The 144,179-nt window shown below is 40.0% G+C and overlaps 7 protein-coding genes across 14 annotated transcripts in view; 5 read left to right on the top strand and 2 right to left on the bottom strand.

Moving 5' to 3' along the window:
- The window catches only part of lrch2 (leucine rich repeats and calponin homology domain containing 2), a 17,496-nt gene extending 13,019 nt beyond the window's left edge, over window positions 1–4,477 (top strand). The window contains exons 18-20 of the mRNA XM_022762449.1: window positions 3,063–3,200; window positions 3,434–3,511; window positions 4,327–4,477. Coding sequence (XP_022618170.1) covers window positions 3,063–3,200; window positions 3,434–3,511; window positions 4,327–4,446 — 336 coding nt within the window. The 3' untranslated portion in view covers window positions 4,447–4,477. The remainder of the gene's footprint in view (window positions 1–3,062; window positions 3,201–3,433; window positions 3,512–4,326) is intronic.
- A 9,127-nt stretch (window positions 4,478–13,604) lies between these two features.
- LOC111234437 (interleukin-13 receptor subunit alpha-2-like) lies at window positions 13,605–23,871 on the top strand. 5 transcript variants are annotated; one of them, XM_022762528.1, is made up of 10 exons: window positions 13,605–13,762; window positions 14,071–14,187; window positions 14,637–14,788; window positions 15,933–16,089; window positions 16,205–16,325; window positions 17,101–17,285; window positions 17,468–17,622; window positions 19,111–19,255; window positions 22,225–22,342; window positions 22,444–23,871. In XM_022762528.1, exons 2-10 carry the CDS (start codon window positions 14,097–14,099, stop codon window positions 22,529–22,531), a joined length of 1,212 nt encoding a protein of 403 aa, XP_022618249.1. In that variant the 5' UTR covers window positions 13,605–13,762; window positions 14,071–14,096; the 3' UTR covers window positions 22,532–23,871. The 5 variants fall into 5 exon arrangements, with proteins under 5 accessions (XP_022618249.1, XP_022618248.1, XP_022618252.1 ...); XM_022762527.1 differs by having other exon boundaries at window positions 19,108–19,255; XM_022762531.1 differs by lacking the exons at window positions 22,225–22,342; window positions 22,444–23,871 and adding exons at window positions 20,302–20,328; window positions 20,711–21,587 and having other exon boundaries at window positions 19,108–19,255.
- A 5,313-nt stretch (window positions 23,872–29,184) lies between these two features.
- On the bottom strand, window positions 29,185–36,671 carry LOC111234541 (transmembrane protein 47-like). Its single transcript, XM_022762688.1, has 3 exons — window positions 36,379–36,671; window positions 33,482–33,622; window positions 29,185–29,603 (listed from the first exon to the last, which is right to left on the bottom strand). The coding sequence occupies exons 1-3, from the start codon at window positions 36,593–36,595 to the stop codon at window positions 29,422–29,424; spliced, it is 540 nt and encodes a 179-aa protein (XP_022618409.1). The 5' UTR covers window positions 36,596–36,671; the 3' UTR covers window positions 29,185–29,421.
- A 10,061-nt stretch (window positions 36,672–46,732) lies between these two features.
- dcx (doublecortin) lies at window positions 46,733–72,658 on the top strand. 2 transcript variants are annotated; one of them, XM_022762801.1, is made up of 7 exons: window positions 46,733–46,863; window positions 50,705–51,130; window positions 53,930–54,270; window positions 64,150–64,252; window positions 67,691–67,780; window positions 71,229–71,326; window positions 71,440–72,658. In XM_022762801.1, exons 2-7 carry the CDS (start codon window positions 50,767–50,769, stop codon window positions 71,494–71,496), a joined length of 1,053 nt encoding a protein of 350 aa, XP_022618522.1. In that variant the 5' UTR covers window positions 46,733–46,863; window positions 50,705–50,766; the 3' UTR covers window positions 71,497–72,658. The 2 variants fall into 2 exon arrangements, with proteins under 2 accessions (XP_022618522.1, XP_022618523.1); XM_022762802.1 differs by lacking the exons at window positions 67,691–67,780; window positions 71,229–71,326; window positions 71,440–72,658 and adding an exon at window positions 65,497–65,579.
- Window positions 72,659–79,297: 6,639 nt separating this feature from the next.
- Window positions 79,298–93,184, top strand: LOC111234277 (calpain-5-like). 2 transcript variants are annotated; one of them, XM_022762260.1, is made up of 13 exons: window positions 79,298–79,566; window positions 82,033–82,207; window positions 82,428–82,559; window positions 83,748–83,956; window positions 84,383–84,575; window positions 84,666–84,856; window positions 85,477–85,554; window positions 85,650–85,845; window positions 85,925–86,047; window positions 87,936–88,138; window positions 88,646–88,767; window positions 88,882–89,018; window positions 89,471–93,184. In XM_022762260.1, exons 2-13 carry the CDS (start codon window positions 82,043–82,045, stop codon window positions 89,651–89,653), a joined length of 1,932 nt encoding a protein of 643 aa, XP_022617981.1. In that variant the 5' UTR covers window positions 79,298–79,566; window positions 82,033–82,042; the 3' UTR covers window positions 89,654–93,184. The 2 variants fall into 2 exon arrangements, with proteins under 2 accessions (XP_022617981.1, XP_022617980.1); XM_022762259.1 differs by having other exon boundaries at window positions 79,299–79,566; window positions 82,019–82,207; window positions 89,471–93,183.
- A 491-nt stretch (window positions 93,185–93,675) lies between these two features.
- On the bottom strand, window positions 93,676–119,542 carry LOC111234276 (serine/threonine-protein kinase PAK 3). Of its 2 annotated transcripts, XM_022762258.1 has the most exons (16): window positions 119,428–119,542; window positions 106,001–106,194; window positions 105,785–105,885; window positions 104,206–104,359; window positions 104,023–104,060; window positions 100,986–101,048; window positions 99,344–99,499; window positions 99,078–99,252; window positions 98,257–98,320; window positions 96,916–96,964; window positions 96,704–96,816; window positions 95,643–95,760; window positions 95,316–95,415; window positions 94,973–95,169; window positions 94,706–94,843; window positions 93,676–94,075 (listed from the first exon to the last, which is right to left on the bottom strand). In XM_022762258.1, exons 2-16 carry the CDS (start codon window positions 106,170–106,172, stop codon window positions 93,986–93,988), a joined length of 1,728 nt encoding a protein of 575 aa, XP_022617979.1. In that variant the 5' UTR covers window positions 106,173–106,194; window positions 119,428–119,542; the 3' UTR covers window positions 93,676–93,985. The 2 variants fall into 2 exon arrangements, with proteins under 2 accessions (XP_022617979.1, XP_022617978.1); XM_022762257.1 differs by lacking the exon at window positions 100,986–101,048.
- A 12,331-nt stretch (window positions 119,543–131,873) lies between these two features.
- Window positions 131,874–141,691, top strand: LOC111234431 (7SK snRNA methylphosphate capping enzyme-like). Its single transcript, XM_022762521.1, has 5 exons — window positions 131,874–132,211; window positions 132,917–134,808; window positions 136,790–137,008; window positions 137,156–137,279; window positions 137,375–141,691. The coding sequence occupies exons 2-5, from the start codon at window positions 132,964–132,966 to the stop codon at window positions 137,407–137,409; spliced, it is 2,223 nt and encodes a 740-aa protein (XP_022618242.1). The 5' UTR covers window positions 131,874–132,211; window positions 132,917–132,963; the 3' UTR covers window positions 137,410–141,691.
- Window positions 141,692–144,179: the final 2,488 nt, after the last annotated feature.

Below are 144,179 nucleotides of genomic sequence, written 5' to 3'. Positions count from 1 at the left end.
GGTGTCCTTGGCTTTAAGTCAAATGTAGACAAAGGCGATAAGAAAAGGAGCTTGAAGATAAGATTGAAAAGTGGCCCACACGTTCTAGAAGAAAAAGGATGTAAACATTCGCTATTGTGCTGGTAGAGACCAAACATTGCTCTTGCACACTTTGTCAATGAGACAGGGGATCCACCCCACAAAGATCTCGGGGCCACGCTAATGAAGTTTCAACCTGTCATCTCTTGTCACAAAAATGATCTGTTGATCATGGTCTGTGAAATACAAAGATTTACAGATGTGTACAGATGGACAATGTGCCTGTCCCATCTGATTCAGAACCATTTTTACGCCAACTACAGATGTTCTCAATTTAACTTAATCATGCGTATAGTCAAAGGACTTTCCAAAACAACACTTTCAAAGTGTTTTACAAAAGGAAGATGGTGCTCAAAGGTTGAGAAGCAACAGCAACAAAAGGACTGCAAGGCGTGCACCAGCAATGCTTTCCATGCTGAGAACAATGGAGTGGACGTGCCCTTTACTGGCAAACCCACCACTGACTTCTTTCACAAGGAACTGGGGCACTATTTATGATGAGTCATTTCATTTCCATTTTTCTGAACATTAAGTTTGAAGTTCATTCTTGACCTCGGAAACAGTGGTTTACTGTTCCCATGGTCAAGAATGAAATTTCAACCTCAAAGATATCATTGTAATGGCCGGGAAGAAATTGCACTATTTTCTTGCCCCAGCAAAATATTCAGAATGGAAACTACAACTGACGTCAGACCGAAGCAGACGGGTTTCAGAAAAGAAACAGAATGCGTGGACCAGAGTCTCACATTTAGAAAACATCCTGAGACAATGGCGACATCAGAAAGAAAAACCTTTTTCATCACCTTTATGGAGAAAGCAAGAAAGCATTTGATAGTGTACACATGTAACATCAAATTGCAGACAATAAACTTCAATAAAATGCATTACCAAGATGAAGATCTGTGACTGCTGTGAATTAATAAAAAATAAAATAATAATTAATAAACAATAGTCATATCCTTTCTAATCCGATCTGAGGAATGCATCATGTCTGACGTCCTTTACTGTATATTTCAATGACTGGGTCATGATTACAAACACCATCAGATAAACCAAGATCAACACTGGACACTGGCAAGAACCTTTTGGTGCCAAAAGATGTCATGACACATTCATTAAAATTCAGTTATGCCTTCGGCTTCTTTGACGCATATGGGAATCCATCCATTAGCTGTACTGCGTGTCCTTGGGGGTTGCATTGTGTGACAGGGCAGGGTACATCCTGGACAGGTGGCCGGTCCGGGCTGACAAACAACCATTCACGCTCACATTCACACCTGTAGACAGTATCTGAGGTACCTTGGATATATCTTTTTCTCCAAAATTTGACTAGGGGTTTGCAGCCCTCTTTTGGAGCTGAACAGTCAAATGACGATTGTCCATATTTACAAATGTGCTTCATCAAGGTTATGGAAAAATGTGTCATAGCTTTGTTTGGGCTTATGCAAAATGTATTTAATTTTATTTCCATTTAGAGGTGCAAAACAGCAAGAATTTATCATCATTGCAGCAGAGGAAATTGAGACAAAAATACATGATCAGGCACAGACACAAGGACAGAGACTATAGCCAGCTTGAAGAGAGAGGTTGAAACGGTGAGGGAAGACAACTTTTGTCTTCAGCATTAGTTGAGGTCATATGAGGTCACTTTTCAGGAGCTCTTTGTTCAGCCCTCAACAACAGCAGCAGTGCAACAGCCTGTTCATATTCACACAATTTTACGCTTCTCTTTCCCTCAATGGTTTCCAGCTTGAGTGTGTGTTTCCCGTCACTGTTACAGCAGTTCCAGTCTAGTGCAATATGTTGAGTGTGAATCAGCCACATCATCAACCAATGGAATTTTTGTAGTGGTCATCAGAAACAGAATTAGTCACAGCACTGAGTGGGAAGGTGTGGACAGCTAGAGAAACATTAAGGCGGCCATATTTGAACAGAGGGGAACAGGGGTTAGCATCTTCCCCTATATACTGCAACTAATGTTCTGTACTTAGTTCACCTGATTACAACGGAGCTGCAATATATTCAGGTCAACTGAGCAAACTCTGGTGAGGAAGGACTATGGATTGTGGTTGAAAGCTCTGTAAAAAGTTTGCAAGTGGACCTTGACTTACGATTGTTGAGCGTAATATGATTGAACTGTCATTAAGTAGGCCTGTTTGAAATTTGTCATCTGTTTCAAAGTCTGTTCAAGAGTTTTAAAGTTTAAAGAATTACCAGAAATCTACCACATGAATTGTTTTTATCCTGACAGCATTGGGCCATTGAACTAATATTTCTTCTGGCAGGAAGAGAGCACGATCGCAGTTCCAAAAGTGTCTTCCATTCAACTAATATTTCACTTTTAGAAGCAGAAAGCACCTGCTTTGAACTTCATTTACTTTCCAGACACACACACACGACCAGTCTTTTAAAAGCCCCACATCAGATCTTATTTAGTAACACTTAGTACAATAACAATACAGATGACCTGCTACTGGGGTAATTTATATCTCCAGTCTTAGGGAACACCAGGTAGTAAATACCTGAACTGTGTGTCAAAAATACACATCCTCGGGTGTATGTGAAGCACGTCAACCTTTCTTTTTCCAAAAGCAAAACTCCCTGGAAAATCAAAAACAATATTAAACAGGACTATTATCAGTCACAGTTAATATGATAACGTAAACAGCTTTCCTCACTGTATTTACAGTAGTGACATTATTTTGTAAACATACCCAAATATGACTAACTCATACAGTGCAGTGCAGGCCTGGATAATCTCCTCAGCTCGGCAGCTTCTCACAACTGCATGCACTTTCTGCCTGAACAGGCACTTGCTTGTAGCCACTCTTACAAACACAGAGTCTCAGTGGCACATTCCTGGTAAGTTTAGGACAGAAAGGAGACATAACTCACTGTGAATAATTCAGTAAAAATAAATGAATCAAACACCACACTTTTTTAAGGACGGTAATGTCATGAGGTCATTGTTAATGTGTTTGCAGAACATCGAGTCCAGACTGAAGGTGTTGCTCCCAGACGATGTTGGAGCTGCTCTAATGGATGGAGTCGTCCTTTGCCATTTAGCCAATCACATTTGTCCTCGGTCTGTTGCCAGCATCCATGTGCCATCGCCCGCAGTGGTAAGCACATAAAAAAGGTTCATTTTATTTGAAATCAAAGTGCCATAGAGTTATGGATTCTTCAAAAGTACTATTTTGTAATAGTAAAAGGGCTTTTCTTCCTAATAGCTTTCTTACTGTATGTAGTTATTAGCTGTTACATGTATTGCCGTCTACATGACCTTACAGCGATATAATCTGTTTTTGTTTGTTCTGCTTTTAATGGCTAACATGATTGATATTCTGGCTTCCAGCCAAAGCTTAGCATGGCTAAATGCCGTAGGAATGTGGAGAACTTCTTGGATGCCTGTAAGAAGCTGGGTGTTCCACAGGTAATATCAAATACCTTTCATTCTCAGTCATGCAATACTTACATACAATACTTACAATATGTCAAAACAAGCTAACATTTTATTTGTATTGCTTTACTAGGATTAGTGACTTCAGCTATGGAAAATAAAATACAAACCTCATTTAGCCGAGCTTCCCACAGATGGAAAATTTCGTCTACTAAGCAGTGATTTTGTTTCACAATTAGGGATATAGTTGCATATAAGGTTGATAAGGAAGATCATTAAATTTTTTTTTTATTCCGTAGTTTGGATGTAATTTTCCCAGGTATTGAGGAAGCTGTTCCTGATATTTCTGCACGCACCTAATAATACACTACTATGATCCTGGTGCACAAAGAGACAAATCAAAACCGCTCCGCCTAAACTATCTATCAAACATTATTGTGGTGAGAAGAATATGTCTTTTTTTCTTTTGTTTTGAGTAAACTGATCCTTTAATAAGGGATATGTAAAATTTGTTTTATAGAGAATGAAGCAGTGTGTTATTACTAGAGTTCAGAAAGTCACCACAAAGATTCTTGAATAAGTCCCAAGTTTCCGGAAGAACTATTAATCATATAAAGTGCACACAATGTTTTAATTAAATACAACATGGTGAGAGAATCTTTGATGATAAAGATCACAGACAGAAATCTGAGAGATTAATATCTAAAAACCTGCACGGTTGGTTGATATCTGTTAGAAATGAGTGAGAAAGTATGTTTTTCTTTCTAATGTGGGTGAACCAACTCCTTAAGTAGTGACAGAGAGGAAAAGCTGTGTAAACTGCACCTGTCTTTTCTGCTGTTACTCAGGACAAGCTGTGTCTGCCCCATCACATCCTGGAAGAGCGCGGTCTGGTGAAGGTGGGTGTGACTGTCCAGGCTCTGCTGGACCTGCCCGCGTTGAAACCAACACAACTGTCAGCAGTTTGACGCAAGCCTGAATGTTGCGTCCAACCTGCAGTCATCCAGTCAACCCCTGTCCCCAGCCCAAACCCACACCATATTGCCAGGGACCAGAGACCCCCTCGGGGTGAGGACCCAGTGGGCGGTGGGTTTTTGGGAGTCTGCTTCTGCCTGACTGAAACAGGAGACAGGAGGCTGAAATACCTCTGTCCTCCCATATGATGTCAGCTGCCACTCACCTCCTGTCCATCACATTTTCATTTGTATCCTGTTCGTGTGTGGACTAATGTGTGTGGACTTGAAATGTGACTGTGTGTTTTCCTGAGCTGCACAGTTTGGACTTGCCGGGCAGAGACAGACAAGACAAAGGGTCATTAGAAAGACCTGCACATCCCTCTCAACATGCTCAGTGATTATTGAGCCTGCAAGTGCCAGTGTTGACAACATTTCCATGCAGGTGTTGAACACATAGGCGGTGAGGAGATGACAGACATGTAACTCACTCTTTCACTAAAGAGACATAAGCTGCACGCTGGCCTCCTAACCCCAAACCTCAAGTGGTTCTTACACTCTTGAGTTTCTCTTCTTTTTTGTGCAACTGATTTTTATCATAAAAATTCATTTTTGAATTTATTAGCGTTCTGTTTTTTACACGTTTACATCAGGTCCCTACTGTACCTTTTTTTCAGCAGCCAAGCCTGATTCATAAGTAGTGTTGATTTGCTGGGCAATATTGCATTTGAGGAATCATCTCTCCTCTGCTCTTGGAGGCTTTCCTCTGAGAAGGAGCTAATTATAGATGTGGCAACTCAGTGGGAGTCACGCTACAGTAGGTGTGTTTTTGACATCTTTAAACTACTGTACAAATTATGCGCAACCCTGTTTTTCTCAATACACACCTGCATGCACCAGGAGAAGGTGACATTTGACCACTGTGAGAACATGTTTGGCTGTTGCCAAAAGCATGATGGTCCAGTTTTGTAGCGTTTTTCCAGTTTACATGCAAGGTTTCTGTTTTTGAAAAATAGTATTCTAACTTTTCTAAAAGTTTTATACTTTCTTCCCAGTCATCACTCGTCATTCAGTTCAGAACATGGGTTTGCCACGTTATACCCCAAGCAGCTAGGATTTTATTACTTTGCATACCCTCAGATGAAACATGTTATACTGTATTTGTTTGTGAGTGGAGGGGTCTGAGTGATGAGCCTCTAGTAAGAGGTCATCACTCCTGCAAACTACCGGCCCACCCTGCTGTTTGTGGTTTCTGATACAGTTCATTATTTCAGGGAAATGAAATTATTTATGTATTTATTCACTTGTTTTATATTTATATGTTGTTGCTTTGTGTGTCTTAACCCTGACTAACTGTTCAGGTGTGGCTGAGCAGTTAGTCATATTTTTTCTATATCTAGGCTGTCAAATTGATGAACTCCAGTGTCTGTGAGAAGCACTCAGTGTGGAAGCTTAAAACAAATATTTTGACACCATTTGTCAATATAGCTGACATCAGTGTTGACAGCATAAGAGAGGCTTAATTCTGTTACAAACATTGAGCAAGAGTTGAACATATTCACATGATCTTTATGAACTTCATGGATTTGTAAACAGAAAATTCAAGTTTTATGACAGTATAAGAGAATCTGCTAATTTAATCACCCTATTTATTTAGCCTTTTGTATTTTGAAATCAATTTGTCATCTGTTGCTTATTTATTAATTCATTTTTCTACAGGGCAAAATTTCTTGACAGGTGGTTGGCATGTGAGTCATGATCAGATCAAACACACCATTTGATGTTTTGTGTGTGTGTGTATGTGTGTGTGTGTGTGTGTGTGTGTGTGTGTGTGTGTGTGTCTGTGTCTGTGTGTGTAAAGTTACTGAGAAATCATTATTCATGCTCCATTACTCCATTTCTCACATAGCCACAGAGCATACTGAATTAGAAAATGCACCTTTAAAGAGAAATTAATGACCTGTCTTGGCCTCTATCAGAGATATGTTGTTGGCACATTGACATAACATCAATTAAATATCAATCAAACGACCTCTGACTATGGCACAGGCTTTGCGAGTTCAACTAGGCTCACAAAGCAGAGTTTTGTGTCATACATATTCAACAGCCTTGTAACATCTAAAAACATGACATATACTGTGCCTTAAAGGAGGGGTATCTTTAATTATTTCAGGTTTATAAGTTTATTAAATGCATTTTTTTTTTCTTTTTAACCCATGCATTATGGTTTTAACAATTCTCTGTACTTCTGTTTTCACCTACAAGTGAACAGGATGCTTTAGACTTTATTTAACATAAGCGGCGTCTCTGCTGTAACTTGTACGTCCCATGGATGTCCTGATATGAATACTGTTCATGAGAACCTCGCCATTGTATTCCAAAGAACAGGTACGACTGAGATATAAAAAGAAAAAAAAAATCATACAGGCCTTGCAGTTTATCAGGCCTCCAGTGAAAAAATTATGCACAAATCATCACAATCACAAGTCACACCTGTCTCTTCTTCAGAAAATCACAATGAATGACATCAGTGTTGGGCTACGTGCACTCACTCAAAAACAGTCTGCATCTGGAAATAGCCTTGTCCATTACACAGTTTTCTGCTGCTGCACACACGCCATCTTTTATGGCCCTGGCTACCATATATTTATCAATTGAGCAGCTTTTAATGGCTAGACACATTTCTAACAATACTAAAAGTGCATCTTGTGTAACAGTGGATTGGATCTTGTACTGAACAGATTTATTTGTCATTTATCGTCGTTCATCTATTACGAAACACAAGCAGATCATTTGAAAAATAAACTCAAAATTGTAGCAGACACAGCTATGTTAGAATCACTGAAGCTGGCTGGCTCAGCTTAACAACAAGAGTCACACAGGGAAGGCATTATCACTGATGGCACCATTGTGACTTCTCACTATCTTCATCAGTCTAAAATTACAAGTTCAGAGACAACGAAAAACTTGAAATGATGCATGACCTACCTCAGGTTTGCTGTGTCAAATTTTGGGTGTTTTAGATTTAGATGCTTTTTGTGATGAAAATTTAAAAAATGCTCCGGATGCCTAAAAATGATGTTCACTTACTGCCGTAACTTGCTGTAGGTATGCAATATTGTCTCATATGTCGCTGCATGTATTCAGTTGTCTTGGGTTTTCCAGATAACACAGGGTTGATTTATGTGAGATGAGTGAAAAGCTTGAAAGAAACAAATTCAACTTTGCAGAGGTTGAAATTGAATACATTTTCATGATAGCTTCATAGTGAGTGAGAGGAGGCACGAAAGAAAGAAAGACCTACCAGAAGGAGAACAGTGTGGCAAAATGATCGTACTGTTGTGGTGAACCATGTCAGATTAAGGTGAATAATATAATGTGTCATAGGAGAGGAGCACAAACAAATTAAAATGATCTCTCCTGAGGAAAGAGGTTGAATCATGTGAACCAAGTATGACCTTCTCTTAACATCAGAACCATTGTGAACCTTGGTTTAGCTTTTCTCAGCTTCATAAAACATAAAACGGTAGTAACATGAAACCCTTTCCCCACAGGAAAACCCTGAAAACTCTTTGTCTTTGTAACAGTTGCAATTACCAACATTCCATACACCTATAGACATGGTAGACATGACTCACATCTTGTGTAATGTTTTTTTTTTTTTTTTTTTTAAATAATTTCTTATTTATTTTTTTATATCCAAGGTGATGCGCAATCTATGCTGGGGCATGTTTTTTGTCTCCCTTTGTGTATTTATTCTGGTGAAAGTTGGCTTTCTTTCCTTTTTGATTCAGCTTTTCATCTGTCTGATTTCCATCAAAGTTAATTTCCTCATTAACTCACACACATGCTGGTACATGCAGGCTGGAATTCCAATCAATAAGGAGATGTTGTTAGGCACCCTTAGAAATAAGTTCAATGCATTGACGGTAAGTGTGGGGCTCTCGCCTCCTTCCTCTGATGTCTATGCGAGGCGGCACCTCCCAAGTTTGTGTGTGACTCCTGTTTTCTGTTTGTATACCAATGCTTGTGTCACCACACTGATGCCTTATTCTTGTTTTACCAGCTAACAATGCTGTACGTTACACTACCCCTTTCATTCATCACTTTTTGTGTAAATAATCCCAGTACCAAAACAGCTTCAGCGGAAGCATTACCATGGCAACTATCAACATTTATGGTCAGATGTCTGCTGATACATCTCCTAATCGATGACACACACACACAAGCACGCAAGCACGCATAGACAGACTGCCATTAACTCTGTTCCCAAGGGGACAAACACACACACACACACACACACACAGACACACACAGACACACACACACACACACTGCTCCGGCAAAACTTGTCTTAAGAGTATTCAGATAGTTTGTGTACTGATTTCCAACCAGAATATTAAATATCACATACTGTGTGATTGCATGTTTAGCTGTGGTTGCTATGCCTTTGTTTGAAGGATCGATACACACTGTTAAATCATCTTAAAACAGCAGTCACATTAATACCTGTGCATAGTACATATGCTGACACACTTTAGAGTGGCTGTAATCATTTGTCCTGTTTAAACTGGCCATAAAGAAATCCTCACACCAATGGTTTCTGAAGTTCAGCCAAAGCTAAAATAAGGCTGCATCATTTGGGTATCTTCAAAATGTAATCGTTTTATTGTGACATTCCTCTTTTAGTACAACACAGTTATTGCTGAGTTGTGGCTGTGAAAAAAAGACTGTAACTACTCTGACTCCTTAACTTTAGCTGAACTTTAAGAAGTTTTTCTTTTTTTTTTTTCTCTCTGAGTTTCTGTCCCCCATCACTTACCTATAGAAAGGGTTTTCTTCATGGCCAGTATGGACTGAATGAAAGTTTGTAGCAACAGAAAATTCAGGCATGTGAGTGTTGTTTCAAGACTGACTTGAAAAACTGTGAACCTATCCTTAAAAAAGGTTGGCTCTGCTTCAAGGAGGTGGAAATCAAACAGTATGTAGAACTTCTGTTAATCAAAAGTTGTAGCTGATTGTCATTTTTATACATTAATGTGTGTGTCGTCATCTGTGAACATAGTGTTTTACCTCAAGAACAGTTCTATCCAGTTCTTGGTTCAGTTCTTTTGTACAGATTCGACAGATAGGTTTGACGGAGGGTGTTTTATGAGGCCTGGGAGCAAGTTTTTGTGTTTTTGAGGAAAAGCAATGTGTAGAATGTTTTTCGTTATGCTGTTACGTGACACTCCCTTTACAGCACACCTGCAACTTAATGAACATTCAGCAATACCTGCAACATGGAGTCAAACTGGCACATCATTTTCTACAGATAGTGGTGCTGATCTATGTTTTGCAATGTGTATGTGATAAATCCATTGCACTACAACTACACCTGTACCTGTAATTGGTTCATGTGCCACAACAGATATCAGGAATTTTGCTTGTTATGATTTAACACTTCAACACGTCATCTCATCCAAAGAAAACAGTGAAACAGTGAGACATGTCTAAATACTACACTGCCGAGAACATTTAAAACTCATGTATACAAGCTTTTTGTATTTTAAAACAAGTCAAATGCATGCAAGGATACTGAATGAACCTGTATATATCATCTGTATAAATTCCAGGGTTTTCTTAAAAAGCAAATGTGGTCACTATAAAATAAAGTCAAATTCTTTGCAGCTTAGGCTGTCTTGTCTTTCTTAAATGCACCTCAGGCTTTAACCAGTTGACTCCCTTGCTTGCAGCATAAAGCAATATCTTTTAATAATAGAGTGGTTTATTGTTGGAATGCAACAGCTCATAAAATGGACAACTGATAACTGACAACTAATCAGGAACTGGCTTCTTTGGAAGATTCAGATCAATGTATGAGACAAAGACTGTAGGAAAAAACAAAGTGTAGTTACTCATATGGTGAGACACAATGAATGGGACTCATCATTAAGTCAGTCTTAGGTCAGTCAAAACTTGTTTTTGCAAAATCACTTTGTCACACGACACCTGCAATGTTTGTGTTCTGTTCCAGTTTCCCAGTCAGATATGTTTCATGTGTCCCAGTTAACAGCCCTTTTCTGTTTCTGCTTCTCTGAATCTGCAGCCTGAGCCTTCCTTCGTTTCATGTCAAGCTGTACTATGGCCAGTCTCCCCCCATAAAGTCATAAAGTATGGCAGGGACAATGTGATTGGCTGGTTGAGATTGGTTGCCGAACACCTGAGAGGGCAGCTGTTTACGAGGAGTGCGGTGAGAGAGGGAGAAAATGAGAGAATTGTGAATGGAAGCGGAATAGAGATTGTCTTCCTGATTGAATTTACACCAAGCTTCATAAATGCTTTTCCCATAATTTAAGAATGACTAATTCCCAGTGATATATCACTCTATTCCAAGGATAATGTAATTTCTCACCAATACCCAATCAATCTTAAAGTGGTTTATACTGTCATTTATGTTATTCTTCAACATTTTTTTTCATAATGTTTCTCATAGTTGAACACTTCCTCACTGTCTTATGGTAAGTTGTTGTGAGGTTGATGGCTGCTCTGTAATCTTGATTGTGGATGAGAATTACATGTCTGCATGCCTCTGTAGTTTCATCCAGCTGCCAAGCTGCTATTTCTTCATGGAAAGCACCTGGAAAAAACTGCTGAGGCTGAAGAGTTAATCCAGTAAATAACCATAATGATGGCATGTCAAGGCCAGACTTGTATTTAGGTTCAATGGCTGTAAGGTGGCCTTGATGAGGTTTGGGGAAAAAACTATTCTCTTCAGTGCTTGGATGTACAAGCACACACCTGCATGTTTCTTTTCCTGGGAAAAGGAGATAGATTTTGGCAAGCTTCCCTGTTAGCTCTCTGCATGTATTCCACCCTTGTCTGTTTTAATCTCTCCTTTGTCTATTTCTCTTCTTTTCTTCTCACAGTGAGCCTCTGTTTTTCAGCCTGCCTTTTCTGAACCTATGCTCAAGTTGGTCTGCCTCAGTTCTGCCCAAGTCAATTCCTCTTCATTCTCAGCCTCAGTGTCATGGTTCCTCCTTCCTCGTCCTGCATCCAACCTCCGAGCCTCATCATCCTGATCTTTTTGGTCTGTATGTTTTTCCGACACGCTACCTGTTTCCAGCGTCTGGGTTTCCTCCTTTCCTGACTCTCCTGCCTCTGGGTTGTCCTCCCAAGCTGTTCCATGAGTCTCTCCCCCTCCCGAGCTACCATCCCCAGCGGTCCCAACTGTGTCTGCAGCTCAAGCTGTTTCTTCTGACTCCTTTGGTTCCTCCAGTCTGTTCAACCTCCTGGCATAATTTCTTGAGCAGTCTTGTCTGCTTTTACTGTGCCCAACACTTGCTTGACTAGTTCTATGTTTCTGAGTGTCGTGTGCCTTACTATAAATAATACAACAATACAATCACTTGCATGATATCACCCGGCCTTGCTTATATTGGCAACAAGGAAGAAATTGTATCATGGGACTGAGTTTATAGCATGTTTTACTGAGATGAACTGGAGATAAAATGATATAAAATATGGCAGGCAATCCCCTCATTCTATCTCTGGGAAGCAAAGCTAACCAAGATGCAATGGGATGTATGTCTGTAATAATACATAAAATTAGGTAGTAAAAGTCCCCTGGCTGATATGTACTTCTTTATTCTATGAGATTTATAATTCCATACAAAGGGAAGAATTATTGAATCTAGCTTTGAAGAAAAATGGATTTAGCGAGGAACATTGGTATATATATTTTGAAGGAGAAAAAGCAATTGTGGTAGAAAAATCTCCTTCATTGTAATTGTATTACCAGATAGGCTTTTCCAATGTGACTTTAAAAGGGAATTTGGTGTTACCCCATTTGATCCTATATCCCCAAAAGGTGCCAAATAAATCATTTACAGTTAAAATTAAGGGAATATTTATCTGAGTATATACTGTAACGCTGTCGAGACAATCCATGTCTGTTTGTACTTGGTTTTAGCTATTATAAATAACTTACTGATTCTGCTTATGCTCTGCTTATGCTCAACCAAATCACCACAGTATACTATAAATATCACCATAGACATCATTTGTATGACGTACCATTTTTTACTCTGTGTTGAGGAAATAGCATTTTCTCATTTTCAAACTGCATGCTCAATTTGCCCCATCTTCACTCCAAACCACAATCTAAACAGACAACATTTTGATCAGTAAATACACAAGTAAATCAACTTTGGAGTCAGCCTGCAGACTCATTGTTGTACTTGTTATTTGGCTTTTGTTGCTTTCTGAGAAAAAGTTTCAAACATGAATTGTTTCTCAGGATTCTGTCATGTAAACATCAGCTTGTTAGAAATACCAAATCGTACAAATGAAAGTTAATATTCAATATATATATAATATTCATTGATCATGCAGGAAAACCCATTGTAGTCTTTGGTGTAACGGATGTTTTATGTTTCAATTTAGTGTATGAAGAGCATAATGTGATTCCTCAAATAGTTTTGAAAATCAATAAAAGTTAATATTCTGATGTAGAAAGGGAGGTTTTCAACATTGTTATAACTGGAATTATTGTGGAATTACTCAAGTAAAGTACCTCAAAAATGTACTTAAGTGCAGTAAGTGGGATGCAGCATACAGGACAGCATGTACTCTTTAACAGTAACCCCAAAAGCCATTGTTTGACATCATTGTCAGGCAGGGTAAAAGCCCAAGTTCAAGTTGAAGAACTGGTTTATCATCACAGCCAATCCAAGTTCTGTATGCACCCAAACAATTAAGAGTTTATGGGTGGGACGCTGGTAAGGGATCATGTCCTTATTTCTGCTAGTGACTGTTCGTCAGGGGACGCTGGTGATGAAATTAAGTAATGATCATTTTAAATTTAAAGGCAATATTTCCTTCCGATTAAGAAAAAAATCTGTGACACGTGAGATCTGCGTGGTTGTACGTGTCAGTGTGTGACTCATACAGACGTACCACAGAGATATCACTGTGACCAGGCGTGACGAGCATTTCGGTGGAATGTTTAACCATCCACAAAACTGGTGAATGCACAAGAGCCAACATGACACAAGTCACTTATCACTAGTAGCAGCATAATGTCTTTTCACCACCCACCCCACCTACCCCCCGCCCCTACCCTTCCCATTCTCCTTCCTCTGCAACCTAATCCACATTGATACTCACCGATTCCTCACAGTTTCCTGATTACTTAGAACCAAAACATTATACGGGAGGGGGGATGGACACCACACAAGGTTAACAATTCCACTTGAACAGCATACAAATGGGTCAGTCCACCCACGATGTGTCAGTCTCCTAAACTTCGCTTGAACCTGCTACAGTAGGAAAGCAGCCCTCCTCTCTTCAGGTAAGTAGACTGCATTCGTCTGACAGCTTTATTTCGCTCAGCATTATTTGATCTAATTGCATACCACGGGGAAAAGTCACCCAGACAGTATTTTGGACAAGATATTTTTTTGTGATCTTTTTTCATTTTGTTTCCATGCCTTTTTATTTTATTTTATTTCATTTTTAATCAACCTGTAAATCCAATGGCATTACAGTTTAATAGCATAATTTAAAATGAGCTCGCTCTGGCAGTATAGCCTACATCTTGACTCTATTTTGCCATTTTTACATCTTCTTCACTCTATTTGTTTTTTCAATCTCGGTTAGAAACGTGTAACCTGTAGACTATACTGATGGGAAGTAAATCCGCGGTGATTCACCCAGCTACACTGATGCTGCTCTTTATAACCTGGAGGGAAAGCATACATTGCAGTGGACTTACAGGTTGGTCCAGATTTGTTTGCTACAATTATTCACTCATTCGTTTGTCTTTCTTATTTGTTTGTTCTTGAATTACCTAAACCCCCCCCCGAAAAACCGAAATCATGCTGTGGTGCTCTGAGGAAACCAAATAAAACCAAATGAATTTAATTTAATGGGGTCGCAATGAGTAAGTTGTTCCACAGAATCAAGGGATGGTTGCCAGTTCAGGTGCGACTGGAGAAAAGAAAAGAAATCCATTTGCGCCAAAAACAACTTGCTGTAAGAACAAAAACGCCTTTTATTAAAAGTTACTCATGCAATCCAATTATAATTGTAATTACCATGCAACATCGGCATGCTCATAAAGTAGATTTTGATTGATTGAACTCTTTGGTTGGCCCTGGATCTAATTATGGTGTTTGGGTGTGACTGGGCATTCACATTCAACCTCTATCATGAAACACTTGCAGTGGAACCCCCCGAGGACCTTATGATATTAGACCCTGGTCATCTTGGACATCTTGAGATTACATGGAGCCCCCCAGCCAGCTTGATCAACATGACAGAGTGCCCAAAACTGTACCAGCTGGAATACTTCGACACATACAAGAACAGTTGGACTGTAAGTACTTCCCATTCCTACATGGTATGAGATCCAGGCATAAAAATACAGATTTAACAGCTGTAAAAGTTTGTATTGTGAATACTTATCTAATATATTCATGATATTCATGTAGCTACAGCAGTATATGGCAGGCTCCTCAAAGGATCATTAAATGGGCTGCTCATTATTGTTGCCGCTCCCACTTCAGACAACCTGGTTCATTCTGGTTAAAAAAGTCTTTCATCACTGTGGATATTTTTTTTTAATCATTGTTGGGTTTTTTTTGTTGGGAAAATGCCAGAAGTCTGAGTCGTATATCAATGGATGACCATGATATGCTTAACCAAAAATTAACAAACCATAAAATGCTAAGCAGGGCTGGGACAACAATACAGATGTAGTAATGTTGATGCAAGGGATGTTGATATCTGATGCAAGAAGCAAGGAGTCAGGTTACAGGGATGATGATAACTATCATGCTCTGAGAAATTCAAGACCCAAAAGTACAATGATGTTGTCAGTGATGACAGGGAAACAGTTTTCACTGGAATATCCAAAACCATGCAAACAAAGCAGGCAGGAAATGCTACAAAGGAGTGGCAGCCAGCAGCTTTGTCAAGCAGGCAGGTGAACAGTTAGGAAGAGGAATTAGGCAATTACAGAAACTGAGGTGTGGAGAGCTTGGCAATGAGCCATGCTAATGATCTTGTCTGTCACAATGAGTGATGCTGTGATAATGTCTGTGACTACAGTAACATAATGTCGTCTATTTTGACTGTTTTGCGTCGCATACAGTTCAACCAATTTTAACTGTAGATGTTTCAAATAAACTATCAAAGCTTGGCTGTAACTTTCTGAAAACTCCATTCGGTATTGTCACACATTTAAAAGGTGAATTTATTGTTGGCAGGATATGAACAGTTCCTCGTCATACTTGAATGCTTCGGGATATTGTTTTCTCAGGTTTCAGGTTACTTGGTGGGGCGGCAAATTTTCTCAAAAACAGGACTTACTAACAATAATAAAACAGAAGCCCACAGGGAAGCACAGTGTCAGATTATATTTCATCGAAAGTCCAGTTTCCATTGGCATCTCTGTAAATACACCCAGTACACATAATAAACGCAATCTGAATAACAGATTTGTGTTTCTGGATTGACAGGCCATCAGGACACCTAGCAGGTCATACAGTGCCCAGTTTGATCTGATGAAAGACATTAGAGTGAGAGTGTACACTTTGCTGAGTGGACCATGCACCAACGGCACTATGATCAAGAGTACGAGCTACACTGAACTGGTCCAGAAACCCCCCACCACAGGTCAGTCATTGAGGTTGTACAAATGTGTGGTTGAAAATAAATATAGGGAGATGTTTATATGATCCTGATTGTTTTGGAAAGTGTATGCAGTTGACATTGATTGTTCTACCTCTAGGTGTTGTTGGTACCACAGTCAAGGATTTCGTCTGTGTCTTCCATAACATGGAGAACATGGAGTGCAACTGGGAAAGCAACCAAAAGATGCCAGCCAACTCACAGCAAAGTCTATATTTCTGGTATTTCATTTTTTTTTTTTTTTAAGCCACACCAGTAATGATCCGTAGCTACTTTGATCCAAAGCAAAAAATCTCCACTACTATTGGATGGATTCCCATGAAATTTTGTACAGACAGTCATCCTAGTGGCATTGGTGATCCCCTGGAATTTTCCTCTGGAGCCAACAGTAATTTGACATATTTAGGTTCGCAGTGAAATGGCTCTATCTATAACTACAGTATAACTACTGTGATGCCTTGAAATTTCATAAAGACATTCATGTTTCCTATAGGATGAATTTTAATCAATTCGGTGATCTTCATCTAGAGCCACCAGCAGATCAAAATTTCACCTACTCCATTACCTTGGTTTATTGGTCATACACCACAAATACCTGCTAAACTAACATCATTCCCCTTGTGTTTATCACGGATTAGTAAATGTTTAGCATACTAACATGCTAAACTCAGATGGTGATCATGCTATAAGCTACCTGCTAAACATCAGCATTTTAACTTTGTCATTGTGAGCATGTTAGATTGACAGCCAGTTCCAAATCAACCACTTTTAACCATTTTATATTCACCTAACCACGACTGTTAGGAACCAAATACAAACTGGAGCTCAACTTTCATCTTACAGTTTGTTTGTTTTTTTTTCGTTTACATACCCTCCAAGCTTGTAGTATCATTTACATCATACGTCATTGTTGCTTGCAACACTCAAAAAAACATGTCTGGATGAATAGATAATAGCATTGTAAGCAGTGTGTCGTCTGGTCTGTCTCTTCCCCAGGCACAAAGAACTGGAACAAGCAGAGGAGTGCCCGAAATATATGATTTCACACAGTGTCAGGACCGGTTGCAACTTCACAGGGAAACCTCTCCCTGATTTCACTGACATCAACATCTGCATAAATGGCTCCTCACCTCACGGACCCCTAAAACCAACATTCATCTCCCTGCAAATCCAAAACCATGGTACATACATGTTTGCCTTCACTGACTGCTCAGTGAGGGTATAGTAATTTTTGTCCTCATGTTTTGACCTTGTATTTGTAGTCTTTACTTGCTCCACTGCAGATCTGCTGTTGGTTTTCCTCTCGGATTCCTGTCACAGTTTGTAATCTTTAAACATCTACCTTGTTTTAATATTCATGCAGTGAAGCCTGAAACCACAGAGAAACTACATTTGCAAACACATCCAGATGGGCAGTTGGAATTACAGTGGGAGCGACCTGTTGGGAAGGTTCCTGGGCACTGTCTAGAATGGGAGGTGGAACGCAGTCAAGAGGGACCTGATGGAAAGATTGCATTGGTATGGTTTACCTAATGAGTCCTTTTTTCCCCCTGATAAAACACTCTTAAAGGGAGAGTTCAGGTTTTTTGATGTGGGGCTGTGTGACTTGGTGGATGCATAGTTGGTACAATACCTGCATTAGATCCTGAGCAGCGCACTCCCAGTTAGGAGATTCCACCTGGGGCATTGGCAGACTAGCAGAGCATGGGGCCAGCAGAAAAAACGTGTTTTAGACACTTTTAAGAACACCCACCAAAACAACCTGTTTAAATGTATGCTTCATGTAGAACATTTAAGCACTTTCCTTTGGAACTACATTTTTCAACTGCTGAAGTACCGTATTCCTACTCACAATCACACCTAGGGAGCGCACTGTATCATTCCGCTACAGTGCGCTCTGCAGGTGCACAGCAACACAAAGCTCTGCTAGTCTGCTGGCGCTCACGGTGGGATCTCATAACTGGGAACGGGCTGCTCAGGATTTGATTGAAGTAATGTACTGACTATGCATGACAACCTCACACCACCCCACGTCAAAAAACCCGAACTATCCCTTTGAGTCACTCACTGCCACCAACCAGAGCTTTCCTTTCAGAAATCCTATTAATGTGTGTAGCTTTCCACCTCTGTCTTGAATGGGCTTAAACAGATGCAGGAGTTATTGCAGAGCCAGAGCTGCTGTGAGAGTTGTATAAGCATACAGGGAGGAGTAGAATAACAAGCTACACAACTTTAAAACTTCAAACTGCAACAGCATCTTCTTTTAACTTGAGCATTGTGTCTTCTTATTTCCAAGAACACTCACTACACAGAATGTCTGTGTAGATTCTAGTTCAAGTCCTGCTTCCAGCCATTTACTTTATTCCCTCTGCGATTATCTGTCATCTGTCTCCAATTATCCATCCCTCTGCAAGTATTTGACTAATTTTGTTAACACCAAATTCAGATTCTTGTTAGTTTTGATAACAGCCAATTATAGGATTCAGCCTACAGCTTAGTTTTTGTCTTTCTGTCAGAGTATGTAATTCCAAGTCACCTGAGGCACAAAATGATCACACCCCCAAGCTATAAAAGACATTGGTGGTTATGATTTGTCACGCAAAGACTTCAACACACACATAACGGAACAGCATTAGTTTGTGACATTTGTATAAAGTTCTGAGACATATGAGTAGAAGTATATAAATATTCTTGGTAGATAAATGATCATAATAACAACCTCATTTGTGAACTCCACACACTTAATGCATTTAATAGACATGGAGGAACATTATAATTAGGTTTGTGGTTCCTGGAAATCCAATAGCAATGTAGCACTAATTTGTCCTCCTCTGACTCTTGAGAAACTTTTCTGGATCTTTAGCTGCCAGATGTTTTTGTGACAGCTACTATGAGAAAATGTTAATACGTAATTTAAGGAAGTTTTGGCACTGAGCGTTAACTCTCTGACTCTAACTTGTGTTATACTCAAATCATTTCTCTACTTTTTTTAATTATTGACAGCAGAAGATTTTAACCGAGCAGACAAGCCTGACTCTGCCCCTCCTCAACAACTATGAGAGAAACTGCCTCAGGGTTCGGTCCAAATTGCACAAGTACTGTGTAGACAAAAGCTTTTGGAGTGAATGGAGTCGTACAACCTGCCATCCAGGTAATGATGTTTAAATTTACTACATCACTGCATTAAATACATCAGTATTCATTATCTGTCACTAATCAATGTTAATTCTGTGAGTAACTTGATGAATTTAAACCTAGCTGTTGTCAGTTTGTGTGCTGTGTGTGCTTTGTCTGCTGTCTGCACTACACACTACTGTACAACCATGTGTGAACTGAGTCTTTATTCCTTCTTCCAACTGCACTGTCATCCACATCACATCCATAATTTAGGCTTATAAACTTTATATTTTTGAACCATGACCTTCAGTGCACAGAGCCCCCCAGGGATCTTGTGGTAGAAAAATGAATATTTAGGGGAGAATCCTAGAATGTCATAAATGTAACACCAGCGTTTTTTGCATTTAAACCTGATTTTACAATCACACTTTAGTATAACTGTCTGAAATGCCTAAAAACACACCGATAAAGATATATTGAGAGATAGGAAACCTGGAAAAATTCAAATCAATCATATCAAAGAAATGCTACTTCAGTGCTGATGACTCTAAATGTATAGTATAGTATACACTTTACGTCACTTATCATAATTGGGGAACCCGACTAAGAAGATTATATATTTAAACAATACTTTGCTATAGACACCATTACAGTTCAGTTGTACTTGTTTTTGCAACGGTTTTCCAGTCCGCCTGCATGGTTTACTGATCCGTGTACTATCCATGTGCAAGGTTTATTAATCCGTTTCCACAGATTCTCACAGAAATATGTATTTTCTACAACATGATCCTTGGAGGGTTCCTCGGATCAAGAAGCTCCTAAAATATATAATATAGTTATCGGATCAAACCAATCTAATTTAATACCCAATATTAAAAGACTTGGATGGGCCAAAAAAACTTGATCAGGACATCTCTAATCATGAGTTTAAATTCATTGTATTTAATAATTTCTGAAGGATTTATTAAGAGTGTGTTTCCAGTGGGTAAATGAATTACAGACTAAGATGTAAAGCAACTTTTTAGTCTTAAGCCACATCAACAATTCTTCATGAGTCATGCTAACTTTGTGGATTCCCAGCTGGAAGACCCTGATGTCCTCATCATAGTAAGATTCATTTTATTATTTATTATTATTCATTTCATGATATTGATATCTTTCTATTCTAATGTCAGCTTTAATTGAAATTATTACATTAGACTTTATGATTTTCCTCCATACCATTTTCAGTGTTAAAGAGGATTTTGTTTGATGAAGTAACAATGTAAATCAAAATGTTTTCATTCGTAAAAATTTTCAGATACAGAGAGCCATAAAAATACATAACGCACTGACAATACCTGACATTTTGTGGAATCTCACTCTAACGTGTTTAGCATTTCAATATCTCATTTATGTCACCTCCGCCATGTGTGTCAGAATAACAAAATAACAGTTCAGGCTTTTACAAAACAAAAAAACAAGCAAACTTGTGCAAATTTTTCCACAGATGTCACAAAGGTCCCGTCCATTGTTCGTCACAAGGGTGAAGGATCATCTTCTGTTTAGGCTTCGTGCTGTACTGGCAATGTCCTGAACAAAATTAAGTAGAAAGGAAACATCGCTTTCTGTCAGTTTATTTGTGGTAACTGGATTCATTTTCAATTTGTATGGAAATTTAGACACTTAGACAACATTGTTGTCATTTGAACATTAATGTAAATCTATCTTAAAAATCTTTGTTTTTTGAGATTATTTTGAGTGTTGCATTAAAATTTTGAATGTAAATTACTGTCATTTTGTACTGAAGAAGAACATTTTTCACAGATGTACCATAACAAGCACAATGAGTCCTCAAGAGACTTTTCATCAACCAGGAAATTAGAAAACAGTGTTTGAAAGTTTATAGGTTCCAAGTGTGTACAAAAACAGCCAGAAGGTACAGGTACTGAAGGAGAAAATTCAGCCTTTGTTGCACAATTAGTGACTCAAGTTGTCTGCCTAGCTATACTATATCCATGTGTCTGCACTCCCCAAGTAAAGGGAGTTGGCCACAAAAAGAACTGCATGGCACGAGAAAAACTATTTTGTGAGAAAAAGACACAAGTGAGTGATTTTTTTGTACATTGTGGTATTTTCTCTTAAATGGGCACATTAGTCACTCGAGTTACATAACTATAATTCTTAAGGCACTGTTTTTTCAATTATTATCTAGCTAGTTGATTTATGGGACTCAGCTGTCCCAGCTGTATTTGGCTGTGTGCACTGTTTTCTAGGCGGCCTAACTTTTTATTTTGATGTTTAATGTTTGTCTTGACTATTTGCCAAATCTCTTGCCAGTTTATTTAGACTTCCATGACTTCATCTTTGTTAAAATTCCAATTTCTTCTGAGAAAATTGATATTAAATATCTCCATCTGTATCTCATTGTCATTTACAAAGAATAAATGATCAAACTCTGTGCTGGTGTGAGTCTCCTTCTTTGTACTCCAGGTGGTTGATAAAGGTGTTCCTCAAGGATCAATATTAGGCCCCTTGAAATGTTTATTTTTGCTGACAAGTACAGTGTAACAGTCTGTTTTTGATGACTTGCAGACATCCGTTCTGTTGCTTTGGCTCTGATCTCCACTATACTTTACTTGAAACAACTTGTAGTCCTGAGTAAGCATAGTCCCCTGAATTTTTAGACAGTGCCAGAGGACAGTGACATGAGTGTGATCTTAAAGTCGATTCTGAAAGTCAGCACTTTTTACCCTCATGAACATTTTTTAAATTTCTCATTTAAAAATGTTGTAGTATAGTGCTAACACAAAATGTCTCCAAACTACTCATTGATCTATAAAATGATCTTGATCTTCTGCCTTGTTTCGACATTTTATTCATGCTGATTTATTGTTGTTATGTAGATTTTAGTTGACTTGTTCATTGATAGATGTTTTTTGATGAAGAGATTTGTAAAAAAAAAAACTCATAAATGTTAAGATAGACCTCATATGTGTGTGTGTGTGTGTGTGTCTGTTTTAGAAATGAAAGAAGTCACACCTGAACCAGAATGGGACATGATACCAGTTTATGTATATATTGCCATCGCCATCATAGCCATACTGATGCTGACTCTGTGTATGGTGGCAGTGCTCAAAGTGTGAGTATATACATATATACAGTACTTCATGCAAACACACACACTAAGATATACAATGATATTAGAAGATGAGCTCACTTCAGACTGTGCTTCCATTCTAGGATGAGATCAAGACAAGAGAAGAAGCCGGACTCTCTGCTCACCAGCCTATTTGCCAGAAATTCAGTTCTTACAGTGGTGGAGGCCTAAAAAGACACGTTCATCCGACGGATATTTTAATGTTGCACTCCATCTCTGTCATTCTTCAGGGTCTCTATATTGAAAATCACACTACGCAGCCCTCAAAGTGTTTGTAACCACTGCTAACACATACTGAAGATACTCCGTATTAGACTGAAAGTTATTTACAAACAAATATAATATTTACAAACAGTATTATACTATTTCAACATGCTATACTGCGCTTGCCTTTTTTGTTTACATTTTTATGAAAATGCTTACATTTGTATGAACTACTCTGTGATGTCATGTTAAGAGAAGAGTGGAGTAGAGGAGTAGAGTAGTAGAGGAGAAGAGTGTCAGTTATAATGGTTGCTTATTTTATGGCTACCACTTGCCAGCTGAGTTAGTCAGCAGAGAATATTTTGCAGATGTTGTGTTGAGGAGCGATTACTTATCTTTTGGGAATTTGTGTTTGATGTTTTACTACTTATTTGATAGTTAATCCAATCAGTAAGGGTTTTTTTTGTGTGGTGGAGAATTAATTATGTTTTATGGGTTATTTTATTAGATTTTTTTATTTTCACTTTTTGCCTCAATTCTTGCCAGATAGTTAAAACAAGAAATTATATGTTTTGTGTTTAAATCCACCACACAGAGATAAAACATATGAAATGGTTTTGTACTATGTCTTTACTTCACAATTCAGTAAGTGAAGTCTTTAATTGCCTGCAGAATTTAAATGAGAGGATTTCTTTAAATGGGTTAATACAGAAGAAATGAGTGTGTCAGGGGGTTTTAATGCCACAGCTCCTTGCCTGTTCTAGTAATTTTTTGTTTTTGTTTTGAAGGGTTTGAATCATAACATGAATGCAAAACAATGTTTACGTAATTGTTAAATAATATTTGTTCAAATGTGCCAAAATGCCTCATTTACATCAACTGTTACACTAAATGCGCCCTCCCTTCTTTTACATTTTGGTACATTTTGTTGTATTAAAACGTAGAGTTGAATGTTGTCTACACTTTATAATGAGCTCTAAGGTATCATTATTAATGTGACCTCACATCCAGGTACCTAACTATCTACTCTTAACAACTTAAAAAAAAAACAAAGAAATAAAGAAAATGCGAAAAATGTAGCTTCCATGTTCTCATATTGTGGGAATATTTTGAGCTCCTACTGTATTTAAATACACAACTAATTTTTTGTCTGACACTTAAATATAGAGCACAGTGGAAGAAAACAAGTCTATGGGAACAATTGGGCAGTTTAATAAAAACCAGTAGGCTATTTTTGTAAGATGGGTTCTGGGAAACAAAACTGTGGGAACCAGTAAGTGTTTTATTGCGAACTGACCCCTGTTTAATTTTGTGGCCTATTTTAAATAAAGTCTACTGTTGAAGTTACTATACGCTGTAGAATTGTAAATTCTTTCAAGAAAGTTTGTTAGTGAATATTAGGTACAATGAATTTGAAAATGTCTGCCTCAGATAAAAGTGTTATTCAGGGCAAAAGGAGGAGACTGTAGCAGAAATTGATCATATCAACTGAATTTGCTCAACTTCTTGTCTGTTTGAAAACTGACTCTTTTGAGAACTGTAAAAGGCAAAATTCTCTGGTTCTGACTTATCAGATTCAGCTTTGATCCCTAATATAAAAGTAGTATTGTCCATTGAATGCCCCCTTATCAAATCAATTAAATTTGGCAGAAGTAAACATGAAGGGGTAATTTACTTTTTAAAATGAAAATGCTTTGGTAATGATACAGTATTTAACATCTGCTCAACCTTGGTTTCGTGAATAAAATAGCTGGAATCTGTGTTTTATTTATTATTAATGAATCATGGTATATTTGTATAAAGTCAGGAACAATAACAGCAATAACTGCTGCACTTTGTACATAATGCTTTTGTAGCCATCTTATCAGATTGCTTTGAGCATAGTTTTACTTGCATATTCACCAAGTCATAGTATTTTGACAACCTCTCAACCTGCAAGTCAATGTTTCTATGAATGATTTTACCACACAGAAGGAGGCTCCATTTGCTAAGTTTGCTGCAACTTCTATACTAGTCATAGAAGAACAATCTAACATGCTGTATGTTCATATGTATCCATCACAGCTGCCTTTGTCTAAAAGAGAAAAAAAATATTTTATGTACAGCAAAGACAATACACCAGTATTGTGAAATTGAGGTATCTGAGTCAGTCAGTAGCATCAGTTGGGTAAATATGGATGTGAGTGGAATGAATACATGTGTGAACAATCAAATGATAGGTGTTGTAAGATGTCAAAACAAACCAAAAAGATGTGTCAGGCAGGGCCTGAGGGAGAGAGAGAGCGAGAGATAGAGAAAGAGAGAGAGAGAGAGAGAGAGAGAGAGAGAGAGAGAGAGAGAGAGAGAGAGAGAGAGAGTGACCCAGATGCTGTGGAACTGACTGGGCCTTACAATCAGGCTCCTCTGACACCTAAGAAAATGAATACACATTGAAAGGCAGGACAGTGGCTGTCAAAGGTACATGGCAGAATACTTGTATGTACGGTAAGATGACCTGTTATGTAGTTTACCCCATTTGCTTATGTAGATAGCCTGCTTTTGTTGAGAATATAGTATATAGTTATGGGTGACACCTGATTTTTGCCATACTCATGATGCCCTCTAGTGTCCAGATAAACTATGACACCCACCAGGTTTGTAGATGAAATGGGTGTTTTTGATATTTTTAGTGGATCATCTTGTGACATACAGATTAAATTATTATGATTATGATTATTAAATTAATTCAATTATGATTAAAACATATTTGTATTAAAGTGAACTCAATGCTTCCTCATACTAATATTTTTCATTTAACTTCACTTTTAATTACCATGTTCTGACACATGTAAATCTGATAAAGTGGTTATTATGCCACTTGTCATCTTGTTGTTAACAGGATCTGTCATTACCTTTATGTGTGGGTATTTGGCTGCTGAAGAGCAGAGCATTGCCAGTAAAGCCGCAGGAAGCTGTGAGTCTGTGTGCAGCTATGTTCCTTGCTCTTAATTAACACACATTACACTACTCTGTTGATACTGTATATACTGGTCTCACCAAACGAATCAATTTGCAGTGCAAGCATACGTTAATCACAGAATTTCCACTCCATGATAGTTTCTTTCATGTTGGGAAAGTAACCATCTGATTCCAGGCTGACTGCTGTTTTTGAGTGTTTGATCCAACATTCATTGACATCCACAAGGTCAGCTACGCAGCTGACTGCTTCCCACAGCAGGTCGCCTTGTCCATATTTGACTGTCCATGTGCTTGTGTGTGTCTATGGGTGATTGTGTTTTATAAAATTCATTCATCAGTAAAGAATGAATGAGAGAAACTGTAATGAATCTCTCTCTCTTTCTCTCTCTCTCTCTCTCTCTCTCACACACACACACACACACACACACACACACACACACACAGATATTTCTCATTTTTGGGTCATGGGTGAGGCACACAAATGTTATTCATGTAACTTGACTGCTGTATTTACACCAGGTTTTCCATGCACAGTGCTGGGGTTTATCAGGACCAAAGGGACTGCAGGGCAGCACGAGCTGATAGTGGAGGAGAAGTGAGTAACCTTTTTGAAGTTAATATGTAATTTTGGTGGAGCCAAGCTTGATGGAGGATTGGTTGGAAGGTAATGTATAGCCTGGGTGTTACTTTTCAGCCCATTTATCTGCCTCACTGGTCTGCTGACCCCAGTCTGCCGAGGACTTCCACTGCTGAGGATCAAATGAGGAGCTGGACAGCTTCAGGTTTGCATTCATAATTTTCTGGGATTTTCAGTCAATCTGTGAATAATTCTATCACTAAAACACTAATGTCCCTCCTCAGGCAACAAGGTGTCAGAGCCCATGTTTGTCTCTGTCCCCCGGGCTCAGTAACTGGAATCTGTCCCTGCAGAGTGAAAGTGTGCAGGGCCTGGCTGGTTACTGCACCCAGGGGCCAGGCTGCTCTCCAAAGGCCATATTATCGTCACTTCAGATAGAATCCATTGCATGAGATTCACAATCAAATGTGACTAAATGTGTTGTCTGTCCTGACAGCTGGAGTAAAAGATTTTTCTTGCTTTGGTTTTGTTTCCTTTGCTGAGATACAGCAAGCTGATATAATCCTCTACAGTAGTGGGGAAAGCTGTTGTCATACCCAAAGTATCCAGAGATGAGAAAAAGTAGCAGCAGCTGCAGAGGCACAGAATCATCCTCAGCTGGACACCCATGAAATAAATATTTTCTAATCTTATGTTATACAGTTATTATAAATCCTTACAATTATTCTGTGTGTTGTATCAGGTCAGTCTTATTGGAGTCTGTTGCTTCTCTTGTGCCTATTTCTATCAGTGCAATCTCAACCCCAGTCAAGCATGCAGGCGTCAAGTTTGTTTTCCTGTCTACTGTCTTACAAAAAGTAAACGCTTAATATTTTTTCTTTGTCTGTCTCTGTCATGTCTTTATTTTCATAGAGGAAAGAGAGAGAATCAAAATAAACACACCAGTGTAAACTGATTTTGGATCAGCACTTTTTAGCAGTTCTCATGGTTTTTGATCACTCTCTCTCTCACTCTCACAGCTCCAGATGTTATCGAGTCTGATCACCAGGTTAGAGTTGATAGTGTGGTTGTGGTCAAACATGGTGCTCTGATCACAGGGGAGAATTATTATATTTACTGTAAAACTTGACCAGTGCCAATATACCGCTTCATAATGCAGAGGCACGTAATGCAGAAAAAGCTGTAACTGTGTGGGTGGATTGCTGGGAGTGCTGACAACCCACTGGAATTTTGACCTTTGACCTTTATAATACACCAAAATTAGAGAGTGAATAATGTTAAAACCTTCTTCCCTCCAAATGAAAACATTGAAAACTTGCTCTGAGAAAAAGATTTGCATATTATGTGGATCAACTGACGCAGAGTGGGTGTTTGTGTGTGTGTGTTTGTGTGTGTGTGTGTGTGTGTGTGCGTGTGTGTCTATCCTGAAAGTTTCAAAACATTCATCTACAGTAGAATACATTCATTTTTTTTTAAATGTCCTGAGTCAATGTTCCACTTGTTTAAAGTGCCAAGTCCCCTCACTGTCAAAACATATTTCACTTTGTGCTCTAATGTTCAACTACTGACACGTGTACAGTGTGTGGGACAACAAATTAAAATGCTCATATCGGTGTCATGCTTTACAAACTGTATGATGTGTGTGCCATCTCTGCCACCCTGTCGTGTAACCACGTCACCTTTGACTAGTAAGTCACATTTCAAAGATTCCGGCGAGGTCACTGCTATTATAAGAGAACCACTGACACCGACACCTCACACACTCAACCCACCAATACACCATTCACAGGAGCCAAGCGTCACGTTCACACGGTGCAGTATTTTGTGTCTTATCCCCTTGGAGCTGCTGGGGAGTACGTTTTCACACTGCTGCAGCTGGGGAAATTGTTTATCCCTTACGAAAGATTCCTTAACCAGCTGTTGCTGTTTTTTTGGGTAAAAAAAAAAGAAAAAGAAAAAAAAGAGAGATTTCACACCAGGCTGCTCAAGTGTAGCAGTGCCTTCTGTTTCACACAAAAGATTTTTTAAAACTTTTCTTTCATAAACACACTTAAAAAAAAAAGTGTATAAATAAACAGCCTTAAGCCATCTTTTGATCTGAATAGTAAAGGGTTAAAAAAAGACCATGTTTTCATATTTTTCATCAATGGTGGCTGTAATGTTTGATAAGTAAACATCACAGTAAATTTAAGCCTTCAACCACATTCATCTATCACAGGCATGACAACGTAATAAAAATCTCCCACCTAATTAATTACATGGCATGGACGCATCAGCTCTCAGGCAGTTGTAAAGTTTAACTGCAAAACTTGTTGTGCGGTTAGCAATAAAAATCTTTCAGTTGCTAATCATGTTTCAACCAGAGGAAACCACGCGTAGCTGCCTCTGAGGAATATGTGCTCCCGGATAACGAATATGTAATTTTATCTCATTGCTCCTCCGTCTGAAAAAAAAAAAAAAAAGTGGGAGGAGGGGGGTGTCAGGACAAAACATCATACCATTGAAAATAATCATTTACACTCTTAAAACTCCCAAAACTACTGTTGTTTATTCTGGATTTTCCTTCATGTAGAAATACTTTGTACACATTTACATTTTTCCTTTGAGACAAACTGGTGTGAGTTTCCAAACAAACTACAAACACTCGATAGCTCCAGCATATATCAAAAGCTGACTAATTTACACTTCTAATATCAGAAGGCTTATCTTTACTAGATATGTCTCAGCTAAAACACATGGAGGGACAAGTTCAGTTTTTCAATATTTATAAAGTGGGAAATGATGCCATAAATACATTAACAACGAGCTTGTCCTCATGAAATGCTACAAAAAGAATAAAAAAGTAAATGCGGAGATAAGTCAGTCTCTTTCAATGTTCAGCCACTGCACAATCACGTCTGTGCTGAGAATCTACTGTCCTGTTTCTCTGACAATAGAGAGATCCAGGTCAACGTGCACTGGAAACGTCCAGCATCGGAGGCTCGTGCCTGTCCAGAAAGCTCTCTTTGCTTTAGCTTTGCCGCCTCACCGCTGATACCGGCAGGGCTGAGGGACCCGCTATAGCTGCATGTGTGGGGAGGGGGTGGGGGGTGGGGGGTGGAGGTCCTATTCAAACAGCCCTGGCCTAAATTAGGCCTTCACAACCTGTCTAAAAATAACAGGGAGCAAGACAGCAAGAGAAAGAGAGAAACAGGGTCTGTGCTCACATATGCATTGGCCATGTGCAGAGTGAAGAAAAGTAGCACGCCTCTTGTAAGGGCTGTGTTTGTGTATGTGTGTGTGTGTGTGTGTGTTTATGTGTGTATTTCCAGCAGCAGAAGACTCAGTACATTGCATCCTCGTATATGTCCGTCCGCAGGCAGAAGAGGATCCCTCCGCCCAGCATGAAGATGGTTGCTCCCCAGCCGAGCCCGTAGCCCCAGTTGAACTCATGATAGGTCTGAAGAACTGTTCCGTCGATGAACTTGATTGGGTAGAGGACCAGAGCGCAGGCCTGCAGAACCACTAGAACCAAAGGAGAGTCAAATATAAGATGAAATGGAATATATTTGGGGTTTGAACTGGTGGTTGGACAAAACCAAATGGTGACCTCCGAGGCTGAAAAATTAAGCCAACACGGAAGTACCAAAAACTGCACTTCTTGGAATGGCTGCTTGAGGCTCGCTCCAAAAGTGAGTCAATCACCATAGACTCCCATGTGAAAAATGCCCAACCTTACAGCAGAAATAAACATGTTTACAGCCTGGTACAAAAAATGGTTTTGGATCTCTATGGCTAATTTCCTTCCTAACTGTACGGGGGTTGAATTTTTATATAACTTACCTGTTTAAATTTCATTAAGGCTTAAAGTTCTGCATAATTGAGGTCGTGGCCGCTTTGAATGACAATTGAGTGGGCATATGCTTGGCGAGTTGAGTTTGGCGAAGTCAGGCACTGCCAAGATGGCGACGACGGAGCAGCCCACTCTGAGCTTCAAAACCACTCTTCAGAAACCTATGGGTGACGTCACGGAGGCTACCTCCATCTTTATATACAGTCTATGGACAAAGCCAGCAGTTTGAAGACAATCACCTTGAGCTTTGGCATTTGTCGTTACTCTGACATTTCACAGACCAAACGATTCATCAATTAAGAGAGAAAATAATCTGCACATTAATCAGTAATGAAAATAACAATTAGTGGAAACCTTACTTACCACTATCAGCACACCATTATAAAACTTCTATTTCTATTACAAGTACTACAATTGGTCCACTTCTGCTACCAACACTCAAATGTTATAGCAGTATTGATAATATTTATAAATAGTGTACAATGTTTTAATATATAGTCTGCCTATGAAAATATGAAAATATACTTTTTTATCTTTGAAATTTTATCCTTCATCTTACTGTAATTATTATTATTGCACATGAGCCTTTCAGCACATCCTGCCACTCCCACATTTCACTGTACATATTGAAAGATCCTTGAAACTGTTCTGCTACTACAGCTGCTGCCACCGTATTGTATTACTGTTGCAAGAACCCTAAGCTCTATCACTACAAGGTCTGTTTTACTTAATGTTTTATTGCCCTTGTGTCCTCTCTGCACAAATCTGTTTTATTCCTCATTAATTCTCCTGCTGGTTCTTCATCATCACATTGGCACTTCACTCTTTATTTGTTAAATTTTCAAACTTTTCTTTTCTTCTTTCCACCTTCTAAAATGCTTTTGTCCAACTCTGAATGTCATCGTTCTTTTCAGACTTTTTAAACAATTTTTTGCATTTCTCCTGCTTCACCTTGTTTCACACCTTAACAAGGAGAAGGTCTGTGCTTTCAGAGAAGTATTTAGTCCTTAAAAATGCACCATTCAAATCAAAAAAACATGTCATGGTAATGGCCTAGCTCTTTTGAGGACACGGATCTGACAGCTAACACACTGCTGTAAATGCAGAGATGTGACTGTGGCTGCTTATGAAAAGGGGCTGAAGGATGAAAAAAAGGAAGGTGTCGTTCAGTGTCTGCAGAGAGACCCGGGAGCCAGTGAAGGTAACTACAGAATCGTTATATTAGTGATTATCTTCTTCAAGTCAGTGTTTCTGCTGCTTCAGATGATCTCAGCAAAACCAGCCTATAAAGATTTATCATTAAAGGCAGAGCAATATAAAATATGAGTGCTTTTAGGAGCCAGTAAACGAGGAAAGATACATGTCAAAACAGGTTTATGTAATTTCAGTTGAGCCTTGAACTATTTACTTTTAGTGCCACAGGGTTTATTACTTTGATGAAGCTCCAAATAAATGGGTTGGCAACAAAAGGTTTGATTAATTTATTACTCTTGTGATGTCTTTTGAAAAAAATATCATCCATTAAAAATTTGTAATATATGTATTTGGCAGTAATTTTATTTGTATAGCAAATTTCAGGTGAGGACCACAAGTGCTTTAACAAAATAAAGCATATGTTTTTAGCATAAAATGTTTTTCTGTTTCTCATCTAGTCATCTGCATAAAAAGGCAAAAACACTTCAAGGATAACAATCTTTGTATGACACATCTTCCTGTGGGTCTTTTGTTCAGTGGAAATTAAGGCCTGACTTTTCTCCCTGACAGTGACTGACTAACACAACACATTTCCGCACCCAAAAGTAAAGTCCGTGCAGTTCCTTTATTTTGTGAAATATCAAACAATCGTCATTATTCTTTTACCCTTGAAACAAAATTACTTTTATTGCCTCCATCACTGTGAATCATTTTTCCTTTAAATCATTCAGCACCATGGACTACCGGTGGTAAATGTGTTGGCATCATTGTGAGTGTAAGAGCATGTGTGTGATCAAAGGTGTTCTGCGGTCTGCTCTCACTGCAGTTCCTTTGCGTGCGTGCCTGGTGACTCCGGAGGAGAGGACTGTGTGCAACTATGGCTCCACCTTTCCTTCCTACAGGACGGAGAAGTGGGCGTGCAGGAGGACGGGTGGTGGTGCAAGAATGTGGCGGTGTTGATGGAGGCCAGACTGAGCTTGCAGCCCGCTGAGGTCATATTTCTGGACAGAAAATAAATACCACACAGCCACAGTCCTGCCAAGGGGCATTTAACAACCAACCGTTCTGCTGCTGCTCTGCTGATGACTGTGTGCCTGTATGGAGTCCTTATTCTCACCAGGATCTTAAAGCAATTACACACAGGAAAGGATAACACTGCATTCCCACGCTTTTCAGTAAATGGCTAATAGTCAAAGACATGGCCATTATGTCGACTGCACACACTGGTCCTTTGTGACTGATGTTTCCAGGGACAGAACAAGACTACATTTTCCTAAACATAAACATTTTTCTGCAGTTCGACAACATCATATATATATATATAGATATATATATATATCTATATATATATATACACATTATTATCTATCTGGAGGAATTTCTGTAGATGAGAAGAATGACACCACTCTCAATGTCTGTCTCTTAAATGTGTGCTACAGAGCATAAAGACTGCAAACAGGGGGAAACAGCTCTGTCCAAAGTCAACTAAATGTTCCGACCAGCACCTGGAAAGCTCATGAATAAACATTTTACAGATGCAAAAGGTATAGGAGAGATACAAGTCTTCTCATCTACAGAAACTCATGTCAAATAACCAAATAAGCGTATGGTTTGCCAACTATTCCTTTAAGTTAATGAGGTAAAACTGCAGGAAGAACATTATTTGTGATAATTAAGAATGTCTGTTTTTTATATAATCCAATTTTATTTTGGAAACTGGTAAAACAGGAACTAGGCACGAGTTAAGTAGAGGTGAGTGGTTAATGTTTCATTGCTGTTGTTAAAGTAAAGTAAGCACAGGTTATGAGTCAGTTATTACAATGCCTGTATAGTATATGGAACAATGGATCTTGACTGCTAAACCTTTCCTCATAATTATGTTTTATAGATAGATCCTCCCTCAACAGTGTCAAAATTTGGTTTCAGCCGGAGCACCTTCAAGGATGCATGAGAAGTCCAACTACGAGGCAGTGCTGGCTGAGGAGTCTGTGGTGGCTGTTTTTTTTCACTCTGTGACTTCACTGTGTTGGTAACTCTGCAAATTCTGCGGCTACTTTTTCTTGGCGCAGGAGCGAGCAGCTCCCCAGACTCCACACCACAGAAAACATGAGCTCAACCAGCAAGCCTCCTTCAGCTGCTTCTTTTCTTCAGCACCCTTTTATTTAATTTGAGCACTGGAACAAAAAAAAAACACTGTCTATATGGAAATTGTTGTGGTTGTGGTGAATGCGTAAATGTACCATCTTTCTGTTTCAAAATGTGCAAAAGTATGATGTGTTGGAACATTGGATAAATATTCATACAAGGTGAGAAAGTGCAGAGGGGGAAGGTGCTGGTAAAGAAGAGGAAGACGTACCTGCAGTGAAGAGGAACACAGCCACGGTGCGGTAGTGGTATCTCTGTGTCCCCCGGCAGAGGGAAATAAGGGCCACCAAAAAGGCCACCAGGGTTGCCACGGCACCGGCCACCAGCAGCACCAAGGTGGCAATCTGCCAGTCTGCAGGACGGAACACATGCAGGTTAGAGTGGAGCATCCCACTCGACAACAAAAGCTCGATTCACAGAGCAGCGCTGTTGAATTGAACCGCTGTGCTGACAAACACAAAACAAGTGCTAATCCCACAGAGTGAAGTGAGTGAAGCAGAACAAACTGAGGCCTGCACGACACACGGCCTCCATCAGGAATACACGTAACAAGAACCTGATTAGTAACTCAGCAGTCACAGTTATTAGATTAAATATGCAGAATGTACCTGAACTACTTCTTATTACCCGTCATCATGCATGTTTAGTGGGTTTAAGTTTGTATTTCAAAGATATTCAAACCACATGCATCCTCTGAAACATTATCATTATTTCCACGTTTCATTTACAGTATTCTGAAGGCAACATAGGCTGAAAATAAATCTCTGTATATTCCTGAGCTTCAGAACAAGCTGATAGTTGATGAAGTCTTTAACTTGTGGTTTCCAGCCTGTTCCATGTCGGTTCAGCCCCGGAGGCTTTTTAACAGCACATTTATTCTATTTACTTCAAACAAACTGCATTTGCTCCTGCTGGAAAAGTAAAACTCATCGCTTCCAGTGCGTCAGAGGATTCTTCCCTGGAAATACCTACACAACACTCGGTTTTTTTTTGGACTCAGCTTTAGTCTTTATTCAGAAAAGCACTGAGAGAGAGTCTGAAACCAGAAATGTATTCCTCTATCTCCTGCCTGCATTGAGTATTCCCTCTTTGATGTCCCACTTATCACTGTCAGAAGAAAGCCAAACCTCAAAAGACTTGACTCAAAAGGAAAATTTGCATTTGATGAAGCTAACAAGCTCAGCGAACAATCTTTGCTGGGTTTGTGTGTGTGTATGTGTCTCTCTCTCTCTCTCTCTGAGCTACTGATTCACTTTTCTTCAGGGTGGTTAAAAGCAACATTTTGACAAAGACACATCTGAACTCGATTTGATTCATCCTTCATGGGAGACGTTTTTTTCTGACATCTTTGGGCCATTATGTGGTTACAATTTTAACTAAAATAAAAAACCATCTCTTCAAAGAGAATAAAACAGCATACTCACATCACTGGTATGTCTCTCTGTCACTCACTGACACATTCAGTCATTATACTGTTCCCATCTACATCATTTTAGTCACCTGCAATTTGTCCTGTATGGAAACGTGTCTGTCATATTACATCACTCCAAAGATGAACTGAAATTTAAGACTCCTGGGATAGGTATGAAAATATGTGCATAGTAAATCTGCTTCGCCTTTTTGGTGAACTGCACCTTTAACCCTAACACACCCCTCCACCGCTGCTTTAATGAGCTCTGCAGACACTCAAAGCGACAAACCGCCTCCTATTCACCCCAACACATTCCACAATATCAGAGGGCAGTCAGAGAGCAGCCTGTGTTTCCCTCTTTGTAGCTGTTTGTGTCTGTGATGGTGGTCAACGTGCAGCAAAAGTCACTCTCTCCTGTTAAAATCATACAACAAAAATCATACTTTTGGCAACCAATTAGGGCAAAACTATTATATATGTTCATTAAATTTATATTTAATTCTCTATGGCGTGCTTTCAGCCTTCGAGTCTTTTTTGTGAATATCTTAACAGCCAGCTACTGTATGTTTAATGGAGCTCCACAGTACCAGCCACCAGACAAATGCTGGTAAATCTGGTACATTTAATACGGATTTCCTCCCCGGGTGGGGAAAGGAAGGGGGTTGGGTGCGTAAACACTCCTGTCATGTGGCTTCTATGCTTGACAAAAGGCAACCTGGTGGGTCCAGGTCTGGTGAGGTGGACGACGGGGAAGATGCTGCATGTGTCTTTTCATATCCCCTCAAAGCCTTCTGGGTGGTTAGACTGTGTTAACTCTTTGTGTGCCAAAGGGATTTTTTTTTAAAAGTTTCTACAGAATGCCATCAGTGTTTTTCCTGTTATTTTTCATCCTAACCATTGGAAACTGACATTGCATTCACCAAGAAGTAATGTTAAATTACTCATAAAGAATCAACGTTTCAACATGATGCTGATTCACCACCCTTTATGACTGATTCGTTACTCACAGCAACAATGAAAAGAATGATAACTATTACTTAATCAACATGGTCTCAATTTACACTCTGTTGTCTTGTGCTCATGCATGAATCAGTCAAACCATGCTGGCTGAGCTGAGCATCACAGTGTGTTTGTCATAGTGACACCACGTCACTGCTCTGGTATGAAGAGAGGAAATATTTCAGCAGCACAAGAAACCATGAATGCCTGGACAGAGACCAAGAGGCCAACTAAAACAAACTCTGGCTGGGAGATGATGTCCATAGAGGCCAGTCTGATGGTTTGTACAGTTCAACAAATATTCCTCTTTGTTTGTTTCAAACACTGGATGTGCAGCCTCTTTATGGCCCTACTAACACATCCTGAAAACAAGTCACTGATAACATGTTGGTTTAAAAACATCTCCACAACTTACAGAGTTAAGGTAAATATATTTTATACCATATAAAGTACTTCTCCACAAAAAGTAGTACTGCAGTGGTTCAGCCTTGAGATCTCAGCTTTATGTAGCACATATTTTCAACATCGTCCTACACTGAGCAACAACAGGTCAAAAACCACAGCAGTTTGCCACTATTCTCAAAGAAAATAACAGCTTCCTAACCCCAAGAGCAAAAAGTTATAAACAACAAAACAATAAAATGTGAAAAAAACAAAAAACAAATGTGCAAAAAACAATCATAGAGACTGATTCCTACCAGATGTGAGGGTGGAGAAGCAGCTCCACTGAGGCTCCTCTGTCTGGTCCCGTGCCTCGGACTGGGAGCAGGACTCCCACAGAGAAAGGGAGAAATGCTCGGCGGTGACCCAGGCAGGGCTCAGCAGAGCCACCACGTCCAAACACAGCGCGAGAAAGACGCACAGCAGAGCGATCAGCTTGAAGGGTCGGAACACATACACCTCGTTCACAGACATCTTCTCAGTAAGAGATAAACACCGCTGCAGGTCAGTCACTGTGAGATCAGCTCGCTGGAGGTCCGTGTGCGTCTTCTCCCACCATAGCCTTCACTGCTTTTCTGTGTGTCCAGCTGGAAAAGTTTAACAAGAGACATCCGGTTAGATCGGGTTTTCAAAATAATTGTTCTTGTGCTGTGCTAGACCAAAAAGATATGACCCTATATATAACTCTAACCCTTATTTAAAAACTTTTTTTTTTTTTTTTAGCCATGTGGCTGCAGTCTTCCACAATATAATAAACTGCAGTATAATAATTTACACACATTTTTTCTTCTTTTGTGATAACTATAGCCTAATGATTAATTATTAATCATGATTATAATGTAAGTCTGCGTGGTTTGATTTTGTTTGCAAAAAAATTCAAAGCAGGACAGCACAGAGTTTAAACTAATACTAGGCCTATGTCAGTTTTGGTGCACTTAGTATAGATACAGTTTCAAAATATTAATTGGGTGTCCATATGTCAGGCTTACTCCATGGACTGAAACAAAATTAGGACTAACAAAACAATAGGTAAAAGGGATGGGCTACAAAACATGATCAAAGAATAAAAGACTCTTTAAACTCAATCCCAAATCGAAGTTAGACTATATTTGGAGAGGGTATGAGCTGATGTACCACTTTTAGTGGATGTCAAAAACTTCTGGGAAAACAGACATCCACAACAATATAGGATAAGTCCTGCTCAACCAGGCCCCATAAAGTCTCAACTTTGGTGCTTTTATTTTGAAAGCCAAATTAGGAAACCACAACCTCTTTAGAAGTTTCTACATGTTTTTATTTTTAGAGGGCCAGAAAGTTAATTCAGTTCCCCTTCAAAGTCCCCTCAGAGGGAAATGTAACACACAGTTTTTCACACATAAACACACACATAAACACACACACACACACACACACACACACACACACGCACGCACGCACGCACGCACGCACGCACACACTTGAGGAAAAACAGATCCTCTAAATGCAGTCAAAAAAGTCATTATACAGCACAGTATGGCCTACATAGAATAGAGTTAAACTGGAGCAACAACAATAATACAAAATCACACCTAAACAGAGTATGCAGTCAAGCAGAACAAAATATAAAGTGAGCATAAAGATAAAAACCTAATCAATCATAAAAGTGAAAATCGTGTGTACTTAACCACTTGTATTAGACTCACATTTTCCACTGTAAAACCAAGTCAGTACAAATACTGACACCATGTATAACTTCAAAAGGGGGGCGTGATTCTGACACATGCAACCAAAAATATTGTGCATATACCAAAACGTATAGGAAGACAAAATAGTGATGCAAACATTGATTTCCCCCATCTCAGGTAAGACAATAATGCAATGTGGAATTAAAGGGCCAGTACATATTTATTAATATAAGATTGTGTGACTAGCAGTGCTATTGATTGGAGAATAGCTCATAGGCTACATATTGTGAATTATTGTAATGTGGTAATGATCCAGCAGATGGCAGCCATGCAACATTTCGGTTACTAATGTCCACAAAACAACATTATTTCTACTGTTACTACCTATTCCCTTTATTACACCATGATTTGTGTAATTATCAGAAGTAGATATGATTTGTAGCAGGAACAGCAGTACTTATATGAACATGTTGACCACAAAAGACAAAAATCCAGTGCTTGCTGAAAATTGTTGTGACATTGTAACAGTAGAGCTGTCAGTGAGCTCGTTGGTCTTTTCTGTTAATCCCGTTCTGGCTTCTTCACACAGCCAGTGTGTAGGCCGAGCTCACTGATATTTTTAACTACTTTGGGAAATAACCCTTTCATCCATGCTCAAACATATGTTGGGTTTAATATCTCCTGTAAACAGCCACAGAATTTCATACACTTCATAAATCCCCTAAATGAAATGACAAGTATAAAATTAGACAAGATTTGACTACAATGTGGTCCAGTGATTTTCACTCGCTCCGTATGTCTGGTGAAATATTTCCATCTTCTGGTGAACCAAATAATTGCAGGAGTAAATATGGATAATCAGATGGATGTGGGACAATCCAAACGGCCTTTCTGAACCACATCTGTTCAATCTCCATGTGTTTGAGGAAGCTTATAAGGTGGCTTTTGTTTTTTTCAACACAATCCATGTCAACCACCTTAATGTTTCTACACATTGTCACTCTCGTAAGGCCATAAGAATGGCCATCCACGCTACACCTTCAACTGTTTGTCACACCAACGAGAGAAAGACATGAGAAGCTACCCACATATCTTAAGAATCAAGCTGGCTGCCCAACATGATGCACTGATCTGCTGTTATGGAAATTAATAATTCATTCCTTGATTTCATAAAAAGTGATGCATTTCTTGGGCATTAAATACATTTCTCCAATGTGTAGAAATGACACAACTTCCAACATATCCAGAAACATTGTTAAGAATAAAGGAGCCTTTTGTTGACACAAGTACAAACCATCACATATTCTTAGATGAGCCTGTCAGACTTTCTTCTTCACACTTTTTTGGTTGAATGATTCACTGACCAGCGGCCATGCATCTGCCTCACAACAATAATAGCATGATGACGAGAGGGATAATGTGTTTGAATTTGTTAGAATATCTGCCTCCTTTTTCCTTCGATAAAGAAGAAAAGAAAATACCATGAAACCCACAATAAGTTACATTGCAAATATAGATGGATAATCTGCAAGATCCAAGTTTTTTAAATTTTGGTGACAAATTTTAGTTTTACAAATGAGTTTCTATAAACTCACCCCGAGTGTTAACTGTCCTGTGAGATTTTAAAAAAATCAATTTTCTTGCTATGAAGTTTAAGTTTATTTACCCTCCTGTCTTCCATTCTTTCAGTTCACTTCTTTAAGAAGTATAGATACACATGATGTTGATGTTAGTAATGATAAGTAATGGTAAAAAAAACCTCACTTTTGTGAGTGAGGGTTTTTTTTTCCTGACAGACACTGAGTGTCACTGTGTGTGGCAACTACAGAAGATGGGTACATATAACTGATTTATATGAAAACATAAATAATTGTTGCTTTAAGCACTTCAGAACTAGTATATATTCTGAACACAGCATTTGGTCTCCAAACAAATCTTCAAACAGAAGTGATTTAGGTACTTTGAATTACACCTCTGCTGCTCTCTCGCCCAGTTTGGTTTAATTCTACCCCTATCATTTGGTGCCTAGATTAGAGGTTTTCAGTGTATCTGACATAATGAGAGTTTCAGACTAATGCCACCCTTCTCAGTCCTAATGGTACTACCAAGCTGCCAGCAGGGTATCTGAGTAGGGGGATCTAGTATTAGGGGTATCCATGGACAGAGCATTGCTCATTTCCTTTAAATGCCCCTCCTCCCCGACAGAGCACGCAGAGCGCTCTGTCATCCTCCTCCAAAAGCCCCTCATTAGAAAATCTGCCGAGCAGACAAAGCTACTTGAGATGGCACAATGGTGACTCCCCACATGGTGATTTGAAAGAGCATAAAGGAAATCCAGGTCATGTTTTACTTTTTGGGATCCTCTCTCCCTAATTCTAATTTATCCACTGAGCCATCCACCTATATACCTGATTTATTTCATCCACCATGTTTTAAACATTCAGGTAATGTTATTCAGACTCCCACATGCCAACACAGGCGCAAACACACCAGATGGTTAATACCCTTTCCCCATGATAAAGATAACAAAGCAAATCAAGTAAAGTGACAAAGATGTAAGGAGAACGAGACGATGGGAAAATGGGGAGGGGGTAGAGTATATAAAACAGTAAACACACATGACGATGACACATCTGTGATTCAGCAGAAGTTTAATTAATAATGATGAAGGTTACATAGTGTCTCTGAGGATGAAAAAGCTTCTTCGCAGACTACACATCACATGACGTCATCCTCTGTTGCTCATTGCAGTCTTGCTGGGGAGGCTGCAGCTGATTAGGCTCAGAATAAGCCTCTCAAGGTTTTTCCGGCTATGAATAAGCTTCCATGGTAACTGATGAGGTCTTGTTTAATGATGCTGCCATTACTACAGAGGTCTGCCCAGCTCATCTCTCCTTTTTTACTGTAACACCACCATCACACCATCATGAGTCATGCTGTGGTCAGACTGCGTGTAGAGAAGCAATTTTACATGTTAACACCCTATGAATCAGGAATATTAACTTACACGGTCTCATTCATTCATTCATTCTTCTATAGTGTTGTGGAATGTCACTTTTCAATGTATTTGTTTTCATTACACACGGTTACTTTTTATTTAAGCAATAACAGTACTTTTCAAGTCACTACTTAAAAGAAATATAAAACAAAAGGATAAAATACCAGCTCATATAGAAATCTAGCAGAAATCTACAGTTTACTTCTTTCTTTTTTGAGTAAAACAAGAATTAAGTGTATAGCCATGCTGTTTCTTTGTAGGCACAGCAGTGATTTGAGCTAAATCAGCACGCTAACATGTCACAAAGAAAATGCTAAAATGCTGATGTTTAGCTGGTGTAAGGTGCATGCTAACAATTGCTAATTAGCGCTAAACAGAAAGCACAGCTGAGGATGATGGGAGTTATAATTTGACCTCACTAGTCAGTTGTGGAAAGTAACAATACATTTACTTAAGTAATGTACTTACAGTTTTGATGTGTGTGTATTTTTCTTTAGTATTTATATTTTCTACTATACTTTTCCCACTTCAACTCAGCGGCAAATATTGTACTGTAAAGTTAGTTAGTTTGCAGATTCAGATAATACAAAACAAAATCAACAAAAGAATCATAAAATTATGTAATATAATAGGTTAAGACAAAGTAAGACGTTAACAAGCAAACAGTTAGAATTAGCCCCACTTGATAAGCTGCAACAATAAAGTGATGTACACATAAATGCATCAATAATTATAATCCAATAGTATAATATACAATATTTTGTAATGGGCCATTGTGCAGTTTGAGTACTTTTACTAGTATATTTTGATATTAATACTTTCTTTCGTCTTTGATTTGTAACATTTACCACATACCATCGCAATCAGTCCAATAGTTGTTGAGAGATTTCACTGAAAACAAAACATGCCAGCCTCATGGTGCATGGCATTATAAAAGTCACAGGATCAACAAAGTCATTAGGATTCATCAACATCAATTTTGTTTTCCATCCTGTAATTATTTAGATATTTCACTTTGGACCAAAGTGAGAACCAGACCGAAAGTAAAACAATTCATTTTAGTGACATTGCTCTTGGGATGTAAGTGCGACTGACCCATCATTTTTTTTAAGTATTGAGTGAAAGCACTTGTTACTGTGATCTGTTTATTTTTTGACATAGAAGTTGCCCATATTTTAATCAATTCATTTATAAACTAACAAGCTAATCCATTCATTCATTGACTCACACACTCATGTTTCGCCTGTCTCCCCCTCTAGTGGCCCATTAAGAGGCGCGCCAACAGACACACTGAGCTATTCATCCTCTCTGGACTGTGTCGCTTGTTTTGCTCATCACTGTCCCTCCCTCCATCATTGTGGCATCACATTGATGCTGCTGTCTCCTGAACATCACAGCCATCAGAGCAACATGGGGCGTGCTCCAAGTCACCTTGAACCCTCCACCTGTTCAAATGTTGTCATTTTTTTCCCTTCAGTGGGTATTTCATCGTGTCCTCCAAGTCAGTTCCATCTTAAAAGTGCATCAGAGCAGCCGGGTTTGAAGTGCCTTGCTCAAGGTCATGTTGACAGTTAGTGTTGAGGGAGGCGACAGCATGTCTCCTTCACTTCCTGCACTCAGATTTACCAGCTTGCCAGGGGATTTAAACTGATGGCTTTCCAGTTTCAAGTCTATTCCCAGAGACTACTGCTGCTGCAGTGACTCTAAAAAATGCTGAAGTGGGTTTGGAGAACTACAGTGGTGGATAAATCTCGACTGCTGTGATGAAGGCTTTTTCACTGCATCCCCAGTGTCTCATTATTTCATCATTTCAACTTAAAAAAATTGGAAGAGACAGCAATTAGGGTAATGAAGAAGAGTCAAATTCTTTGTTTGGCCTCTTAGGTTTTGGGAGTCATCATCAGTTGTCTGAAAAATTTTATTTGAGACTCAATAGTTTTGCTGTGGTGGACAACACCAGATGGAGTCACATTCACTTTTCATTTTACGAGCTTGATTAATGTGTTGATAAAACAATGAACAAAAGCCTTTATTTGATGCCACAGTGATCACCACAATCCCACTAACACATCCTAAAGATGTCAAAAATGGGCCTCATTTATGTTAAGTTCACTGAATTATACAATGACAGATTTATTTATGAGACTCCAGTGCTTGCGTTCTATATACAAAGCCCTGCTTGGCTTCACAGTCATTCTGCAGTCCCACTGTGTTCCTGGATGTCCACCTGTCTCTCAGTGGCTCGACCACTCTGGGCCTGTCTGCCAGCTTGTGGACATCTGTTTACTTCCTCCTCCATCAGTCGTCATGGCTGCAAACCCCCCCTCTGCTACCGCCACCAGACCCCTCCCCTCCCCTCGCCGGCCGGCCTTCTCCACCCCTCTCTCGTGTTTCCCCCAGACACCAGCTGTGAACCACTTATGCTTATCCTGCAGTCCACCTAGTCTTGTCATATCGACAGCACAGCACTCTTTCTGAAACTGTCACTGCACTTTGCTGTGTGTACTGGTTTGCTGCTGCCAGAGACACCTCATCTAAATACGCACACTGAGACCGGGTACATTGAGATTTATATGCAACAAAGTAGGAATGGGAAATTGTACATATGACTGAATGGCAGAGAGACTGGCAAATGCAGATTTGAACACATCCATTGTATCTGTTTTGTATCCTACTTACTTTGAATATTAAAAACATACAATTTGTAGTTTACATGTTGGGTTGATTTACATTTTATAATGTTTTGCATGTTTCTAAATTGATATCAGTGTAGGAAGAAACAGAAATGGTACATTATTTATCATGTGCCTGTTGCCGCGGAAACCCTGGCTGACCTTCGCCTATGCTGCAGGCTGTGCAGTGAAGTGAGTTTTACTTCAGTAGATTCAGTCGAAATAACAGGCATTAAAAGCAAGTCATCAGTAACAGGAAAAGGGAAAATGGTGACTAAGCTGCTCCACCTAATATCCTCACATTTGCGAGGCAGAATTGAAATAACTTCACATTGTTCACATTCTTCACATCGTTATTATTGGGGCTTTTTATTTGATGGTAAAGAACGTGTACGTGAAGTGGGCTGAGGTCGTGTCAGTTTGCTCATGTTGAATAATTTCAGCATAGTGGGACTTTAAGACGCTGGTATACTTATTTAAAGTACCAGCAGTAAAACCTTACTCTCTTTATATTGTACTTAATTTACAGATGTACAAAAGCTTTGAAAGGCAGAAGACGTGTCTATATGTGGATCGTCACATAGTTGAAGCGTAGGCCGGGATTGGTTGTACTTATAGGTATTTTAAATCACATTTTAGCAGATAGGGTGATAGGGTTTTTTGTATACTGTATGACGTTTTGTGTGTTATTGGGAAGTATCCATTTCCAGCGATTTTATAGGCAAAACAGTGGTGAAACATGAGTAGACCATAAGGCAAATGATATCTAATGTATTCAGTGTGACACACTTCCTCCTAAACTCTTGGTTGGTGTAACTGTCAGTGGGACCGAACAATACGTGAACAGATATGAAGAGGCCTTCTTTCTTTAAATCATATCCAAGACAACAGACAGAAAAATGCCTCCAATTCTAACAAAGCATTTTAGTGGCCATCTCATAGCCAAAGAAGTAATCACCGTATGTGACCAGATTTGGAAAGTCGCTGAGTACATGTTCACTTTTGGCATGAGACACTATGTGACACAGCACCCAACTGAGAGCCAAGTATCCAAATCTGCTCCTCGTCCCATATGCCCTCTCCCGACCCCCCCACCCCACCCTTATAAACTACCTCCTGCACTGACACTTTCTTCCCCCTCCCCTCCGTCAGACAGACAGTGGACAGCAGCCCTTGGGGAGCTCACTGAGGGAGGTGTGGAGCAGCCAGTGATCAGAGTGAATTAGAGTTATGCTTGACATGCAAAGGAGAGGCTGCAGAATGTGACAACAGCTGAGTTTTAAAGTGAAGCTTTTCTGCCTGAGGGGAGAGGAATAGACGACAAAGAGAGTGCAGCCTGCTGTGAGAAGAGTCAACTCCTTTTGTTGGCTCTTTAAAAACAGAGACCTGTTACCCATTGGTCTTCTCATTTAAAGCTGCTAAGTGATGTCTTCAGTGTCAAAGTAGAGCAATTAATTAATGAAAGTATAAATCATCTCTTTTCTTAACTCTAAATTCATTTTTATCCTACTTTTTAATTTTTTTTTGTTATATATATTATGACCAGTTCGTCATGTCAGATTTAATATGCTAACTTGCTAAACTTGGTTTTAAATCTAATTCTCAATCTGCAAGATCTGATTTGATTTGTGTTAAACAGATTCTGACACTGATTTTCAATCCACAAGATGCACTGAGCGTTACGGATGTTTGCGATGCTTGGTTCTAATTCTGAATCCAAAATATGATGGGATTTATGAAGAAAATATCCCAGGATCTGAGAGCCAATATCAGCAGAAGAGGGAATAAAGAATTCAACTTTAGTGGCATGAAAATCTGTGTCCTCTGAAACTGTCATTTTGAATTTCGAGATTCTGAGGAGCAAATAAGTATTTCATATCAGAGTAGGCTTGTAAAATTATTTTTTATATCGCAGAGTATATCAAAAAAAACATTTCTAGTTCATGTGCATGTTCAGTGAAGTGAAATGGATCTAATTCTTAAAAAAAACACATACTGTCATCTTGTATTTGCCCTTAAGCCAGTCCTGTTCAAGTATTATAGAGTTTTAAAGATGAACTTTATTCAACCTTATACATCTGTACTGTGGCCCAGTTTTGAGGCCCAGAGGTAATTTCTGTTCAAGGAATTTGTTCATTTGTTTGGTGATGCTTGGCCTGATGTTACGTTTGTGTTTTCCTTGGCACATTTTAGCCCGTTGGGAGTATCATGTGACACCTCTGAAGTCCTACATCTCACCTTTCCCCGATGTTTGACACTGACTATGGAGCCCGCAGCAGCCATGACAGAGCTTTCAGTGAAATTGATACCACACTACAATAACTAGCACACAGCCTTTTTATTCAAATCGGCTACAGAGTCACAAGGTTGAGAAAAGTTTACATCCCTGTCTTGTAATTTAATATGACATCACTGTGAAACAGTGACTGATGTTGGCTTTATACTAAGGTATTTTGGTTTCCTCAGTGTGACAGTCCCTGCCTGCAAAGACCTTTAAAATGACAGTCTTATTCATATGGTGACATCACTTTGGTGCATCTACTACTGAAACTGCCTTATAAGTTCATGCAAAACCAACCACAGACATTTGTTCCCCTGAGGGCTGCAAATGGGAAATTACTAGACCGAGTGCAACAACTTGCAACAGGCAATATTTTCAGACTGCAGTGTGATGTTCTGCCAAATGCAACAGTAAGAAAGTGGACTGAGTATACATGTATGTGGGTACCTGACAATGAAACACTCGGTTAAGTGAAGCAGAAAGGGAAGGCAAACACTAGCACAGAGGTATTCAAGCTTCAATCTACTACCAACAAAGAGCTCCAACAGACCGAAAGCATCAAACTGTGGTTTGTCTCAAAGGGACACACTCGTGATGATTTTGACTCAGTTGACTGCATGGACACACACAGGAAGCCACAATCTTGTAGGGTGATGAGAAAATAAAATCAGGACCTGAAATCAGGAATTCCTGGAGAATTCCAGGGAATGAGATGTACTTTCACTTCCTGACAGAAAGTAGAAGTGCCTCATGCAGTTACCACTGTATCATGAGATCTCAAAGAGGGATCTTTCATCTCTCATCCATACTTGTAAATAATATCCTCATTTAATTCATGCAAGCGTTTATCATTCATGTACCTATGGTGAGACTGAGGCCGGCTCCACCCCAGCCCACACTGACCGGTACCTCCACTGTTTCCACTGTGGGCGGGTCCGCCGCTCGTTTGGCTTTAGGACCCAGTGGCTCCTCCAGTGAGGCAGGCAGCGGCTCGGCTCTCAGACTGAAGCAGACAGACAAAGGCGAAGGGGAGAGACGGCGTGCTTCTATCCTGCAGCATCGACTCACACACTCACATCCACTCCCCACACACACACACTCCCTTCACTCCGCAAGCAGCGACGCAGGTGAGTCCGCTACCGGCTGGGATTACACACAGACTTTACTGATCACAGGAAATCATGAAATAGTAATGGTTTTGACTCGGAGTGGGCAAGTAGAGGTTACATTGCGGGTATTTTCTGTGTGGAGGGAAGGATTTTTAGGTTTTCAGATGCGCGTTTGAGCAGGTGGATTGTGAGAAGGTGTGCGCACACCCCAGTTCCCCCTCCACCCCCTCCTTTTTTTTTTTTCTTGAGGAAAAACTTGCATTTTATGCCGCTGCTCTGCCATGTGGCCTCACTCATCCACCATAAATGAGAAGTGTAGTATCATGAAACTTTTTTTTTTTTCCTCTTTGTGACTGTGATTGAACTAAGATTAACTAGCTCTGCGTGTCGTGGTGTGATAGATAAGAGAGATATTGTACGTGGATCAGCTCTGATGAAGAAGACTGGAGAGTCATAATGTGGTGCTGGTTTGTCAGGAGTGTGTAGTCATCGGGGTGTTGTGTGGGTGGCTCAGTCAGGAACACAGAACCAGCCATAATATCAGTGATACCACACAATGTTACTGCAGTGCTGCCTAATGCTTGGGAGAATGCATGCATGCTGCTGTGGTAGTGATTTTCTTTCAGCAGTGTATCAATCAACCATAAAGAGAGATAATCATGATGTAAGGTGTGTCATGTCATATATCTTAATACTGTAAATCTGTGATGTTGTTCTGGCTATGAGAAAAATCTTCATTAAGAAGATATTACTTTATGGACTCATGCTGGAGAATAAGCCGGCTGCTCCTCCAACAAGCAGCAGCAGCAGGAGCAGCAGCAGTGATGGTGATGTCACTCTGAAGGCAGGCACCCTGTTTGAGACAATGGACTGTCCTAGTTGATGCTCCACTGGGGAAGGGTCACAGTTAGCTCTGCCCATTAGTGCAGCAGATGGGCTTGAAACCTGGCCTTTGTCAGCTGAGGAGCACCCTTTCTGCAGGAGTCCCACCCCTGCCGGTGTGGCTGTCATGGCAGCAGCAGCAGCAGCAGCAGCAGCAGCAGCAGAACCAGGGGTTAGCTGAGGATTGAAGGGCCCCACCACATGGATGGGTGGCGGCAGCATGCTTCTTCTGTTTAAATGGCTTGTGTTTGTCAATGTGGTCATCTGTATAGTACCGTATATGCATAAGTAACATATAAGATTTTTAACCATGAAGAAGGATGAAGGAAATTCATTTAGCAAATGGGCTTGATAGACAATATTTCATTCACTGGCTTGCATGCATGAAACAAAATGGTGAAAGAAGCACTGATTGACTTTTTCATATGTTCATTGGAAGTAGGACTGAGTGGTATGTTGGAAATCAACATCACAATGTAATATCAGTGTGATGTTCAAATCAACAATTATTTTCCTTACTGATTAATCTGATGATTATTTTCCCAATCAGTTCACAAGTCAATAAAATGCCGGAGAAAAAAAATTAAATATGCTACTTATAATTTTCCAGAGAGCAAGGTGACGTCTTCAAATGTCGTGTTTCGACTGAGCAACAGATCAAAACCTGAAGAGATTCAAGTTTACACTGAACAAATCCCATGCATCCATCAGACAAAACCCTTCAGACATAACTCAGTTTCAGAATAACACAATTTTGTATGTTGACATCATCATGATACAGTTCCACTCAAAGTTGATAAATGATAATAACTGACTGACAGTTTGGTAGAAAATTGAAAGATTCGTTGTCAGTGACAGAAGATGACTAAACCGTTTCTGACCTGAAACATGAAACTCATTTTGTCTAAAACAAGTCTTTTAAGCATCGTAAGAGACACACAGTGTGTGTTGTTAATAAGCCACTTAAGGGTGAATTGAGTTCAAAGAGCTGTGACCTTCCAGTCAATGTAGTCAAGTCCTGTAGGCTAATATAAGAGAAGCAACTGACATGCATGACATCTTTGCGTTATTCTGACATCTTTATTCAGCTTGTGAATTTGTAGAGATCACTCTTGTTTTAAAGAACACTGCATGAATAAGGAGATTGTGTCAATGGAGCAGGGCTTTAAACTGGGCACAGATAACTCCCTCTTTTATGTGGGTATGTGTGGGTGTTTTTTCATGGGTGTGTAACAGTTTGGTTCAATGGTTTTTTGTGGTTTTTGAGGACTGAGTTGTAGTCATCAGGTGGGAGGGTAACAGGAAAAGACCGGTATTTAGATGGGAAAGCTGCTCCAGCCTTATGCCAGTCCATCTCATAGCATAAGTGGTTTATTGTTTAATGGCTGAGCAGGTGCATCATCTGCATAAATCTCAAGCCACTATTCTGGAAAAAAAACCCCACCAGGGTTAACCTTTTCTCTTAAGTGATGAAAGATAAAATTAAATTCAGTCATAATGTTAAACACAAATTTCAGTAGAAATGCGCTGATAACACTGTAAACTCCCTCACTGTAACACTGTCTCCACTTAAATATTAAACACTACTCTGAGAATCCATTATTTCTACTGAACAGTGTACATGTACTAAAGCCATAACTCCAACACTCTTCACTGTAATAACATTCACAATGTTTTGACAGGTAATGTTGTACACAGAGCTTAGTATTGCATCAAATGTTGATATAGATTTTGATATCCACACTCAGGATTGTGTTCTTAAAAACCCATAATTTCACTCAATGAGACAACAAAGTGTAACTTAAACCATCTGCTTCTATAATTTACTTGTAAATATACAATATAACAAATTGATATTAAAATAAAAATTTTCTGATTATATGATTATATCATCCATCCCCTACTCATGTAAGGGATGGATGTGTTGCTTTGTGAAAGATGCATATCGGTACATTATCCATATACATTTAAAAAGATCCCCTTTATCATTTTGTACATAATCACTGAGATCTTTTTAAGATGATCATGGCTTCTTTATGATTTTGGGGCTTAATTGATTTTGGATAATTAAACCAACAATCAGCAGGTTACCAGATGCTCTATCAAAGGATCATTTTAACTTTATTAGTGGCCATGTGTTAGTTTGTGATTCATCTGGGCAAGTGAGACAACTGTTCACAGGTGTATGTAGGCGGGAGATGGGAGAAGTGACTGAGGCATATCATATGTGCTACGTGCCTCACACAGCAGTTTAGCCAAAGCCAATGAGACATTGGATTTTAATCCTACTTTTATTCATGAATTGTATATTTTGCTCCACAGCAGTGTGGGTCCAAGCCATTTATGGATGTGTCCTGTCTAACGATAAATCCACCTTATTTAACAGTTTAACAAAGTATGGCCATACAATTTTTTTTTAATAATATTTTCTTTGTCATCAAATCTTTGCTAATGAAATAACCAGTTAATTAACGTTCACCTCCTGGCAGAAAGTAGAAGTTCCTCATGTAGTTCCCACATATGAGACTCTTTCATCTTTCATCCATAACTGTAAATAATCCCCACCTTTAATTCATGTCAGTTTTTTCTGTCCATGTACCTTTACCACCACAGTGGGCGGGTCCGCTATTCATTGACTTTAAGACCCAGTTGCTCCTCCAGTAACAAAAATGATTGTTTCATTCATTGTCCACCTGTATGCTGATGAAACCACTAACATCATGGCAGATTTATATACATGGATTTCAAGTCCAAATCATAGAAGTTGCTGCTTTTGAAATGGAATGAAAATAATGACTGTGTTTGTACGAAACATCATAGTGATTAATAATAATAGTGGTGAGTAATTAAAGTCATCAGGGACAGGAAAAAGCGCACAAGAGCCAACAGATTAAATCACAATGATGTATTATAGTTATATTATTTCAGTATTTTACTAGATGATACATTCTATACATTTTTTCCCCTCTTTTCCTAGACTCTTCGGAGCTGGTCACCACCACCGCACATTTGTCACAACCATCACAACTTTCAGTCATCATGGAGCTAGACTTTGGACATTTTGACGAGCGAGACAAGGCATCCCGTACCCCGCGGGGTGGGCGCATGAATGGACTCCCCAGCCCTACCCACAGCGCCCACTGCAGCTTCTACCGCACGCGCACTCTCCAGGCCCTCACCAGTGAGAAGAAAGCCAAAAAGGTGCGCTTCTACCGCAACGGAGACCGCTACTTCAAGGGCATCGTGTACGCTGTGGCCAACGACCGATTTCGCACCTTTGACTCCCTGCTGGCTGACCTCACGCGCTCGCTGTCTGACCACATCAACTTGCCACAGGGTGTCCGCTTCATCTTCACTATTGACGGCGCTCGTAAGATCGGATCCATGGATGAGCTAGAGGAAGGTAAGCATTTTTTTTTTTGTTTTTTTTTTGGCAGCACCCACCAAACTCTTATTACGTCTGTTTTTAATGCATCTCTTTCATGGGATGCTGGATCATTTGGATCATCAGTTTTGGAAGTCAGTTTGTGTGCTGAGAAGATTAAGAAACATAACATTTCCAGTTTACTGAGATTAGAGGTCTTATCTGTTTAGTCTACACTCCTGTAATCTCTCATATGATGTAGCAACTTCTAATCTGAGGGGTTACTTTGGGGCAGTTGAGTGACATGGTCCACTTTTATCAACTATTGGCATTTTGAAAATGATCCTGTTTCTTTAATGCATCGTAGACAAAAGTGATGAAATGTATTGAAAGTTCTATTGGAGAAAAAAAAAACAGATTGGTTTTAAACACCCACATGCATGAAACATTTCTTGGCGAGTTCTATCCGATGTTACTTTTATTAAATTGTATTTCACGGTTCAGTTTTTAAAGATTTCTGCTGACAAACCTAAAGGCAGCTCCTCTGCTTTGGTATTAATGAGGCTCAGAGGTCTCAGTTTTAGGATGTTTAGCTTAGACTCAGCATGCTTCATACTGAGCTGTAAAGACAGTTCTTTGCGGCTCAGCATGGGATGAATAGTTCAGTAATAGACGGCATTAGGATCTAATTCTTAAAAGAAACCTCCAGTCACAATCTAGGAGGGCGTTTTTAAAGAAGTTTCTACTGTCAAATGTCTCCGTCAGCATCTGTGGTGACAATGGATGGAAATAAGAAAATATTTATGAGGGGAAAAAAAAAAAAAAGATTTCTGATTCAGCGGTCAAGGTATTTTACATCATGACATATTTTATGCTATCACTGCTTGGGAAGCTGATCAGTATTGCAAGCTTCATGAGCAGCTGCCATCATGGCTGTTAGTGTCTGTTATAGTCTATATTTGGCATCGGAGGGTTGATCAGAACAAGTACAGATTTTTGTGTTTGCAGATTCTTGTTGTGCAAGTTGCCAAGATGATTTGAAAACCTTTCTGGCAATTGAATGAAGTCTTTTCTTGGCACCCAACAGGGTGATCCTTGCGTTGGTCTGCTTAGAGAAAACCATACGAGTGAAACCTTTGCACAGAAGTGCATAACATTGATGCTGAAGTTGTTTTTTTGAGGACAACAACGTTTGTTGAATATGGTTTGACCATGGTAAATCCTTAATCATGTTGAACAATCAGATGTTTCTCAGGAGTAATTTCAAGACCTTATTAATCAACCCAACTGTGAGTCCTGATCGACTTGCTGGGAAACATTATATTTATGAGACTGACTCTAAAGAAGTGATGGGCAGAGTCAGTTTGGGGTAAAGCTGGAAGATGAACTGCATCTTAATTTGTCCAAAACGAGGTGATCATCTCTGCTACTTGAGCTGCTTAGGAGAGATAGGAGTGTGTGTGCGTGTGCGTGTGCGTGTGCAGGAGAGAAGGGGCTGCACAGTAAGCACTGTGGTTGGTGGGGGGCATTTCATTGTGCTTCCTCTTGTGGGCTATAATTAATTGCTCAATCTCTTCTGCACAGTGTAATCCTGTTTTGTGCCTTTGTCTTTGCCGTAATTTCTCCACATTTGGCCTAATTGTTGCCTTCTGGATTCCCCTTATGCCAAAAACTCTCTTTCTCTTTCTCTCTATCTCCTTCTCCCTGCTGCCTTTTGTCTTTACTTTAGCTCCTCTCCCTGTCTGAGCTACAGCACAATCCGCTGTAAAAACTGGAAGTCGATAAATGACAATAAAAACTGAAGATTATTTAGAGTTAGGAAAAGGATGGGCCACTTTAGGAAAAGTACATTTGTGGTGAGGCTGGGGAGTATTTGTTTTTTCATAAAAGAATGTTTAGTCTTCGCATGACTGGAATCCTCCTTTTAATGTCCAGCGAGGAAGTCCGTCAGGCTTTATCTGGGAGGATGGAGGCGGTTGTTGTAATGTCAGTCTAACCGAGCCAAGGGATACATGTTTTAAACTGAAACCAGAATGAATCTTGAAAGTGTGAAGATGTGTTTCTAATGTATTGTTATTACTGTCAGTGTGTGCTGTAAAACACAGGTATTGTTGGACTGATCTGTGCTGTGGTCTCATGGGAGATCCTTGAAATTTTAGCTTCTTCTTTTTCCTTCAACACCAGACAAAGACATGCAAGTGCGAGCTACTATACATAATAATTCATGATCACACTGTATATTTCAGGTGTCATTTGTTCATCATAGATTCATTTAATGAAATGCACTCATTGTATACACACAGTATTTTAGTCTGACATTTTTTCAATACTCAACAGATTTTGTAGAATAAACATTCCCATTTCTCCCAGTGGTATCTATCCAACCAGGTACTGTAGTTTAAGTTTTGAGATTTGTGCCTCCACCCTAATACAATGGGGATGAATGGAATTTAGTTTGTGATGCTCAAAGGATCAAAAACATATGAAAAAACCTTGAGCGCAACATGTCTTTCCAGAATCTGCTTACTCAAAGCATCGCGTAACCATGAACCATTTTCATTCTGAGCAATGTCGGCAAACAATACTGACAGCATCTACAGTATGTACTGTATTCTTCAACAAAGTAAAATGGTTTTTAGCTGTGATATTGGATCGATTTGAGATGAAATCTGAGAGGGGGAGTACTAGAGGTAATTCCTCCCACTGGTCTTGACATCTCACAGTTTGACTTCCTCCAGGTTCAGATGTTTCCGAGTGGAGACCTCTGGGACTCTCAGGTGTCGAAGTTGAATAGCTGAATGTGTTACTAACCCAATTTCTTTTTTTTTACCGTCACAGGGGAAAGCTACGTTTGTGCATCAGAGAACTTCTACAAGAAGGTCGACTACACAAAGAATGTCAACCCCAACTGGTCCGTGAATGTAAAGGCCTCAGCAAGCCAGAAGAACATGCAGTCCTTAGCTGCCAAGGCCGCGAACGAGCCCAGAGAGACCAAGGACTTTGTTCGACCCAAACTTGTGACCGTGATGCGCAGTGGTGTGAAGCCACGCAAAGCTGTGCGCGTCCTGCTCAACAAGAAAACGGCGCACTCCTTCGAGCAGGTCCTCACTGACATCACAGAGGCCATTAAACTTGAAAGTGGCGTGGTCAAGAGGATCTACACACTTGACGGCAAGCAGGTATGTCTGGCTTTCAGCCAAAGGCCTGAACACATCACGCCCCCAGGTAAAAGACATTCGATCATAGCCGCAGACCTTAGTTAACTGGGTCACAATATGCATATGAAAAACTCTAACCATCTAAAATTCAAATGTACCAAGCTGTTGATGGTTTTCTGCTGAATGCATTATAGGGGCCTCTGTTCTAGAAGAACTGGAATAAAGGTGATATAGTACATTATTCAAGCAAAGCTACACGATAGGAAAATTTGTGGTGTGGATTGAGGACAATTTGTCATTCATAAGCTACACCCAGGCAGGTATCATTAGGATTAAAGGAAATCAGGAAACCAAATTATTTGCATAGAAATGCAAAAAAAAGAAACTAAAGCAGCTGCTACTGGACAGAACGTTATTGTCGTGTCCTACCCTCCGTCAACAATGACACAGCAGGTCCATGAGAACCATGAAACATCCATGAGAACAACCTGTGTGCACAATGACCTTCATTGTCTACAGTCTTTATTCTGACTTTCAGTCTGACACAACATACTCTCCTGTCTTGTGGTTCAGGTCATTTGTATCCTGCCCACCTTTTGTTATGTGGTTAGTATTTAGGCCACTGACATTTCTGAGTGCATCTGTGATTGAAAAGCTCAAAAGTCCTGGGAAGTTCTGTCTTCCACCCTCTATGGTCGTGCACAAAGGGCCAAGCCCTGTATTGTTGGGTTTGATCGTTTTGTCCCCTTTTGTTGCTGTATTTGGGATGGGGCCTGCTGGTAGTTTAGTAAAACACTGAGAGTAGGGGTTTAGAAAACCTTTGTTAACATACACATCGGAACCATTGTCAACGAAACTTAATTTACTCTGCGAACTTGCAGTTTTCTGAGCCCCTCCAAGGTTGAGGGTAAAACATTTTTGAAAGAAGGATCAGCTTCCTATCATCAGACAGTCAGCCTGGCACGTCTGGATTCTCAGCATCAGCTCCCTATGTGAGATGATGCTGTAATTGTTGATGTTCAAAATACAGACATGTCTGGTTCCATGTAACAGAAGCCACAGAATAAAGTGTCCTGAGCGACCTTGACTGCTGTCTGGTGTTCAGTTATGGGATCCTTTGGCTATTGTAGGTCAAACAGAAATCAGGGCACAGGAATCCCCATGAGGAGACCCTGCAGAGAAATGTTTCCAGTGGCTGGCTGTGGGCAGTAAATGACATCAAACCTCTGTTGTGTGAGAGTAAAGGTAATATGGTGTCTCCCGAATTAAAAAAAAATCATTGATTTCATATACAAAAATTGCATATTGACCTTGTTATCACACTGCCAATTGTCAACATTTAAGCTGCACATCCAACATTCTTTATTTTACAAGAAATATTGAAACACGCATCCTAATCTGTGTTTTCTTTAATGGCTAACTGAGTCTACCCTAGTTGGTTAGTTATTGCTACCCTAATTTGCTTACCTGCCAAGTTCAATCAGCAGAATAGCCTATATTTTTATTGCCTACATAATTTCATAACTTTCTCTTTGACTCTGACATAAGTCCAGTTTTGAGGTGCAAAGCTTCAGCGAATCTGGAGCCACTCGCCTTTCACTGAAAAGGCCGGAAAATGCGCTCACATGTTTTGCTTTTAACACAATCAAGAGCGGATTGGAAAGAATGTGTTAGATGGTTGTCTTGGCAACAGTCGCACAAAAAAGCTGTGCCTCAATTCCACACTACTGATTTATAATAAAGTGTATTCATTTCTGGTACAGGGTAGTACCTCCAATGCAGACAAGCAGAATATATAGAAGTAATATGTTGAATGGAATCGGGAAACGACCGTCAGTGGGGGAAAAAAGCACAAGAATGGTGAAAGCTAATCAAACAATCTGTATGAGGCACACAACATGCTTTAACTCTGGCTAAAAGTCACTCCCAGGGGAAGACCATTGTTTGCTCAACACATGGGCTCAGCTAAAAGGACATGATGTTTTATTCATGTTTGCGCTTTAGTGGAGCAATCTTGAGGAACAACCACAGCCACCATGCAGGGTCACCACCTGGAAGGTTGTGGAAAGGTCTGTGAGATGACCGGTCTAGTTCTCCTTTGTATCGTGATGTGTGTGTGTGTGTGTGTGTGTGTGTGTGTGTGTGTGTGTGTGTGTGCGCGCTAATTTGTAAAGTTATAAATAAAACGAATGGGTGGTGTGGTCCAACAAACAAGTTTGGATATGGGTGCAGTGTTCTGTGCAGTAGGAAGTGACCTTTTGACTAAAAAAAAAACCATTCAGCAACCACGATGAAGATGTGTCTTGCAGATAGATCTAAAAAGATCAGTCAAAAACTCACAGCTGTAATTTGCAGCGTAGGTCAAATACATGCGCTTTCAAGATTATTGTGAACCGCAGCGTGGACGAGGAGCCAGTGTGAAAGCATGTGTGGATATGCATGTGGACATCTGTTCCTCAGTCCTTTTCTTTGATACGGTTAAATGTTCACTAATCCTCATGTGGGGACCTTTTTTCCTGTATTATTCATTACAGATGGACTGAGGATCGAGCCCTGCTGAGCTCCTTTAGGTGTTGTACTTCTTTTTTCTCCTGTATTAATAAGGCCCAACTCACATGTGTTTTGGAGGAGGGGCGGTGCGCTGAAATGATAGATGGGGGAATTTGATTTTAATGCGCTCTCCCAGGGGTGCAGTCTGGCAGCCCCAGGTCTCGCGCTGCTTTTTTCCTACAGAAACACTTGCTAAGATGTTTGGAGATCGTCTTCACCTTACGGGATATTGCAGTTGTTGTTATATTTTTGTGTATTTATCTTTGTGGTTGGGCTGTGGTTGGGTTTGATCATCAAGAATCTCTTGCCACGCTATGCATTTTTAATGATGATGTCTTTCCACAAAATGAATTTAATAGCCGCCATATGGTAGCTATCCCAATCAGAGCATATTGATCCTGTTGTCATCACTATAGATATAGATTAATTATATCATAATTAGTGTCCATTGATCTCCGACTCATGCTTGGGACTCCCAGTTTTATTGCAATGCACAGAAATGCTGCACACATTATTGCAGTGTCTTTGTGTGCAGAGGCACACTGCAGCTGCTCTGTGGTCGAGGTGATATGGTAGAAGCAATATTGATGCAGTGCCCGCCCCTCCCTGACTCTGCGCTGATCCTCCTCTTCCCATTCCATTGCGATAGCTGCTGGGACTGGTTGCTAGGAGACCACATCCCAGGCACAAAGAGAGCCCAGCTGGTGTGGACTGGTCTGTCAGATACCACATCCTGTAGTGGGTGTGAGAGTTTACTATCAATGCAAGCCTTTTGGTTTTAAAAAACACGTCTTTTTTTTTTTGTTTGTTTTTTTTTTTCTTTTTACCTGTATACTTTCCATCATTGGGTGTGAATCAGAACCATGATGGACTATACTGTAGCGTGTGGGGGTGTGAATAGGTCTGAAAGATTCATTTGTGATTGACTAAAAGGTGGTTCAGGTTGTGTTTTCTAGCATTTTTAAAATGGCCACTTTTCATGCTTGATTCTCCTCTTTTGCTTAGTGCCGTGTAGACTCTAAAGACAGGCTGCCCTCCTCTCTCTCTCTCTTTGTCACTGTTGTGAACAAAATCACTCCCATTTTCCCCTCAAATGCTGGTGCTTTTCACTTCAACCACGAAGGGTGGGGCCAGTGGATTCAGGAGTCATTTTCCATTCTTAGAGCAAATTAGGATCATATTATTTTCGCTGATGGGGAGTAATTATTCCCCGTGCCTAACAAAAAAAGTACAGTTTTTGATTTGCCCTCACTGCTTTTAAAGGCTACATTAAAAATCAGAGAGCGTTTATTTAATTGCCGGCAGCCATTTTGTATTCATTCCTCTTTGATAGAGGTGTCTGCATAGAAGAATAGTTCTGATTTGCATTTAAGATCCACTACTTGTTCATCTGAATTTCTCTTTGGGAAGGTTTTTGTCTAATGGAGGCCAAATCCAAATATCATTTGTGAAATATATCTATGGCACATTGTGTTGCTGTACCATTTGTCCTTATGAATTATCTTGACATGTCCTCGGGATTGCAGGGGGCTCCCATTATTCTGACCTGGTTTAGAATTAAGGTTTTCAGTTCAGTCTTTTTTTAAAATTAAAAAATTTGTCAACAAGAAGAAAGAAACGGATGCTTCAGGCATGCTTCAGGCACAAGGTCACACTGTTATTGTCAGAGAACAAAAGATTCCAATTCACTTTAAAAGTTAATAGCTCGTGGTAAGAAATTATTCACTGAACAGGAGATGGATGCAGGCATGGGTTCAGGGCTTCTTAACGACTAAAATATATCCGCTAATGGGGAAGAAAAGCCTGGTTATCAGTGCTCTTGCAGTCTGCCTGTTCTTTGCCATGCTGCAGAAGCAGTTGTCATGGCAATAAGCTCCGCTGTGATGGATTCAGTTTGTGACAATGGCTGTAATACGCTGAGTGTGCTCTTTACGTTGGGTCTTACCTGCCTGCTCTCTGTTCCTCACCCGTCAACACGGCTCACCACAGCCACATTTCATTCGCACATGCACGCCCACATGCGTTCACGCGCAGTGTTCAACAGAGGTAGACGATCGGGCTGATAGAGGGGTGTGGTCCCAGTGATGAAGCATGGAAGCCTGTCTGCATCCTCTGTGCCTGAATCCCCTCACACAGCCGCTTCGTTCCTGCAGGAGCACCACATCAACAAGTGAGCATGACCCCAGGGGGGGAAGAGGAGGAAGCGCAATTTAATAATGCTAAGGCCACATCAGTCAGCCAAATGGAAAGCCTGCTTCCTCGGGGTTGGGGAGGGGTGGGGTTAAAACAACATCAGGCACCAGCTGGTCCCCATGACTGTGCAGATATCTCTGCCTAACTGTCTCATCTGTGCTCCAAATGTATCCGGAGCACCTACAGTAGCACACAGACACTGTGCTGGTGCACCAAGGTCACAGTGAGGTCAAAAAGGCAAATGGCTATAAAAATCATGGGGCACAGCTCTGTGAAGTGATTTCTGATGCCCAAATATGGGCTTCCTTTATATTTTGATTCACTGCATTTGATTTTTCTTCAGCAATTATTCTTTCTCCGTTTTTTTAAAAAAAAAATACATTGTACTGTCTGTGAAACACTGATCGGACAAAATGGAGACACTGTGTGTGCGTTTTGGAGGAATATTCCACTCGGTGCAGAGGCGCTGATATTGATCAGGTCTCTGTGCCTACAGTGAAGGAAATCGTGTGGGAGTTTCCCCATGGGTTGCAAAGCAAGGTCTTACTGGCTCTTTTTCAGCCTTCATCTTTTTTTATACATCACTTTCCTCTCACATAGCTCAGAGACACAATATGATGTTTAATGAAAACTAATTTGCTCACTGTGAGATATCTTTTTTGTCTTTTTTCTTTTCTTTTTTTTTTTTGCTGTGCTACCTTCACTCGAGCTTTAGTTGAATGCACCGCACTCAGCCTTACAGCTATCGTCATATCCTCTGCTAACATACAGAAAGCACAGTCACAAAAAAATGCTGCAGTGTGCACCACCACTAAAACCTACCTATTTTGTTTTAAACAGTAGTACAGTACAGTAGCATTTCCAGCTGATTTGTGTGGAGGTAAAACGAAACTCTCTCATAAACTGATCTGAGATCACTCCTCTATGGGTGTTTTTCAGGGCAGAGCAGATTATTATTTTTTAGCTATATTTAAATTTACTGGCTGGCCATTTGCTGACTCATTTACACTGGTGGTAAACCTTTTACTGTCCGTCAGATAAACACAGATGAGATGAGCCACCCAGGTCAGGACAGGGAGTCTAAACGGCGTAATGCAACACTGAATAGCTTTACTTCTGCACAGAGATCAATTAACATGTCAGTGTGGAGTCGGGGAGATAATGGACCTTAGGACTCATCAGTCACTCATGATGCTGAAAGGATGAGCTGAAGTGAAGACAACACAAAAGACACATGAGCTTTGTTTGAAGGTGTTGCTTCAAACAAAAGCAGCAAAAAAAAAAACATTTTAGTTGCACCTTGCTTACACAAAAATATATATCCTTGTATATATTAGACAGAAATTTTTGAGATGTCGCTCAGCACCAGATTATAATGATTTATAATTATAATGTCATTTTTCAAACTGTGGCTCTGGTTCGAATGACCTAAGGGTTTTCTCATTTACAGTGACATATTAACTCTCTGCTATCTTATTTGTGATATGAAAAGAAGAAAAAATATTTGATTAGGCAGCACAGAGACAAACTATAGAAACTGCACTAACTTATGATCCACTTCCGTCTCAAGTAGAGGAGCAGAATTACACCTCAATTTCTATATTTACCACGTGACCACCATCACCTAATGAAACGCCTGCGGCTTGTCCAAGAGTGGTCAGTCGGTCCAGAGGAACTCTAAATAATTTAGTTACTGTAGTTGGTGGATCCCTGCGTAGCTGCTGGTGGTGTTGGTGGTTTTTGGGGGGTCATGTGGTCCTGACAGCTGGTGAGGCAGAGATTAGGGATGGGCTTGTTGGGACAGAGGGTGGGGGGGTGGGGTGGGGTGGGGGGGCACCTGGAGTCTGGAAGGAGCCAGTTTTTTCAGAAAAGCCCTTTCGCCTTCTTCCATAAAGACATAAATAAATATATACACACTGACTCTAATGCACGTGCATTGCATGTGCAGTATGTAAATATGCAATATACCAGGGCTTCTGGTAGTCTTGAAGTCGAATGCCATCCTGTCATCTCGTATTGTCGTTCTCCTAGATACTGTTGCCAGGTGGCTGTGGTTGATGTGGCTGACTGACCTTTTCAAATTGAGAGAGGATGCTTCTTAACCTATATCCAAATGTTCCCAAGCTGGTCTGCCCTTTCTTCACTGCAGCCATGTTTCAAAGAGACTCTGACATTTTCCTTGCGGTCTGATTGGATGCAAAGCAAAGCGGTTTTCCACAGTATTTCTGTCAACTGTTGACAGATGTCAAAATTCACTGGAGGTTACAGTAACCATTTATCCATGAGAGGCATCCGACATGGAAGGAAAAATAATACCTGATGATGATTTTAATGTTAATCAGAAGGTTGTCCACATGCAGCCCAGGTTTGGGTGATTGTTGGATTGTTTGCAGGACATTTGAAACCCACTGTATATGAACTTTTTTACATTATAGTATATTCCTATATTATAGTATATTTGTGGGCTTGATAATGCAAAGAGGACTGTACAGATAATGTGGATCTCAAGCGATCCCTGTAGGGAGCTGGATAAAGAGGACTTCTAAATAGGATTCAGTGTTTTTGCTAAGGACTCATGAGAAGGATGGAGGCTTTCTTGTAAATGGGAATGAACCCAGGTTTTTTTTTTTTTACCATGTCATCATGCCTATAAAAGTTTCTGAGATATTGCATTGTAATAATATCTTGGTTCAGGAGCAATGCTAAGTAAGAAAAAAGTAATTTCTTGCTGTCAAATCTGCTGAGCCAGAGACACCTAAACTTACAGTACAGGTCAGAGTTGGAGTTTTCCTTCGGTTTCGGTCCCAGATGTGAGAGAGAAAAAAAATGATGGGGTTTGAAAGCAAATAATATACCAAGTTTTTTCAAATCTGTATTTTATGATAATTTTTAATGTGCAACCTCTTTGTTTTGGGGTAGTTATATTGAATCCCCTCTTAGGTCAATGCGTACACACATTGACTGTTAGGAGATAAAATGGTGCTGCCTGTTCAGCAATCAGAAACCAACAGAGAGAACCGAATCTTCATTTCTAATGGCGATTCTGTTAAGAGAGATTAAGGTAGCAGTCTGTTGGATAAACATTTTATCCCTTTAATCAGCTCTATTCTTAAAGCTATTAAAAGAGGGACTCGTCTCTACCCTCTCATCCCATTCTAGCCCATTTCCTCCTCTTGCTGGCCTTGGGGGGAAAAGGAGCCCTTCCTAATGCTTCCATCTTATGATTAACTGTCAGGTGCCCTTGTTGCCTCACAACAGTTTAACCTAATGAAAGTAACATGTATCTAATCTCTTGATAATGAACACAGAAGAAAACCCAAAAGTGCAGCTTGTAAATCAGCCCTGGCTGAAAAACCAATTAGATTTTGATCCCTGGAGTCAAAACACCATCTCTGTATCTCAGCTGGGATCTGCCAGGCCTGTATCCAGGGAATCTTGTGGGACACAGAGAGGGTACAGCTGTTGGATGCCACGCCACCGAGTCACCACCGCACACTTTTAGCTTGTCTAGCTGGACAGAGAACCAACATGGCAGCTGCAGGGGTGGGGTGGTCCCAAATTATCTGCAGCTCATAGTTTGGATGTGTATCACAAAGGAAACCATGATGCATCTTGACTATCCTGGCGAACGTCCCAACAGAGGATAATCTTTCGGGGCCCCTCAGAGAAACTTTCAGTCTGTGAGAGTCTGTGTTTTTAGAAAATAAAAAAAATAAATAAAAAAGCCCAACAATTAGGCCTGCTTAGAAAAGATGGAGCCAGTCATCTGTAGTTCATTTCACTCACATGTCTTGATCCATTAATTCAAGGGAGAAATTAGAGGTTTTAACAGGTGTTGAAAGGCAAACTGAAAATGAGACTGAGATGCTTTGTAACAAATCTCATCTGCACCAGGAAGGAAAAAAAAAAAAAAAAAAAAACCACAGCCAAGGGGAAACACAGCTTTTAGCTTGAATGGCTTTAATAGGCGTGCCTGAGCTGGTAACGGGGCTTGTATAATGGAGAGCAGAGGAGAAGGTGTGGCCCAAAGACATCTGTCCACTAAGTAGGCCATATTGTGTCAACAGCTGCTATAGAGTGAAATGTCCTAAGGGAAAGAAGTTGAATCATTTAAACATTACAGCAAAGGTGTAACATTATCCTCTCTGTTTGGGCTTTTTTATGTGTTTGTGTTTGGTTACATGCACCTACTGTAGCTAAACATGTTAACATGACAAGTAAAAGACAGAGGCCTAACCCTACCACCTGAAGCTGACTAAATCCTTACAGTTACTCAGTTTGTTTACAGAGTTCATCCTCTTTTCTTTAAAAAAAAAAGAAAAAGAAAAAAAATTAAACGTAATCCGCATTTAACACTTTCATTTCTGTGAGTACATCATGGTGAGTGCTTCCTCTTTGCAGCTATTGCCTGTGCTTCATGCTGTAAATGTCTGTACGGGTAATATTTTTTAATTTGTCCTGAATCAGCATTTCCAATGCACTTCATTAAACTATGAATAATAACAGGAATATAATCAGATGGATATGAACAGATAATTCCTTCTTAGCAATTGCACTCTCTTGGTTTCTGTAACTCTCTCAGTGAGAAGTGGAGAGTCACTGGTTAGCATTTAATACTGACATTGTTAGCCCTGTTAGCGACGTGGCTATAGGGACAGCAGTGTCGGCCTGACGGTCAGTCAATCGCATCGGTTCAGAGTCAATGACTATTTGCAGGATTGTAATTGGCCCTCATCAGGGGACCACCAATGGCTTTGGTGATCCTCTGATTTCTTCCCTAGTCCCACAACATCCATGGTGTTGGTGTTGCCATGAAATTCTCCATGTTCTCCTCCGGATGAACTTTGATCCCTTAATATTCATCTAGTACCATCATCAGGTCAAAACATTCATTTGTAATGACTTTCCCACCAGCCTCAGTCGTACTCTGTGTGTACTGCTTATCTTAATATGCTAACGCACAAAACTAAAGTGGTGAAGGTGTTAAACTTGCTTAGTTACTTATAGCATCAGCATGTTAGCATTGTCATTGTGAGCATATTCACATGCTGATGTTAGCTCAAAGCACTGCTATGGTGTAGACTCGCCGTCTTGTTATGATACCAGTTGATGCCAGATTATCAAGGGTCTCAGGAATTCTGTCTTCTGGCTTCACAGGTTACCTGCCTTCAAGATTTCTTTGGTGATGACGATGTCTTCATTGCGTGTGGACCAGAGAAATTCCGCTATGCCCAGGATGACTTCTCTCTGGATGAGAACGGTGAGAGATACAGCTTCAGTCTGTATTTTACATCATGTAATACAGCAAGCAAAGGCGAGTAAAAGTATATTCACTGTACATTAAACTTATTATTTTGTAGTTGTGAACTGCACGTCTTCGTGCAATGTACTTGTAAAACCATGGTAAACATAGTGGGTGAGCTTTATAATTATCAATCAAGCAGCGAAAACATTAATGAAACACATGGCAGCAAATTACATTTATGTTTTCATTTTAATTTGAAGAAGCATATTAAGATGTATATTATGTCAAAAAGTTAACCATTTTATTGAATAGTAATCTGATGCAGTTTTGTCCATATATGTCTTGTCTTTGTTTGAAGTTGACGTTATTGTTGTTTTGGCTCATGCTTTGAGTTTTTAAATCACTGGCAGTGCAAAATGCGCTGTACTGCGAATTCAATTTATATATTAGTGTAATAGTTTTATGTGTCATGAGATTTAAATTTGTGCAGTCACAGAGGGTTAGTTTTCCAAATATTTTTGACTCTGTATTATGATTACAGAGACTTTCTTACTCTGAAATCCCATCTCATCTCTTTGATAAGCATAATAATGTGAGATGGATGTGATAGTTTGATATTTAATATAGGGAAAAATAAACCTGTTTCTTGCATACTGCTCCTGGTTTCCAGCATTGCACTTTAGCACATAAAATGTATCATGTATTGTGTGTGTTTATATATATATACACAATGAAAATGCCCAGATACACCAAAGTCCCTGCGGTGTCATTTAATATACCAGTGTCCCATTAGGGTCTCTTTAAAGGTATCCAAATGGACTTTTTCTGTAAAAGATGTTATTTTCACATGCGTAATACTGTGTGCTTGTTCATAGTAAGGAGAAAAATTATGTTTGTGAAAGGGAAGCCAACAAAGAGGGAGAGTCTGTTATCAGCGGCAGGCAGCAGGGAGAGGAAAAGGTAGAGAAGAAGAGCCATTAATCTGTCCGGTGACAGGTTTAGGCCAGTGATCTGTTGGTGCTGATACTGCCGAGAAGTCAAGGAGAGAAAATGCGAAACCAATCCTCTCGCTGAGTCTCTCTGCTCTCCACAGACCTGAAAACCCTATTTTTAACAACCCACTTCCACCTAATGTCCCACCTCGATACATTCAGTATCGTATAAATGTCTTTTAATCTCAACACAGCACTGATACAGTACAGGCCTGATTTGTCATCATGTTCCCCTCATCCCTTCTCTTCCCCTCTTTTCCTTGTCAGATCGCGGTAGGATGGCGATGCCAGGTCACTTATAATGATCTGGGTCCTTTTCCTCTCAGCATACCTCCCCCATGGAACCAAAGCTAAATTGTTTCATTTAGTCTATAATAACCTCGGGGCAATGCTAAATAAAATGGCTGAGAGTCTCGAGCATCCAGACATCACTGAGTGAGTTGGCCTCAGTGGAGCAGAGGCGGAGAAAGCCCTGTCTGTAATACATCACATTACATTACTTGTGTATCCATAACACTCGTCACTGTGGAGGATGTCTGGTCAAATCCTGATGCTTTGGAAAGCAATTCAGATAATATGATGAATGATAACAGTCCAGATTCTGTATATGAAAAAAATCAGTGATCATGTAATAAAATGTTCTGTGTTACCGGAGGTAAACTTTGCATATGTTTTTCTCTTTTCTTTTTCTTTTTTCCACTGGTGCTGCTTTTAAGCTTGGTTTGGCAGAATTACCAAAATAGCTTGAAATCCCCTGTGGTTATTTTTCACACTCCTCATGTTAAATACAAGACTATACAGATGGACGTGCAGACATGTGTACCTGCAACTCTGTTTGCGCGGAGACGGAGTTAGTTGAAGCTGAGAGAGAATCTGTGTAGATAGGCTCGAGGGGCTTTTTTGAGACCACTGAGTAGACTAGACAAGCTGCCAGTCTGAAGTACTGTCAAAGGCGTGGTGGCACACCTTGCAAACAATAGCACATGAATGTACGCCTGTATCCAGTAGTGTGTGAAGGTTAAGAGAGAGGAGACAGACGTGGTGCGATCCCAGGAGACGGAGGGAGGACAGATAGTATAATTAGCATCAAAAGTGGAAAAGAGGAGGGAGGGGGAGGAAAGAGGGAGCCTGACAGTACAAACAGAGAGGAAGATGCAGAAGGGAGGAGTAGCAGTGTCTGGAGTCTGTCTACCCTGATTAATACAATGACCCAGAATATACTGGATGCATTTTTCTATGATTTTATATAGGTGCTCATTGCTATACATGTACAGTACATGAATTTAAAAGCAACAGAGATCACTAGTGGATCCAGGAATATCAAGATCAAACTATGTTTATTGGAAACCATTTTCAGTACCTGAGTTTCTGTACTAATACCAATATGTTACTGTGATGATACTTAAGGATTAAAAAAACATGTTTTTCTACAAAACCATTTTTTCCATTTAACAAAGGAAGCCAAACCCTTAAATGTTAAATGTTGTCATGCTCATCCATACAAGAAATCTAAAATTTCCAAGATTTCAATTTAAATCAGGAACTATCTGATCAAAGGAAACATAATGAGATGATAAATCTGACGAGACATTTAATGCCCCCTTCTTAGTACTTTTTGTTTCTTGGTGGTATGGACACATTTGTTAAAATGCATGTGAAAGCTGCTAATTGTCTTGCCTCAGCAAATTTAACACTTTAAAGTGAAGTGATGTAGACCAAAAAAAAAGAGGTGATATTCTGCAAAAAACTGTTCCTACATGTCATTTCATGTTGTATTTGTGCTGTTTTTTTTCTGTCAACTTGTGCTGTGGGGTCACACAAAACTGGGTGTGTATTCATGCATTGCTTGTTCCTAAAACCCAAAAGGGAACAAGGGAACTACATAATACTGTTGTAATCAGACCATTAAAGCTATTTATTTTTTGTTAAAATTGATTAAATGAATAAAATGATTTATAAAATGACAATTTTAAAAACGTAGGCAAGAATCAAAGCAGTTCATTTAATACATTAAAATGAACTTCACATCGGCTCAGGACCAGCCTCCCTGGTTTATCAGAACTGGAAAAATACTGAGGCTGTGATGAGATCAATGCATTAGTTGTTTCACCATCTTCTTGTATTACATTTTATTTCCACCAGTCATCATGACAAATCAGTGTGTCATCATTCATTTTGTTAAAACAAAATTTCTATTATTGCACCAAGTATGCACACACCTTTCCACATGTTAACGTATTTTACATTATCAGGACAGCATCGGTTGGAAATCTTATTTGACTGGCCTGTTTATCCAAAGGTAGAGCTTTGACTAGTTTTCTTTTCAGACATTGCGATTAACTTTAAACTCATGTTTTGGAGAGAGCTGCACTACTGAACAGGAGCAGATGTTGCTCACTCATTGGGTTTGGGGGATAAAAGTGATGATCTCTAACTTTCTTTGTGCTTTTTCTTTCCACAGAGTGCAGGGTGATGAAGGGACCCAAAACTCCACGTGGTTCAGTAAAGAGTCCTGGTCCGATCAAGCGCAGCAAGTCTCCTGCTGAATCGAGTGAGCCCATTATTACATCACCTACACTGTAACTCTTCCTGTTTTTAAAGTAGAGCAGAACCTGACCCCACCTTGTTCTATGAATCAAAACAAAGTGCTGCTGGAAAATGGAACTAGGCTAATGCTGATGCAGGAACTGAACTCAAATACAACATAAAATATGACAGCAAGGTGATGTAGTGATCAGCTCCTGGGGTTGTGGTGGAAGACACTAAATCCCAACCAAATCCAGTGGTGCTAGTCTGTAGCTGGCCTTGACCTCTGACCTTACTCTGATCTAGAGAATAATTGGCATAATGATAGATTTCTCCTTCATGATCGATTGTGTTTGTGTACAAATACCAATCAATGATCTTCCCAATAAGCAAATTTCAGAGATGGTAATGAGAGAAAATTAGTTTTTTTTCCCTTTTATTCAACTATAATCTCCATTTTTGTTTGGAATTTGCATAGAGGGACATAAAATTGTGGTTCCTCTCTGTGTTGTCAGGCTTTTTGCTTAGAGAGCTGGAGTCGCATTGTTTTTACTGGGTGGTCCAAAAGACATCAACTCCTTAATCTCACTACAGCACCCCATAAAAACCCTCCATGAGAATGGGGACAGTAAAAATCCAGCCTTTGTGTATTGAGGGTAATCTGATGAGATTTAGTGTAATGTTGCTAATGCAGATTCTTTTTTATTTTATTTTTTTTAAACCATGAATAAAACATGAAAAGTAAATAAAGACAGTGTAAATAGCCTTTAGCAGTTTGTTTCACAATCAGGGATTTTAACATTTAATAATATCCAGTAGGCAACAGAGCATAATGGAGACACTGGTGCCTACTCATGCTTGAATCTTTAATGTTAACAACAGCTTTTAACACTGCTATACCTCTCTGCTACAATGCTTTCTGAGTTTATATAGTAGCTGCACCGTAACTTGGCTGAACAGTTGGTGCCATGAAATCTAATCCAGTGCCGGCATGAAAAAAAAAAAGCTGGTTATTGCTATGTACCATGATGGCACAACCACGTAGAGGTTTTGCTGCATGTTTTTTTTTTTTTTTTTTCTTTTAAACCCATTTAAGTATGAGGGACAGTGACAGTGTCTCCCCAGCAGTGGCAGAACAGAACAGTTTAGCTGTTAAATCCCCTGTAAGGTAAACGCAGAGAGATGATGCTCTCACAGCTGGCAGCCTGGTAGCAGCAGGTAGTCCTTGCCTCATGTTTCACGCCACTTTATGTGATGAGAAGGGGTGGGGTGGGGACATTGTGCTGGCCAGCTCTGCAGGTTCCTTCGGTCCTTCAGTGGTCTTGAATAGTTTATTGATCAGTGATGGGGGGGATGCCTGGCCTTTAAGACAGCAGATGGTTGACCAACATGCTGGACGGGCAGTAAAGTGTTGAGCATTAACCACCTCTGTAGGACCTGAGAGGTCAGCAGAGAGATAATGAGGTCGTTGCAAAGGAAACGTATGTGACTTGTCCATTTTAACTGGGATTAGTACTAAAGAATAAAAATAAAAATGGGTCTGTGTGAGGCTGAAATCAATCTTTTTGGATCTTTAGTTTAAAAAAAAAAAAAAAAAAAAAAAAAATCAAAGCGGAAGGAGTAATCCATCTTCAGCTTGCATGATAATCAGATGAAATTACAGTCATCAGATATTATATCATACATCACATTAACAATAAGTAAAAACATTTAAACACACTAATTGGATGTAACTTTGTAAAAAGGGATTAATTACTAAAAGGAATTTTAAATAATTTAAAATAATTTTAGACAAATTTAAGAAGTGAAGTGCCCGCAGGGGGGGAGGATTCAGAACAATACTGACATGTCCATTAATTACCAGTTTAACTGATGTATGATTTTTTTAATAGATATTTTTCTTTGCACAGGAGACTCTGTGCCGTCTCCCTGAAGGTAGAAGATGAAAGTGATGATTCGGGGGATGGCATGGCTCCTCTAAGATTTGTGAAACTTCTTTGTCATGGTTATGCATTAACGTATAAATTAAACATCTGTATAAAGCCAAATATATTCATCCATTTAGTGCTTGTTCATATTCAGTTTAAACCTTTCCTGGCATGAATTTAAGGATATCTACACAGGACATGCACAATATGACAAAAAAAAATGATTCCTTTAGTTAATATTGGGGTTGCTTTAAACAGAGATATTTTGGCAGGTTCAGGGAGCTGCCAGATAATATGTATACTTTTATATTCTCCCTATCTAAGGCACTTCACTGTAAAATTCTACTGGAACATGAAAAACTATAAAGTACTGTATATTGCCATCTGTCTCTGAATGCTTCTCTTGCCTCTAATTGGTCAACAGCTGGTATTGTTGAGCTGTTGGCTTTTTATTGGCCAGCGGGTCAACAATAGGTGCGCATGTGCCTTGAACCGCAGGCTCTCGTTCTCCTGTGTGCTCAGTCAGTCTCAAATATACGTCTGGTTTAGGGAGCAGTCAGACTGTTTACCAGCTCTCTCTTCAGCGTCTGGCACCTCCAAACAAAAAACAAAACAAAAACAACTTGTCTGAGGGTGCATCGGGTTTAATGAGTTGAATGTATTGAAAGTGTGTTCGGCAGGGTCCTGGGATGAAAGCCCATGATGAAACACAGTGATCTCCAATTCAACATCACTGTGCTGGGGTGAATTTTCTACAGAGGTGATGAATGAATCTCTCAAATGTAGAAATCTAAAGACAAGACCACCTAGACAGTGTGGGCAACTTTGCTGATGCACATAGAAAAGGTTTGGCCTCTGAATGAAACAGCTGCTCTGTTCAGTAAATGTGGGAGAGCTGCTCATGTTTAGATGTACTGATTTTAAGATCCCAAGATAATAGGATGTGTAATTTTCCTGTTTTTTTTGGGGGGTGGGGGTGGGGGGGTGGGTTTGTCCTTTAAAGTGTTTAAACCACTTGTTAAATCTACATTTGTAAGTCTGTTTATCTGGTGGAGTGGTTAAATGAAGCCAGTGGCATTAAGTTGGTTAACAATAAAGCTTTATCCGCGTCGCATTTTCAACACTCATTGGCTCAAATTTACACTGGCCATCTGGCTCATAGTCCTTTTTAAATTCTTTTCATCTCTTGCAGACAAAAACTCTTTTTAAAGCACTTAAAACACACAGCTACATCACATCGCACCGCTCTCAGATATAAACACAATGTTCCACACAGAGGGAATCCTAGCAACGTGGCAGGACGCACAGTGAGTGAATAAAATGTCATCTAACAAACACAGAGCTTGTAGACAGCGTCCCTCTACACTGTCGCCAAATGAGGCCACAGTTCAGGAATGACTTTTCTCCTCAGCCAAGGAAAGAGGTCCAGGCTTCTCTCGTACACTTTCTAATCCACTACTCTGCTTACCTCTTTCCCTCCTCCTCCCCCCCATCACTCCCTCTTTTCTTCTCCCCTCTCTTCTCTGTTCTGTGGGGCTCTCTCAGCCAATGGGACGGGCTCCAGCAGCCAGCTCTCCACCCCGATTTCCAAGCATTCCCCTACCTCCACCCCCACCAGTCCAGGCCTGAACAACAAGCAGAAGGTACCCGGACATCTCTCCTTCTCCTGCCCTTTCATCTTGTTGCCCTGTTTTTCTCCAAATCAGTCTTTTTTTTTTTTGCTCTTGACTGTGATTTTGCTCTGCTGTTTCTCCAGGATCTCTACCTGCCCTTATCTCTGGATGATGATGATTCTCTCGGCGAATCCATGTAGACTCTCCTCCTGCAGCCTGCCTCCCTTTTTTGGCCTGAAACACAGAAGTTTTTATACCTCTGCTGCTTTCCACCTTCACTCACAGTGCCACCTGTTGTCTAGGAGAACCACTCTTTGTCTCTTTTTAAGGCCTTAGCCACCAGGGCTATGACACCATTTGCTGCTTGAGAATAACACAAACACCTTTTCTTTTTTTAAATCAGTTTCAACCACTTTGTAACAATCAGCTCACTGATGTTCAGACATGTTTCTATGTGGAGGTTAGCCACTGTTTTTTAAAAGGGTACACAGTTCACTGACCCACAGATTTCATGGTGTAAAAGCTTCTTCTCTCAGCTGTCTTAGACATTTTGTTGAAGGATTCACTCTGACTTCAATGTTTCAGTCACACAATTCCAAGCAGCAAATGGCCATTTTTAGGGGTGTTAGTCAGAACTGACTCAACTTTTGTATCACTTGTATTTGTGACGTTCCTCCATGTCCCTCTGTCCTCCTGCCCTACGGTAAATGGTGTGAAAGGTAATGGTTCCTCGTCAGAGGAAGTTTGCTAAGCCAGAGAACGTCTTTCTAACCCGCTGTAAATACTGTGTATAGCTATCCATCATAACATCTCTGCCCAATGTCCATTGCTGTGCTTCCATAACGTCACTACAATATCTGTCTAACATTTGCTCAACATAATACAGGGTATGGTCAAAGTAAAAGAAGCAACCAAAATGAAGTCCCACCACAGAGGGTGAGGATGTGTGGGATGCAGCTCCTGACTGAAGAGGATTGTTGGTCGGAAGCCCACACCTCCTCGATGACAATTCATGTTCCCTACATGAGAAATTATAAAACCGTAATTGTGTAAAATGATACTATTTAAACTACCATAAATCCATATGTTTATGCTGTAATTGGCGTTCATCTTGTCCAATCTGAGACAAGGCGGAGAAAAAGCATCTCACATAGCCCTCATGGGAAATCTTTATGTTGGTGTTTCCTCCATTTTGACCCTCTACATAGACAGTAGGCTATACATGGTATATATATACCCTCTGTGTTTTAGATTTTCACAAACTGCAGTGCATGATATTGGTGAATGGTTATGAAATTTTGGGCATGTAAAAAGCTGATTGAAAGGACCTAACAATGCATAAAACAACCAAAGGAAAAACAATTAGGCCCTTGTTTAAAAAAAAAAAAAAAGAAAAAAAAAAGAGAAGAAAAACCAACACACATGCAGTATACAGTTTTATTGACTAAGTCTAAATAATTCCCTTTCCCTTCTTCATCACAAATAGTGGTGACATTTTATCGTTCAATGTGTGAAATTCAAAGATAAATAAAGGTCTCAAAGCCAAAGTATGATTTTAGATAAAGAATTATAGAAATGGGGAAAATATGTAATTTTATTAGTTGTAAAATTCTTTAAATGTTCTGGAGGAAACACGTCTGGAGATTTATGCATGTTACTTTTTAAACACATCAGAAAAAGGTCAAGATTAAATCATGCTCATCTGAGGCAATTGGCGTTGTCAGGGCTCTAAACTTTAGTGGGATTTCTCCTGTTTTGCATGGCTCAGCATAGTTCTCAGATACAGGGGAGATGAAAACATAACGGTTGTCTAAATCCATGTGTGGGTTTTAAATTTTATAAAGTTTATTAATTTATATCAAGGGTACTTGTCTAGGATTTCTTTTCTAGTTTTAACTTGCTCACACGAGCTCTAAACACTAGTACTTTTTTCAAGCCTCTGTGTGCAACTTTCTATCGCAATATGTCTTTTTCTGTAGTCATGACTTGCATCATGTGTCTTACAAAAATGCTAGGAGTTTTCTCAGATTTTGCAGGGAATCAAACCTGAGAATCTCTAAATTGGAAAACACTGAAGCACAAAGCAGGGAGCTACTTATTCATCACGGCAACAAACACTTTACTGTCTACTTGCCAGCATTACAATGCGTGACCACAATTCATTTCTCAATGCTTTTATTAAGTGGTAAAAATGCTGCACGTGTAGCATCTTTTAAATTAACATCTATGCATTCGGATTAAAGAGTAGTTAAAAAAAAAAAAAAGTTTTTCTTTTGTGTAGAGGATGGCCTTTTTATACCCAATATCATGATAAGAAATGAACTAAAACTGAGATTTCCATGCAGTTATTCCTTTGTGATGACGTGACCGTCTGAAAGTTGTATGTCTTAGGAGAGATCCGGTGTCCGCCCTCTGGATAAGCTTTGAATAGCTGTTTTCATCAGCCACTTAACGCTCATGACACACTGCTACAAAAATATCTGGTGCTGTGAACTACACCTTTCTCCTGCAGGGAGCGCTGTCACACCAGCACAACGGCTAATAATATCAGCTAATCCAACAGCAGGGACACCTCACTTTACCCACCATTTTGTACAAACGCCCCATTTGTTGTCATTTTTCTCAAGCTATCAGTTCTGTATAACCTTACATGCTAATAATGGTCTTGTTTCCTTGATTTTTCTACAGCTTATTACAGCGCTACAGCATATTAAACATGAACAGAAAATGTTGGTTGTCTTGTGTAAACCGGCCGCCACCATGTAAGATGGATGGTGTGAATTCATCACCCACAGTGGTGCCTTTTTTTTTTTTTTTTTTTTTAAGATTACTGTTGTTTGATAAAATAAATGAAATGGGACATCGAAGGCTTGTTCTTTGTCAACAGCTGTTTGTAAAACATTTTTAAATGTCTTGAATGGGGAAGCCTCCCAACACATCTTGTTTTGTAGAGTTACAGGACACTTTATCATGGTGTAAATACGCTCCCTGTTCTTTCATATGTATGCCTTTCTGATCGAATGAATGACTTTTTTTTCTTGGAAATTTACAGCGTCCTTTTTTAGTGGTATTTTGCAATGTCACAGTGGCTTGTTTCAGTGCTTCATTCAATGTATTAACCGGTATCCTTTTGCAATTAAAACAGTTGTATTTCACCCCTCTGGTCTTGACTTAAATGTTGTTTTCTTTTCTGATCTACAAAGTCGAACACATTTTATTACAGCAACAGTACTTTACTTTTTTTTCTTCTTCTTCTTTTTTTTTCTTTTTTACACCTATTTCTGACACGCATGTTTTTGCTGGCAAAGTCGGCAAAGGAAGTTTGTGAACAAGTTGGTTCTGTATGTGTACAACACTAATGTGTGCTACAAATTTAGTTGTATAAATAGATAAAAGATTTGTGTGTAAAAAATAGTATTCAGGAGACCACTACAAAACCATCTTCATCACCATGGGAACAGGAGATCTGCCTCTCGCTTTATCAGCAGTGGCCAAACATGTCAAACAATAACTGAACCGTTAGCATTGCTAATTTTCTCATTATAACACAATAGTAAATAGTAGTGTAGGAATATGATGTGTCATGCTCCTTTGTCTCTATCAAGATTTGTACAGCTTCAGCTTATTCAAATTATAACATTTGTAAGCTGCTTGTAGAGCCAGATACTTGTGTGGGATATTATATGTGGCCCAGGTTTTATCAATTTTCTTTATTAATTGATAAAATGTTGTATATTGATCAATAAAAAATGTTAGTACAAACATGTTGCAGTATATAACTAAACTGCATTGTATCTTAAATTTGGCAACTAGCCTCCCTCATTGTCCTGTAGTTATAGTCAGCATCACAAATACTGTGGGCAGTTTTTACCTTCATTAGTCCTGTAGCCACCTAACAGGCCCCTACATATGCTGTTTGTTGTGCCTAGCAACAGTTCAGATAAGAAGTCTTAGTTCAGAACAAAACCCATGAATTCATTAATAACCCACAGAAAGCCATTAATCTGGTGGTGCATCATTATACGATACAATCCAATATTGATTATAACAAATATGCAGCATTAGTGCAGCACTTCCTCTCTGTACCATGACTGCACATTTTATTGCTGTGTTGTGCTGGAGAACGCCCCCTCTTCTTACTGCTATAACATGATGCTGGATCTGACTGACTGCTGGAGTTGGAATACAACCGTTCAGCTCTGGCGGCCCCTACTGCAGGACTCAAGCGTGGACATACTGATGCCGTTTGTAGCAACACATACAAAGACGCACATTTACCTTTTATGAATGTCCTGCCATCTGCTGGCTATAATGTGTGTGTCCTCCAAATTTGGCATTTCTCCATAAGGAGTAGTCAAATCTGGGGAAGGAGTTGAAGGGGAGCTCCACTAAAACAAACATCCGTGACTCCACTCAAATTAACTCTGAGATTCTGCCAAAATTGCAGAAAGATAAAAAGGAACTAAAAAATGCTATTATCAGTCACTATCTCGTAGTGTAAATTTACTATAAAAAGACTGTAAATATTTAACACAGGGTCACAGTACTGAATGTCTGTCTTTCCTGGCAACTATTCTAGGCCATATAAGATCATGAGCCTGTTTTTTAACAGTTGAATATCTTTAAAATGTCACCAGGAAGACTAAATGTTGTGACAGAGTCTGGCTGTCATCTGAGTTGATATCAGCAGAAATTTGATCCTTTCATTCTCTGATTTCAACCACCGAAACAATGATTTATTTGAGGTAGAGTGAAATATTACTCGACTCAAAACTCAAAGCAAGCATTTTTCAGACATGTGGTTATGTGCTCAGTGAGAGAAAGTTCAAGCCAATAGTAGAAAAACAGCTCTAGTAAAACATGCTTTATAGAAATATTTAATTTAAGAATTTATATTTGTAATGAGTGGGGTTCAGTAAAGTACGGTGTAATCAATATTTATGATCAAAACTCTAATCTCTGCTGACATTAGGACAGAAAGTCCTTAGCAGCTCAGTTGATATTGTGGGATTGGATTTTCTTTCTGTCCTGTTATTTATTCTGTGCCAGAGAATGCACCTTTATTCCAAATACTGCGTTCTTCACCACTCATTCTCTGGATCTGTTTCACATTTCACATCTTGACGACATTAAGGGTTCAAGTTCATCGCCTTCTGCCTCTGAAAGAGATTGTCTCATGTTCACAAATATTGACTGTCTGCAGCCTTATAGGACAGATATTTCTCTTTGACCTGTCAAGTCTTCATAAGATTCAAACACAGAATCCATTACAGATCACAAATGTGTCCCTGGGGCGATGAGAGATTTTTAGAAAGATGACCAGGGAATAGTCTGATCATGTTAGGTATCAGCGTGGGACAGATTTCTGCTGTCAGCTGTTTCTTTTGTAACAACACAATGAAAAGTGTAAATCTCTGCTAATATCCCCAGAGGCTTTACTGTTCCACAATAGCAAAGCACTGGACAACACAGTGCTACTGTAACTGTGCAATTTATGGAGCCTCAGTGCTGTGGTTCAAAATGTAGTTTAACCTCTGGGTGGCACTGGAGGAAGGGCTATGAGTTAATCAAAAGCATCATCGTGCTGGGCTAACTTTATTTCCATGTGCCTCATCAGTTTATGAAATATCTTGTGTATGAGTGCATTTTTGGCCTTGAAATTTGGCTTGAAAATAGAGCTGAATGAAAATTCATGGGGGAGTCAAAGTGTAAAGGTTTATCTTCAAGGGGACATACATTTACTCATTAAATGTCATAAAAACCTGCGCTTTTGAATTTGAATGTTTCTTGTGTGCAAGAAGATTTCTTTTGGCTGATGATGATGTGAGATAAAAGGTCAGGAGGTCAACAAAAGGATTCATCCTCTGTGGATTCTGAGTGTCCACAGCAAATGTGATAAAAATCTGGCCAGCAGTTGAGATATTTCTTTTGGACCAAACTGAAGCACAAGAGAGCAACTGATGGACACTGCTATCCTCAGATTTGTTTTTATTTCATGTCATTTTTCACAACAACACTGTTATTTCATGTCACTTTTTATTTCAGTTTTTTTTTTTGTCACTTACATGACAGTGCTGTTTTCTGCAGTTACCATTCCCTCACCTTTCAGCAAATCATCCGCTCCCAGCCTCTCTTAAAGGGCCAGCACGAAGGTTTTAGTGCCATCTGAGATTGCAGATTGCAACCAACTGAATACCCCTCCCCTCACCGTTGGAGAACTTACGGTGGCCTTCAGGTAACGTAAAAGTGTTTCATTTGTCCATTATGGGCTACTATAGAAACATGGTGGTAGCTACAACATGGCAGGCTGTGGAAGAGGACCTGCTCCCTGTGTAGATATGAAGGGCTCATTCTAAGAAACAAAAACACCACAATTCATAGTTTCAGGTGACAGGTCACTAATGAAAACATAAATATGGATATTATATTCTATTTCTACCAATGGATCCCCCAAATCCTACACTTGTCCTTTAAGAAATAAAGCTTAGTAAGTGCTACCAAATTTAGCCAGTTAGCTCCAATTAGCTGGAGCAACAACAGTGCCAGTGTTATTCTGAATGATCCAGTGAGCATGTAGTGTACAGTGGGTTTTTTGCACTTCGTAGATGAAAGCAGCTGCTGCAGCCAAAAACAACAGTAGGCTAGTGAACCAGAGCAGTAAAGTTAGAGGCCGGATGGCTAAACAGTACAGTGAAAATCACTATAAAGCTCCATAAAGCTGAGTGGAGCTTCAGATTTGGGTGATCATTCTCCGTAGGTTCATACGATTTTAACATTGTGACATTGTTTTCACTTTGTCCTTTGCGACATTATTGTTGTAAGAATATTGATTCAATGTGAAATGTGCTTTAATGTGAAATTCAGAATGATGAAATAGCATTTGATAGCATTAAGCTGAGCTTTACAATTTTCTTGAATGCTTCACAATTAATTGGTTTGTTTTTTATATTTTGCAGTTTGTTTTCAAAATATAAGCAGAAATGTCTTAAGTATTTTAATAATCAATTCAATATATTGTCCCTCAGATAATTAGATAAATAGAACATCATGAAATAAAAAATGATACTTTGTGAATAATGTGTATAATTACCAACTTCTGTGATTTGCTTCTGTGTTTTCTGTTTTTTTGTTTTTTGTGGCAAAAAAACTGATGTCCAGGCAAAGAATTTTCTGAGGACAACACAGCATACATACATTTTCACAAGGAAGAGACATGTGAACTTTTCCCTGGAGCTAGTATCAGGCTGCACTTTGGCTGCACTTCATTTAACCAATGCATCGAAGACTGCAAGTGATAGGAGAGAGCGTTATTAGGCTTCGCTGCACTCTGTTACATTAAGTTGCTGTCGCCTTTTTAAATAGGTTCCCGTCATACACTGTGTGACTAGATATTTCCCTTCCCCCCACTGAAACACCCTTTTCTCATGAACTTTTGCTCATATATGAAACCCTCCATTGTTTCTTTCTCATATTCCTTCTAATCCAAATGATTTTTTTATTTTCAAAATTTGTTTAGCTTCTTAATCCGCCTTTCCTCTTAACTCCTGCATCAATTTACCTTATTACTGTTGGCTTCCTCCAAGCATTCTTCTCAAGCTGCCTCTTTTGCCCTCAGTTTAAAGCTGCAATTATCCAGACAAGATTTTTGTCCATCTGAGGGAGTCAAAATGCTTCTTGTGCTGCTTAAAAGTTAAGCCCTCACTTCTGAGAGCCTGCCAGTTTGTCTTATAACCACAGTTCACTTACAGTCTGGGGATTGCACATGGCTTATTAGTCATGTTTATTCAAATTGATTGACCTCTGGATAACTGGAAGATTTTTTTTAGCATTATAAACAACACACAACAAATGATTTAACAAAGATAAATGTGTCATCCAGTGCATACATCGAGGAAAATATATGGACGTTTTTTTTGTTGTTATTGTAATAGAACAGGACAAGTTTTTGCTTGTTTCACCTATGAGTTGCAGGGTAATGGGAGGTAGAAGGTGTTCAGTTTCAGTCTTCCCTTCCCTCCCTCCTTGTAATCACCAGCCTTTGCATAACACCTCCTGCAGCAGAGAGGTGCTCGTCAGACCAGTTTTTAGTCAGTGTTTGTCCTCACAGGCAGAGGTTGAAACTCAAGAAACTGGATTTGGTTTGGACAAAAGTGTCACAGACGCCTCGTTTTGTGTGACGAATGTTCAAAGAGAAATGTGGTGACTGATTTTAACACATCTCGCAGGAGGCTTCACAGGACTGCACTGCAAGATAAGACAGCTCAGCACAGGTGAGACCTGCTTTTACTACAAGCTTAGTGTCTTTAATTCAGTTTTAATGATCTTATATACAGTGTTTAGCTTCACTATAGTTTCATGGGATTAACTAGGATTAACCTTTACTGTGTTTTGTTTGTTTGTTTGTACCATCACTTCACAACCTTTTGTATGAGACATCTTTAGTTTCGCAAGTAAAAGTTTTGCCTCAATCCTCTATGCCAGTTCTTCCTTATTAATGTGCTCACTCACATTAATGTTTCTACTGGCAATATTTCATACTTCTCTGTGTCCATGTAATGATTTATTAAGAGGTTTTCTCAGATACAAGTCCGTACTAACGCCACATCAAAATGTGAAACATTTAAGCATGCCTGCAGCCTGGTGATACCCATAGTTGGTTCTGATCTGATGTTTTTGTTTTCTTGCTGTGCCACCACTGAATGAGACTAAAACACTTTTAACATTCCCATCGTGTCCTGTCATGCAGGACAGAAATGTGTGGAAAACGAACTGCTGTCTCTTTTACATATATTACGCCGGTTAAACAGAGAATATCATACCAAATAGTGTGTCAAGCAAAGTTTTCATAGGCCTTTACTACACACATGGTCCACTAAAGAAGAGCAAATAACCAACTACAAAAATAACCTGCCTGAGCACATTAGCCAGGAACTCTCAAACAGATAACATTCACACACAAGCACCTACAGGCTCACAACGCTGTCCCTTACCAGAGCCACAGAATGAGCCATGCTCAGTTTAAAGTCTGGTAGCTGCATATGACATTCAAAGTTTTAACACTCCTTCTTCCTAACGTCACTTACTGGAGTAAAACAATAACAGGGAGGAAATAAAATCCATTGTAAAACAAAACAAACGCAGCCCGGGTGTGGCTCTTGCAATGCACATGCATAAATAGGCCACTGGTGTGTAGGAGGGAGAATACAGACAGGTACAACACCTGGAAACTTCCTTAATGTGGAGCGGTGTCTGAGAGGAACAGTTGGCATTTATTGTTTTTTTTTCACTTTAGTTTCCTCATTTCTCTTACTTGAAGTTTTCAAGTCAGTGCTCTTACTGCCCCAGACATTTCATTACTTAACATTTGACTTCTAAAGACTCACTCCTGGGGGATTCTTATGAAGAAGAAGCTTTATGTGCGTCGAGAACTTCCAGTAAATTAATCTTGGTTTGCTGTAATGTGTTATTCTTGGCAAAAATAAAACATCAAGCTGTATCCATATAAATCAACTCCACTTGCTCAGTCCTGAGGGGTCAGTGAGAAGGGACAAAAGATCAAGGGTCAAAACATCATCATTCCCCAGAGAATACAGCTGTGTTATTCACCACTGACTCTGTCATAAATACAGTAATCTTTCTGGCCTTAAACACATTTCTGTTGTTCTTAAAATACTTGAGAGTTTAGGTTAAAACTGATCCATTCACATATATGTGGCAGCTTTTGTTGGCTGTTGTTAACATATTTTACTTATTTCAATTAAACAAAGGGACATTGTGCAATGACATTGATCATTTACAAGAAATGAAAAGGTGGTCGCACCAGATTTAGCGAAACGCTAATTTCAATCTGCAGTCCCACATTTAACAAACAGACACATCACGAAAAATGACAGAATACAGAAAATACAAGGACCCAGTATATCGAAAGACACTAGAAAAGCACGAAATAAAGTATGAGGACCCAATAACCACATTTTTAAAAATAAAAACCACAATAAAAACAATAAAACCACAGATAGAAGATATAGGTGTATATTTCAAGGTGCAATATGCGAGAGTCAATAGCTACATTTAAAGTGACAAGGTTGGCATTAGGATCAGCATTATGGATAATCTTGTATACTAAGCGAATATCTGAGAACATAACAAGGTTATGGAGGCTCAACATTTTGTATTTTGAGAGTAGATCACAGTGATGGAACTGTCGTGGTTTCTTATCCAAGAATTTTAGGGCTTGGTTATAGAGTGATCTTATTGGATTTAGAGCAGTCTTGTTTGCCTGAGACCAGGAAGTGTGTGTGAAGGATACAGTATGTAATTAATTTATTTTCCTGTCAGTCATGTTGGACATGAAAAATCCAGAGAAAAAGTATCTCTGGTGAGATACTTTTATAAATTTAGCTTTGGATCTGCGGGCACTTTCCACAGAAACTCGATTAATAACCCACAGTTGGCGAAGATAAATGTTTTGGATTTTACAATGCTGTAAAAAACCTTTTTATCCTACACTGTAGGCTCATCAGTAAATTCAGATTGTCCAGAGGGACTCAGGGTCACAGGGCAGCCTGTTGCTGATGTGGGAATGAAGTAGTGTAGGGATTTATAGGAAAACCTCTAGGAGACTTTGCCCAGAAATGCTCACTGTCATAGGCCACAGAGAGATCCTGCTTCTAAACACTATATAAAGTCTGAAAACGTCTGCTGCCTGTCATTAACCCACAGCTGTGAATCATCAGCATCTGGACCATGTTCTCCTCTGCTGCCCCATACAAAAACCAGCACTACGCTGATCTGAGGAGGAACTGCATCCAGGACAAGAAGCTGTTTGAGGATCCAGAATTTCCAGCCACCAACGCGTCGCTGTATTTTCAGAGATCACCTCCAGGGACTGTGGAGTGGAAACGACCCGGGGTGAGTGACTCAGCTGTAGTAGTAGTTCATCAGTAGCATCCATCAGGAAATGCAATTACTGCTGCTGAAAAGAATAGAGTGAATTATACAAACTGCAATTTAACTGAAAAATCCTATAACACCGCTCCATTAGGTTTGTTTCTTCTTTCTTGTTTATGGTAAAGTGTTCTACAAATTCTTTAAGAATAAAGTGTACATCCTGTTCGTTTTTCTCTTGCAGGAGATAAGCAATGAGCCCCATCTGTTTGTGGAGGGCATCAGTTCCCATGACCTGAACCAGGGAGTTGTGGGGAACTGCTGGTTTGTTGCTGCCTGCTCTTGTCTGGCTTTGAAGCCAAACCTTTGGAAGAAGGTGAGTTCACTTGATTTATTTACTCTGTGAGTCAAAGGGCTGGTGTATTTGCTGTTGGTAACCAAATTTTAATAATGCTAATAGGTCCTGTAGCTCTGATGAGACAGCAGGAGTGGGGTAAAGGATTAGGGTCGAAACGTGTAACCGGCTGATACTCAACTCAAATCTGGACGTCTCAGGAATTCACCTGAGGGGCTTCACTCATGATTGAGAGCGAAGCCACATTCCTTCAGTACAATAACGCACAACTTTGAGTCAGATTGTCTTTGCTTGTATATGGTAGCCTATCATATAAGCTACTGTGTTGTGCCACTGCCATGAATTCAAAATAATTCAAAAAAATATTTAGAAAACAGTGTGTAGAAACTTGTAGTAGGAGGAAGAGAAGAGAAGCTAGAGAACCGAACACTCAGGAATCAAATGTCAGCCACAAACTTTCTGCTCAGAGTTGTTTCCTCTCCTGTTCAGAGAACTGAGCGTGCAGATTGTAACTGTTAGAGCCAGAGTGAGTCATTGGAAACTGTCCACATATTTGGGCTTTTTTGATCTTTCGGGTTAAAAGTTCCCAAAGTGGCTTATTAACTAAAAGAAATAAACTTAAGCATCGAATATTTGTTTACACCATTGGGAACAAGAAGGCCACCACTACAAAGTTGCTAAAGCCACAAATGCCTTCAACTGATGACTGGATTTACGCTATTTACAATATTTCGTGTATATTCTATGTATTCTATATCCTGAAAAGATAAGTGTTCCTTAAATAACTGGAAGAGTTTGTGAAAACATGGGGAAAATATACCATACATTTATCCCTTGTACAATATATATTATATATACAGTACAACCCATAGGTTAAAGATTGTACTTTCAAAATATGTATATATATATATATATGAATTCATGTTGTGTAAAAATGCCTTATATCCACCGCTCTTCTCCTTTGCTCTAAATGCTGTATGATTGATGTATGAGAGTAGAAATTAAAAATGTATTTCTAAGTTGTTATAATGTACAGTATGTCTAAGCAGACGTATGTCATTGCTGACTGCTATATGTGTAGATGTTTAACTAAAATCTGTCAGTGACATTACATTGGAAGCCACGTGCCATTTCATTTACAGTAGCTTTAACTGAAAATGACTCAGCAGTCACACTGATATTTGCTGCATTGTGTTTGTGTGTTTCCAGGTCATTCCTGACTGGAAGGAGCAGGAGTGGGATCCCAAACACCCGGAGGACTATGCAGGAATCTTCCACTTTCAGTTCTGGGTGTTTGGAGAGTGGATAGATGTGGTGGTGGACGACCGGCTGCCTACAATTAACGGAGAGCTCATCTACTGTCACTCAAAAAACACCAATGAATTTTGGAGCGCCCTGCTGGAGAAGGCCTACGCCAAGTCAGTGCACTTAAACCAGATTGTCCCTTATTCAGACATTGATTTTTACCTTCTTTTTCATATTCAAAAATATAACTATATGTTATAAATGATCATTATCTTAAAATAGAATAAATCACAACAAATACAAATATAGATCCTTTTACCAATACAAGTTCTACTACTTATAACACTAATAGCAACAATACATTAATACTGCATGATAAAATAAAACAACTATTGCTGCTTTCTATAAAGCATATAAAATTTTTAAAATGTGTTTTGTAATATTGTATTGGTAATATATTGGTATGTATTACAAATTACAAATATATAGAATGCTGTCTTGTGTTCAACAGTATTCTTAAATATAGTTCATTATATCTTTTAATATTTATGTAACACTTCCAACCCTAAACTCGTGATTGCCCTGCACCCTGTGTCCAGGCTCTCCGGCTGCTATGAGTCGCTGGAGGGGGGAAACACTGGAGATGCTGTGGTGGATTTCAGTGGAGCTGTGGCTGAAGCCATCAACCTGGAGGCTGGTGCCTACTATAAAGACCAGAAAAAACAAGACCAGCTGTTTGAAGACCTACTAAAGGTGTATGACCGTGGAGGAATTATAAGCTGCTCCATTAAGGTTTGTTCTGTTTCTGAATGTTCACCGCTTTGTCTCTGCTCTTAAGACGAACTGGCCACTGTGAACTGATTGTTTTTATAATTTCATCAGGCGCAGCCTCATGAAATTGAGAACAGGATGGCAAACGGGCTGGTGAAAGGCCATGCGTACTCAGTGACTGCAGTGAAGAAGGTGCGCTTGGGCCACGGGCTGCTGGCCTACTTCAAGAACGAAACCATCCCTCTGATCCGCATGAGGAACCCCTGGGGCAAGATTGAGTGGAAAGGAGCGTGGAGTGACAGGTGAGAGGTTGATAGAGCTAATTTATTCTCCATGGTTTATTTTTTCATTACAGATGATAAAATGGGAAACTCATTGCCTAAAGATTTAAAAGGTGACTGTAAAAAGTTGATAGTTTCCTTCATGGAGAAGACACTGTGGTCAACTTAAATTCATATTAGTTAAGGCAGATTCCAATAAGGATGAGAAAAAAAATTATAAAACTTCTCAGACCTATCCTGTGGCATTATCCAGTTCCATCCACTGTCCCTTTGTATGCCCAGTATGGTCCAAAGGTTTCAGTTCAGACCAGTGGAAGAACTCACAAGCTCTCCTGGGCCCTGCATAATAACTGAGATGGAAGTAATTCACCATATTTTAGTGAAACATACTGAGCATATGGAGAGACAGCAGAGACGTGGACATTGCTTTAGAAGTTGTCCGTCTTTTTTCCAATGTGAAATATACTGGAGCTGCTGTATATCTAACCTGGTAACAGCATCTATTCTGTGAACAAAAAAAAACACACATTTAATGACTCAAAAGGTGGATTTTGTGTGGAATCTAACTTTAAAAGTATTTATTTGTATCTAGAAGTGATTCATAAGTGCATTAACCATTTGCTCTGCCTGGTGTCTGTCAGCTCTGAGGAATGGTCAAAGGTTGGTGACATGGAGAGGGGCAACCTTGGCATCACAGTGGAGGATGATGGAGAGTTCTGGTAAGTGCTTAAGTCCCCTGAATTACAACGGTCCAGCTGCGGAGTTTATCTCCTCCATGACATTGTAATCACGCATGTTCTGTTTGCGTCCACAGGATGTCATTCACAGACTGGTGCAAGTGCTTCACAGATGCAGACATTTGCCGTCTAATCAATACTTCGCTCATCAGTATCCACAAGACATGGAATGAGGTTGTGCACTTCGGGAGCTGGACCAAAAATGCAGAGCCGCTGTTAAACCGGTGTGGAGGCTGTGCTAACCACAAGCAGACGTTCCTGCAGAACCCACAGGTACCACACGCTCCTCACATCACCTGCGTTCATGCACATGTACACCTGTATATTCATTCCTTTTCAACTTCTTTTACAGTATTTGTTTGATGTTACGAAGGAGGTCGATGAAGTTTTGATCTCCCTGCAGCAGAGAGACATGAAGATCCACAGAAAAGTTGGCCAAGGAGAAAATCTAACCATTGGGTTCGGTGTCTTTAAGGTAACATATGGTGTAAAACCTCCAACATCCACTACTATAACTGCATAATAAGCACCAAGAGACTTACAAACCAGGGGCAAATGACAGTAAAAGAGAGTTGAAGAGTTTGTGAAACATTGCACAAAGATCAGGAGGAGATTGACTGCAATGATAAGTTCATCACAGAGGAAATGGTGTTCGTCTGGGATGAGGTCGTTAGTCAAAAGTTAGTTTATTTTGGGGGAAAACGGGGTCATTTCAATCACATTTTGGCTTTCACAATACTTTTCTGTTCACTTGTTGAGCCAACAGTGAAGAGTTGTTGGGTGTTTCTTATGACAGGCAGACATTACATGATCAGTTTATCAGAACCAAAACAGACCATTTAACAAGTGGTGAAATCATACATTTAAACACAAAGAATGCACATACTTTAGTTGATTGTTTCAAGCTGAAAAACAGAGTGGAAACAAATACATTTGGTGACTGTTTTTTCTTGGGCTCTAGGCGAGATGCAGGCTGTTCAGCAGCCTGTGTGCTGGTGCTGTGCTTGTGCAGCCATTATAGAAATCTCGTGTAATTTGATGGTTGCTGGAGATTTTGAAAAAGCCTTTCATTTACATTCCTTCTGAGTGACAATATACCGAATATATATGAAACCACAACCTCACTGAAAGATTAAAAAAAGCACAACACATTTATGGGTAGAATTATACAGTGGTGAGCGACATTCGTAAAGTCTATTTAACTCTGATGTTTTTCAGTTGAAGTTTTAACTGATTATTAAATTACAAAGCCATTTCGCATTTCTCCCTTAGAGCAGCTGTAGAACATGCCGGACTAGATTTTATCTCTTAGGCAGGGATTAGATTGCCACATTCACATGAGTCCAGAGATCTGGCTAAGTTCTGATCTTACACTCTTATCATGCTCACAGAAGTGCTGCCAAAGGGGCAAATTCTGGACAGCAATAAGTGCTGGTGCCACACAGCACAGGGCCTGTGAACAGCTGCGTGCACGCGGCCCGTTGAAATGCTGTGAGCTTGAAGCCTTAACCTGAATTTAACCCTTGTCATCTATGGTCATTGTGTAAGAGATGTGTCCGCCTCCTTTATGTGATGGACTCCAGACACTGTGTCCACATTCTCTGTTTTATGTTGCTGTCCAGTATTCTTTGTGTCCTCAGTAAAAAGAAGACTTTTACTCAATAGTTGTTTTATCAAATTGCCAGTTTTTAAGACTTTTGATTAAATAGATAAATATGTGTCAGTGAACCTCTGAGTTTGTCCCCAGCTGGAGCTTGAGGACTATGATGATTATGATATTAACCCTCTGCATAAGCAAGAAGTAAATGCAGTGTAATTGTGGAGCATGTCCAACAGGATTTTCATTTTCTTAACTTATCACCACACCACTCATCTTACCAGTAAAAGAACTGTATTGCTCTAAAATTACAATAACACTGAAAAAATACACACTTTACACACCAAAATTTTATTCACTATTCTGCCACCAGGGGGAAGAATAATATGTTTAGGCAATACACAGCAAATTATTACTCCACTAGAACTGTTAACATCCATAAAATAAAATGATATGTATGATATGTGTGTATTGTGTCATACACAGCATTATACAGAATTTGGGGAGTGTTTATTTCAGATGTCAGTGGGTTTACAAGTGTCAAAAAGTAACCTTTGAGTTATATCATGACATGTATCACCACACACAGTCCATCAAGCCTAAACTGGTTGAACCACAATACTTATGTGTTTATATTAAATATGAACTAGTGTTTACATGGGCAAACACCAATGAATGCACATGTAAAAATCACATGCCAGACTTTATACTTGATGAGTAAAGTAAATAAACACTAAATAAAGTTTAAACGGTTTTCCTTTTCCAGGTGGAGCTGAACAGGAAGTATCGGATGCATGACTTCCTCACACAACATTGTGTGGAGACGTCCACCTACATCAACGCTCGCACAGTGTTTATGAGAAGCATGCTGCCGCAGGGCCGCTACGTCATCATCCCCACCACCTTCAGGCCTCAGACGCTGGGCGATTACATGATCCGGGTTTTCACTGACGTGGACTCAGGGTGCAGGTACGACTGAGGTGACAGTGGAGTCAGTGTGAATCAGCAGTGTGGCTCCGCTTAATGTTGGCAGACAGAAATGTAATGTTGTAAGTTTTATCTTACAATTATCAGGTCTAAAGAGACACTTCAGGGAAAGTGGGGACATGCTGTTCTTGGACTGTTCATTTCAGACACTGGTGAATGGATCATTTCCAAGAAAAGCACACAAATGAATGTTTTGGAGAGTGGAAACTATAAAAATTTACCCGTAATGGATGTCGGTGGTCTATAAACATCGCTCTACCACTGTTTTTCTTGGCCAAAGTTTCTGTCTTACCAAATTTTTTGTTGTTTCTGACATTCTTGTTGGCAAATCTAAACACAGCACCAAATTGTGATTGCTTACATACAGGCAATCCAAGCTGTCAAGTCCAGTCAGTGTTGTGTCTATGAAACACAGACATAATGTCACAATGTTTGGACTATCAAACTCAGCTTCTCTTCTGGAAGTTTAACTCTCCTCTAATCTCACAGGGAGCTGACAGAGGATAAGCCGAAAGTGAAATGCTGGAGTTCATTTCTGGGATACCCACAAGTTGTGACTCACATCTACGTCCACGGAGCTGAGGGGCTGCAGAACCAGGACAGCACAGGAGGTTGGAGGATGTGCCACGATCTAGAGTTCACCCGCACGTCTCCTAAACGCTATGAAAAGTCTTCATTCCACCAGTGTAGTTCACTGAAACATGTTGTTACATGTTTTCATGCAGGTGCAGACCCCTACGTGATTATATACTGCGAAGGCCGGTCAGTGAAATCCATCATCAAGACGGACACCTTGCAACCAGAATTTACAACCAGCGCCATTTTCTATAGGAAGAAACCCAGAAAGCCCATAACTGTTGAGGTAAGATGGCACCTGTCTGCTCCTTATGACTAATTAATCTGAGTGACTGGCAGTGCAGAGAGATTGTTGGTTACTGTCCTGTGGAAACCATGTATCACCAAAATGAAAATTTTACAGATTCAGAAAAAAAGCCTTGATTTATGCTCAAAGACATTTTTTTATTTTTCAATAATTCAGTGTGATTTCAAAGGGGTTTACTACTAATATAAGGAACTTGTTAACCTTCCCCTAACATGCTTATTAAAAGATTTTTTTTGTTGTTGTTATTTTTCTGTATGTATATGTAATGGCAGCTTTTATTTGGCTATATATGAGAGCACAGCATCATCATGTTTACCTAAACTCAACATAATCAAATCAGAATCGCCAACCCTTTGTCAAAGCCCTTATGATCACTTTGTGATACGGCACAGTGTCCTACTGTATGTTCAAAACTGACTGGTCCTCCTCAGGTGTGGAACAGTAACGCAGTGAAGGACGAGTTCATGGGCCAAGTGGTGCTGTCCGGGTTGGTGAAGGACACCACTGATCCTCAGAGGCTTCAGCTGAGGAAGCGAGGTCGGCAGATGGCTGACGAGATGCCGGGGAGCATCGGCGTGAGGATCATCACTGCGACTCAGCTGACGGCCATGTGACCTCGCCGGTGACCCGAGAGACAGCTGAATCATTTTCAGTGCTGAGCTGTGTGGTGTGAACTTGACACGTGCCATCATCAAAGCACTAAAACCAACAGCAGTATGACCTGTTTTCAGGGCACTATTGGATAGACTGAATGTCACTTCCTGTTTGTTACTTTTAATCAAATGTTTCATCTTCTCTCTTATTACTTTTTTTAAATTACTTTTGTATAACTTATGAAACATTTTTATATTGACGATTTTGCAATTTGCTTGTGAAGATATCTTTTTTTTTTACACTTCAAATATTTGTGAGAAATATGGCAATGCTTTGTCATTCAAGTCTTAAATACAATTATATTTATGGCCTATATAATCATCATTATGCAGAGAACTCACTGTATGCCCAACTCATAATTCATGTATCATCTGTCTCTTTAATGCATGTTCCATCAGTTCATAGCATCATGTTTTGTTCTCACGATTATTAACAAAATGCAAAACCATGAATGACATAACAAATTAAAATAAATCCAACCTAAGAATCATGATAACCAACAAGCATCGTCACAACTCTGGTTTTCTTCCTCTTTTTATTTCAGTCCAGTTCCCAAACTGCAATATTTTGTTTGTTTTTTTTTACACTCAAGACACAGCCATGCACAATTCAAAGTTCAAAAAGTCTATTGCTTCAACCACAATTAAAAATAGTTTATCCAAAACCTCATTTCCCCTTCAATCGTTTGTCCTTTTTCAAAGATGGGGAAAGGCCTGCTGAGGTATGCCAGATGGATCAGCAGTTTTACAAAGCTAGACAATAATAAGAGTAATAATAATAATAATAATGATAATAATTTAAAAAGTAACATTTTTTGTCTTTGTTCCATTCTCTTGATACACATTAATAGAGGAATTTTCACACCACGTGTACAGGTTTACACATTCAGAAGATAGGAATGTACAGGCGCAACCACAGAAAAGGGGCACGTCAGCGGTGTCTCTTGTCCCGAAATTCACCTTTGTGCTCATAGTTCAGACCTGTACATGGGGCAGAGGCCAAACGTCCCAGGGCCGGCGAAGCTTCCTTGACAGGCCACCCACACCTACCGCACACACACATACATGTACTAACACTCAGCAGTGGACAGACTGTGTGGGCCCGCACACAGAGTGCTGCATTCATCGGCTCTCTGTCCAGATGAAGGAGTGTCCGATAAAGCCCAAACAGGAGAGCTGGATCCAGGAGTGCAGAGACGGCGTGTGTGTTTGTTTTTCTCTTTTTGATTTCCAGGGTGCAAAACATTTATTGATACATACCATAGAGCAACCTGAATATTGTCATTTTAAGTTACATAATTCTGAAAAAAGGGGGGGTTTTCCCGTCATATTTACATACATACATACATATCCTAACAATCTTAACCTATTTGAAGATGAGATACAGTGTATAGTTTGTTTTACATGCATGAATTCTGTTGCATCCTCCTGTCTAACATCACTCCTTCATCTTCTGTACATTTGCTGTACAATGGAGGTACAATGTGACTAAGCAGCTACCCTGCACCTCAAAGTCAAGGTGGACAACACGAGTGAGGCATCTTCTAGTGCAGATTGAGGTAGCCCCCTAACAACACGCAGACACACACACTCACGCACAGAGGGATGCTACATGGGAAATGCCTGACGAAGCTACCAAATAACGACACAAAGTAGATAACCTCTGTACAGGAACGAGTTTAAACGCTAAACCAGGTATGGAAGGAAATGTTAGGAAACGATATGAACCTCTACCACAGTTTCTGTTTTCAGTGCTCAAGGTACAATCATGAAATGGCACTCACTACTTCGCTCAGTGGATAACATTCCCCCTCTCTAATCTGTCCAAAAAACTCACCACAAACATATAGATCACATGAGAAAAGTCACATAAGACACCATTAAAAGACAAAAGGACACTGAAGCATGAATGAGGAGCACTGAAATACCAAAGGAGAAGAGGAGGGAGGGGTGCAGGTGGGTGAGGAGGATGGTTGGTGCCCAGTGCCTTATTAGACATGAATGTTGTTGAATATTTAGCTTGTTCAGCTGGAAAGGGAAAGATAAGGCCAGGATTTTGCTGGCACAGTCACAGTCATGTCATGTATTCTGCAGTCTAAGATCACAAGATTTACTAATACCCCATGCTCCTGCAAAATAGAGGAATCATTTCCCACACTGGAGAACAACTGAAACAACCACCTTCATCTACATTTTACATTTCTGCCCATACATATCTCTCATAACCTTCGACAAGGTTATTTAAACAGTCAACGGACAAATGACATGAACATTTTTTTTTCTCCCTCAATGTCTCGTTGCAGATTGTTGTTTTGGATTGACTAAATTTATGTTCAGTGTATTATATGTTGGCAAAGATTTTCTTGTTATTTCCTGCTTAAGGTCTAAGGGCACAAGGATGCTTAGGACACTCTGGGAAACTGTGATAAATGTGGCACTGGACGTCCAACTCACTGTAGGTAAATAATTACATGACCTTCTGTTTGCCACTGTCATAAAAAAAAAAGAGCTCATTTGAAAATCTGAAATGTTGCATTTTTAGGATTACGCACTGTCCACTGTGTACCAGCCCCTTAAAAAGCGGACTATCCATCAACATATACAGAGATCTAAATGATATCATATATCATTTCTGTTGAGTCTCTGATCTAGTATTTGTCTTTTCTTCTATTTCATACATAATTGTCAGATGAAATTAAAAAAAAAGAAGGCCTGAACATTAATTAAGATAGATGTTGAACTGTCTGTTTAACTCTGATTTATTTACAACATGGTACAACATGAAAAGAAAACAGAAACCCACAAATACTAGCATGGATAATCCTATTTGAGATGCTTGTACACAATGAATGCCATAGTGTACGTGGACATGCGCTTTTAAAGGATCTGTCTAATTAGCAGATAAAATGCTTGCATTGGTAATGAAACTGAGTGTTAATGTGCACTATTATAGTTATTCTAAAAATTTCTGCCACATAGACTATGCAGAATTTACAGTGTCAAACGTTGATTTAAATATGTGACAGGTCATCTGCATGTCAGTGTCACTACATCACTAAAATGACAACTGAATATGTAACACTTTCCTCCTGAAAATGATGAAAAATTATGTACAGTATATACTTATTATTTTCTATTTGCAGGTGTGATCTGCGGCTGTGTCACATTATAGATGGATGCTGTTCTACAGTTTTGGTTGAATTCAACATTTTATGTGGGGAAACTCAGTTTTTTCAGTATTTGAAACAGTCAGAGCATTAAACCTGATAGCATGTAGCCAGTTTTGGAAAGAGCGGAAATCAGTAAATGAACTGCAGGTAACCTTCATGAACTCCAGTGATTTCTATGACAGAGACTGTCTGAACTACGTTGGCTCAAATGAAATAGAGACCCGTATCTCTTCACTGACATGAAGAAGATTACTGAAGGATGTTTAAAGCTGATGTAGGTCATGTGAAATTATTCCTGACTTTTTTTTCCCCTGTAGCTGCACCCCTACACACACACACACACACACACACACACACACACACACACACACACACACACGCACACGCACACACACAAATCCACCACCTTGAGACGTGACGATCTGCAGAGGAGCAGCAATGTTTCTGCACAGAGCCATGGTCATGCAGGCAAAGGTTGGGTCCAGGGTCACTCTCTCACAACAGCTGGTCACTGCAGGTGCAGGTGTGGCCTGATCGTGCACTGTGGAGGGACTAGAGGAAAGAAAACCAAGCCAGGAGCTGGCCAGGGAAGGGATCGGGGGCTCCTCAGTTTTGTTAGTTCCTCCTCCTCACTCCTGAAGTTTCTTCTCGAAACTGAGCGCACGTTTTTCTATTTTTTCACCCTATTTTTTGGGAGGGTGTTTGGGGAGCGACTGCCTCCCAAAGATAGACATATGACACAAAGAGATGTGCACACTTTGCACACACGCACATACACGCGCCCGGACACGCACACACACACACACACACACACACACACACACACACACACACACACACACTTGTGATGGACTGCTCTACATGTACAGAGTGCTGGAGAAGTAAACGAAGAGGCAAGGTCTTTTCAGCAGCATGGGCCGAGAGGCTGCAAGGCCAGATGTCCGTCCTACATTTGAGGCCTGGGGGTCTTTTGTCCTTGTGCTGTCACTGTACGTCACACAAAGCCCCCTCCTTGTGCTGTCACTGTCACGTCACCCACCAACCATACACCCAAGTCTCTGCCCCCACGAACGCACACAACACAGGCAGGGCTCCAGCCTTGGGTGCGGACAGAGGGCACTCCCTAGCGACTGCTGTTCTTTATGGCTTCCTTCGCGGCTACAATCAGAGGCGTCAGGCTGGATAGAGGCTTCGCCAGCTTGAGGAAGGAATGCTGTAGAGGACAGAGAGGATATGAAGAAATACAGAGTTACAAAAATATAAAAAAAGTTGACATTTAGTGATAATTTGGTAACATCTGCTCCAGATGTTTTGATGATTTGGTAACATCTGCTCCAGATGTTACCAAATCAGAGCAGAAGATGGCAAAGGTAGGAGGCAAAATCTTGATCTTGAAGCCATCTTTAGCAATATTAACTAGCAATTCCAGGAGAAGAAGTAACATTAGTCAACAGTGTTTGTGCACTTACATGTGAAATTATTAATTTTAACACAAATTGTATCAAGTAAGATTAAGAAAGGGTTTTTTTTGTTATTGTCGTCGGTTTTATGGACATGTGCTTTCTGCTAGATGGTTCCGAAAAATCCCAAAGATCCTGAAGAATCAGATCGGCTACTTTGAACTTTGATTTTGCAAGAATAAGATTGTACTAACTGTCAAATTTTCCCCTGAATCTTTTGGTATTTTCCTGCAAGCCAACACCTGACTAACTACTTGTCCATGGCCAACACAACCTGGTTGATGCCATATCACCCCCATGGTGCAGGACTAGCTCATGTACAAGATAATACGTGTGGCAAAACTGTGTGTACATGCATGTTTGGGTCTGAGTCTCAGTTTCACCTGTAGCAGCTCCTTGGCAGAGCCTCTGCGGTCCACATCCATCTCCAGACAACGGTTGAGGAAGTCTCTGAACACGGATGACAGTCTCTCTGGGTTCTGCAGCTCTGGAGTCCCGTTGGTAGCTATCAGGTACAGCGCCTGGAAAGATGGAGGCGGTCAAACAGATTATCAAACGAGGGCACTATAGAAAAAGAAATCTGAATATTTCATTTTCATGCATACTGTATGACCCGCGAGCTAAAGCTCTGAGTCCTGTTTGTGTTTTACCCTGAGTGGATTCTCGTTCAGGTAGGGCGGTTCTCCCTCCACCATCTCTATCGCCATGATTCCCAGGGACCAGATATCCACTTTTGGGCCATAAGCCTTTCGAGTGACCACCTCCGGTGCCATCCAGTAGGGCGTTCCGACCATCGTGCTGCGCTTGTTCTGCTCTGGAGTGATCTGGGCACAGAAGCCAAAGTCGGCTGCAGGGGGAGGCAGAGGGAGAGAGGTGCCGTGGTGTGTTAAACATTTGAATCTGAGCCACTTGTTTGTCATTAATGGTGTTTTTTTTACTGTAATCCTTCCACGCTAAAACCAATTCAGAAATGTCAAAAAAGTAAAGACTTACTAAGCTTGACGGATCCGTCCATACCCAAGAGGATGTTGTCACTTTTTATATCTCTGTGGATCACCTGGTTGGAGTGTAGGAAGTCTAGAGCTTGAAGACACTATGAAGAGGGAGGAAAAAAAGCTAAAAATATATATCTGATCGACACCCACACACACAAAGGGAAGCCTGCACTAAGCACATAGAGTATTTGGACGGTCTTTTTCTCTTGGCTGGTTAAGTGTTCACATGCTTTTTTTTAATGTGCCCACCTGAATTTAAGGGTCACCTCATCATAGCTACAGAAGTAGTGGGCAGTACTGCTGATGTGTAAACTTGGCTTCTTACCTCTCTGCAGACCGCAGCGATCTGGCCCTCGTCCATGCAGGTCTCAGTCACTACATCTGTCAGCGAGCCACCGGCCAAGTACTCCATCACCACCCATAGCTCATCTCCCACCAAGTAACTAAACAGAGGAAAGAGGGAGGGGAAAAGAGAAAAAAAATGAAAAATTCTTGTGGTTCTGAACTAGTGTGGCCTTTCAAAATGTGGTGTTCAGCTCAGCTGTTGCTTTGACAGCCTGACACAGAGTTAATTTCTAACACATAGGGTAGAAGGTCCTCAAACATGTTACTGCTAGAGGTAAAAAAAAAAACTGGACAGGACAACAGGACAGAAATCAGAGCTGAGTAAACGAGGTACTAAAATGTGACAGAAACTGGGGATGTTTAATTCCTATTTGAGTTTTAAAACACCAGGTGGCAGTAATGCACCTTTAGACGAATGCTGACTACCATGAAGAGGGAAAAAGAGGAAGAACAAGATGAGGAAAAGGAAAAAGACCTGAGAAGGAGGCGTAGAGGATCCCTCAATGTCATTGTGGTAACAACGTACATTGACCTCGTTTAACTTATGATGACAAGTCGGTTGCTTTTAGCAAGTCAACATCAGATACATTCATGCAGCTGTGTGAGTTGTGTTAGAACCTTTAACCGTCTTAGAAAACAAAAAATGCAAAAATGATTTTACATATGCTAGAAAAGCTACAACAGCTGTGCCACTAACCTGCTAATGTCTTCTCTGAGTTTTATGAAATCTTTGTATCAGCCTTGTATTTCCAATGTCATGTAAATGCGTGAAGGAGCAAGATAATGTGTAAAACTACAAGTGCTAAAACTATTTTTCAATTAAATGGCCAGAAAATGAATTAAGAATAACTTTGGGGTTTGATAAATGCAAAACAATTGCTGGTCTCAGCTTCTCAAATGTGCAGATTTGCTTTTCTCTCTGTTATATATACAGTATGACATGAAACTCAAGATCTTTGGACTGTGGTTTGGGCGTCACTTTGGGCTCCGGGAAAATGATTTGGAATTTTGTTTTGTGGTGATCAGAAATCTAAAACTGACCTGTCCAAGTAGTTCACTATATTGGAGTTCTTGTTTTCCCTCATCACCAAGATCTCATTGATGATCAGCTCTTTCTTGGGCTGCTGCTGCAGGTTCATCTGCTTAATGGCCACCTGAGAAAACAGACAGGAGGAATTTGCAGCTCAGAACAAATATAAGCCTGATGGCTTAGTGAGGAAAAAGGAATAATATACAGTGTGAGAGTGTTGTACCTCTTGGCCAGTTGCGATGTCGATGGCAGTGTACACAGTGCCGGATGCTCTGTAAAAAACACACAAATCAAAATCACGTCAATGGTACATCATTTATGTATTATACACAGACACCGATAATCATAAAGAAGTGTAACCAAAACTAAATGGTGTTATTATATGATTACTATTTTGCCTGTAATGCGTGAGGAAAATTGAGTAATTTGATGCAAAGTTTCAAGAGACTTACAGCATATACATCAACAAAATTAAAGTGATCATCATTTCCTGCTGCTTCTACAGGAGCAGTGCTAACTGGGCTCAGAAAGACAGTATGAGCCACTTAAATTTCTATATTCTGCAGATTAATATAGAGAAAGAGTAATTTTATTTAAATGCAAGAACAATTTTACATCGAATACATCAGATTTACTAGTTAATATTCAGGCCACAGACGTACTCTGGTTATTATAACTTGATTTAACTTAATTAGAAAACAGGAACTCTGCTGGGATAGGGCAGTCAGACTGAGTGGACGAGTTAGCGTGGTGGCTAAACGCCTTTATTCCTTTGATATTAAAATATCACTCGCTAAAATGAAGTGCTAATGATGTCATGAAATAATAAATTAGCACAGAGACGCCACAGTGTAAAACAGTCTACACTTGACGCCAGACGCTCAGCTAACTGTATGTGTGCAATATGGAAACTTAGATTGGATTACCTTAGCAGTGATGAGCACTTATACTGAATGCACAAGGAGTGTATGGTTTCCAATAGTTGGTCAAAGGAATGGTATGCAGCCATTCTGACCTTATTTGGAAGTGAAACTCATGATAGTGAAAACCTTCACCTAGGCCTCTAGTCTTTCCACTTTCTCTGTTTGTCTTGCTGTAAGCTGCACCTGTGTACCTTCAGAGGCTATGAATAATGAAGCACAGTTCCTGGTACTAATAAGTTAAAGATAACCTGGTGGAGAGTAAATAGACAGTTATCTATTGTTTAAGATAAGAGCTTCCTGATCAAATGTGGAAAGAGTGAGCACGTTAAAACAGATAAGAACCACAGAGTTTTTTTTATCTGTGCAGATGTGTAGTGAACAGGGAGAGAGGGCCTTAAAAAACAGAAAGACAAGCAGGGGGAGAGAAAGAGCTGGCTGAGCTAATCTGGCCCATGGCCATTTCAGGATACAGTTCTCATTTCCTCTCTACTTATTTTTCTCCCAGTCATTCAACCTAACCCTCCCTCTGCCTCTCTGAAGTGGTCACCATAGCTCCATCTCTCCCGGTGAGACTGACTGCTCCTGAAATTGCTCCATTTCAATCACTGTGACGACTGGTTGATGATCACGGACGGACTTACCCTTGTCCTATTTTCTCGAAGCGCGTGTACTTCTTTTTGGGATCCCCCACGCTCACAATACTCCCTGAGTCAGAGAGAAAACAGATATATAATGTTTGAGCTTGTGTGGGCGCACACCGTCATGACAGCCTTCACACAAACACGCAAATATACAGAAGACAACACCGCAGAGCCTTTTCTGCCTTTCTATTTCAGACATGCCCTGCCTCGTAGTGCAGCTACTCCAAGTACATGGATCTGCACTTTAATTTGGGCTGAAGTTGCATTGCAGGGAGAGGAGTGTCAGGATGAAGGCCACAACTAATGATAAAAACTTCTTTGCCCCTGTTTTTGTTTATAATAACAATTCCTCTAAATGCACAGAATTTGTGCAATGTAATATGTGTAAAACCTCAACTGGAAACCAGATATCCAGCCCGTCTTCTGAATTACCACACAGTGAATTATTCGATACAGCTGCGCACACAACCACAAATCGACAAGCACACACAGATACACATCAGGGACAATGAGGTCATGTCCTCGGTGTTGTTTTTGGACACGTGTGGATTTTAACCTTGGGGAGGAGTTTTCATTCTACAATATTTGGATGATTGCGATCATTTTTCGACGTAATATCTTTAAATTGGATAAACAAAAAATCAAGAGATTTAGGATTTCTGTACAACCATTGCTGCTGGCTGTGTGGAGAAAGATTTGAAATCATACTGAAATAATCATATAACTAACCCTTAATGAATAAAATCTAATTTGGACTCTAAGTTCCTATAACTCTGTCCTGATAAACATACAAACACATACTGAGCTCTAAAGACACATACTGAGTCTCTCCAGAATCTCCTCATCTGTCATTTTGGACTTCTTCCTCTGGCGGTCAGTGTGGCGATACATTGTGTTGGATGTGTTCTCTGGCTGCACCTGCGACTCCGGTGGAGTCAAAACTTCTTTCACAGGGGTGGGGGGCTTTGGTGGGTCCATGACAGAGCGCGTGTAGATCTGCAAGAGGAGGAAAGAGTCACAAAAAATGTAGACGGGGCCAATGTACTCGCAGCAGAATGATTTCACCAGTCGTACCATATATACTCACAGATTTGGTGTGCTCGGGCCGAGGCGCGATGACCGGGGGCAATTCGTCGTCATCATCCTCCTCTTCCTCCTCCTCCTCCTCCTCCTCTTCCTCCTCATCCTCCTCCTCTGACACAGGTGGAGCAATCGGGGGCTCTGACGATGACGTTTTGGCACCCTGGAGGGTAGAGATGTGAGTAAGTGTGGATGCATGTGCCACGTAGCAGCATGGAGTGAAAAAGAGAAGATGCAGATCTTCTAATTTTTCCCAAATTATTAACAAAATTATTCTTTTCTCTGTGATGAATTGTCACCACAGTAAAGAGCCTGCAAACCCCCAAACCAGCCCAGGTACAGAGTTTGAGTTCTGGCCAGTTGAAGTTAAACAGGACTTCGTCTGTCATACAGGCTCCAGTGATGCTGAGTTAATTTTTAAATCGTGTCAATCACACAGTGATAACAGATTCAGATTATTGTAGATGAAAAATGCATCGTATTCATTAACATGTAGCCAGAAAAAGGAGCACATGTGATCAACATAAACAACATACAGTTAATCTGTCGTGATACTCTGCGCTGCAACAGTGCATCTGACATTTTGTGCAAAAAACCAAGAATGAGTCAGGTTAAGTTCTGTTAATAGTGGAGGAAAGCAATATGAGTCAAGTGAGAGCTAAAGAGACAAGCGCAAAAAGAGTGAGGTGCCATTTAGTGCAGTTTATCTGAGGGCTTTTGAGTTGAAGGGTCGGGTCAGGTGGCCATGAACCAGTGATGAGAATGATTTTTTACATAGGAACAAACTTTTCTATATTTAACTGTGCTACAGGAGAAAACATGCTGCAACACTGCAGTAATGTGCAATATGGTGATGAAGTGTAGACATCCTCTTGATGTGGGAGATACCTTTTAACAAGCATGATTAATATGCCTGAGGCATATTTATTATGCCTAATGCTCAGCCTTTATTCCCCCCATCCAAAACTCTGCTAGCCTTGGATCATCTTCCTCTTATGGAATGGAAACATTTCATCCATTTCTAGTGTCGTCATGCATAAATGAATCAGTGCAGCTTAGCTCTAGTGATTAAAGGGGAAGGGTCTGGCTGAAGGAAAGTCCCAGTCCTTCATTCAGACATACTGGGCCTCTGACCTGCTGCAAGGAGGGCTGAGCCAGGACTGCAGTGCAGAAATGAGTGTCTGGCTGACTGTAAGCAGTGCCATGTGTTTCTTTTTTTTTTTTCTTTTTTTTTTTAACAGAGCCATGCGCTAATGTCTACAATGGTGATGAAGTTACAGGCACATTATTGGCAATGTGGATCAAATAGTAAGGAATATGAGCTCATACATGCAGTTTCGACAGTCATCACAACCCTCTGTGGCATGCGCCCCTGCCCTGCCATTTCAGACACGGTCCATTCAAAAAAAAAAAAAGAAGATAAGAGGTGCTCTTGTGGAAGATAATAAATACAGTTTAAACTAATAGATCCAATCATACCCCCCAAGAAATTTCAATACAGAGAGTGATGATGCCTCTAAAATCAAGTATTTGTATGCATTTTGCATTAGCCAGTTGGCATAATCAAAATTAGGAGATCAAATAGTGGAATTTAGCTTCAAAGCCAATGCAGAGATACATCATGTGGAGAAGTAATATGGAGGAGTTACCTTGTCAAATAATGCGCTGCAGGTTCTAAGGCTGACAGGAGGCCCAGATGACAGCAGTCGGTTCTGAATGTGAAGGTTGAAAATGGGAGGATTTACTCAAAACAAACCCACACAATGTTTAAGAGTAAGTGGACTTCAGGGGGAGGAGGAGGAGGGGGGAGGGGGAGGGCAGGGGTCCGCTACTGAGGGATGGACATTAAGTCCACAAGTTGTCCTCCTAACACACAGCATGAGGAGAGGACATGATAGAGACAAATCATGCCACCTGAGGACTGTCCTCGCACAGGGCCAGAACATGTTTCCCTCTCCACTTTAAATGTTGTTTTAGTCACCTTTGACTTGGACGCTTCAGTAGTGACAATCTCATGTCTGTACCTGGTTTCTAATTTCCTCATCACATGCTAAAGATGCAATCCATTAGTTATTACAAAACCAAAATGATCAGATTACACCTCAATTATTGTCCAGTGTTGTGACAGCACACACATAAGCACACGCACATACACAGGATTAGTCTTTGCTACTGTATTTGTCAGTGTTGCTTTGTGAAAAGCACCTTTTGGCCCAAACTTATAAATCACTATAAATAAAACTTTACATCACTAAGTTTGACTCAATCAGTGTTACTTTGCATTACTATGTTTTGCCTCATTATCAATGCAGGATGCCAGTGTTTGCTGTGGTTGTGTTTGTATTTGTTTTAGATTCTTCAGCATAACAGGGAAATGGTTTCACCGTTGAGAAAAGGGAGCAGCCACAGACTGGCTTTATAACACTGATGGAAAATGAAGTGGCTGCTTTCATTGATCTGGATGGATTCATGCTGTTTTCCATTATACAATAAAACAAATATGAACAAAGAAGCATTACAGCTTGCGTGGCAACTTTTACTAGCTTAAACATGTCCTTACAGTTGCTTTTTACTACTGAACATCAAACCATTTTCAAGCTTTTTACCTTAAAGACTTTAAAATGACCATAAATGAAGTTACAGGAAGTTACAGATTTACGTTTAAGTTTACTTAAGGCACACATGTATTGTGTGAGCCTAACCAAACGTGGGAGACATTTCCCAACATTGTGGCTTCCATGCACCAACCACACTAGAGTCTAAGGTTTTTGTGAAGCAGTAATTTCAGCAACACATGGGAGAAATGTCGAGTGCAACCTGAGGTACACGTCACACTCTGACAAACAAACTGTCAATGCTGTGAATGTAGTTATGTGGTCGAGCCGTCTTTGTTGGTTGACATATGACTGCTGTGGTGTGACAAACACAATCACTTAAAGCGTGTGCGAGTGCAAGATTTAGCACGTCAGAGAGGACATCAGGCACAGGAAGTAAAGTTTAGATTTCCTTACCGCAATCCCTGAATCTAAAATTCAATTATGACTTTTTAATTGGTTGGATTAGGACGTGACAGTTTCTCTAAGTGCACGCTGAGCACTTAGGTCAAGGTGAGGCACTTGGTCGACCTGAAACATGAACAACTGGCTTAAATGGATGCTCAAAGATGTTAAATGAAAACCAGAGATTTCACAATAGGGCCAGCAGTTTTTTCCCATCGTCCTAATGCATTATGGGAAACCGTTATTTTTCTGAATCCTCAATCACAAGACAAGATAGCTGCAGGATAGACGTGGACTGTGGCAGGTGATAAGTGCAGAAGTGAATGTGATTTGCTTACAGTAAATAACACACCAGATCTCAAACATTTACCTGTATTGCAGGTTAGCAGAAGCTGGTGTTCAGAAAATTTGGACAGAGAGCATCAGGTTTCTTATGGAACTGTTTGCCTCTATAGACCAGTGATTGGCACCTCTCCTGTAGCTCTGCTCATCTCAGACAGTGTGGTCCAGCCATAGGAGAGAATCTGTGGCGCGGTAGCCGGTAGCTGAGTCATCTCTGCAGCCGTGGACCACTGTGACAGTCCAAGGCCGAGACGCTCTCAAATACCCTCAGTGAGCTCGCACAACCTTTTAGACTCACTGCCACACCCGCTTGCCCTTCACTGGCAAAGAGCTCTTTTCAAGCAATAGCCCTGCATGAAGTGATCCCAGTGTAGTTCGCCTGGGGCAGCGAATCCCACTGAACAGACTTGGATTCCACTTCTTCACCCGGCTGAGCGTGTACAGGCCAAGGCATTCAAAGCATAGATTACTCTGGTCAAAGCCAGGAATGAGGTCAGCACAGCGGGAGTCCTTCTAGATGCAGTTGAGCCTCCAGTGAAGCCTGTCTATGGGTATTTCAAAATCTGGTTAAGTAGATTGGAAAAATAAACAATGAGCAGGGCAGCAGCAGCTCACGCAGCAGTCACCGTTTCCGTGCACGAGCTGCAGAACTGAGTGGCATTTTACGCAAAATTCAGGGCATTGTGCTGCATAGTCGGAGCAGTGAGCCTCCAGAGGGGAACACAAACATTTTTCCCATTAGAGAGTAACACAGTCCATCCCAGGAATTCCCACACAGAGTTAGTGAGAGTAAAGTGAAGATTTACTGTGGTGTAGTGCAGGAGAGGTATAATTCCTCTGAGGTTCAAGACGATGAAATGAAGCCACATAATGTTGCAACTTACCTGTTAAATTATTACAGTTATATAAATCATAAAAAAAAAAAAAATCCCTCCATGTATTACTTAGAGAGATTTTCCAAAGCAATGAAATATGGCAGTAATGGTGCATGGCTAAGAACCAAAGACTGGGTTGATTTGTAATTGTAATTTTTTTTGCCTATAATAACCAGACAGTCTAGAGAGGACATGATACACAGTGCAGCAATAAAACTCCACATAAAACAGGCAGAGGAGCCACCTCTAATAAAAAGGCACATTTTTAATTAACAACATCACAATTATTTTAAAATTGAGCATTAAAAAGTAGTTGGATCCTATTAACTGGCCGATATTCTGTCAGATTATCATTTATGGTAATATTTTTCATTAAAAAAATATTCTTAAAAATCACTTAATATATATTATTTAGCCTAAGAAAATAAACCAGCACAAGCAAAAATAACTTAAGGTATAAAACAACTCACCAAAGTGTTTGCTGCTATGTAGCCATGTGCCGACTTGTCTGTAACAAGATAGAAGACTTTATTATAGAGACAGCATATCTTTGGTGTTAGAAATTGAAATAAATATGAAATGTTTTTGTCTTTTTTTTTTTTTTTTTATTGGTAACATTTATTTTATAGTGTCAGTATTTTGGTGTTGCTCACCTCCAGAGGTGAAGCTCATGTATTTCTGGTTGTTGACGGTCTCTTTGGAGTCGTAGAACTTTAAGACGTCCAACACGGCCTGTGGGTTCTTCTTCTGCTCCAGCTTGGTGATGTTCGAGGTCTGTAGGAGCCGCGCCCACTGCTCTGGGATACCCTGTGCGATTAAAAAAGAAATCAAATATTAGTTCTTGAGTGAAATGTAACATTTAAGCCACGATGTGCAAGTTTTGTCTTGAGGAAAGAATGTGGGGTTGTTAACAGTCTGTCAGTCACAGCAAGAAACTGGAGCAGTCTTTCATTCATATCATCTTTCTAAACTTGTGCATATTTTTATTTTTTTTTTACCAGACAAAGGTAAGTCAGGTGCTGACAAAGTAAGTCCACTGTTGTGCAGAAGCAGCGGCATTAGGGGCTCAGAAAAAGATGATACTTTGAGTGGGATCACGGAGCAAATCGAGAGCGATATACAGAGAGGTCTTGTTTTAAACTCTATGTGTCACAGGTGCTCAGCTAATCAAATGAACAAGGAACTATGTGTCACTGATGTCACGGACTGAGAGCTGTACATTTGGAAGTCAAATAGGTTAGACTACATATTCTTCAATGTAAAGGTGGTTTTAAAGGGTGATGATGATAAGTCTTAAAGTACCCGCATGTTATTTCTATATGAAATAATAAATATTTGCGACTGTCTGCCTAAACAAAGAAAACTAGACTTTTGTGTTACAGATTAGTCCTGTGCTATTGTGAATCCATTTCAGATTCATGTTCTCCCTTATTATTTTCCTATTTCGTATTTATTATTATGTTAATGCTTTTCTCATTACAGATGATCTCAAGGGTAAGGAAAACAATATCATGAACACTTGTACAATATAATGCACCTATACTGCAACAACCCCCCTACAGTGCAATGTATCTTTATACTGTATAAAGATAAACTGTATGTACTACAGTACAATGACCCATCACCACTGACTGGGGCCTCAAATTAAAAACATTAAACATTAAAAGTTTCTTAAATTTTGCATGGGGGCTATCGCATTGATCCTCTTGTGTCAAACAGATATTGAGGTTTTATTTCTTCCTAATATACTAGAGCATATCTGGTTAGAGTGCGTGGTGGTTTGAGATGCTATAAAGCATAAAAAAATAAAGTTTAAACACTTTAAGACCTTCTCTATGAATTGCTGAAACAAAAAAGACTAGATCAATTTAATGTGAAGAACATCAAACGGAGGAAATAAAAGAATAAGGAAATACTGTGTCATGGTGTCGTTATCCAGGCTCTGGCAAGAATAAAACATCTGCTGAAAAGTGAAACTGCAGCTAAAATGTAATTTACCAAGAAATGCTGAAGGCTTCCAGCGCAGGTTTCAATTGATAGGAGAGAGTGATTGTCATTCAAGTCACATGTATTACCAACCTTATGTGCTGGGAAATATATTATTATTTGACTCCATCACCTCAGGGAATTGCGATTTTAGTGTGTGCCTGGGCTTCTGCCTTTGGAGGAGAATTTTAGAAGCACATCAGTCCCTGTTTATACGCCTGATTGTCAGGTGAAAGGGAAACTCACCGTGAATTCTCCTGTTACAGCATCAAAGCCAACATGAATGGTATGTTCAAAGTCTGAGGGTAGGGATATCTCAGGACGTTCCTTCTCCTTCTTCTTGTTTGCTACAAGAGACAAATAAAACCTGATTACAGGCTGAATATTTATACAGAAAGTAAACTTGTAAATTACACGTGAGTAAATCCGAGCGTAAAAAGTGACATGGAGACGGACACTCACTCTTGTCTCCCCCGGGGAAGATGGAGCGCAGGCGGACCTTCTTGTTTTTCTCTTCAGGAGCCATTGGAAGTGGTTTAGAGGCGTGATTCACTGATGAAGAGTCTCGGGAACTACTGTTCATTCTCAAGGGGGGGGCTGGTGGTTTCTCTTCAATATCGACACTATCAGACATCTTTAGTGGCACTCACAATGTCCTGTGGGAGAGAACGAGAGAGATGGAGAAGTCCAGTGTTAAAGAGTCTGATTTTGGATCAGCAGGAACAGTGACACATGAGCAAGGTTACAAAATCCCTCTGGATGAACCAAACACACATACAACCTTGAAGTCTGACAGGTACTTAAGTGTACAAAATACAATGATATCAAGGGACCTAACTGAGAAATACATGTTTGTTCGTGTTTTTTTTTTTTCTGCTTGATTTTGAGCTGTGCCAAGGAGGTTAAGTGGTCACCCATGTCTGTCTGTTTGTTTGTTTCTAAGAAGGACTACACAAAAAGTACTGAACCAATTTGCTCCAAACTTGTTGGAGGGTTGGGGTACGGGCCATTATATTTTGGTGCTGATCCGATTAAAGGTCACTGACATATTTATGATGTTGAGATCAATGACTTTGTGTGATTTGGTGCACACCCAGATACTAATCCGGATCTGGTGGAGAAAAAATGTTTGGCCTTGGTGAGGGTATGCACTCCGCTGAGTACAATTCTAGTTTTTAAAATGTTTTTGTCAACATCAAGGACAGCTGCAAGTAAAATGCATATTCTATAACTCTGAGATTATCTATAAAAGGTTGGAAAATAGTGTGAAATTGGCCATCAGAATTTCCCAATGCCCAATGTAATGTTTTGAAATTGCTTGTTTTCCCTGACCAACAGTCCAAAACTCAGAGATATTAAATCCACAGTGATATAATACAGAGAAAAACAGCTTAAAAAAAACCTTTTTTTGTTTTTGTTTTTTGATTGTTTTTGACTTTAAAATCTGCTAAAAGTGTGGCATTCACTACTGATAAATGTGGGCAGAGAATGAGGTGAATGTCTTTTCTCTGTGGCTGGTTTCTGGAGCAGAAGAACCGGAGAAGGATCAATGCGCCAGAGACAAATCAAAACTTGATCGCTGCATTCAGACGGATAAAACTCTTACAGAAGACTCCTCGTTACAGTCTCAAAGTTCTGTATTTTCAGAGCTTTGGCCCATTTTCACATGAGGAATCCTGTTAGAGCGACACTGACTGCAGGTCTGAAAAAGTCTCATGAAATTGTGTATATTTATAGATCTCTGCTAACACATCTGTTATTTTGCATTGCAGATTCAGATATTATTCAGATTTAGACTCTATTATTCAGATTTAACTCCTGAAATTATCATTTTGATGTTTAAAAAGGACTCTCTACAAGAATCGTGTTTCCTCTTGCTATTTGAATGGAGGCTATTTGAAATGGTGGAGGTGGCGTCTGATGTCCAGTGGATCTGTTCAGCTGCGAAAACAGTAACCAGGAGCTGATTCTAAAAGAAACTGGCAAGACTAAACGTTCCCATCACTCATCCTCTCATCTTCTATCTCCCCATCCGACTAACATTTTAGACTCCTTCACTGCCTCACCCCGAGGCCAAGCCCATCATGTGATGTGCAGCACGACCGTCCCAGAAAGCGGGCCATCCAGGCCGCCCCCTTAGTGTAGACCTACATTAGCAAACAAAGAGCCTTACTCGGCTCTTACACAGTGCACACTGCCTCTGACAAATTACACATGTGCCTTCCCAGTGGCCTTTACGATTTTACATAACCATCGCCAGCACAACGCAAAATCTGGTTGGTTACACCCTACTCTTTGTGAACTTCCCAAAAGAACTGGTTTTGAATGAAGGAATTAGATTAGGAAGGAAGATGTAACATGATAAGAAGCCATGATTTAATCAGATATGTCCACAGTAACAGCATTATTACACAAGAGCTCTGTGCTTTCCCTTCCGCTGCCTCAAATCTTGAGGAAGATGCTTGTCCTTTTGTGCAACATGTTTGGCGGTACTGTGTAATTTCCTCATGAACCTGTATGAGCAGAACCAACACTTAGAGATTCTCAGAACGGATTCATTGTCTTTACAACTTTATGACTCTTGATGTCCAACAAAAACTGATTTATTAACTCAGGAATATTTTGATCACTATCGTACTGTCATACTAATTTCACCTTCACATTCTGTGTTTTCCTTATGATAACTACACATATATGTACACATTGAATTTGATTAAGTCATCATATTTCGACCCCATCTCCAAAACAGCCGAACACTGTCTCATCTTTCTTCCCTTTGATAATATTACCAATATGAATTGATGAGTAATGAGACTATTTTTAACGTTATATTAATATAAACCAGACTACAGAATATTTGACAATCCTTATCATGTGAAAGTCAAACATTGGTCTAAGATGAAAATACTATTAATTGTACAGTGTTGTTGTTCCCCTCTGCTCTCGTATGATGAGAATAAGAAGATCTTTGTTTCACTTAGCAACAGAATTTAACACTTGCAAAATGCACTGAGGTCTTTTCAGCCAGATGCACTTTTCTATAATCACTGTGGGAAAGTATTTGTTCGATAGCAGCCCATACAGTGCTGGCCTTCAGTACCAGAGCTTGCTGTAGATGAATTTTAATGTCTTATCTAAGTCAAGATGCAGCAAATGGTGGACACAAGTTACACACTGAAAAAGCCAAAGAGTGGCACATGATATAAATAAAGATACAAAGATTACATCAGTTGCACTCATGAGAAACTGCTGATTTAATCCTCCCCAAGACAGATTTATGTAAAAGGTGACTCACTCCTGTCAGATTGGTAAACTATACTAATAAAAGTTACTTGTTGATCCATCTTGGCTGGAGGGCACGCACTATGTTTGTGAAACCAGACAGTTACAGACAAACACTTCATGGTCTTAATGTACTGATACATTTTTAAGATTGTTTCCTGGTGTATTTCCAGGCTCTCATGGGATATATACTGGTGGTGGGGGTGAGCCTCCTGGCAGTTTCTACCGTGCTGGGTGAGTTCCAGGTGAGAGACCAGACAACTGCAGCAAACAGGTTCTCTTAGGTTGGAGGTTAGGCGTGTCAGCGACAACAAAACCTGGTAGAACTGTGCTGTTTGCAGAGGAATGTCACAATGTTGACAAGCTGAAGCAACGGGGAGCTGCTGACAACATGGCTATCATAACAACATAACAATAAGTGTATAGAAGACATAGTGGGAACTCAAAATGAACCCAAATTTAGTTAAAGGATATAGTTTAGGATATAATAGAGCGCCACAAGGGCTAAGTCAGGAAATGTTGACCTTTAGAGCAAGAGTTGAGCTTTCAATTTTCATGCTGGAAAGGGATGGCTTTAAAATGCTTTTTAAAGGGTTGATTTAAAATGCAAGGTGTGGACTGAGGCTACATGTTCCCGAAAATAGCAATGAAACCAACTGAGTCTTTATTAGCTGATACAAGGTAGCTCACAGCTCATCTTAGCTTCAAAACTATGTGAACTTTGCAACATTTTTTTTTTTTTTTTTTGTCTTTAACAAATAAAAAAATACATTCATATCCCCAGAAATCATATCAGATTATTCACTGAGAGAAAGACAATCACTGTAACTCCTCCAGCTTTTCGACAGCATTAAAAAAGCATTCAAATGCTGTGCATAATCCCCTACATATATCCACCTTGTCTGGAGTCCATTGTCTACAGACTAATGCAGCTGTGACTGATGCCTCTGTTAATCCATTAACATAATCTTGGGAACACATTGTTGCCAGCTACAGTTTGTCATGCAGCTTTCAGCTTTTTAGTAGTCATGCAGAGAAGTGGCTTCACCGACATGTGCACATGGCACAAGCAAGACCTGACAACAGTAGCTGGGATCTAATCAATCAGGTCACTATCTGGTCAGCAGATACAGTGGGAGAGAAATCAATGGCTGCAACATCAAATAATGACGAGGTGTCAGGAGGTTTTGAATCCTTTGAAAATGAAATGGATATTTTCTCGAGCTTTCTTGGGTGTTTCACACTGTACTCCTTCACTTCATCGATTCTCACGTCCTCCTTGGGACAGAATACACTTACATAAAGCAGTGCAGGTAAAGCGCATGCTCATAAATATGATAGTTTTAGCCGTTGGAGAGCAGTGTGGCTGAACGAAAAAAAACTCTTCAGCGTCTCTTGTCATTTCTATATCAGGCAACAGCGAGAATCCGCGCCACCAGCTGAAAAATATAAAACCACAAGGAACTGAGTGGTTTTATATTTAACAAATCTCTCACTCTGGTCCTCGCCGCTGTGTGGCTATTTGGCTAATCACCTGACATGCCGGCTGCCGGGCGGTCAGACGGCTAAAGATGGCAGATTCATGGAGGCCCAGACATCACTGATTCTTCACTCACATAAAACACTGACCTATTTACTGTGCACACTGACAGACAGGCAGGCAGTCAGTGAGAGCACTGTCCCTGAAACAAGCAGCTCCTATTTCTGAAAACACACATAGGCCAGTCTTTCAAGATCATAAATCAACTCTACGTCTGTCTTTTGACGGATACTGAGATAGTGTTATGAGGCTCCACTATTCCAGCACACTAGAAAAAAAAAGAAAAAAAAGAGGCTGTAAATGTAAACCAGGAAAACTGCAGCTGTAACGCTGACACACAAGATGCTAATTTGTCAGAAATTAAAACCCCAAACCTCATTCTACTTGGCTTGTTGTGGTAGGATGTGACATTTTGACAGCGATATGAGGATGTTCAAGTGTCTCAAAAACACACACAGACCCACCACAGACACACCAGCTCAACTCACATATTACTGGGGATGTTTTCACATTTCTCCCCCATAAAATATTAATCTATCCACGAAGAGCAGGCATTTTCTCTGCTCTTTCAAACATTAATGCTGAATTTGAATGGCTAACACAGGAAGAGACTCTAATCTTGAGCCCATGGCGGCCCAGTAATGGCCCCCGCAGTGGGGGGAGGGCTCCATAAGCCTGGCTCTTCATGCCCCTGATTAGGACACGCTCTCTGTTTGACTTGGCTTTAGCTTTGGCTGTGCTTCTTTGAAGGATGCTGATTACTTGGATGGGATGGACAGCTAGAGGACATTCAAAGGATAAGGAGGTAGGGGGGAAACTCCATGGCCACAGTTTACCATTGTTATCTCCTTTATCTTGGTGTGTACTGACAACCGCAGAGTTTTTAGAAACACTGAGACAGAAAGACAAGAGCAGTTCACCTGAAAACCATCATATAACACAAGCACACACCAACGCAAAGAAAATCGAAAAAAAAAAACGAAAGAACCCCACAATAAAACAAAACACAGACACTTTACCCAGACATTAAAGCACTGGAGGCCACTGACACACACATTTCAACATGCTATAAACACTCCTCTCTCACATGGTTGGTCTGTCAAGGTCAGAATAAAACACACACACAGCCACAGTGTAGATACCATGGAGTGCCATCCCCCTTTAATTTCAAATGGAGGGAGAGGGAGGAGGAGGAGGAGGAGGAGGAGGAGGAGGAGGAGGAGGTCGGTGTTCAATTCTGTTAAAAAGGACTCTGAAAGGGGCATGAGGAGAATTAATGGTCACAAGATCAAAACCTCATGTGGTCAAACATGCCACAGCATCCTCATAGAAATGACCTCATCTCCTTTTAGTTCTTTTGTTTGTTTGTTTTAGTTTATAGAGATATCACAATTAAATATAAAGGAAAAGGGATCTCATGCTGTAATATCATCTGACTTCGCATTTACATCTGATGGTTATTGTGTTATTATACAGATATTTTGCAGCATTCTTGTAAAGATAAATTCTTTTTTACAGGCTTTCGAACTCACTCATCTACTATACCAGAGTTTGTGTTCAGCCATAGACCTGGACTTAATGTCTGAAAAAAACAAAACAATAACCACACATATGCTTTTTCACTTTCTTGCTGCGAGTTCAGGTGAAAAGATTGATACCAGATGCACCTCTGAAGCTCACTAATCAACACATTATATCTTGTTTGTTTAATCTCCAACATGTTATTTTTACAATTCAGTTTTTGCACTGATGAAGACAACAAAGAATATGTCAGCATTACTTTGTCTGTGAAAAATGACACTGTTTGACACTTAATCTGTAGATGAGTGTCTAACAGAGCTTTGACATTGTGATAGCATAAAGTCATAAAGTCAACATCCAAAACGTACGGTACATTGAACCTGGAATTTCCAAAACATCTCAATCCTGGCCACTGTGGCTTCATGCAACTGATGACTGTGACTGTAGTTTCTGTGCTATAAAAATTTCTGCTTTAGCAGCTTTTGTCTGACGAGGCTCCACCTCTTCGGTTTGGTTCCCCTCCTGCAAAAACTCACTAACTCTGCTTTGCATACAGCTGCCAACGTTTTGTTCATGAGAGGGACAAGTCACAACTACCTCGTGAGTTTTCTTATAAGAGGTGGCAGGTGAGACAGGGGTGTATAAGTTTTCTTGCCTTACACAAGTTGTCGGTTTAAAGTTCATGAGGAAAGCTGAATTGTAGAAACTGTTTTGTGACAATTTTTGCAACAGTTTTTAATAAACATCTATATACAGACCGACAATGAATATAAACTAAGTAACTCAATATTGATTCAGTTCCTGTCACCTTTCGGTAAGTGCAGAATCATCTCTTTCATCGCTTGTCAATTGCCTCACAGCAGTAAAATCATGTGTTTCATTACCAAATAAAAAATTCAAAGTCAAACTTTTTCTTTCAACTTCTATTTTTAGCTGATACACACGCCTTGGGGGAAAGCCATGAAAATGTTGAACATGAACATCTTTTAATCATGTTGGTATAAAAGGCTTATACCCGTTCATAATATGCCAACTAGAGCATGATTACACAATATCAAAGGCAAACCTAAATGGATGCAATAGCCGCTCTTCCACGTTAAATGTCCATTCACACTGACCCCTCAGAGATCTGACAAACTATCAGCTCACATATAATATATTACAAACACTTCAATTTATTCAAGCAATCATGTAGTTATTCAGTCCTATTTTACACACAGCACAGAGCATAAATGTCTCTAATAAGTAACCAGTGATCTATTATTAGCCGCCACCCAGATGTCTGTGTCTGATCTTGTTTTCGCTTTCGTCACTCTTTTTTTTTCCTGGATTGACTGGAGAGCTCTAGATAAACTGTATGTTATTATAGCTTAAGCATACTGGTGACTTTTTTTTTTTTTTTTACCTCATATGCTTATTACACTCATATTATTTACTGTTCTATTTCCTTGCAAATCACACAAAAATTACACCGCAATGAAACTGGGTCATATTAGAAAACTTGAATTTTCTATTGTGGATATAAAGATGAAAGACAAACTAAGGTCCTACACTCCACAGGACTAAATCCACCACATATCTCAGGTCGAGCGGTTTGAGTTGAGATGTAATCCGCTTTAAAATTACACAGTGTTTTCTGATCCAATCCTCATTTAATCTAAATTAGATGACTGCAATGCATCTTTTGTTTGGCTGTTAAAATTCTACATTGATCTTGTCCAATGCTAATCAGCAGCAACACTAATGAGAGTGAAAAAGCACGATGACAAGAACCTGCCTTATTTTCTCTTATTGCTCGCACTAATTGCTCTCAGATTGAAAGGATTCATTGGTCCTACCACACAATATCTCCCTGGTTGACTTACTTACTATTAAGTAAAGCCTCTGCTCACAGAGTGTGCGATAACGTTCCTCATATTCAAAAACAAAGCAGAAGAAGGCTGCGTAGCCCACACTCAAGACCCATTTATTCCCCACAGACTGCAATCCACCATGACTCTCATTTTACCAGGCATCATCCTTTCCCAAACTCCCCTGCTGTGGAGGCCTGAGAACTCACTCTGTCATTTAATATTTAGCTCTAGTGAACCCGCCCCAGCGCTGCTCTCTCATGTCAGACAAACCCGATTTTTCTTCAACCTGCCACATTATTATTCTCATTTTCAAAAGATTCTTGTACCAGTGTCTCAAAATAATAGTTTCCGTAAGTGGTTTCCAAGGTAATTTCATAAGCTGTGTGCACACATCTTTTTTTTTTTTTTGTTTTGATGATGACATGTCAGCAGCAGCAGTAAACAATATTAAATTAAAAGACAGAAAATAACACTATGGAGCAGTCACAGCTGACAAAACTGCTGTATGCCGTGTTCTGACAGTTTGAGCCAGCAGTGGAATAAAAGTGCTTTAAAGTGAAGCAATTTATTCTGTCGGGTGGGGAATTTCTATCAAAAAGGACTACCAGTAATATTAATCTGCTTTAAAAAAAAAATGGCAGCTCAACTGGACAAAAGCTATTGATAAAATTAGAAACATTATTTTTAAGCTAGTTTATATGGCGGCTTGTCTGTTCTGAGACAAGGCCTGATTTTATTCAAAGCAAATTTCTCTAACTGGTACTTTATTCTGATGGGTATTTCCTGCCTGACAGAGCCAATGTATTATACTAGTACATTACGATAGCTTTCCTATCCCTCCTGACAGAATGAGCTGCCCTTTTTCCAAGCACATTTGATAGCCCATCTTAAAATATGAAGTATTTTGATGTATTTCATGCACTAAGGTTCTTCTCCTGCACTTGTATACAAGATCTCAGATATTGTAATTATGAGTTGCTGCTCTCTCGGGTGTAAAATAAAGACACGGGATAGATGCAGAAGTTTGTGGTTGCCCTTGGCTTAGTCCAACTGAATAGCTTGAATACCTTTTTAATGTACGCTGTCTTTACTTGATGGTTGATAGTAGAGGTCTCCAGGAAACAGAAGGATATTGCAATTATAAAATCAAGTGCCAAGGCCACAGGGATGCCCAAAACCTCAAACATGTCTCACACTTTTGACATTCCAAATAAACCTCATAATTTTACCTTATGTTGGTGGCTGTAATCTATGAATACATGAATGGACTGAATACACTGTGAGTAACGAGCCGTAAAACACATCTGTTTTCAAGATGACAAGCCAGAGATACTGATGGTTCCCTGTTGGTTGATACGTCTGGCGTGTTCTCAAGCATCTCTGAGTTTCCCACGAGGACTATTCAGAAATCAGACAGGTTTGGTTTCATATTATCAAAAAGATGAGCAAATCCCACTACAATTACCTCTGGAACCAAACTATACATTGACTGCTTATTCTATATCAGTTGCTAATGACCTCTCCATGTCCAATAAATATGTGAGCACCAAGCACAGGTAAGGCTGCTTATCTTGTATTATCTGCTCTCAAGGTACCAATGTGTGTGTATTTTTTTGGGGTGTTTTTGCATTAGTGTGGCATGGGTGGGCACGTTTGAGTGCCAGCTGGAGGCAGAGAGGGGGAGTGGATTCCCTCCTGCCATGCCAGCTGGTGCACCTTATCTGAGTCAAGTTGAAAGGGTTAAAACACACCCACTGAAAGGGAAGACGGCAAAACACCAAAGGAGCATGTCCATGTTCTCACTCTCTACAGCATTTTCTCCAGCAGCGTATAACGTTTCCATGTACAATAGATACTTTTGAGTTCTAACCTCAGGAGATACAGCGCAATGGTGAGGAGGTGTGAATTTATACCAGCTAAAGAAATTATTTCTATACCATAGATGAAACAGTCACCTTGCACACCGCATCTGAGGTCATGGCAGTCTTTTCATTCTCTGAAAACTCTTCCCTACTTGATAGCCTCCAACATCTTGCTGCTCTTTCTGCAGCCTGCTCGTCTTCAAACAAATTCAAGTCCAGATGCTCAGTTCTCCTGCAACTCTCCGCAAACTCTCGACCCAGTGAAACTTGTTAATCTCTTAAACCCCCTGAACCCTTTCCTCCTCTGCAACATTTCATCCTTTTATTCTCCACAGTCTCCATCCATCTGGAACGTCTTCGCCCATTGCATCATCTTACTGTAAAGACTTTAACACCTCTTACTTTCTGGAACCTTGAATCCTCCCAAGACGTTTCTCTGACTATCTTGACGCCACGTTTGTAATTTGAGTTTGATACTTCGGAAACAGAACAAGTCGCACGAGGAATATCTATATTTGTAGTACGCACAATGAGACGACGGATAAACGCACACACAGACACACAGACAAGCAACCCTGTTCTAAGTAGCTACAGACATCAAGTAGGGAGATTACGGAGGGAGCTGTGTCAATGTGTCAGTGTGTGAGTGTTTCCTCTGTCTCTCTCTCTCTCTCTCTCTCCCTGTCTCTCTCCATCCATCTCTCTCACTTACTCCCCCTCCTCTTTCTGAGACAAAATGGCCAGATGGCTTCCAATCCTAGATGCTAATCCACAACACACAGACTGTAGCTCTGACACACCTACCACAAGAGTACTGCTCCGATCTAGACGGCTGTGCCCTTAAAACACACGCACAACACGCACAACACACACACACACACACACACACACAAACACACAAGCACACACACACACCAACATGAGACCACTACACATTCATAAACTGTCAACAAGAGTCCTGAATGATAACTCCACTTAACAATAGCAACACAACTTACCCAGAGTAAGTCCTCAACAGATGGAGGCCTACTTGTATGTGTTGTGTGTGTGTGTGTGTCCTATACTATCATATTTCAGCCAGCCCAGTTAGCAGGCTACTGGCCAAGATGAGGTCCTGTGTCTACTGCTTTTGTTAGCTGAGGTGAGGTAAGAGAAGCTGTGTGTGTTGGGTTACACCGGCCAACGGAAAACATGGGGAAGCCCAGAATGGCACGCTAATACACAGGGAGACAAACAGGCAGACATACTGAAAAAAGAAATGTTTTACATTTTCTCGGTGCACAAATGAAGTGCTGCTTTTACCATGTGTCCTCTATGACCATGTTAAATAAAAGCGCATGACATGAGGTGGCAGATTAGATTAACTGTTTCATTTTGGTCACCCAGGTCTGGGCAGATGATCCTATTGAAAACATAAATAAAACAAAGTAAAATGAAACATCTACTAGTACATTTATCCAAGTGCCAAACAGATAAGGATGTCCAGGTTAGCTCCTCAAAACTACCTTTTCTAGCATTGCCTGACAAATCAAGCTACAATAAAATCATTCATTATTTAAGCATAATGAAGAGAGAAAAGTCAAAACCCCAGTTTATTACAGTGAAAAGATACTGTGAATGATGCGTATCTCTTTTCTGTGATGATTTAGTAAATGATTTTCTTTTCCACGTTTCTCTCCATTCAGTCTTACAAGGCCATTCAATCTAATGCTGGTTGTTCACTGAATATGAATAATAAAGGTAATGGATGTCTCGGTTAGTCGGTCATAAAGGTCAGTTGTGAAAACATTTGCATCAAAGCTAAACCACAATAAACTTGGATGTTGCCTGCAGAACATGTGTTTACACTATAAACGGTATACTGAGAGGTGCAGGTTTACTTTTATTCAGAGGAACACAGAATGCACAGTGTATGAGAGCAGTCACATCATCACATGTTGAGTAGCAACAGCTTCTGCCTGTGTTTTGTCTTTGCACATATGAAATTTTTATGAGGTGCATGCAACCTATGCAGAGACAATAGCCTATACAGGTACATGAATACTTTCAAATGACGGCGAGCAGCCCTGCACAAACCCATATAAAGACATACAAAATGCAGAGCTTTTAACTGAAAATTAAGGTGTGATAAATATATATCGAATGTGGCATGTGGTGCATAGTGTCTACAGTCCAGAGAGGAGACCAATTATCCAGCAACAGTTTCACAGAACAGGACATGTTAATACCAAACGGTAAAACCCAGCTTTTCTGTCTGATTGTCTCTATACCTGACACTGCATTAGATTACCACTGTACGCCTGGTGTCTTTTCTGCCAAGACCAGTGCTGTGTAATAATGTGCTGTACTAGCACAAACTATTTTATGCACTGACAAAATTTTCTGTGAGTTTTAAGTAAAAACAACAGTAAAGATGATAAAATGATGTTGTTAAAATGAAAAAGGACAAAGGAGGGGGCACGGTGGTGGTGTTTATGGACAGTTTAGGTTTTAGCCACTTCATATTTCAATGCAAAAATACAGCACAAACCCTTGGATGAGCACAGTGAAAGAAGGATAGAGTGCAGTCATGGTGTAGGATGTCCAGACAGACAGATTAGTAATGAATGGAAGGGCATGGATGTGTATCAATATAACAGGCCAACGTTCAAAGGGAGTAGCACCTTCAGTATCCCATCCCCCAATTCCCCTCTACAATCATTTCACCCTCCCTCGATCACTGACATGACTCCCTAACATCCCCTTTTCACACGACAGCCAGACAACAGGTCTCCCATCAGGCCCTGCTTCTCACAAACCGGAGGATGACTGCGCTTCCTGGGAGAGGAATCTCTCACTCCCTCTACGTTGGCTCTGACACCACGATCTAAATGAGCAGCAGTGATGGGGAGACACACATTCAGCTCGTACTGTAGCCAGTCCTTCCATCCTCCTCCTCCACCACCGATGGCTGTGGAAGAATCCGTGGCAGAACAGCTCAGCTTTCACAGGACCGGCCCCCACCCCCACTCCGATCCCCAATGAAGTCAGGTGACCAGATGTTGTATATCTCCCTGTCACTACAGCCGCCATGAAACCGCTACACACATCCATGTTAAAGGCAGGAGACAGAGGCATGTCTCTGCTGTCTGTGTGTGTGTGTGTGTGAGTGTGATCACTGAAAGACAGAAATGGAAATAAAAGCCATTTCTTCGTGAAACCCTCCCTAGAAAGACCATAAGTGAGGCAGTGCAGAGATAACAAAAGAGCATCCATCAGCATATTAACCATCCATCACCCCCCACCCTATCCACAGCATATACAGCTCAGATCCATCCGTCAGCCTCGGGTCTACAGACCCAAAATAGCATTGCTTCTTTTTTGTTCCAGTGTTGCCACTGCAGCTGCTGCATTTCTCCAGAACTGACACACACACACACACACACACACACACACACACACACACAGACACACACACACACACACACACACACACACACAGCCTGTACAAACGCCACCATTGATTCTAACCCTCCCCATCAATAAAGATGCTATTTGTGAGGCACGAGGGAGTACATACAGAGATGATGTGATGCAGAGGGGGGTATATGATCATAGAAAAAATATCCAGCCCATCTGATGCAGGCATCCATTTCCATCTCGCCCTCACGGACAGACTGCTGATGAAACAGCTGCCTCCTTAGCAGGGCAGAATGCAGAATGGAAGAAGAAAAAAAAAAAGGCTACAAAGCACCCCTACATACACAGCCTCCCCCTCCTCCTCCTCTCTTCTCCTCCCTCCTCTGCCTCCCCCCTCCACATCCCCTATTGCATACACAGAGAGGGAATTACCTGAAATATGTCTTCACATTCTCTTGCTCAGTCTTTCGCCTTTGAGCCTGGAGCTGTGGTAGATTCATCGTCAACCGTACAGTCCTAATGACAGTGTAAAGGCAGGATTGCCATTCTCTTGTCAGACCAGTTCCTGACCCTAAAAGCAAGCTTGTTCGGCAGGCTGGATGCTTCACTGGCTGCTCACTGTTCCCTAGCCCATGATGTCATCCACCCAGCTTTGCCCATTGGCTGAGAGGCTGAATATTAATGCAGGCAGCAGGTCTGGGGGAGGAGGCAGCCAACGGCCAGACAGACTTGGTTTTCTGTTTAACAGACCAAACCTGCTGAGTGAGAAGGCTAGGAGGGAGGAATTATGTGTCCTGATCAAAAGCTTTTCTTTTGCAGACTTGTAAGGCAGGGGTCTATGTTGCTATAGCTTTTAGTACTTCAGGGAGGCTGGTAAATCTGCAAATTTAAGGCTTTGCAAAAGTGGGTCTTTTAGGTTTAAATTTTGCACTGACAAGTCTGTGTTGTATGCAATAGTCCAAAACAACTATAGTTTCACTATGTGTAGAGTGCATGAAAGAAAACAGCATATAACTAAGTATAAATAGTGAAAATATAATAATTTGCTACAAAAAAGTTCTGAGTACAAAAGCAGTAAACAACTAATCACATGTTGGAATGTGATTAAATGTAATTAGGATCCCTGTATATTACTCAACTGTATCACAAACACCTACTGAGCTTTGATATTTGGTTATCTTAAATGGAATCATACAGCTTTATTTTGTGTAGGAAAGGGGGATTCTTTCCTTTCAGAGTTATCTTAGTCCACAAAATAAACAGAAACAACAAATCTCTGTCGATTCTGGCTAAAGTTAGGTAAGGTAAGGCTTTCTATTTTCTTTTTTTAGAAGGTAATCGCTGCTGATGTGACCCAGCCACGTGCATTTCATCTTTTTCTTAAGATGCTGAAGATTTTGCAAACCACAGACTCAGACATGACTACTTGATAACAAAGAAATGTAATTTAAAAGAGAATAATATTTTGGTCCACTGATAACTTACATGTGCACGTCACTAAAATACTGACATCATATAGGATCATTGTACTTTGATCCAATGTTGCTAATTAACTGTAATGCTACATTTTCACCTATTTTTTAATTTTTCATTATCTTGAAGTGATACCAAATTTTTAAAATGAAAAGAAATCTTTTCTCGATTTTATGATGTATCTGCCAAACACCAACAGATTTCTGATAAAAGTGAATATAAGTGTATAAAAGGTTCATACGCAGGCGGAGACGACAACCACAATGCTCACTGCATTTGCCCTAATTTGCCTATGATGTCATCTTTTTCTTCTATCTCACCTGCGATTGGCTGACTGTCACAGCATCTGCTCAGTCTCATGGCTAGTGCTTCTAGCCCAAGGTGGAGGCCTATCTGAGGCTCTGTGAATCATGGCTGGTTGTCCTGACAACCCCTGTAATGTCGATTTCTTGTCGGAGAGTAATATGGCTGTTCTGTGACAGTGTTCACTCAAATGCAGAACCCGATAATCACAAGAAGACAGTGTCCCTTATAATCCTTTATTTACATCAGAGGTTGGCCTTTGTGATGTTTTACATAAAAAATGGAGCTTTGAAAAAAATTGGATTATTATACAATAAATGTTGGTAGTTGGTTGTTCTTTTTTATTTTTTTGTAACAAGCATATGAAACTTTCCGAAGTCTTGGGGATTTAAGATACATTAAAAATCAGAAATAATCCCATACACATCTTTTTTTTGACAGTTTCCTCCAGCATTACAGACTATATTGCAAAACCAGATTAAACCCTGCCAACATAGATGAGAAAAAGAAATGCAAAATGTAAATTTAGCTCAGCAGTGGCACAAAAAACATTTTAAAGCAGAGAGGAGGTTTTGCTCTGTCTCCTGACAGCAGACACGAAGGATCACCGTACACTTACACAGAGGCAGTGAGGCAAAGTTAATACAGAAAAATGTCAAAATGCTCCTGGATCTGAGACAGCAAGACAACAAGAGAACAAAACAACGACAAAGCCTTGAAAACATGAGAAAAACTGCATTTGGATAATGTTGGCCTTTTCAATGTTATCATTTCTGGACATCTATATTATATCCAAGTCTCTTTTATTGTCAGATTTTGCCAATTCAGTCCTCCCACGAGTTTAAAACAGCAGCAACCACCACTTCATTCATTTTCTATGCTTATGACTTCACCACATGTGACTGTAACTGTGAATAATCAGCATCACAGCGGGGCTGCCACAGCAGGCATTTGGCTGATGGAGAGGAAATACAATGGACAGGTCAACTGTCCATCACAGGTCCAACACATGATTAGACAAACACTCTCGAACACGTGACTATTTAACCCAAAGGCCTTCGGATTCGAGAGAAATCCATACAAACACAGAAACACGCAAACTCCCCCCTTGAGGTGACAGTGCTAACCGTGCTAACCGTGCTTCCCCGACTGGAACGAGGATCGATCAATTCATGTCTTTGGTATTCTCAAATATCAAAGGCCTGTTTCTTTTTCCACGGACCGACTCATGTCATGGCATAATGAGTTTTCTTCCAAAGTTATAAATGGCTGTTAGTTCACTAACTGTAAAACCATCAGTTCCTGTGCGCACTTCAGGTCAGTCCCCTTCAGCCAATCAACAGGGTCGGCCCAAACAGTTATGTGGCCCTGGCCAGAATCTGGACCCACCACTCAACAAAGAAATACACAACCAATTCCTTACATGACTGCACTGAGGTATAGGCTCCAGTTTTTCTTTAACCTTTCTGTTGGCCATCATTTTTGTAGATTCAAACTGATTTAACCAGCGAAATGAACAAAAGATTATACCTCCCACCTGGATTAACGTAATTTGTCTGCTCTGTGAGAGGAGCAGATGTTTTGTACTCCAAAAGCGATAAACTGGGTTGGCAACAATGATTAGAAAGGTCACAGACTTTCTACTACAGCCAGTGTATGTCCCCTCACTGCCACTGCCGTGTCCTTTAGAACTACTGAACCCGCACACCTGCTCCCTCACTGTAAGTCACCATAGATAAGAAATGCATATAATGTCTTAATTAAAGACCAGCACAACAGACAGACATACAGATGACTCTCCACTTTTATTTGTTGTTGTGTCTCAAACTGTTTCAGTTCCAGCAGCTGTGTATTGACATTAATATGACTGATGCAATACTTTCTCCATTCCACATTCTGCTAAATATGTGGCAATTACTTATAAACTTAGCCAAGTAATACTCAAGGCACATCACTTCCTAAAGCTTGGCAGTGTAAGCTCAGATCAGGAGCTGACAGGACAACCTGCAGCTGCAGTGAAGAGGAGCATGATTTACTAGTATCCATAGGCTGCTGTCAGTGATCAGGTTTATATAATGAATCCTATAAATATCCTCTGGGGCACAGCACATCTCCATGTTGACATTTTGTAATAAGCCCTGTCTGGAATTTACGTGTGGTGGGCAGTGTCAGGAAAAATGCTTTCTAAGTGGAATCTACATTGTATAACTGTATAACCTACATATATCCTGACTTATAATTGTATCAGTGACACAATCAGGTAGGTTCCTAAAAAAAACAGTGTTGTAATCTTGTTATGTGCATCTGAGTTTACAGTTGACTGCCTGTAATGTAAAGCAGTGTTGTTATTTCACTGCAACCCATAATTCACTTAATACTGAAGTGTTGCTTTTCTGTACATGTCAGTGTCAAAAAAATGTTTTCATCAATGTTGCATCAAGATTATTAGGGAAAATTACAAACAAGTGTATATTACTTCTATTGTCATAACATGAGCATTATGTAAAGTGACTGTAAGGAAAATATTAACGGTGTTTAAGCCATGCTAGAGGCATGGCTTTATGGACGGTCTTTCTGTCCACAATTCTGGTCCAGACTGAAATATCACAATAACAACTGAATCAACCGCAATGAAATTTTGTATAGATAGATATTCATGGTCCACAGTGGATGAATACTACTGACTTTGGTGATGCCCTGACTTTACCTTAGGCGCCACTGTGAAGCTGACATTTTTGTTTTCAAGTGAAATATCTCAACAACTATTTGATAGATTACAATCAAATTTGGTGCAGATATTCACGGTGCCCAGAGGATGAATACTAATGACTTTGGTCATCCCCAGACTTTTCATGTAGTCCCACCAGCAGGCCCAATTTGGTACAGCAATTCATTATAATGAACCCTGATGATTTTGGTGATCCCCTGACTGTTCTTCTAGCGCCACCAGCAGGTCAGTGCTCCCACTTATCCAATGACATATGTCCACATGTCCTGGATGCCACAAAATTTATTACAGATATTCACGGTTCCTGGAAGATTAATGGTTTTTGGTGAAATGTCTTGACAACTATTTAATAGATTGCCATGGATATAGTACAAATATTCATATCCCCCTCAGGATGAATTGTAACATCTCTGGTGATCCTTTCACTTTTCATATAGCACTGTCGTACATTTAATTTGCCCATTATTTGGTTTAAAAGACCTACAAAACTAATGGCATTCCCATTAGCCTCAGCTACATTTTGTGTTTAGCATAAATGTTAGCATTCTAAAATGCTAACTTTGAGCATGAACATTACACCATCAGCATGTTAGCAGTGCTATTGTGAGCATGTTAGCAAGCTGATATTCCCATTTAGTATAAAGCACCACTGCGCCTTAGTCCAGCCCCACAGAGCTGCTAAAGCATGGGTGCAGTCTCCTAGTCTTGTTTGTATTTATTTTGTATTTTATGTATATTAGTAGAAGGAATTCAGAGATTTGTGCACCTTTTATTGGTTCTTTGAAAGTTTTCTGCCTTCTGGGTAACAGGAAATATCATGCACAGCTGCAATGGGCAAAACAAGTTTTCTCATTTTATGGCAATGAAGCTTTGCAATCCAGTTGAATCTATTTCATCTGCTCAAATATCCCTTTGGTTTACCAACTCAGCCAGGTCAGCTATAAATTCCATCAACAGACACAGCATACAATTTTTGTTTGCAATATGAATGCAATTTCATCAATGCTTGTGTGCAGCAGCATTTCTTGATGATCCTTTTACATCAGATCAAGAAGAATGTTTCATTCTGCAAAATGGAAGGAAGATATTTGAGAAGGTAGGTCCTTTGGTCTAGAATCAAATAATCATAGCACTGCTCAATCACTACTGTATAAACTGTATCAAATTATGGTTTACATTATCTTATTGTGGTAGAGCTCACTGTGCCTTGGGAGCAGAGGTAGAGGAAGCTTCAGAGAGACTTGCAAGCCCTGCAGGAAATGATGATATACGAGAAGAGATGAGGTGTGTGGGTGAATCCCACTGAACTGAACTTCACACTCCGCTATGGGCATCAATACAATCTCTCTCCCTCAATATCACACTTGTGCCATCTGGTGATAACAACTAAGCGATTTTCTTGTAGTTAATGCTGACATCATATAGGAGAGCACACAGTCAGACAGTTAAGTCTGTTTTCTGGTTTCATACGTCCAAGTCAGTTTAGTTTCTTTGACTAAATTCAAGAGGGATATTATGACAGCAAACAGGGGTTTACTGTGATGAGGCAGCTCTTTCTATTATGAGACTCTACACAAATTTCCTGTGTAAAAACAATTACATTACAGAACTCAGTTACACATTTTTTTGCACTGTAGCCAATAAAAAGAGTAAAGATTGCAAGTTATATTGTTTTAAAACAGTGCATATTTGCAATGATAATAGCAGTAACATTCACAGAATCAAGCACATTTAAATCAAGTGTTGTTCACCATTGAACTACACTGGAGGACTTTAGCTTTTAAAGCGACTTCATACTTTTTACAAAATGTTTGGCAGCTGTTTTGATTGATAAAATGATTTATCAATATATTGCACAATACCCAACAAAAAGCATGTAGGGCATTATATGGTATTTGTCTAAGTGTGCTGATGTCTGTGGATAAAACAGAAGGGAGAGGGCTGGTATGGACAGTGTATTAAATGCTCTTCATTTTACCACATCAGATTAACTTCTGTAAACCCTCCACTGGTAACTTGGCATGTAAAAGATAATGGGTCACGCTCATCCATGCTACAGCTACATTCACAAACAGGAAAAAAACAAAACACACTTTTTGTGTTCGTTGGCACTATACAGAGATTACCCCCAAAGGAATATAATTGAGGTTAGTAGGCCTCTATCCTGCTGATTATGGGTATTGGCTATTGATAGGTTCCACATGGTCTTACAGGAGCTCATTAAGTCTATTTCCCATTTTTTCAGAATGAAAAATGCTCAGCAGTAATGTAAGCGCTGTCAGCAGAGCGCAGTAATTACAGATTACAGTGGTTTAATACAGGTTTAATGTTGTGCACTTAACACCTCGGCTGTTTTGCCAAGATTTTAAATGTAAGCTATGTTACATGTTTCAACCTGCTTACTCAGAGAGGATGCTAAGGCTAAGGGGGAGCATTTCATCTGACTCCTGCTACCGTATGTTTCCGATCACGAATGCTAGTTTATGTCTTCAAACACAACTCCTCTGTGGCCACACTGCTAATCTGTGGTGACCCACAGTGGGGGTTGACGAGGAGGGGGGTCTTATTGACATTTTGCATTATCTGCTCTATCTGATGACTGTGAGGCTGGTGTGTGTCTAATGTCAACAGTAGTTTCCCAGTAAGTCTAACACATGATGGCCTGTGATGATAAACCAATTTGCAACATTTCTGCTGATAAAACACAATGACAACCAAACTATTTCATTTACACTCAGGGGCAGTGTTGCATCTGGAAGACATGCATTTATGTCCCACTGAAATATATCTATCCACCCGGGTGTTCAGGCAAATGATTCAAGCTACACTGCAAAGTTATAGAAATGTGTCACAGTAGATATGGTGATGGGAACTGCTGTATTACAACTACATTTCATAACTTCTTCTTTGTTTTTATTCTCCTAAAGTAATATGCAGTCTCATCCTTTAAACATTAGGCTGGTATTTTGACTATTACAATGCAACTTTTACCATTCAACACACTCTAACCTCTGGATTGTAACACAGTCTGGTAAATCCGTTCTTAAGAGGGATTTGGGGATTTTTATTGTGACATTTGTGTGACACTGGAATCTACAATATACAAATCCATCTTACACTTAAATAATCATGAACTTTAAAATGAGGCAGCTCCAAACTGTTTGATGTTATTCTGGTGTGAAACAAAGGTGATGGGGGATTGTAATATACATTTTAAACAGCAAATACCTCAGCCGTTAGCTGTGCCAATTAAATATTAATCTATTCATTCATTTATAATGGTGTTTGGCAAACAGGTGAAGTTAACCAGATTTTGCAACTGATAACAAGTAAAACATAAAAATTGCTGTTATGAGATCTTATAATTAACAAATTGGTGTTAAATGGTGTGGATTTGTCTATGATCCATGTCAGGCGAGCCGGTAAGCATCGACATACACAGGTTTATGAATGAACAAACGAGTGCAAAATCAAACGACTCTGGTTTCATATTATTTCAGTGTTAGTGTATCATAACAACACAGGTATATCATTCAGCGTAGTAGCGTGAAATCACATAGTTGAGTAATTTGAAACACTGAGCAAGGACACCACGTCTGATGCTGCAAACGAGATGCTCAGAGACACACCTATGAATGTAAAACAGGTGTGGGAAGGCAAATGAGTAGCCCCCGGGGATTAGAGAGAGGAGCGTGTGTGCCTATAAAGATCAGTTATTATTCAGTTGTTGTACAAGTAAAAATTATTTAAAAAGGATAGGCTGCTGCAAATGTCCTCACACTGTTAATGGCCGGTGGTTAGCAATCCAGTTGGATATACAGATAAAGGGAGCGCAATTCAGCATATGTTTCAGCACAATGCCACAAACAAATAAGTTTTGTCTCATATTAACCATGTCGTTATATGCGACAGTGTTGCTCACACAAACACACAATTCACATAGTAACATTTCTCATGGATATTAACAAACGACAGAGTTTGCATATTCACATTTCTGTGTTGAACACACACTGCTTTAACTCTGCTCACTTGCCTGTCCTCAATCAAGCCTTGTGTCAATATCAATCAGCGGATGGCAGCCTCGCGCAGCAGCACCTATCAGCTCTCAGAGGGCAACACAACAACAAAAGTACTATCCATGACAACGCTGGTCTGGACAAGTCCCTCCCACTGACAGCTGGCTTATTGTGTGCTGTGCCTCTGAAGCGGCCTTGTTTCCCTTTGCTTGGACTGTTCAATAACTAATCTCAATGCAGCCAGCAGCATGTAGCTTTGAAAATGAGGAGGGCAGGCCCGATGGAAAAGTCATAAGCTGCTTGTCAGTGTTGTTGGGTCACTGGTCGGGTACCTTGTCGGTTCACATGAGGATTCATGGACGTGTCAGAAATGGTGCGCACACCTTGGCCATGCAATGCCAAATTAAAAATGGTGGACAGTTTTTCATGAAGTTGTTAAGAAGTGGCATTCTCACCAAAGATGTGCTTGTGGACTATTGCTACATCTGACCAGTTACTACTGGTTTAGTTTCATAGCCAACAGCATGCTCTCCACAGGTCAGATATGTAATCTAATTTACCTAATTATCTTTGAATATTTACTACGTTGAATAACTTTTCTTTCAGTATCTGCAGAATTATTTGATTTGCCTAAAATTAATCATATCAAAGGTTATCAGGGCACGTTTACAATTATTCTTCCCAAGACTGCAAATGACATTTTGATCCGTCATGTTATCATCCCCCCACAATAATGAAATTGAGAAAGGGCAACTATAGTTTGGTCTCTAGCCTTCAGTTTATTCATCCATCTGTCACGTCTCAGAAACGCTATTCTGACTAAGCTCAGTGGGGTTGATTCATGTCAATAAAGCTAGAATAATTAGCTCAAGGAAGGCTCCACATCCGCCACCTTCAGTTCAGTGTATAAGATCTGTGATCCTGAAAAACAATATAGTGGGCGATGGGTATTAGCAAAACTTGTTAATCATCTTATTACACTAATAAACGAATAAACCTTGTTTTTGCTGTTTTGTGCTTCATGTATTTTATTTTTGTTATATGCTATTTGATCCATTTTTAGTGAAAAAAAGTAATGGTAATGATGGTATCAATGTAAAAATGAACTGGTGAAAAATATACTTAAAATAGCACGTTGACCTGTCGATTCACCCCTCAGCCAACGGTTACTTACAATGACATCACACATTAAATCTGAACTGGGCTCACGGCAGAACAAACGGCGGATTTCCCTGATGTTACTGCACACAGGGCACGCGAGCTCTGTCACATGTAGGCTAATGAACAGCAGGCTCGTGCTCTTGATGGAGGAGCCTTTTGGGCCACAAGAACCGTGTGTACTCACCACTTTCTGCTTGGACACACACAAACAATGGGACACGTCTGGAGTGCTTGGGGCCCAAACCCTGAGGAAGGGCAGATGGTGTCCGGGATCGAGGACCGCACCCCCATTAACATGAGAAAAGAGAGGGACAGAGGCGGGGGAACAGGTACCCTCTCTCCCATTTTCCCCTTCTATAGAGATTAGAGAGGGGGTGACTCATTTACCCAACACAGTCTGTGGCACTGATTTGGAACCCAATTAGGAGCATGCTGTCAACTCAGCAGCAGAGAATATCGAGTGTTAGGTTCCAATTTGAAAAAAAAAAAAAAGTCCATCTACAGTTGCATAAAAAATGCAGTTTTTCTTATGCATATTTATTAAGATTTCCATGTCATCTTTTATTTAGGAAATTTCATTTTGCAAGTGCCATATTAGCCTCTAAGAATAACTCATGATTATCATTTTAGTACAACATTATGGGTGAAGACAAAATATTTGAGGCTTTTATTATAAAAAAGTGTGTTTTGGTGTGTGTGTGGATACAGTTCCTGTTGAGTTTTATGATGTTAGCAGGATTGCTGTTATTTTTGAGTGAATAAGAGATCATACATTTTTATTTATAATCATTATCATTATCTTTATTATTATTTAATTATACCCTTAATGTTAAATGCCAGCAGGTGGTGAAATCAGTAAAATGTCTTTTAATGTACTTTCATCTCAGATTCAAGTGGTTATAGCCTACATACTGGGTTTTTACATAAGTAGAGTTAAAGCTGCTAGAGTACTTACTGTTTGGGAATATATTTCAGCAACAACGTCCAGCCCATAGCGTCACTAAAGAAACTACAGAATAATATCTTGCAGATTCCTTTAGCTTTTCAAAACAAAACCCTGCCAGATTCCTTGAGGGCTGGTAGTGTTTTCCTTTCTTTTCACTGGAGGCATCTTTTACCTAAAAACATAAACATTCCTGTTGCCACAGCTGCAGATTTCTGGGGCTGGAGCCTCTCTCCGGGTGGAGAGAGGCCGCTCTGTTGTTTTGACTCATTAATCACGCCAACCACAATGTGAGAATTTCTCATGACCACAACATTACCCACTAAAAAGAAATGTATTCCTTCATCTCTTATTCCAAAATAAACCAACTTAATGGCAACGCTGAACAGCAATTTTATGGTTCAATTTGCAGCGATGCAGCAATAAAATCATCATGACTACAACCAAACAACATGAATAAAAAGAGGACACTAAAGAGAATGAGCGAGATAGAGAATTGAAACACTGTTAAAGTGTGTATATAAGTGGACATACAGCCTATGGTGTGCTGCATATTATTACGCTTGTTTTTGTCTCCCCCTAGTGGTTATTTGGAGGACTGCTAAAATCTCCAGTAAATTCAGATATCCTCCTGACTAGTTCAGCACAATATCTCATTACATAATTACGGTGTCCCACATTCACTAAGGAGCATTGAGAAATCTTAATAAGATTAGATTATATATAGATTAGATATCTTAGAACTTGACAGAAGCATGGACAAATTAAACACTCTTGAAACAGATGTTTGCTAGTTTCCTAGCTAGCTCCTTTACTACAATATAAGATCATAAAACAACATATTGTATGTGTAATTTGATTAAGAACACAGATAGTTATATAAGCAGTAACTCTGCATAAAGGATGTAACTTATGAATATACAATGATATTTTTTTTTATACCTTTACAGTGTAAAACTTTCATTCCTCACCAACAGGAGGTAAACATTCAGAGCTCAAGGATGTTCCAGACACAGGTGGGTCAGAGAATAATAGTGAATTTGCTTGGCTTCAGCAGCACTGACTAGTTTGCTGCCCCAGACTAGTACCACTGTATACAGTATCTTCTACTGAGATTGAAGTGTAGGGATGGAAGTAACAAGAAGCGTCCCTTCTACCTCAGCAAAATCCTCTTGGTTCACATCCAGAGCTCTAATTTCAGGCTTATTCTAGATACTGGTCAGGGGGGCAATGATAGGATGAACAAGCCTAGCATGCAGTTTGTGGCCTTGAAGTTGATGGTGAAGGTGTCATTAAACCAAAGCACCAATAACTGGTTTGTAGATTTTAGCCATGGCTGCGATGCAGTGATAAAAAAAAAAAAAAAGAAAAAAAAGATAATAACCAAGTGTTTAGTGTGTGTTTAGAACTGACATATAGCAACAACAAAAATTTGGCATTTGGCATGATTTTTTGAGCAACCTTACCATGAGCTTGAAGTTGCATTGACACTGCACACCTTCATGGTCCATGTTATATAGGTCACTCTTCCATCTGTGCAGAGAGAAGACAAAAGTTTAAAAAAAAACAAAAAAAACATACATTTTGGGATTTAGTCCCCTTAATATATAAACTTCATGAGGCTACAATCATTGTGTCATTGTGGTTGCTCAAAATGCACTCTGAAACATAAAAGTCTAGGCCTTAGTCATTTTCTGCACATTACATTTAGCCTTAAACAGTAGAAATCCTGGTAAAACTTTTCTGATTAATGAAATTTTTTGAATTTCATGTCAGTATATGAAAATCTATAGGCTATGTGTTTAATCCTGACAAGGACCTGGTTGCAGACAAGGTCTTTCTTGCACTTTAGTAATTAGAATATTCAGAGCGAAAATGTTCATTCTTGTCAGTAATGTGTTGATCTGTAGTGAAAACTGAAAAATGCCGGTTTAAGCTTATAGCTATGTACAGTGATGACTATATATTTGAATTGAAAATATATTAAAAGTATCTAACAGGCCTACATTACTAGAGTAGAGATACACCAGAGTAAGGGCTGGAGCAATTTGTTGATTAATCTACTCACATTCATGTTCATTCAAACTGAACAATTAATTGGTAAAATTTAACAATACGCTACTTGACTTATTAATCGATAAGGAAAGCAATCAGAACTTGTAGCCCTCATGTTAGCCAGCATGAAGATCAGTGAAGCTCATTATAATATCCTAGAGACTGAGTCCTCCTCACCACCTTGCGGGCACCAGTCAGAGATCTCCGCCCCAGTCATCTTGGGCTACAGCTCGGAGCCCGGATGCGCCGCCATGCCGACTCTATCAGCGAGTGGAATAATTTATTCACCAACCTGCCTGACACTGGGCGACTAGGAGTTGACTGAAGAAGTAGTCAAGACAGTTTGGAGAGCAGAAGAGCCGTTGCGGCGGACAGAGTGGCACGGAACAACCGCGCTGTGTTTTCTTACGTGTTTGTGTTGCCCTGCCAGCGTTGTATTGATGTAGGGACACTTGTGTGCTAGCTACGCTAACGTTAGCTCGAGTCGAGGGAGTGCGGGGTAGTGACAGTCCGGCCGGAGGCGGGGAGAACTGCGAGGTGAGACTGTTATTTTGATGGTGACTACACTGTTGACTGTTTGCGAATAGGTGGCCATCTGGAAGATAGTATCACTTTCATAAATGTGACTCACGGTTTAAGAGGGTTCAGGCAGCAGCATATCGAGGTGGCTACTTGACTGTTTGTCTAATACCGCTTTTTGACCGGAGTGGAGCTGAACGTTTACTCGACGTTTCAGTCTTCTGGCCCGCGATAGAGAAGCTAGGAGCTAGCTTGCTAACTAGATAACTATCCAACACAGAGACTCCCAAACTTTTCAGGTCAGTAACCCCCTGAGCAGACATGGTTCAGATCCTCAGGCTGATAATGGTATTATCATTGAGACTCTGCATTTTAAGTGAGACTTTTGTTGTTAGAGCAACAATAGTGAAAAAGTAAATGGTTACCTTGTACACCCCCCTCTGTAAATTCAAAGTAATTGACCACGACGTGAACTTAAGCTGAACCTTTTTTAAGTTGCCCCCTGGAGGGCGCAGGTCCCTGGATTTGATGTAGGTTTGAGGATCCCAGAAGCATAACCTAGTAGTAATGTTAGCCAACTTAGACTGGTATGAGTGACTTGAGTTTGCAAGTGTGAAGAACCTCCTTTTATGTAATATTGTTCACCGTGCTTGAAATGATTTATGCTACTCAGTACATAATTTCAAATGTTTTCATTTAACTGATGTTCTCTGGGACTTTCAGATCAAGGAAAACTTCCATGTCTGCATCAGCTCTGGAAACCAGAAGAGATGTCTGTCGATGAGGATACTGTAAAAACTGGCAGTCCACAGGCCAGCTCAACTTCATCTCTGCAGCTCTCAGATTGTACTGGAGGTTACAGTAGTATATCTGTAATGGTGGAGGGTAGCGCAGCCACCCCTGACTTTGCAGCTGCATGTCCTGTCCCAGGCACTGCAGCCTCACCAAAACATACCAGTACGACTGACACGCTCACCCACTCAGACAATGCTGAACAGAGAGCCAGAGGGAACGAGAATAACATCAATCGCAGGAACAGCTTTCATCATTCCAAACAACAGCAACAAACAAAACTTACGAAACGGCGCAACACAGCGAACTCCAGTTTCAAGCATCCAACATCTGGCAAGAGGAGACGAAGGGCCAACTCTGAGAGTGACTCCGTCCTGCCTACCAACTTCCTTCTGGGTGGGAACATTTTTGACCCACTGAATCTCAACAGTCTGCTGGATGAGGAGGTCAACAAGGCACTGAATGCAGAGACGCCCAAATCCTCCCCTCTGCCAGCAAAGAGTAGAGACCCTGTGGAGATCCTTATCCCCAGAGACATCACAGATCCGTTGAACCTGAACAGCGGGATAGCAGACAGCAGCTTTTTGGTGTCCCCCTTCAAGAGTGGTGGAAGGAAGAGACACCGCAATAGACACCATGGTGGAGGTGGAGGCGGTGGCGGTGGCGGTGGCGGCGGCGGCGGTGGCGGCGGCGGCGGCAGTGGGATTTCAACCACACAGATCAACCTCTCAGAATTAGGAAAAAGTGAGGTTAAAACCAGCACCTCCACACCACTTCCAGGTATGTTAGCCTCATGTTCTGCTCTAGATGTCTCCAAAGAGTCCAACAGTTTCTCCAGTGTCACAGAGGACTCCCATGAGCACTCAGCTGACAACTCAGCTGCCAGCTGCAAGGAGGAGATGACATCCATATCCTTGGAGGATTCCACATCCTCCATATCGGGAGGACCCAACCAGCACACAAGCAGACGCAAGCGTAGGCGCAACTCCGGCAAAATGGAGACCCCTGTAACCCATTCTACCCCCATTGGAAAGTCAGGATCTGGAGACAGGAGTTGTAGTACAGGGGGACAGAAAAATTCTCAGTCTTTCCACACACCAAGAAGTGGTCCTAGAACAGGCCTGGGAGGCCGCCAGCACCAGCAGCCCCACAACCAGGCGAAGGAGCAACAGAGGAAGTTCCAGTATGGGAACTACAACAAGTATTATGGCTACCGCAACCCAGGTGCTAGTGAAGACCCACGGATGCGTGTATTTCGTCCAGAATGGTTTGAAGGTAAAGACGTACTGGATTTGGGGTGCAATGCAGGCCATCTAACGCTTTATATTGCCAAAATGCTTAGACCTGCACGAATATTGGGCCTGGATATTGACAGTGGACTGGTACATGCAGCCCGAAAGAACATTAGACATTATCTTTCGGAGCTGCAGACCCAAGAGGCCAGGCGTGCAATGCAGGAGAAAAAGAGCACTAAACAGGAGGAAAGGAATGGAAATGAGAGTCACACAGGCACAGAAAAGAAGCACAATGAAGCCGAGAGCAGGGATGAAAATGGGAAACCAGTGAAAGGAGAAAGTGGCCCTGCAGACGCTGTAAATGACAATGACTCCTGTCACACAGATGAGGCAGGGACCCAGAGGCAGGACAGCAAAACAGAGGAAATGGAGCAGGAAGATTGTGATTCAAACCCCACTGATCACTCTGTAAGCTGCTCTTTTCCTATGTCCCTACGGATCTCCAGGGGGCCCATCGCTGCACCTCCACTGACAGAAACACCCACCACACAGCCCGGGGAGTTCCCCTCAAATGTGTCCTTCATCAAGGTAAGATGGCTTTCTATGTGTGAACATCTGATGCAGTGCAGTTGCCATGTTATTGCATCTCGGGAGCCGAGATGATAGTAGAATCAAATTCAGTACTTCACAGTGAGCTAGCCCTTAAACACACCCAAACAGATCTGTTAAGAAAAAGGCTTTGTGTTAGGGGAAAGTCTCTGAGCTCTGACTGTCTGAGGACTTCATAGAATTTGTGCGCCCACTTATTCTCCCTGGAACCTGATGATGATGATGATAATTGTCTTGTATCTAAATTAGGGGTAGCACCGTCACAGCACAGTCAGCCTCATTAAAGCATGCAGCCTGAATCATGCAGCTTATCTAGAGAATACATGTATGGTATTAACTTACCAGAAAAGGGAATAGCAGCCTTAAATTGGATGCAAAGTTAACATTGAAACATTGCATGATTGGATGCATTGTTTAAGTTCATGTTTTCCTGTTAAACAAAAGATACTTAGCTCTCAGTCAAAAAGACCCAGGCTTCTCTTTTCTTATAGATTAATAATAATATATAAAGCAAACATGTTGCTCTCTTGTGATAGTTACTAATAAAGAAGCATCTGCACCACTTTCATTTTCTGAGTCACTTGATTTATGTATCTTAAATTTATCTTCACTGTCTCAAACTGTGAGTAAGGAGGGAGTGACCACAGGAGTGACCACAGTCTGTCTTTTTCACCAGATTGATGTTGATTCTAATGGCATCAGCTTTTCAATTGCCAGCCTTCATTTAGAATTTGACAAATATTTTGACAGCTTTTCTTTTACAGCTTAAAGTTTTCTCATTAAGGGTTTTATAATTATCATTTCTATGGAAGTTACTTCACTCCACTGGCCTTGTGCCTACAGGCTGTATGTAGGCAGCTACATGAATTGGTTAGATGCAGAAACTGTAGCATCTCTGAATGAAATCAATAACCACCCCCCCTGCTTTGAGCATTAGAGTTAACGGCAGTGTAGCGCAGAGCTTATTCTGTAAATCAGTGAAAGGCATCAAGACGAACGCCTGAACTCCCTCAGTCTGCACAATAAAAGATGGATTTGAAAGAGAAATGTCAGTCTGTGTAGAATTTGTTTGACAAACCTTCCCTGGTATCGAGTGAGAGCATGGAAAGCTGAAGGAAAGGATAATTGATTTAATATAACAGTTGTTTTTCCTTATTGCTAAATTCTTATCAATTCCCAAATTAGAAAATACAGTTTTAGTGATTAGGAGGAAAATCTTGATCCTTTATCACCCATCTTGGATCTGTGGTAGATCAAACCCTTGCTAATGAGTTACACCAGTGCTTTTCCTGATATGACATTTCAAAATGTCAAAATGTATACTAAAAAAGCAGACTTTGTTCTCAGTTGTATTCTATTTAAAGGATGAACAGGATCAAATAACACTCGCCATCTGTTTCTTCTCAACTCTGCTCTTCTGTTATCTGTTTCTCTCATTCAGCATCAATCATGTATATCAGTCCTTTCTAGGGTCTTACTGCTATACTTAGCAATTGTATGAGACCCATACAATTGCTAACTTATATAAAATCAAAAATATCTGTGTATTGTAACCGGAGTTGCTGTGACCCTTTGCCCTTTCTATTCTTAACTAATGTTATTGATCATAGCATGCAAACGTTTTCAGCTGTAGCATTCATTGCTTCTACATTCAAGATAATTTTCATTATTGATTAATCAGTTTTTTTTTTCAAATTATAATTTATTGTTATGTAAAATGTCAGAAAATAAATACACATTGTAAGTTCCCAAAGACAAATAAAGAGTATAAAAAAATGATAATAATTTACAATGATCCAGACAGAGCGAAGCAGGGAGCCACCTAAAGTTAACATCTTTACTTGATAAAGGACCAAAGAGTCATATAGAGTTGTATAGCACTAAATTTCCCCAAAAATGTTCATCCAGTGAAGTCCATGTTTTTCTCACCGCACCTTTTTTTTTTTTTTTTTCTCTTTAGGCCAATTATGTACTGGAGAATGATAACCTGCTTGTGACTCAGCGGCCAGAGTACGACGTGATCCTGTGCCTGAGCGTTACCAAATGGGTTCACCTGAACTGGGGAGACAGTGGCCTCAAGCGGCTCTTCAAGAGAGTCTACAGACATCTCCGTCCTGGAGGCATGTTCATCCTGGAGCCACAGCCGTGGGAGTCCTACGTGAGGAGGAGAAAGCTGACTGTAAGAAACTGAGATGATTGTGATGCACATCGTGACTTCTCTAATAACGCAAATGTGCCTAGATATTGGCAGTAGTCGGTGGTTTTAAAATGTTTTTACTGTTTTACTGAAATATAAGAAATTCTTGTTTTCTCTCTCATGTGACAGGATAATATTAGCAGGAATTATCACAGCATCCACCTCAAACCTGAGCAGTTTCCCTCATACCTTACAACTGAGGTGGGCTTCACCAGTTTCGAGTACCTTGGTGCCCCTAAATGTTCAATAAGAGGTAAATTAATAATTTGTCAGTGCCAGTTTATGACCTTCTTGTTATTTACTGTTGTAGCTGGATGCCATGATCCACTTTTCTTTCCATTATGACAGGTTTTCAGAGGCCAATCTACTTATTTCACAAATGACCGCTCCTGCCTTGAAGATCATTGAATGTGAGTAGCCTGAACCACCATCATAAATTCAAGCCAGCCAGCTGCCCTGGACTGCAAGGAATCATCGTGAATCCTTAACAGTTACTCCAGACTCTTCAGACGCTGAAGATGAAATTCAGAAAGGAGGAATGGGACCAAAAGTGGAATTAATTTTGTAAAGACAATACCTGTGAAGAAGAGGCACCTATCAGAGTTTTCTGTGACTACAAATTCTTAAAATATCGAGTGAACTCAGACAGGATCTACAATGCGTAACCTGGAGCCAAATATCATAGTTTGGCTGGACTGTGGAAGACGTGCTCATCTGATCAGTTCCTCAGACTGTCCAAGTGCTAATGATGCCCCAATTTGATGGCAGGCCATAACACATGTTTGAATACCTTTGGCCATATATCTTTACTTTCATAACTTTGTTCTGTGCCACCGCATCACGATACATTATACATATTAGGGTTGGGGGATAAAAGGCAGACTTTCCCAATTGGCCATCGTTACAACTTCAACTGGCAGTAGCCGGTGTATTCAATGGATTAGCTCACTGCAAAACTGCAGCTTGTCACTGGATTACAAAGCCATTGAACAGATCTTACACTGACATGATGTCTCTTTAACAGCCACTCTGGAGTGCAGGTAAAGGACACTGCAGGCTGTTGGTAAATGAAGCCCCATATTGCCGGCTCAATTGCAACTACTCCTGGCACAGAAAATGTTCTTAGTTGTTAAATATTTACATTATGGCCTTAATTCTTGGTGCAGCAGACATATATAAATGCGCATATTTTGTTGATTTTAAAACAGCCAAAGACCATCAGCCATAGTCAGTGTATCACTAATAGCTGATGTGTTTGTCCTATCTCCCAACCCTAGTATGTAGATTGTTTTGTCATTATTTTTGCAAAATAGGCATAAGAGCCGAATTAACTTGGATCTGTTACAGAGCTGTAACTCCACAGTTTGAAATACAAAAAGCTCCTAGATTGCACAAGTTGGAGACCTTTGAAAAGTGTCAAAGTGATAAAGATAATGATGCACAATGAGAAAGGTGCACTCAAAACAGCCAAAACAGCAAAGATCTTGTGAAATGCTGACTGTTGAACCCAGTCCGTGTTGCGTCCGAGTGCTGTATTTTTTTCCCCCTTTATCAGCACAGTGAAATTTGTCGTGCAGCTTAAGTGTATGCAGCTGTATAAAGGTAATGCTGGGCAAATTGGTAAGTCAGTGGCCACGGTGACCCAAACACAAACATTAGATTCTATCATTTTACATGGAGACAGCATATAGTTCAATAAGGCTTACTATCATTGGGCATACTTAGCATTTCAAAACTGACAGATAAAATGTTACATCCCTAAGTGCACATTGAAAATGTTCATATCTTTGTTTTCAAGAAAAAGGGGTTTGGGCTGTTTTGAGTGTAAACTTTATCATTTAAGAAGCAACAGATCACTTCATGGGTTCTTCAATCATTTTCGATGCTCCATCCTAATGGTAGGGGGCTGAGCTGTGATGACACGCAGGTGTTGGGCTCAGCTCAAGATAATTCAGCCCAGAGACCACAAGGACTATTTTGCAAAGTCGATGTGTAGCATGCAGTGATCTATTTCTTTTTTTCTTTTTTTTTTCCATGACAGTTAAGCCATAGCCCTACGTTACGTGTTTGCAGTGTCCTTCATGAGGTGCTGACTGAGAGTATAACTGTTAGTAGACATGCTAGATCTTCTTCAGTGCTGTATAATTCTGGCACGTACATAGTTTTGTGTGGTCTGATCATCTCGACTGGACAGGCATTAATTCAAACCGCATCAGAATCACTTAAAATACTCTAGTGCTTTTGTAGCTCCTGAGTTGAACTCACCTTCTGTGAGGATGAACAAAAATTTACATTTGTAGAAAATGGATTGTTACTAAAAGTACTGGAATATATCCGTATGACTTTATACCAAATTTGAATATTAATATGCTGTTTGTATTGAAGCGCTGCCAAAATATTTTATGGGTCATTTGCTCTTGAATTTGACAAAATATGCCATCATCATCTTAGTCTTTGGCCTAATGAGGACAGTTATGAGTTACAGGTAGTCAGTCTTTGTGATTGTATCTTAATTGGTGTGCACTGAGCACTGCTCATCTACGACCTTTCATTTGAAGTGGCTGGGACAGAAAATCTTCCTTTTTTTGGTGACTGATTCAGTCACAGTGTTTGGCACACTAGGGTAGGAGATGATGGATAATGTATGTTTCTATTTTAGTACGTGATCAATGTAAATAAGTTTGCAAATTTTGTTTCACTGTTGTCAATATTAAGTTCATAACTGCTTTTGTCATTTTCCAGTGGATTTGTTTTTGTCTTGTTTTCAAATGTTTGCTGCCAATTTGCGGGTGAGTCACAGGTCAGAGTTTTTCGTCCTAAAACGGATCGCTAATCCGGCTCTGTAACAACAAATGAAAATGTACATTGCAAAGTTCTGATGTGTTTGCTTTTTTTCTGTCCTGGCAGGCACATGGATTGTTAGATTAGCTCTTTATTTTTTTTTATAAACTGTTTGAAAGGAGTGTTTGTGTTAACGCACTCTCATTTCACTTCATTTGACATGCTATAGACATTTTAAAATGATTCAAAATCAAGAAAGATTTGCATACTTTTTCCATCAGACTTTTTATAACAAGTTGTGGAACACTGATTAACCTATTAAATGAAGCTTCGGGTTACATTTTGAATTGAAAGTGAATTGGCCTCAACCTCAGTTGGCCCAACATACACAAAAGCACCAAATCACACCTTCCTCCTAAGCTCAGACAATCGGATTCTCAGGCTTAGATCAGCCCACTGCAAGGGGCATTTTGCTTTTTGCATTATTAACAAAAGTTTTGCTTTTTGCAGGTCACATAATAAGCATTTTATTTGAAAAATGAATTGTTTAAAGCTAACTTGTGTTAAAGATTGCACCTTACTGTCTCAGCAGCGGTATCTTACAGATTTTAACCCAATAGGTCTGACTTGTAATTCCAGGTATTCAAGCTAAAGCATGTCTTTGCTGGAGATGTGAAATGATATGTTGTTATATACAGTGCTGTAAAAACTTTTGTACTTCCCTTGAGGTTTTGCACAAAGTTGTGCGAAGTCATGAATGAAAGGAAATTGCACAAAAATAGGGTGTAATAAATCTAACACCCCTTGCATCGACAAGGTGTAATGCTAATGAGAAATATTACTATTTTAAAACCTATGATAGTCAGACCTCATATTCCGGTTGTAGTTTACAGTACAATATTGTGCAACATTTGTGCTTCTGCCTTTTTAGCCAGCAAAAATTGATTCCATCATAATTCAAGTGTATAATGGATTGAAGTTAAGAAAACCAGTGTAGCGTTGAATGTGAAAGCTTAAGCATCCAGGTTTTCATGTTGCAAAGAACACAAAAGGTAAATATTACAAGATACATTGCAATCAAAGCACAACCTGTTGTATTTTTCAATTTTTTAATTTATTTTTATGTATTTACATAGTTTTGTATTTGCAACTTGAAGACTGGGAACCATTTCCAGAAGTAGTTTAGTGAATTCTAGCGTTTTGTTATCTGGCATTTTGTTGAGAGAAAGAGCTGCTCTGGCTTTTATTTAACTCTATGATGCAGGTAAATTAGTAATCCTGCTTTGTGCAGCAGATCTGTAAATGCCACAGAAAGTAAACCTCACATTCAAGACTATGCTTACATTTTACTTAACTTCAACTCATCCTATAACCTGAAATCATCAATTATTTTTAACAGCAGAGTAATTTACAATGGAAACTAATGTTTAAAACCAGTAGCTACAACCTGATTATAACGTTTGAACAGCAATCACAATGAAATGATAACATTTTTGTCAGAAACACAATAACACTCTGACACAGGAACAAACTTTACTTACAGTTGCATACCCGCTTCTAATTTATTAGAGGTTTTGTAACACATGTACCTAAATTTGTTCTAAAACTGAAATAAAAAAGCTTAAACTGGATGTCTTAAAGGAAAAAAAAGATGTTAATCTCTTTGGAGCACAACGAATGCATAAATTCAAGGGGTGTATGATTTTTAATGGCACTAAAATTCACCTCTTCCTGTTGAATTTGCACTGATAATGACTCGAGGGAATTAAACTAGTTTAGTACATTTTTTTGCAGTTCAAGTTGATGTTTTACATGTACCCTAATTTTCCTAGAACCAGTTTTATGGAAAAACTGTTGGAATAAAATACGCCCTCTGTCAGGGAAGCTTTTAATTTTCATGCCTCTGAACAACAAGATATATCTGAATGTTTCTCTGTGTAACATTTTAATTGATTAAAAGTGGTTCCAGATTTGGTGGTTTCACTATTTGCTTATACAGAACATTTTAAGGTTATTTCTTTTTGGATGGAAGTAGATACAGACATTAAGGTATGGACTACTCTCTCTAATTCATTTTTGTTTTCATAGTAAACAGTCTGTTATGTGTCTTGTTGGGCTGCCATCTTATTAGTCATGCCACAGTTTGCTAGCTCACACATGACCTGTATTCAAAAGCTCCTCTGATAAGCAAGAAGTAGTGAGCAATATCTGTGGTCTGCCCATATCTGTCCTTATTGAGATGATCATCACAGCGTCTATAAAGAGGTTAGTAACCTACTTTTGAAGGACGTGGTAAGTTAAAAGCAAATCCATCCCCTTCATCTGGAAACAGGTCAAGGTTGATTGATGTCACCAGGAGAGAGATTTCTTTCCAGGTATGTGGGAAGTAAAGTCTTGTGACCTTTCATGTGATCTAGCTGCTGCTGTATCAAGGGAGAAGTCATTTCATGCAGTTTATGTCTCCCTATAAAAGCCTCCATGATAATCCAAGACAGGCCTACAGTCCAAATTTCAGTTGGAACAATGTGTTGTACTGCCAGGTATTGCAGTACAACAGCATCCCAGTGATAGTGTCTATTACAGGGCTATTTAGTGAATTGCATAATATTGTACAGGTGTTACTTCTGTTATGTGGTACAATGGCCACCAGTGAGTGTTCACTCATCTTTATTTTTATACTTTTCTACTTCTGGTTGTTGTCGATTTTCAGGTGTATTATTATTTAGCCTGCACATAATCTTTGTCCATTTACAGCAATATCTCATGTACATGATTTCAGACCATTTGCTGTGATGCTCTAAACTGACCTCAGAGACATGTTGTTTCATCCTTACAATTTCTCTTCAAACTCCCTGCCCTTCAGCATGTTGTATGAAAGATGACACAGTTCAAGATTCATGTCAGAGCAAAAACCAAACCATGAAGTCAGCTCAGAAAATTGTAGTGAGGAACAGACTCAAGGAAGGGTGAAGACACATTTGAAGTGACAGAAAACCCAAAGGTGCACTCTAACAGAGCTTCAGAGATCCTCCTCAGGCGAACACACTTCAAGGAACACCCCCGTCTGCAGTGCTCCGTCGATCAGGCCTGTATGGTTGTAAAAGTAAAAGGCTTATGACATTCTACATAGAGCTTGTATAATGGTATTTAATGGGACCTAAGAACATGGGGGTGGAATTCTTCTTCGATTCCACAGAAGTTAAACTCCAGCCTGAATGTCAAGGACTACTTCAAATGAATGTCAGGCATTGCTGACCACCTGGATAATCCCTCTGGTGCTGTCAGCATCCTGAGAGGTGCTTCTTAAACGCAGGGTGTGTGAGAGACTGGTCAAGTCTGAGGAAATGATGGATGTAGCAAAGCACAAGTTTTTCTTTTAAGAGACTGCTACACAGAGACCACAAAACATCTGACCTGAGAAAAAAATCTAGTTTGTTTTCACCCAACATTACCATTACACTTTACCAGAGCACAGTAACATTATTGGAAGCTGAAGGATTTTTTTCACACACTGCCATCTAGTGAGGTAGAGGCCATTTTATTGTACTCACTTACTGTCAATAAAAATCACTTTAGTCTCAGAACTGCCTTTCAACACCAAAGCAGAGGAAAACTTTCTCACATGATAGGATTACATGCATAATTGCTCAAATGGTACATTTATAATGTACACACTAAATTTACTCTTTATAATGGAGACAAGTCAGAATTATCCTCGATGCTTTTACATGAATCATGATGATGCCATGTTTTTAATGTTTACTGAAAGCAATCAAGTTTGGGCCCACATTTCTATGAGATTAACATTCAGTATATTCACATATACTTAGCAATAAAGACACCATTGAAATGTGCATTGTTAAAAACAAACATCAGCTCTTTGATTTCTTCTCCTAGTTGTTTAATTTCTATCTAAAGTCACTATTTTATTTTGATAAATTAATCAGAAAACCAAAAACCAGGACTCAATTTACTTGGGCATGTTGAACATCAGAGTTTCCATGTATGTCTATGTGATTACAACATCTCCAAACCCTGATTTCCCTACAGTAACACAGGTCTATACAGTTACAGTTCAAAAATACACCCACCCTGTGATCATTTTCTGTTTTAAGCTGTTGCTTGCTGTCAGCTTTGTGAAGACAGACAGCCTCGTGTAAACAGGTTTGTGGGGTTTTACCCCTTTGTAGTTTGGTCACGCTGCGCTGTCTGAATAGTACAAAGATTCAACCCAGATGACAATGCAGGGCACAATACAGTGGCTCCTGTTTACAAATAGCATCCATGCCTTTAACACCTACCAGCCCGGGCCGGTCACCAAACCTTCTTCAGATCCTGGCTCAGTTAACTCTGGTGCAACATCTAGTAATCA

The sequence above is a fragment of the Seriola dumerili genome, unplaced genomic scaffold (assembly GCF_002260705.1).
Source record: "Seriola dumerili isolate Sdu_G_001 unplaced genomic scaffold, Sdu_1.0 BDQW01000449.1, whole genome shotgun sequence".
Classification (NCBI taxonomy): domain Eukaryota; kingdom Metazoa; phylum Chordata; class Actinopteri; order Carangiformes; family Carangidae; genus Seriola; species Seriola dumerili.
This window is presented reverse-complemented; position numbering and strand designations above follow the sequence as displayed.

What these genes read in the sequence shown, in the direction of transcription:
- LOC111234541 (XM_022762688.1), bottom strand. Translation starts at nt 36,595, where the DNA reads ATGTCTGTGAACGAGGTGTATGTGTTCCGACCCTTCAAGCTGATCGCT. An exon ending in CTTCTCCACCCTCACATCTG is followed by an intron (nt 33,623 to 36,378) that starts GTAGGAATCAGT and finishes TCCGTCCTGCAG; the next exon opens with ACTGGCAGATTGCCACCTTG. An exon ending in TGTGTTCCTCTTCACTGCAG is followed by an intron (nt 29,604 to 33,481) that starts GTACGTCTTCCT and finishes CTTTGGTTCTAG; the next exon opens with TGGTTCTGCAGGCCTGCGCT.
- LOC111234431 (XM_022762521.1), top strand. Translation starts at nt 132,964, where the DNA reads ATGTCTGTCGATGAGGATACTGTAAAAACTGGCAGTCCACAGGCCAGC. An exon ending in CAAATGTGTCCTTCATCAAG is followed by an intron (nt 134,809 to 136,789) that starts GTAAGATGGCTT and finishes TTTTCTCTTTAG; the next exon opens with GCCAATTATGTACTGGAGAA. An exon ending in TGAGGAGGAGAAAGCTGACT is followed by an intron (nt 137,009 to 137,155) that starts GTAAGAAACTGA and finishes CTCATGTGACAG; the next exon opens with GATAATATTAGCAGGAATTA.
- LOC111234276 (XM_022762258.1), bottom strand. Translation starts at nt 106,172, where the DNA reads ATGTCTGATAGTGTCGATATTGAAGAGAAACCACCAGCCCCCCCCTTG. An exon ending in GGAGATTCTGGAGAGACTCA is followed by an intron (nt 98,321 to 99,077) that starts GTATGTGTCTTT and finishes TCTCTGACTCAG; the next exon opens with GGAGTATTGTGAGCGTGGGG. An exon ending in ACATCGCAACTGGCCAAGAG is followed by an intron (nt 96,817 to 96,915) that starts GTACAACACTCT and finishes CTGTTTTCTCAG; the next exon opens with GTGGCCATTAAGCAGATGAA.
- LOC111234437 (XM_022762527.1), top strand. Translation starts at nt 14,097, where the DNA reads ATGGGAAGTAAATCCGCGGTGATTCACCCAGCTACACTGATGCTGCTC. An exon ending in CCAGAAACCCCCCACCACAG is followed by an intron (nt 16,090 to 16,204) that starts GTCAGTCATTGA and finishes TTCTACCTCTAG; the next exon opens with GTGTTGTTGGTACCACAGTC. An exon ending in TCGTACAACCTGCCATCCAG is followed by an intron (nt 19,256 to 22,224) that starts GTAATGATGTTT and finishes TGTCTGTTTTAG; the next exon opens with AAATGAAAGAAGTCACACCT.
- dcx (XM_022762801.1), top strand. Translation starts at nt 50,767, where the DNA reads ATGGAGCTAGACTTTGGACATTTTGACGAGCGAGACAAGGCATCCCGT. An exon ending in CTTCTCTCTGGATGAGAACG is followed by an intron (nt 64,253 to 67,690) that starts GTGAGAGATACA and finishes TTCTTTCCACAG; the next exon opens with AGTGCAGGGTGATGAAGGGA. An exon ending in CAAGTCTCCTGCTGAATCGA is followed by an intron (nt 67,781 to 71,228) that starts GTGAGCCCATTA and finishes GGGCTCTCTCAG; the next exon opens with CCAATGGGACGGGCTCCAGC.
- LOC111234277 (XM_022762260.1), top strand. Translation starts at nt 82,043, where the DNA reads ATGTTCTCCTCTGCTGCCCCATACAAAAACCAGCACTACGCTGATCTG. An exon ending in TGGAGTGGAAACGACCCGGG is followed by an intron (nt 82,208 to 82,427) that starts GTGAGTGACTCA and finishes TTTCTCTTGCAG; the next exon opens with GAGATAAGCAATGAGCCCCA. An exon ending in AGCCAAACCTTTGGAAGAAG is followed by an intron (nt 82,560 to 83,747) that starts GTGAGTTCACTT and finishes GTGTGTTTCCAG; the next exon opens with GTCATTCCTGACTGGAAGGA.